General features: G+C 49.8%; 3 protein-coding genes across 5 annotated transcripts; 2 read left to right on the forward strand and 1 right to left on the reverse strand.

Annotated features, from left to right (window-relative positions):
* The first annotated feature begins 22,408 nt into the window (after positions 1–22,408).
* Positions 22,409–56,634, forward strand: Pdxk (pyridoxal kinase). Its single transcript, XM_041634701.1, has 11 exons — positions 22,409–22,628; positions 39,314–39,368; positions 40,049–40,153; positions 41,549–41,632; positions 42,745–42,791; positions 44,698–44,783; positions 45,706–45,751; positions 46,770–46,881; positions 47,798–47,934; positions 50,897–50,963; positions 51,186–56,634. Exons 1-11 carry the CDS (start codon positions 22,542–22,544, stop codon positions 51,296–51,298), a joined length of 939 nt encoding a protein of 312 aa, XP_041490635.1. The 5' UTR covers positions 22,409–22,541; the 3' UTR covers positions 51,299–56,634.
* A 5,425-nt stretch (positions 56,635–62,059) lies between these two features.
* Positions 62,060–64,035, reverse strand: Cstb (cystatin B). Its single transcript, XM_041634848.1, has 3 exons — positions 63,850–64,035; positions 62,919–63,020; positions 62,060–62,658 (listed from the first exon to the last, which is right to left on the reverse strand). The coding sequence occupies exons 1-3, from the start codon at positions 63,913–63,915 to the stop codon at positions 62,530–62,532; spliced, it is 297 nt and encodes a 98-aa protein (XP_041490782.1). The 5' UTR covers positions 63,916–64,035; the 3' UTR covers positions 62,060–62,529.
* Positions 64,036–64,043: 8 nt separating this feature from the next.
* Rrp1 (ribosomal RNA processing 1) lies at positions 64,044–88,128 on the forward strand. 3 transcript variants are annotated; one of them, XM_041634846.1, is made up of 14 exons: positions 64,044–64,173; positions 76,053–76,282; positions 77,078–77,160; positions 77,963–78,020; positions 79,762–79,847; positions 81,334–81,395; positions 83,175–83,304; positions 83,389–83,453; positions 83,598–83,824; positions 85,221–85,291; positions 86,112–86,209; positions 86,407–86,426; positions 87,077–87,193; positions 87,581–88,128. In XM_041634846.1, exons 2-14 carry the CDS (start codon positions 76,150–76,152, stop codon positions 87,781–87,783), a joined length of 1,353 nt encoding a protein of 450 aa, XP_041490780.1. In that variant the 5' UTR covers positions 64,044–64,173; positions 76,053–76,149; the 3' UTR covers positions 87,784–88,128. The 3 variants fall into 3 exon arrangements, with proteins under 3 accessions (XP_041490780.1, XP_041490779.1, XP_041490781.1); XM_041634845.1 differs by having other exon boundaries at positions 64,045–64,173; positions 75,960–76,282; XM_041634847.1 differs by having other exon boundaries at positions 64,045–64,173; positions 75,960–76,282; positions 87,596–88,128.
* Positions 88,129–141,046: the final 52,918 nt, after the last annotated feature.

The following is a 141,046-nucleotide window of genomic DNA, read 5'->3' on the forward strand; positions in this document are numbered from 1 at the left end:
GGCACCTGAGAACTGTGTAACTCTAGACCAGATATGTCCTCAGAGGGCAGGATGGAAGCAAAGAATAACAAAATACATTCACTTTTTTTCCTATATCTTTTCAGCTACAGACAATGGAAGGTTTGAAACAATGGGAACAGGACACTGTGTTCAGGAGCCGCCCAGGGGCACAGCAAAGGGCCCAGGGCTACAAGGGCCCACCTGCCTCCTTCAGGAGGGCCCTGCCTTTCCCAGCAAGGACAGGACAGGGCCTGGCCTCTATCACCCAGTGTTATTCTCTTATTCTGGATGGGGGTGGTGACATCATACCAGGAACTCCGCTAGCCTACAGGGCACACAGTCCCCTCCTTCCAAAACTCCACATAAGCACTGTGAAGCCAGGCCTGGCCACGCCCACTGAAGACCCAAGCAGCTTTTAAACACCGGGCTTTCCCAACGAGAAGAGAAGGAATGTAGGAGCCAGCCATGTACAGCTAAATATGTACAGATCACCCAAAGGAAGCTCTTTACTTCCAAACATTATCACCTGCCAGAGTAGGACTCAGCTTCGAGTTTAATAGAAGCCTGAGTCTCAGTAGTTTACCCTGAAGCAATACCTGGTTGCAGGAAGCACCATAAACTAAGATTACCTGAACACCACCCAAGAACAGACCATCCAAAGGAAATACCTAACGTTCCAACCACTGTAGATAGGATCACCTGCCAGCACACACTCACCAAGACACCCCTAGACAAATGTCAGCCAATCAGGAATCCTGAACCTCAGAAGCCCCTCACCCCCACCTTTACTACTACAAAAACACAACTCTAACTGAGCTAGGGGCTCTCCATTTATTCCAATACGTTGGATATGTGGAGAGACAGAGTTCGCAAACTTGCATAAAATAAAGGCTCTTTCTTTGCTTTTATATACAGGAGTCGGTCTCCTTGTTGGCTTTTGGGGGATCTTGTGGATTTGGGCATAACAGGACACCGCTTCATTTCCAAATGCATCATTTCATAACTAAACTACGGGAAGGGGGGCTGGAGAGATGGCTCAGCGGTTAAGAGCATTGCCTGCTCTTCCAAAGGTCCTGAGTTCAATTCCCAGCAACCACATGGTGGCTCACAACCATCTGTAATGAGGTCTGGTGCCCTCTTCTGGCCTGCAAGCATACACACAGACAGAATATTGTATACATAATAAATAATAAATAAATATTTAAAAATAAATAAATAAACTACGGGAAGGGAAAGTAAAAGCCAATTCTCATCTGGATACCAGGGGACCAGAGCCGGTACTGGCTGGCAGGCAGGCTGCAGATGTTTTTTTGGGAAGCACTACTTCTGCCCAGGCTCCATGCTCAAAGCGCTTATTGTTTCTTCTTAGTGACAAGCCTGGGCCACAGCCACTGCTCCTTGTCCCCTGGGCTCCAAAGCACACAGAAGGACAATTCAGACCACAGCCAAGTTCAGGATTGGAGAGGAAGTCCTCAGAGGAGAGAGCATTCACCCTGCTGTGTAAGCAAGAAAGGGTCCTCCAAACCCCATTAGCTCTGGGCTACAGTCAAGAGCCAAGGCTCTCCTGATGTCTTTGCTGGGATGGTCATGAAGACCCCAGCATATAAAAAATGGCCACACCCAGTACTGCTCTGGCAGGGGACTCTTCATACCTCATCAGACACATCTAAGCTCTCAGTGTCAGCTCTTATCCTTCATTGTGTGCATATATGTGAAGCCAGGTGTCAACATCTGGGGTCCATTGCTCTCTACTTTTTGCTTTGAGACAGGGTCTCAACCAAGCCTGTTTGAATGGACTGACTGGCAAGAGAGCCCCAGGGATCTTCCTGATCCCACTTCCTAGTTCTTAGGCCTCCAGTGCACACTGCAGGACCACACTCGGATGCGGGGGACTGAACTCAGGTTCTTCCTGTATGCATGGCCATCTCTCCCATCGAGTCTCAACACGCAGAGGAAAAAGGAAGGAAGATTTCCTCATTGCTGGCAAAGCGGGGTTCCCTGCTCTTCGCAAGGCAGTGACAAGCTTTTGCTATTACTAAGGGGAATGTGGTTGTTCCTGTTAGCCATGGGTCTCCTCTTTCTGGTCAGCAAGAACTGGGGCCCAGAGGCTGACAATAGGACCAGGAAACACTTGACAGAGAGCTAGCTAACCCGGGCCTAGAATACTGATAAACAAGGTAATTTTTTAAATTATATTTTGTGTGTGTGTGTGTGTGTGTGTGTATAAGAGAGAACAATTCACAGGAACGAGACCTCTGCTTCCAGCGTGTGTGTTACTCCAGTTGTCAGGCTGTGCAACAGGCAGCCTTACTTGCTGAGCCCTGTGTCTCCCATTACAGAAGTCTGGTAACCAATGTTCATAGAATTCTATTGGCCACAATGACCAGCACAACCCGCGCACCTGCTTCAGCCTGCTTAAGGCACAGGGCCTCAAAGAAATGGCATCCCTTGCTTGGGAAGAACCCAGGGATGAGGCCCTGTTGTGGAATATTATTTTAACTAGGCAAAGATGTGTTACATTTGTTTATACCACAGGATATTATTTCAACTGTGTAAACGTGTGTTACATTTGTTTATGCTGTGTTTCTTTAATGACAGAAGAATGTGTGTTTAATTATGTAAAGATGTGTTGCTTTTGTTTTGCCTTGCCTGCCTAAGGCACCTAATTGGTCAAAAAAAAAAAAGGTGACCTGCCAATTGCTAGGCAGAGAAAGGATAGGCAGGCAGAGAGAATAAATAGGAGGATAAATCTAGAATTGAGAGAGGAACGAGAAGAGAAGGAAGGAGAAAGAAGGGCACATCCACAGGGCAAGCCAGCCAGGCAGCCACCAGACAGACAGACATGAGAAGCAATGAAAATAAGATATTCAGAAGGAAAGAAAAGGTAAAAGAAAACCCAGAGGCAAAAGGAAGATAAAGAGAAACAGGTTAATTTAAGTTAAAAGAGCTAGCTAGAAATGAGCATACGCTAGACTGAACATTCAAAACTAGTAAGTCTATGGGTGTCACGATTTAGGAGCTGGTTGGTGGCCCAGAAGAGAAAGCCTGGTACAGAGCCCTCAGCTATTCAGTCTAAAATGCCCACCAATGTTTGCATCCCAAGTTTGCAGGAAACATCTCATAGGAGAGAGAGGCCTGTGCCCTGCAAGCCTAGAGGGCCCAGTGAGGAACATTCCCAAAGCCCATATCCTGTGGCAAGACCTGGCATTGCCACCATGAAGGGCCTGGAGCAGGAGGGTAGGCCTCAGCTCTCCAGAACCAGAGAAGGAGAACAGGAAGGAGGGAGCTAAGACACAGGACCACACAGGATGACGAGAGGCAGCCTCGGGCCCTCGGGACCTGACAGCCAGGAGTGGGCCCACCTGGCTCTGGGAGCCTGAGTCCTGGGGCATCTCATCTCCACTTAAGACATGCTTGTGAGCCAACACACTCTGATCATCTTGTTTTTGTTTTAAGTTATCGGTGAACAATTCAACAGAACAGTGCTCTCCTGCGCCCCTTTTTTCTGAGACAGGATCTTACTCTGTAGCCCAGGCTGGCCTAGAACTCAGCAATCCTCCTGTTTCCTTCAAAGTCCTGAGATTACAGGGTTGAGTCACCAAGACTAGCTTAGAACAACCTTCTACTTCTTTTTTTTAAATTATTTTCATGTTGGGGATGGACTTAGGGCCTCATGTCTGTTGGGCAAGCATGAACTATACCTTCAAGCTCATCCTTTTAAATTTTTGATTAATGTTAGCCTCGAACTCACAATCTTCCCACTTCAGCCTCCCAAGTAACTAGAATTACAGAGACACCCACGACCACGTCTGATTCCTGACATTCAAGTCCCACAAGAGGCTCTGAAATCACTGTCTGTTCCCATGGTGATTTGCGGTACTGGTGAGTGGTCCAGGGTTCTAATCTCTTCCCACTCAGTTGGGGAAAGCAGATGAAAAGACAGCCCCTGAGCAAAGTAGACACCTGGTCCGGTCACTGTCACTGGACTCTACTGGCAGAGCAGGGCAGAAAGGACACAGGTCCAGGTGAGTCCTGCACTGATGTGGACCATGTGTGGCCAGCTGTGCTCAGGGAACTCAGAAAGAGTAATGGATGAGTCAAAGCCACACAGACAAATGCCAAGGTGGTCTGCGTGTTAAAATGCTGACTTTAAAATGTTGGGCCATCTCTGTAGTTTGAGGTTTAAAAGCTTTTGATTTTAAAATAAGAGACTACCCTGAGCTCAGGAGATAATGCAGTCGGTAAGATGCCAACCATGACAGTTCTTGCTTGCCATTCCGCTGCTGGTGTTAAGTTCTGGGGTTCATGGGCCAGCCAGCCTAGCCTAACTATGAATTCCAGGCCAGTTAGTGACCCTGTGTGTTGGGTTTGACTCTCAGCTTTAGATGATGGTCACCCATTGGCAGCTCCTATCCGAGGCTGCTAACAATTCTTCCCTCCCATTTTAATATACATCACACTTGAGAAGTGCATTAAATCCTCTGAGCCAGCTGGGTGGTGGCAGGGCAGCCTTTAATCCCAGCTCTTGGGAGGCTGAGACAGGCAAATCACTATGAGTTCGAGGTCAGCCTGGTCTACAAGAGCTAATTCCAGTACAGGCTCCAACACTACAGAGAAATGCTGTCCAAAAAAAAATTCCTCTGAACCTTCGCATTCTGCTGGTGACCAGCTGGGTTATTCAGGGACACTTTGAGTTCCTGAGGTCCCCTTTGTGTGCAGAACAATGCAAGGACACACACTTGGAGGTATTTCAAACACCCGGATGACTCTGTTCTCTTGCCAGCACAGAAAATAGGGAGGGCTACACACACCATGAGCTCCAGAGGCTATAGTATAGGGCTGTGGAGGAAAACACACACACACACACGCACGCACACACTTGTCTGTAGTAATAAGGGCAGCGGGGCTGCGTTCCCAGCACCCCAGCCGCCTGTTCGGCTTATGCTCCGAAATAACAACACACAAACTGTATTCATTTAAACACTGCTTGGCCCTTTAGCTCTAGCCCTTACAGGCTAATTCTCACATCCCGACAAAGCAATTCAAGGGCTTTCTAAGGCCAATTCCCTTCAGCAATAAGCAGTAATGTCTTGAGACTCCAGGACAAGGCAGATACACACATGCCCTTCCCCCATGGGATTGGTGCTGAGTCTAGAAACGCATGGGGCACTTCTTGGCCCAAGGAGGTGCCATAGTGGAAAAGCATACAAACATGCAGGTCACAGTTGTCAGCAAGGGGACACGGCAGCACTCCCTGTGGTTGACCTGGTCAGCTCTCCTAACACAGTAGTGCTATGACTGCCAGCTTAACAGAGGAGGAAACTGAGGCACAGAGGTTTTCCCACCAGTCAGCTCCAGAAGAGTGGTCACACAAGTCAGCCATGGTATGGGCACAGGCCCTGCACAGAGTGGCACTTCTAGGTTCCAGCCTCCAGCCTCAGGCCAGGTTATATGTCACGCTCACTTCCACCTTGTAGTCCTACCTGTGTGGTTCGAAAACTGCACGGAGTTCACAGCATCAACTTCAAATCCCAAAACCTGCAGGACAAACAGAAGAGGTGTGTAAGTACCCGTTTGTGACCCCAAGAACTCAGAGCAGCGGTCCCAACTATGGCTAGAGTCTTGACTTGAGGAGGGTGACAGAGGAGACCATCTAGGTGGTACAGACCCCTGGGCAGGATGGTCACAGGGTGGGAACAGAAGGACCTGCCCAAGCCAGCCAGATGTTTGTATTTCAGGGCCACACAAGCCTGACCATGGGATTCTTCTGTTCCTTCACTCAGGAACATTGCCCAAAGGGCCAGGGTGGTCACACCCCTCTCCCCTGCTGGCAGGCACTGAAGGGTTCACAGAGCACCCCAGAGGGTCCACTTCATGAATGTGGCCAAAGAAAGCACTGTGAGCAGCTGTCTGTGCAGATAAGGGGCAGGCCCTGTGGGCCTTCTAACTCACCCTGAGGAGGCAAGACCCAGCCCCAGCTGGGCTGCTCAGCTCAGCCAGTCTCTTACCACACCGGCTAGCAAACTCTCCCTCCCCCCATGTCAATGAGAGAAAGAAGGTCCCAGGTCGGAGCTGAGGTCCCCCAGAACAACCACCACGTTCCTTGAGCAGCTTGCCACTCTGAATGTCCTCTCATAGCTCCAGTGGGAGTCATCCAGACAGGACAAATGGGCCTCCTGAGACAAGCTGGGTGGAGACCGAGGCTCCGTGTGGTTAACCGTTCATCCTCAGCACACAAAGCAGCTCACTGAGCCAAATTAAAGCTATCAATGAGTTTAAAAGCTTTTGATTTTAAAGTAAGAGACCACCCTGACCTCTGGAGATTATGTAGTCGGTAAAATGCCAACCATGGCAGTTCTTGCTTGCCATTCCGCTGCTGGTGATGAGTCCTGGGGTTCATGGGTCAGCCAGCCTAGCCTAACTGATGAATTTTAGGCCATCTAGTTACCCTAGTGGGGGCTGGGCAAACTGGACAGCACCATCCTGTGGAGAAGCCTCCGGCTGTCCCCTGGGGTAATTAAAGCATCCCCAACACAGCCTGTTATACTTTCTCACTCCCACTGCAGGGGACAACACCTCCAGACAAGGACAAGTGGCACCTGGGAAAGTGAAAGCCAAAACAGGAACATGGAGCTTTGCCTTTCCTGCTTCCTGCTGCCCATGGCTGCCACAGGCTCCTCTTCAGCCCCCGCCCCCAGCAGTGACGTGTGCTATGTTGCGTTGGCTGTGTGGGCAGGTGGTGCACATCCCAGGGGCCCCATGCCCGCCTCCACTGCTGCATCATCAAACCTCCAGCAGAGAGGCTCACACAGCCTGAAGATGCTGTGTTTAGAGCAATGGCTCAGCTAATCTCCAAGGGAGGCAGAGCGAATCAGCACAGCAGCAGTGGGGTGAGCTCTGGAATGTTCCAGTGTGGTTCTTCCACAGGCATCTAGGGGCAGATAGGAGGGGGAGGGCAGGCTGATCCTCACAGGTGCTTCCAGCCTGGAGTACCAGTTCCAGGCTGATGCTTAAGCCTCTTTCACAGATGGGAATCGGCAAGCAGGCTGGGCAAGCATCTTGTGACTGTGTCAACATGAGTCACCTAACAGTCAAAGGGCCACATCCCTCTCACCACTGGCCACTGACCAGCCTTCCAGTCCAGCCAAACCACACCCTCTGGTCTCCATGGTGAATGCTATAGAGACAGCCTGTGTCCCACAATGCATCTATCTACCTATGTCCGCAAGGCATCTCTCTACCCACCCTGCTTACTCCAGGTCCTGGGGCCACCCTCAGCCTGGCTCACAGCACTCATGTCAGGATTAGTGCCAAGCAGGCATAGCAAGTGATCATGTCTTGCTGGGGTCTGCAGTGTTGGGCTGCACAGTGAAGTCCTAAGGGGAGGGGTCTGTGCTGAGCTCACTGTAGATTCTGTAGGCCAACCTTGTCGGCACCTGTTGCTGCCAGGTCACCCTGAGACTCAGAAACCCAGATATAGGTTCACCTAGGTTCCAATGGGCACTGAGATGAAAGCTGGTCAAGAACTGTCCCACGACCCCCTTTGTTTATCAGCTGGCCAGTTGCTCACATCTGCCTCAGACAGCTGGAAGTGGCTGAGCCTCCTGGGAGTGCCAAAATAGCATTCCTGACCCCAAATGAGCTGCACAATGTGGCCTTAGTTCACCCCTACAGGCCACTCACCAGAGCTGCCCTACTCTGTGCTGTGGTCTCTCTACTCAGGGCCTCCTGCACACTGCCCCAGAGGGGGTGGGGTGACAGGCTGCCACCCATGGGACCTCACACCCGTTCACAGCAACTGGCCCCTGAATGGGCCTTTTCTTTTCTTTTTTTAAAAATATTTTTATGCTTTATTTAACTTTTATTTTATGTGCATTGATGTGAAGGTGTCAGATCCCCTGCAACTGGATCTTCAGACAGCTGTGAGCTGCCATGTGGCTGCTGGGTATTGAACCAGGGTCCTCTGGAAGAATAATCAGTGCTCTCAACCACTGAGCCATCTCTCCAGCCCTGGATGCGCCTTTTCTTGTCTAGTGTCTTCAGCTTAGCTACTCAAGGGGCTGCTTTTCCAGGAGACAACCAAGGGTAAGGACACAGAGCAGGAGGGCATAAAGGGGTCTTGGAGGCTCCTGGAGAGCTGATAGACTTCTATCTAAACTAGTGACCCCGCAAGGAGCCCAGGGTCCTGATGGGATCAGGATAGGTTCTTTGGGAAGTGTCATGTCCTCAGCCACCAGACGTCATTGTTGGGCCCATCTTCAATACCTCCATTTCCTATCTCATGGGAAAATTCACTCAGTCCTCTGCATACACACTGGGCTCAGGAAGCCCACAGAAAATACATGTGTGCGTGCCTGCGCACACATACACACACATACAGTGTACACATACACGTGCCCTTGAGATATTGACTCTTGCCCCTTGCAGGAGGAAGTGGGCTGAAGTGTAGCTGGCTGTACAGCATTACTTAGCACGTGTGAGAAAGGCCCTGGCCTCTGTCCCCAGCAGCATTAAACAAGAGTATTGGGAAACCAAGCATGGTGGCATACATCTCTCATCCCCACGCTGGAGGCAGAGATCATCGAGTTTGAGGGGCGGGCTGGAGACCGTTTCAAGGGCAGGCCACAACCCTCTGAGAAAGGGATCAGCAGAACTGACCTGGATCTGTTCCTCTGTGCTGCAGGCTGCACAAGGGCGCCCAACCTCTCTGCAGACCAGGGTCAGCCCTAAGCTCTCTCATCTGGGATTCTCTCCCCAGTATGATTCATTCATTTCTCACGTGTCCGGCGGCCTTATCATACCGCGCCGATCACTGCCGGGGTGGCACTCCTAGAAGCTGCTGTCCAAGGAGCTACCACTGAACACTGAACACCAGGGTTATAAGACCCTTAGAGATCAGGAGGACCCCTCCAGCTACAAGGCATGCACTCAAGCCGGAACCCAGTCGGCTGCGAGTGCGGCTGTCTGATCTAAGGCTGCCCTGGGGTTGAGCCACGTATCCCTTCTCAGTATCCCAGCCAGCCCCATCTTCTCAAGTCCACCTTCTCAGAACCACTCATGGGGACAGACTGGATGCAGCTGCTGCACCGGCTCTCCTCTTCAGCCCCCACGCAGCACTTACTCTCAGTCCTGGGGAAAGCGAACCTCTCTCCCGTGTCCCATCTCTAGCCCTAGCACTTTGGAGCTCCTGTGATCACACATTCCAGGTTCACAGACTGGTGGCAGAGACCAGCATGTCGAGTTTGCAGTATCTCAGTGAGAGTCCTGGGGTACCAGGTCTGCTCTGAGGAGAAGGGAAGGACCCCTATTGCTTATGAAACAGATCAGAAAGAGGAAGTGTGGATTGAGGTTCATTTGGTGGAGTGCATACCAAGGCCCTAGCTTTAATCCCAGCACCAGAAAAAAAGTGAACAGAAAGAGGAACACATTGTAAGAAACGCTTGATTGGATTAATTAAGTGGAGACATTGTAGGAATAATGAACTGCCTGCTGATAACAGCTTTTCCTTGGTGTGCATGAAACATTCATGAAACACGCTGAATCTTTCCTGGGGTGAGGGTGCACACCTATATTCCCAGCATTTGGAAAGATTAGGAGTTTAAGGTCATCCTAAATTACACCGCAAGCCAGGGTACAATCTGGGCTACAAGAGACATAAGACCTGGAGAGGAGGGAGGGAACAAAATCTTTGCCAAAACCCAGTAAAATCATTTCATGAACATGTGTCTGTGGCCACCAAAGACCAGAACCATTTTGAAGATAAGGAAAAAGAGGCCAGAGGTTGCAAATCATTGACAAGGATTACTGGGCCCACAGTGCCCATGGCACCAACCACTGCTCCATTGCTCTTTTTTCACGCTGCCTTTGAGGTTGTTGGCTTTTGGGGGGCCTAAGGAATCCTCACAGCAGCTGACCTCTTCCCCTCCTACCTCAGTGTGCCACAGTGCCCTTTCTTCTTCCAGGGCAAACTTCAGAAGCAGTCTCCTCCTCCAACCCTCTTTACCACTGTAGGGCAAGCAAATCCAAAGCCTATGGAGAAAAAAGCAGTGAGGACGGAGAGCATGATCCAAGCAGCAGCGGACTCCAGGACACACCCACAGAGGACTCGGGTTCCCAGCTCTCTCCTCTCTAATGTTGCCCCATTCCTGTAGGAAGTAGCCAGACTTGAGCCGACACCCCTATATCCAAGGAGTCTGGGATGTTTGTTTGGAAGTAAGACCCCAGCCCCCTAACACCCCTATATCCAAGGAGTCTGGGATATTTAGTTGGAAGTGAGACCCCAGCCCCCTGACACCCTTATATCCAAGGAGTTTGGGATTTTTGGTTGGAACTGTCACCCCAGACCCATCCTGACGTCCATTTCAAGCCCCTTCCCTAGGAGTTGCCTTGGTCCGGACTCCACCTCTGGGAAATCCAGACAAGCGGTGACCCCTCCCCAGGGAGTGTCAGGACCACTTTCACAGGATATTTAGGCTGCTCCCTGGAGAATGAACACGTGGTCTCCAGGTTTTGCATGGTCTCCCCTTCTCTCTCTCTTCCCCTCACCATGCTTTCCTGGTGCCACCCTGGAGTACTGCAATAAACATGGGCATCTTTTATTTGGTCTAATTTTGTCTGATTGGAATTATTTGCATCAGCAAAGAGGCTTTTCTTAAGAAATATTCCTAACACACACCACAGTACTAGGGAGGCTGAGGCAAGAGACAGAGTCCAAGGCTAGCCTGAGGTACACAATGAGCACAAAGTTATCTTGAGCTATGCTGGTTGCCTCTCTCTCAAATTAAAGTGGGTATGGGGGTGGGAGGTCCAGGATATGAGCCAGGCATGGTAGTGCATATCTTTAATCCCAGAAGTCAGGAGGCAGAGACAGATGAGGTGGGAGTCCCCTCTGTGTGCTGTGATTACTATTAATGAATAAAGAAACTGCCTTGGCCTGTTGATAGGGCAGAACTTGGGTAGGCAGGGAAGACTAACTGAATGCTGGAAGAAAGAAGGCAGAGTCAGCCGGGCGATGGTGGCGCACGCCTTTAATCCCAGCACTCGGGAGGCAGAGGCAGGTGGATCTCTGTGAGTTCGAGACCAGCCTGGTCTACAGAGCTAGTTCCAGGACAGGCTCCAAAGCCACAGAGAAACCCTGTTTCGAAAAACAAAAACAAAAACAAAACAAAAAAAAAAGGCAGAGTCAGGAGACGCCATGGATCTATTGCCAGAGATAGACGTGCTAGAACTTTGCTGGTAGGCCACGACCTCATGGTGATACACAGATTAATATAAATGGGTTAAATTAAGATGTAAGAGTTAGCCAATAAAAAGTTAGAGCTAATGGGACAAGCAGTGATTAAATTAATACAGTTTCTGTGTGGTTATTTCGGTTCTGGGTGGCCGGGACAAACAAGCGGCTCTCCTCCTACAGATAGGCAGATCTCTCTGAGTTTGAGGCGAGCCTGGTCTACACATAGAGACTTTAAAAAAATTAAAAACAAAACAAAAGCTGGGCGGTGGTGGTGCACGCCTTTAATCCCAGCACTCGGGAGGCAGAGGCAGGCGGATTTCCGTGAGTTCGAGACCAGCCTGGTCTACAAGAGCTAGTTCCAGGACAGGCTCCAAAACCACAGAGAAACCCTGTCTCAAAAAACAAAACAAAACAACAACAACAAAAAAAAACCCAAAAAACAGAAGGAGCTGCAGGAAAGACAATATGTATATGGGAGAGAATGGCCTCTAAGTCAAGATGAGAGGTTGAAGCAGATTCTTAGGAAGAAACCAACCTGACCAACATGTTATTTTAGACCCCTGTTTTCCAGAGGTGTATATGAAAACATGGCTATTTATTAAGCCACCCAGTGTGTGGTGCCTTGTTGTTCTCTGGCTACTCATGTACCAACTGCCGGAGTGTGAGCACGGATGCCACACTGCTGGTGACCTGTGTGTGTGTGAATTCTCCCCTCACTCTAACATTCCATCTGGAAAGTGTCAAGCTTGGGCACGATGACCAGAACATTGACATTGACCCCATAGGCCCAGCCGACACATTCAGACCTTTTTCTGGTTTTCAATGGTCCGTCTCCTGAGTAGACTGTGGATACTGAAGCCCACTGGGCACAGTGTGATGGTGGGCAGCTGCGGGCAGAAAGATGGCACCAGTCAGGAGCCAAGTCAGTTGGCACCTGAGTCATGAACTTTCTGCTCCCAGAACAGTCAGAAACAAACTTCTATTAAGTTACCCAGTCATGTGCCTTTGCTCTGAAAAGATAAGAGCCACTCAGAACAGCTTCTCAGCCTAGCCTGGTGGTCCCAACCCATAATCCCAGCCCTCAGGAGCTGAAGCAGGAGGGCTGTGAAGTCAAGACCAGCCCAGGTAATAAACAGACAAACAAAAATAACACCTTTTGCTTTGTGGGTCTATGCCACCATTTTCTTCCTCCCTACCTCCCTCCCTCTCTTCTTCCCTGTTTTTGTTGTTGCTGTTTGTTTGGGTTGGGTTTTTTGCCACCACACCCAGGCCTGTCACTCTTCCAACTTTTAGCAGCAGCCTTTTTTTGCAAGACCACCTCCCTCCTTTCCCACGGGGTAGACTTTGTTTTGTTTGGCTGAGAAGTAGCTGTTTTGAACTCTATCTTCTTGCCTCCACTTCCTGAGTGCTGGAATTCCAATAATGCACCTAGCTTCCTGGGCTGTTCTCAACCTTTCAAGGTCTTTGAACCAGCCCTTCCTACATCCTCCATTCAGCTTTCAGTCAGAGTTTGGTGTTTCAAGTCTCAAACACACCTGACTAGAAGCTCACCTTGCATCTTCTGGTGAATGGAGGGCCCTAGTGACAACTGTTCAGGCCATTCTGGGCCACAGTTGACCTGAGATAGCTCCCAGCAGTCTGCAGACCTCTGCCCTCAGAGCTCCGAGAAGCAGGCTTCCACTGCTAGCTCCTCACCCAGAGATACAACCATGAGCTGAGCCTCCGTTCCAGGCCACTCGGCCGGATGTGACACTTCTCTTCCTTGTCACTTTCCTTGGGAAATGTTTCGCAGGGCGTGATGGTGTTCCTTGTAATCCTAGCACCAGAGAAGCAGACAGGTGGGTTGCTATGAGTTCCAAGGCAGCCAAAACATGAACCTGTGAGTGGTGGCACATGTCTTGACCACATTTGTAAAACAGAGGCAGAAGGACCACTGTGATTTCTAGACCAAGCAGGGCAATAGCAAAATGTTGTGTCAAAGAGAGAGAGAGAGAGAGAGAGAGAGAGAGAGAGAGGAAGGAAGGAAAAAAGAAAGAAAGAAAGAAAGAAAGGAAGGAAGAAAGAAAGGAAGAGAGAGAAAAGCAGTGCTGGGTGGATGGTATATGTGAGCCCTAGATTCAATTCCTATCATCGCCAAAAACAAACTTTTAGCCAGGCATAATGGGGCAAGCTTGGACTTGCAGTACTTTTGAGACAGAGGCAGGAGGATCACCTCAAGCTTGTTTTGCCCCTGAAGATCCAGGAAAGCCAGGGCTATACAGAGAAACTCTGTCTTAAAAAAAAAAAAATGTAATGAGGGCATATCCCTCCCCCCAAACTCCAAGAGCTTGCATATCAGGCTTAATCAAAATAAACACCACGTGGGAGCTGAGTTAGTAACTCCAAGGCTGCAGGAATGGCTGGCCTCCAGGTTCATCCATCCCAGCCCGGCAGGGCAGGCAGGGCAGTGTACCTACCTGCGCAGGCAGAAAGCTGCTGCAAAGGTGTGCAAAGGAAGTCTAATTCTCCTGCTGGGGGGCCAACACTTCACCTGAGCTGGAGTGATCTGAGGGCGGCCTGATACCGTGTCTGTGCCAAAGTGAGTTGGCTCCTCCTGGGGAGGAGACTCAGAGCCATCGCTGGTGCTGTGCCCTGCACTGTGGTGTGTGCGCGGCCCTGACGCTTCCTCCCTTCTCCCTCCACCTCCTCTGTTCATCACTTCCTTCCTTTCTCTGATGCTTGAGCTGGACCCCCTAAAACTTCTCTCTCATGAGGTCTGGTTCTGCAGGCTGCTGGACGTGGGACCCCGGCAGGATGAAGGCAGGAATGTGTCCTGGGCAGGGCATCCTCATGGACAGGGGACAGAAAGAGACATGAGAAAAACTCTGAATGGTACTTACATGGCTGTTCTCTGGATGGATTCCAGGGGTGGAATGGGGGTTTCTCCATCAAGGAGTCCTTGTACTTCAGAGCTAAAACTGGGAATGTCATGGAGGTCAGAGGACAATTTGTATAAAAGTAGCCAATGCTGATTCTTCTGCCTGAGCTTCATGTGTGCTGGGAGTTTAGGCGTGTGCTAGCATTATCATCAAATACATGTTATTATTACGATGATTTTGAGACAGGGACTCACTATCCCTGGCTGGTTTGACACTTAGTAGGTAGATTAGGCTGCTCTGGAACTCACAGAGATGTGCCTGCCTTTGCCTCCTAAGTACTGGGATTAAAGGTGTGTTTGCATGTGTTGTGAAATTCCCCCAAAGACCACCAAAGAGTCCGAGTCTGTATGCAAAAGCAAAGAGCCTTTATTCTAGCTCCAGCTTGGACCCTCCATGTGTTCTGATGGAGTGGTTTGATCAGAGAACCCCAAGCCCAGTTGGAGTAGGGTTTTTATCATGGCAGGGGTTGGGGTGACATCTTTTGGACACTTGATTAGCTGACATTTGTCTAGGGGTGTCTTGGTGAAAGGGTATAGGTTCATGATGGGCTTAGAGATATCTGGTGACCTTATCAATAACAGTTGGAACTTGAGGTACTTGCCCTCTGGATGCTGACTGGTCCATTTCTGGGTAAAAATCAATTATGATTTTTCCTGGAACAGGGTGGTAATCTACAGTAAACTGAAACTTTGGCCTACTCCAGGGGCCAATCTCCGTAAAGCCTGTGACGGCAATAATCTGGCTAAGCTGTCTTTGACCTCTTCCTGTACCTGGCAAATACATAATTTTGTTTTATTTTGTTTTGTTTGTTTTTTCCAGACAGGGTTTCTCTGTGTAACAGCCCTAGCTGCCCATCTGTTCTCAAACTTGCTTTGTAGACCAGACTGGCCTTGAATTCACAGAGATCCACTTGCCTCTGCCTTCCAAGTGCTGGGATTAAAAGTGTGTGCCACCACTGCCTGGCCATAATTTTTTAAATAATGAGCTTTTAATCACATGTAAGTCACCAGCTCTCAGTCAAACGCAGTTCCTCCTCAGATTCTGGCTCTGAAGCCACGTTGATCTTGGATCCTCAGCCTTCAAGTACAGTGGGAATGAATGCCTGTTATAAACCACCTAATTAAGTTGGGTTTTTTTGTTTGCTTTGTTTTGTTTTAGTGATGTCTAATGGGGTCTAAAAATATGCCATGACCAAAAAGAAAGTTGGGGAGAAGAGGGTTTATTTGGCTTACAGTTCCACAGTGCCGTTCATCACTGAAGGAAGTCTGGACAGGAACTCATAAAGGGTGTGATCCTGGAGGCAGGAGCTGATGCAGAGGCCAAGGAGGGATACTACTTACTGGCTTGCCTCACATGGCTTGCTCAGGACCACTAGCCCAGGAATGGCACAACCCACCATGAGCTGGGCCCTCCCCCATTGATCACTAATTGAGAAAATGCCTTACAGCTGGATCTCATGGAGGCATTTCCTCAACTGAGGCTTGTGTCAAGTTGACACCCAAAACCAGTCAGGTTATTCAAGAAAGGGTTTCTCTATACAACAGTCCTGGCTGTCCTGAAATTTGCTCTGTAGACCAGGCTGACCTCAAACTCACAGAGATCCTCCTGCCTCTGCTTCCGAGTGCTGGGATTAAAGTCATGCACCAGCGCCTGCTCAGAGTGTTTTGTTAAAGACCACCTCCAAGCGCTGTCACAGTAGGGACGGTGTTAGTATTCAGGCATCTGTACTGGCCTGACCTTGAGGTCCTGACAGGCTGTGTCCTCAGCTGTAGCCACTAAGAGCACCTCCTGTGCCTCCCCTTTTAAAAGGGCCCTGCCCTCCACCTCTCTCTCTCTCTCTCTCTCTATATATATATATATATATATCTCTATGTCTCTCTGTCTCTCTCTGTTCCTTTCTCTCTAGCTGCTACTCTGTCTATCTCTCTGTCTCTCTCCCCTTTCTTCTCTTCTTCTGCTCCTGTCCCCAGAGGCTGGTCTCCCCCCTCCCTTTCCCTCTTTTTAGATTCCCTCCCCCCCAAAAAAAACAAACAAAACAAAACAAAAAACCCTCCACGTGAACTCTGTCACATTGCATCTTTCTCTCACATGCTGCTTGTATATTTATTTATTTATTAAGTTTATGTATTTATTTATTATGTATACAATGTTGTGTCTGTATGTATGCCTGTCCACCAGAAGAGGGCACCAGAGCTCATAGATGGTTGTGAGCCACCATGTGGTTGCTGGGAATTGAACTCAGGACCTTGGGAAGAGCAGCCAGTGTTCTTAACCTCTGAGCCATCTCTCCAGCCCCCCGATTTTATTTTTTAAATTACAACAGAGAGGTTCAAAATGTGCATATTGGGGTGACACAGACACAAAAAGCAGTCACCTATGTGGCAGGCCTGGAGACAATTTTGGGGATGAGAACCAGGAGGGAAGTGGGAGACAGTCGACTGACTGGTGGGTGTCTGGGAAGCTGGGGGAAAGATAGTATTTGAACAGGGTATAGGAGGTGGCGAGGCTGGGGGTGGGTGTCAAGAGCACCACTGAGGCAAAGAATTTGGACTTGGCCCAGCTTGTTTTGAGAAAGCCATCACACAAAACACACCTGAATCCTGCCCCATTTCAAGGCAACTTGTTTCTCAGCAACGCTCAGCACTTAATAATTTGAGATAAAATCATCTTGTGCAACTGCCTTAGAGGGTAAATTGCATGCTGGGAAGACAGATGAGTGACAGATCACTTTTCCCCAAAGTTATCGTGGTCACTTCGCTGCAGTACAGTCAATACTGCCCCCCCCCCCTTCTCTGGAAGGCACAGCTTCAGTAGGACTGCCTTCTGGTCACTTCCGGTTGGATACCTCTTCAACTTCTGTTCCTAAGACTGTAGGCTGAGAAATAACAAAGGATTTAAAGATGGATGGCCTGAAGCATTAGTCAGCTGGCGATGAGTAACTCCAGGAAGAACGGAAGCAATTTTTAGCCGGGGTTCAGAAAGGCAGCGAGTCCTAGGAACAAAAGGCACATTCTGAGCCTGGGAGGAACGCCAGCGCCATGTCCATCAAAAGGCAGGTGGCCCAGCACCTGCTTCAGCCTCACTCCTGCAGAAGTCAGGGACCCAGAAGTCAAGGGAAACATCACTGTGGAGAGGTGGGTGCAGCTGACTTCAGGGGCAGAACCCCACCCCTGCCACTAGACACAGAGTGAGGCCAACTTTATTTTTTTATTTTTATTTATATTTATTTATTTGTTTGTTTTTTGAGACATGGTTTCTCTGTGTAGCCCTAGCTGTCCTGGGACTAACTTGCTTCCTCTGTGTCTGGATGATGATTGCATCTCTGCCTTTTCTCTTCCCAGAATTCTCCTAGTCTGGTTGCCCCACCTATACTTGTTGCCTGGCTACTGGCCAATCAGCATTTTTGTTTGTTTGTTTTTGTTTTTCGAGACAGGGTTTCTCTGTAGCTTTGGTGCCTGTCCCGGAACTAGCTCTTGTAGACCAGACTGGCCTCGAACTCCCAGATATCCGCCTGCCTCTGCCTCCCAAGTGCTGGGATTAAAGGCGTGCGCCGCCACCACCACCCGGCCAATAAGCATTTTATTAAAACAATAGACATGATGAATCTTTGCAGTATATAAGAGCATTACCCCACAGAATCCCTCAAGTCCCCTTGAGAGCTATCCACCACATGCAGGAGGGGGCTCACCTGCCTAAGAGGGCAAAGGCTGTCTACTCCCAGTTGCTCATTCTTCTCTCCTCTCTTTGGCCTTTTACCCACCTTTTTCTCCCCACCCTCCTTCTGAGACTGGGTCTTCCTCTGTAGACCAGGCCAGTCTGGCATTCATGGGAAGCCTTCTGCCTCAGATCCTGAGTCTGAGATGTTAGATCTAGGTCATCAGACCCAGCTCTCCAGCTCCTTTCGGAAGATCAGGTGACCCATAACATTGTCAGGACCAGAAATATAAAGCAATTGAGTAGAGGACACACTGATGGTGACCTTTCTTCTGTCCTCACTCTCCCTTGTCACCTCTTCTGTCAACAGAAGCCAGTCCCACCCCCCTGCTTTCCTGGAGACTCAAGTCCAGCGTTCCTCCAGCTGGGGCCCACCCATTGCCTCCTCTCCCTTGACCCTATCCTTTTCCCCAGAAGCCATCACAAAGTTTAACCTGGACTTCTCTGAAGTATCACACTCCTGGATGTTCCCACAGGTCTTCACACCCGTCCTGAGTGGAGGGCACCCAGTCGGCCACACTCAGGCTTTATGCCTGTTGCCTTAGGGTCCCTCTGTTCCTACTGTGACTTGCCCTGGGGTAAACATCCTTTCATCTCTGGGTGTGGAACAGCCTCTGTGTTTATCACAGACCGAGCCACTGGTGGACTGGTTCCCTGTGACACAGGTCAAGGATATAAAATATATGTGGCTGAGACAATGGGAAAACGACTGCACATGGCCTCAACTTTTTATACTGGTCACGTGTCGAAATTATATATATATTTCAAAATAAATTCAATTAACATAGTTTGCCAGTTTCTTCTTCTTACCCTCCCCCCATTACCCTTCAAGATAATCTAACAGTGTTGCTCAGGTTGGTTCAGGGATCCTCCTGCCTCAGTCTCATGTGGCACAGAGATACAGGTCTGTGTCACTATACCCAGTTGTTTGCCACACGTCACCATGCCTGCTGGCCAAAAGCTTCGTGGAATCTGAGTGCTCTCCTGCCTCAGAGGTGGCCTGCCCCATCCCAAGGAGTCTCTAGGGGGACAGGAGATCATGGTATAGGCTCTGGCAATGTTTGCAGCCTCAGAGAAGACAAGTCTGGTTACTTTTCTTCCTCTAGCTTTGAGTTTGTTTGTTTTTGTTTTTTTTTCATTTTGTTTATGGAAACAAGTTCTTCTGAGGTAGCCTGGGCTAACCTGAACTTGAGATCCTTCAGCCTTAGCCTTCCTAGTGCTGGGACCACAGATTCAGCTTCATTGTGCTTTGAAACAAAACTTTGGCTTGGCTCAGGTTTCATTTATGGAAACACAGTATTTAGTTGGGGAGTTGGTAAAATAACAACATCCCCTCTAAGGCTCTCGACAGCAGCTGTGTAAACCAGTCTCATGGCTGCAGTCTCTGGCTGTCCTGACCTTGGAGGATCTCGCTATAGCCTAGCCGCAGCTTCAGACAGAGAGAAGTCAGTTGCCAGTTTGTGCTTGATAGGCTGCAAGAGCTCTGTGGCAATGATGCCTTGCTGGGATGTGCTGTGTCCCCATGGTGTCTGGCTCAGTGTCCTGACTGGGTGAGGGTAGGCTCCTTTGTGTGTTCCCAGAGAATATGCTGGCCTGTGTCACCGAGAGCCGCTGTGAACTGCCAAGGCTGCCTCTCCAGCTCTCTGGAGTCACAGCCTGATGCTGGCAGTGTGTGTGTGTTTGTGTGTGTGTGTGTGTGTGTGTGTGTGAGTGTCTGTCCATGTGTCTGTGTATTAGGAGCTTCCCTCACCTAGAGCTGAAAGTAAAGGCCTTTTCTAGACTAGCTTCCTGAGAAAACTGGGAGGCTAAGGCTGCAGGCACCATGGTAACCAGCCCATAGGCAAGGCACTTGCCACAGATAGAAGGGTCATGATCCCTGTCATATCCTCCCCAGGGCTGCCAGAGGCCACCCAGTGTGCTATAAAGTCAGTCAGACTCAGCAAAAGATTAAATCTGGGAAGCTTGGTCATTGCTATCATTTCCAAACTGTGGAGGCTGAGCAGGGGTCTAAGTTTGAAGCTTCCTGGATTATATGGGGAGATTCGGCCACAGACCAACTCAACCCACCAAGGAATGTCCTCAGACAAACAGGGGGCGGGGCAGGCACTACTTCCTGGCTAAGGAGACTCTGTCTGGAGACCAAGAGGGATTTACTATCTGATCTGTGGTCTCCAGAAGTCCCACTATGGTCTGGGCATACTCAGGTGCACGTCAGTCCAGAGAAGGCTCAACACAGTGTGGCAAAGGCCTGAGGTGGTTCCATGCTCCATGAGCAGAAAGAGAAAAGGAAGGAATCACAACCCCTGAGGAGGGGGCACTTGCTCGCAGAGGCTCTGTGCCAGGGAGCTTCTGTCTGTATTTGATCCCCAAATCCTCAAAAGACCCACAGAGGAGACAAGCCTGTGCATGAAAACTGAGGCTTGGCTCTGGTCTCCACACACTGCCTATCTGAAGGTGTCCTGCGGACCAGAATCTCAGAGTTGCATAGAGACAATCTCACAGTTCCCTGGGCTAGGGGGCCACAAAGACCCATCAACACCGGGCAACCTTTTATTTTTCTTCTAACAGTGACGATGGCCACCCTTCAAGAGTTATCCTTGAGTTTCTTTTGCTAACCTTCCCTCAGCCCAGTATTCTAAACGAGAAAACCACACCTGAGTCATTAAGACATTAAAGGTTAAAGATCTTGTAATCTGGGGCATGTAGTTGGTTCAATAGGCCAAAGAACTTGCCAGTGTAATTAGATTCTTGGAACTCACATGGTGGATGGAGAGAACCAATTCTGCAAGTCGTCTTCTGATATCACATGTACACTGTGGCATGTGTGTGCGTGCACACACACATCCTCTCTCTCTCTCTCCCCACACATACACACATCCTCTCCCCCCCACACACATTAAATTAATAAGTAAAATGTAAATGCATGGCGGCACACCCTTCTAATCCCAGTACCCAGGTGGCAGAGACAGGTAGAGCTCTGATTTTGAGACCAACCTAGCCTACACAGCAAATTGTAGTCCAGCAAGGGCTACATAGTGAGATCTTTGCCTAAAAAAATTTAGGATTTGTAATCCCAGCACTGGGGAAGTAGAAACAGGTGAATCCCTGGGGATTCACAGCCAGACAGCCTAGACTAAGAGTAAACTAGAGGATCTATACAGTCACACATACATACATTCATACATACACTAAGGCAGATCCAGGTGTGGTGGCACACACCTTTAATCCCAGGAATCAAAGGCAGGTGGATATCTGTAAATTCTGAGCCTGGCAGTGAGACATCATGAAGCCATGCCTTGAAAAAGCAAAAAGACACACACATACACACACAGACACACATACACACACACACACACATGCACAGACACCTATACACGTGTGTGTGCAAGGATTATAGGTGCATCCATTGCTCCTGGCAAAATTCAGTGTGTTACAAGAAATGTTTAGATGGGCAGTGGTGGCACACGCCTTTAATCCCAGCACTTGGGAGGCAGAGAAAGGCGGATCTTTGTGAGTTCGAGGCCAGCCTGGTCTACAGAGTGAGTTCTAGGATTGTTACAGAGAAACGCTGTCTTGAAAAACCAAAAAAAAAAAAAAAAAAAAGAGGAAGAAGAAGAAAGGTAAATACTTTCATCACTAAGCACTCAATTATCTTAATTATTCCTACAATGTCTCCACTTAATTAATCCAATCAAGCGTTTCTTGCAATGTGTTCCTCTTTCTGTTCTTTTTTTTCTGGTGCTGGGATTAAAGCTAGGGCCTTGGTATGCACTCCACCAAATGAACCTCAATCCACACTTCCTCTTTCTTATCTGTTCCCTAAGCTTCCCTTCTCCTCAGAGCAGACCTGGTACCCCAGGACTCTCACTGAGATACTGCAAACTGGACATGCTGGTCTCTGCCACCAGTCTGTGAACCTGGAATGTGTGATCACAGGAGCTCCAAAGTGCTAGGTCTAGAGATGGGACACGGGAGAGAGGTTCGCTTTCCCCAGGACTGAGAGTAAGTGCTGCGTGGGGGCTGAAGAGGAGGGCCAGTGCAGCAGCTGCATCCAGTCTGTCCCCATGAGTGGCTCTGAGAAGGTGGATTTGAGCTTTGGGCAAGCTGGCATTTTGGGAAGGAACACGTGGCTCAGTTCCGGGGCAGCTTGAGATCAAACAGTCCGGCACACGCCTTACTGGGTCCGGGAGTCCATGCAGGCCGCGTGGCAGTAGGGATCCTTCGGATCTCTGAGTCTTAGGGCGCTAGAGCTCGGTGGGAGCTCTTTGGTTAGCAGTTCCCAGGAGTGCCACCCAGGGGGTAATCAGAGCCCAGGCTAATGAGGTGGAATGGACTGGAGGGTGTGTCCCAGGAGTGCTGGCTAGTGCATGCTCAAGTCTGCAGAAGGGATGACTGATCACGTGCTGCAACACAGAAGATCCCAGCCAGATCAATTCCACAAGTCCCCTTTCCCGGAGGGGCGTGGCCTGCGCGCAGGACCGCCTCCAGCCCGCCCCTCGCCGCTCGGGACTCGCGGGTTAGCAGCCGGCCTGTTGAGGTCAGAGGAGGCGGGCATCGCGTCCAAACCCAGCGCCTGCGCGTGCTAGAGGCAATCGGCAGCGGAGACAGAGTGTGCGGCCTGGGTAGCCGGATTCCGTGACACCACCTGTGCCACGCGCTACCACGGCCTGCCCGGCATGGAGGGCGAGTGCCGGGTGCTCTCCATCCAGAGCCATGTCGTCCGCGGCTACGTGGGCAATCGGGCGGCCATGTTCCCGCTGCAGGTACGCGCTCTCCCGCTTATATAACCCTTGCTGCTGTCGGGTCTGCTGGATCGCAGCAAAGCCTCCCCAGACCGATGACCTTGGTCCCCACTTCGGCCACCTTCGGTTCCTCGTTGAGGGCTGGGTGCGCTGCGGGCAGAACCTGGCGCATGCAGGCCGGGGCGTAGAGTGCCCTGGGGAGCCTACAAGTAGAGTGGTGCAGGTGGCACGAAGCCCCCTACCCTGCTGTGGCACACTCAGTCCCTGCTGCTTCCGGCGGTCTGGTCAGCCGTGGGCGGGGGCTCCCCGAGGCGTTGAAATGCTGAGCTGGAAGGATCCTGCCCTGCAGAAGCGCTGACAGCCTTTTGGTAGACACATTGGCGGGTGATTGCACATTCCCTGCTGAAATCCAGGTTCTGCCTCCACCCACCCAGTGAGCTTGGACCAAGGAAGAGGCTGAGCCACACTTTGGGTTCCACCACTCCTGGGGTGGTCTGTCATTCACTGGGATGGGACTCGAACCGCCTTGCACCTCCCGCAGGCCTGCTTCTATCTTAAGAGACAGCACAGTTTGCTGAGTTTCGCCTTGAAAGCAACCTGTTAGAAGGGCTGTAGCCTGTCACCTTTCCAGAGCCTCTTTCCCTCCCGTGAGGTGTGTATGCCATGAATGAGGCTATCTCCGGTCATTTCTGGCCGGTGGTGCTTCCTGCTTGTGATCAGGTGGTCCTAGGAAGGAACTAGGGTGCAGTGGGTATTAGAATGGGGGCTAGGGACAATGACAGAGTGATTGGCACTTCCTTGCCTGGCCGGTCCAGCAGGAAGATTGGGCTGATCTGGCCAACCAGGTGGTGGCTTCCTTCACTGTACCTCTTTGGCTGCTCACTGAGCAAGGTGGTAGGTATCTGTTCATCTCATGCCTAGTAGCTGCCCTGACTCTTTGGGGACATTAGGAAGGAGCACCTGGCTATTGCAGACCTGCAGGAAGGATCTAGAAGGAAGACAGGTGGCCCAGGGCACTAAGGATAGTCTGAGGGCTGTCCTGAAACTGGCATGCTTGGCAGACAAAATAGGGCAAATGGTTATGGGTGTACAGTACAGGGGTTCAAGTCCATAGGCACGGGGCGGTTGCTGAGATTTGAGCCCCTATTGGTTGGTAAGCAATTCTTCACCCACACCAACACCTATTCTTATTCCTCCCCAGATGCACTGGTCTGGTGCTTCATGCTCTTAACTGTTACTCTCTAGGTTATGGGACCAGTGGTGGGGAGCAAGATCACTGAGGTGAGACTGTACTTAGGAGCGAAGGGGTAAAGAGTCCCTGAAGCAGGGACAGCCAGGGAAGGTGGAGCCAGGTTGGGCTCTAAGCGGTCCTGTCACCTTGAGCAGAGGTGAACAGGGCTCCTGTGGCCCTGTGTCCTGCATCTCTTGTCTCTTCCACCTGCTGCTGCTCTTCCTTCACTGAGTCCTCTGCCCCTGTCTGGACCTCTGTCCTCTAGACTGCACCAAGGACTCAGCTATCTCATTCAGCCTGAAGTTAACGGTGTTCCATCTTCTCAGGGAGGAGACTCTTCTTTGCTTCCCTCCAGAGAGGTGCTTAAGGACCTGGGGACTCCTTCGAGGTTCATGTTGGCATTTTGCTGCTCACCATACCTCTGTATACTCTGGACAGGGAGAAGCAATGGAATGGTGGGCAGGACACCTCCAACATGGAGAGCCCTTAGCACGTGTGGGGAACTGGCACTGTCAGAGTCTGCGGTGACCTGGGGCCAGTACTAGCCAGCCTTTGGGCAGCTGTTCCAAGAGGAGCAGCCCTCAGGTCCAGAGCTGTTCTCAGTGGAGGTGGTGTGTGTGTGTTCTTACTGTACAATCTGGAGCACATGGTCTCATTCACACTGCTGGAGAGGGGAAGGAAAGCTAGAAGCGGGGAGGATGTAGTCGTGGGCTGGAGTCCCAAGATTTGTCCCAGTGCTGCCACAGGCAGGAGGCTGGAGAGGCCGCTTGGGACTGACCCAGGTGACTGGAGGTTGTACCATCAGGTGGCTGTCCAGTCATGCCAGAGTAATGGCTGGGGAAGTTTCTGCGTCTCCCTTGTACACCTGGCACTTGAAGACTGTTGATGAGCTAGTACCAGGGCTTCTGGAGTCGCTTGTGCTGGGCCTGGCTTGAGGCTGGGGAGCTCCCGCTATCATATGCCATTGGGGCACAGCCTCATACCTGAACCATCAGCCCTGCCTCCCCAGTGCTCCCTTTAAAGTCTTCCGAGCTCCCCCCTCCCCGGTCTCCCACAGGCATCTGGGAAATAATCATACAGAGGGGCAGCAGAACCTCACCCCTGTTTTCAGATTTTGCTTCTGGCCCCAGGCCAGGGTGTAGTGGCCAAAGGTTTCTTGTGACCAGAGTCAGGAGGAAGTGGAGTACCAGAGGGAAAAACTGAAGGTTTGCAGAGCAGAAACAGGGTGAAGGGAGAGTGGGGACAGGCTCCTGAGCTCCCCGCCCCTCCCCATCTCTTTCTCACTCCCCTCTGCTACAGGGGGTCTGGGACTCTGGGGCTTTCCTGCTGTGTTGACTCTAGACTGTGGGTGAGCAGGAAAGGGCAGGGTGAAGTGCAGTGCGCCCTGCTGCCTGCTCCCCTCTACCGGCACCACCACGTCTTTCCTCCTTGTTTTCTGTGGTGAAGAAGACTGAATGCAGGGCCTCGCGTGTGTTTAACAAGTGCTCGTCCACTGAGCTGTGCCCAGGCTCCTATCCCTTCCCTTTTAAAATAAGGTCTCAAGCCAGGCGGTGGTGGTGCACACCTGTAATCCCAGCACTCGGGAGGCAGAGGCAGGCGGATCTCTGTGAGTTCGAGGCCAGCCTGGTCTACAAGAGCTAGTTCCAGGACAGGCTCCAAAGCTACAGAGAAACCCTGTCTCGAAAAACAAAAAAAAAAAAAGTAAAATAAAATAAGGTCTCACTGTGAAGGCCTGGCTGACCTCAAACTCACTGACCTCTGCCTCCAGCGTGGGGATGAGAGATGTATGCCACCATGCTTGGCTTCCAATACCCTGTTTAATGCTGCTGGGGATAGAGGCCAGGGCCTTTCTCACACGTGCTAAGTAATGCTGTACAGCCAGCCACACTTCAGCCCACTTCCTCCTGTAAGGGGCAAGAGTCAATATCTCAAGGGTATTTGTGTATGCATCCACCCCTGTGTGGGTGTGTGTATATGTCTGCACATGTATGTGAGCAGGCACAGTAATACACATAAGTATATGTGATGGGCTTCCTGAGCCCCTTGTGTGTGTGCAGAGCCTTCCTCACAGAGTGGTTTGCCAGCCCGTGTTCTTTATGTGTGTCAGGGGTTGTGTCTCTATTCTATGTGCTTTCGGAGAAATCTGAGAACATTCAAGTTCAGGATCTAGTGAAAGACTGCAGTGTTGGTAATTTCAAGATGTCCCTTAGGAAAGGAAAGAGAGCCACAGGGACTGAGCTGTGGCTTTGAGCTGGGTCTTCTGAGGGTGGCAGGCCCCTGACTGTGATGGAGGAACCAGTGTGTTGGCTGGAGAGGCACCTCCTGCTCTGTCCTTACCCGTGATTGTCTCCTGGAAAAGCAGCCCTTTGAGTAGCTAAACTGAGGACAAAAGACAAGATATGGCCCATCCAGGGGCCAGTTGCTGTGAATGGGTGTGAGGTCCCATGGGTGGGATCCTGCCACCCCCGCCTCCTCTGGGGCGGTGTGCAGGAGGCCCTGAGTAGAGAGCCCATAGCACAGAGTAAGGGCAGCTCTGGTGAGTGGCCTGTAGGGGTGAACTAAGGCCACATTGTGCAGCTCATTTGGGGTCAGGAATGCTATTTTGGCACTCCCTGGAGGCTCAGCCACTTCCAGCTGTCTGAGGCAGATGTGAGCAACTGGCCAGCTGATAAACAAAGGGGGTCGTGGGACAGTTCCTGACCAGCTTTCATCTCAGTGCCCATCTGGAACATAGGTGAACCTATATCTGGGTTACTGAATCTCAGGGTGACCTGGCAGCAACAGGTGCCGGCAAGGTTGGCCCCTGGCTGTGCCTGCCTAGCACTGTAATCCTGGCATGAGTGCTGTGAGCCAGGCTGGGGGTGGCCCCAGGACCTGGAGTGAGCAGGTGGGTAGAGAGATGCCTTGCGGACATAGGTAGATAGATGCATTGTGGGACACAGGCTGTCTCTATAGCATTCACCATGGAGACCAGAGGGTGTGGTTTGGCTGGACTGGAAGGCTGGTCAGTGGCCAGTGGTGAGAGGGATGTGGCCCTTTGACTGTTAGGTGACTCATGTTGACACAGTCACAAGATGCTTGCCCAGCCTGCTTGCCGATTCCCATCTGTGAAAGAGGCTTAAGCATCAGCCTGGAACTGGTACTCCAGGCTGGAAGCACCTGTGAGGATCAGCCTGCCCTCCCCCTCCTATCTGCCCCTAGATGCCTGTGGAAGAACCACACTGGAACATTCCAGAGCTCACCCCACTGCTGCTGTGCTGATTCGCTCTGCCTCCCTTGGAGATTAGCTGAGCCATTGCTCTAAACACAGCATCTTCAGGCTGTGTGAGCCTCTCTGCTGGAGGTTTGATGATGCAGCAGTGGAGGCGGGCATGGGGCCCCTGGGATGTGCACCACCTGCCCACACAGCCAACGCAGCATAGCACACGTCACTGCTGGGGGCGGGGGCTGAAGAGGAGCCTGTGGCAGCCATGGGCAGCAGGAAGCAGGAAAGGCAAGCTCCATGTTCCTGTTCTGGCTTTCAATTTCCTAGGTGCCACTTGTCCTCATCTGGAGGTGTTGTCCCCTGCAGTGGGAGTGAGAAAGTATAACAGGCTGTGTTGGGGATGCTTTAATTACCCCAGGGGACAGCCGGAGGCTTCTCCACAGGATGGTGCTATCCAGTTTGTCCAGCCCTAACCCTCATCCATCAGCAGGTCAGGAAACTCAGTCTTGAGCTGGACACTGAGAAGTGAACCCTAGCTAAGCCTTTGCCAGCTGTGGCTCTGAGGACTGCTGCCTCCCAGTGCCACTGTCTTCACATTGGTTCCCAGCTCACACAGTTATCTGTAGGGAATTTGTTCTAAGATCCATAATAGATGCCCTAAAATGAAGGTAGCATTGAATGCTCTATATAGAGTGTGTTTTACAGGAATTTTGTCTAGGTTGTTGTCTGTTCAGTTGAATAGAGCTTTGGGTTGGAGAGGCAGAGTTCACATTCTGCTTCCTTGGATGAACCAGAGAGGCCTTAGTGAACTCAGAACTGGAGAACGAGTGGCCCCAGGGAGCAGAAGCAGAGCCCAAAGGTTGCATGGCCTTTTTGGAGCAGGTCTTGGCTGTGGTGATTGTTTCATGTTCTTATCTTGTATTTGTCCCCAGGTTTTATAGTATAATCAACAGTGAGAGAAATCCCAGCAAGTGTTTTGTCCTGTGCCCGTACACCTATAATTTGCATTTATAAGGCAGGAACTAGAAGAGCTTAAGAACATAGCAAAGGAGAGTAGCCATTACCTACCTGCTGAACCACGTTAGTGAATGCAGGGCTAGAGAAATGACGGCTCAGTGATTAGGAGCACCAGCTGCTCTTACAGAGGACCCGGTTCCACTCCAGCACCCATGGTAGCTCACAAAGGTCTATAACTCCATTTCCAGTGATTTCCTGCCCTCTTCTGGCCACCATAGGCACTGCATGCACATGGTACACATACATACATGCAGACAAAATATCTATGCCCTTCAAAGAAATCTGTTGGTGAGTGTGTACTCACTCTTACCTATCCATCTACCTCGAGTCAAGAGAGATTTTTCCTGGTGTGCGTGTGTGGTGTGAGAGATATGTGTTTGCATGTTCACAAGTGTGTGGTACATGTGTGCCATGTGTGTGGAGGTTGAGGGTTGTCACATTCACAGGCATTTACATGGGTTCTGGGGATCCAAATCCTAGTGCTCACATTTACTCGTGTTTGTGTGGTGAGTGCTTTGTCTCTGAGCCATCTTCCCAGCCCCTGAAGACAGCGTTCAATATCCTGGGACCTCATTGGCCATGGATACATGAAACCATGAAGCCACAGTGTGTGGATCAGAGGAAGCTGCTGCCCTCTAGATTAAGAAAGGGAAGCTTGCTGGGCAGTGATAGCGCATGCATTTAATCCTATCACCTGGGGAGGTAGCAGCAGGCAGATCTCCGAGTCTAAGTTCAGCCTGGTCTGCAGAGCAAGTTCCAGAACAGCAAAGGAAAGAAGAGCTGACAATGGCATGGGGTGTTCAGAACGAAGTGGAGTAAAGGAAGTGGTCAGTAGCTCTGAGCCTGGTGTTGAGTCACTGAATCGCCGTGGGTGAGCCTACTGCCTGGGGTGCTGGGCTATGCCCATTGCATACGATCAGGGATCAGGGGGTCTTGGCTTCACCCAGGAACAACAGAAAACCCTAAACTCTAGAGAGGCATAGTGGGGTCCAGCTGGGGTCGAGGTAGAATGCACGTAGTAGAGACACAAAAGTCAGTGTAGACGTTGAGGGGGTGAGGATGGGCTGGCGTCACACGGGCTTCAGCAGGAACTCAGGCAGCGGTGGGGAGTAGGGCTTGCAGAAGGCGTGGAAAGCAGTGTTGTGCAGCCGTGGTGGTCTGCAGCGTGTGGGGAGTGGAAACAGGAATTGGGGACTGTTGCAGTGCTCTGTGGCTGTAAAGAGACTGTAACCATGGCAACCTACAAGGTGTTATGTGAGTAGTAGTGTGTTTTTTACTCTTTCAGCTCTTTTGGGGGGCCCGCCACCCAGCTCCCAAATGAATCATACACGGAGGCTTATTCTTAGTTATAAATGTCCAGCCTTAGCCTGGCTTGTTGCTTGCTAGCTTTTACTTCAACTTAGATTATCCTGTCTTCCTTTTGTAGCTGGGCTTTTCTCATTCTCTTACTTCTTTGGATCTTACTCTTACTCCGTGGATTGCTGTATAGCTGGATGGCTGGCCCCTGGTGTCCTTCTCCTCCTTTGGCTACCTCTCCTTCTCCCAGATTTCTCCTGTATGACCTCTCTGCCTGCCAGTCCCACCTATCCTTTCTCCTGCCTCGCTATTGACCGTTGAGATCTTTATTAGACCCTCAGGCACAGTAACACAGCTTCACAGAGTTAAACAAATGCAGCATAAACAAAAGCAACACACCTTAATATGATATTCCCAATACAAAAGAAAGCATTTAATTGGGGCTAGCTTACAGTTTCAGAGATTTAGCCCGTTAGCTTCATGGCAGAAATCATGGTGGTAGACAGATATCAGTGCTGGAGAAGGAGCTGAGAGTTCTACATCTGAATCCACAGGCAGCAGGAAGAAAGTGACTCTGAGCCTGGCTTGGACTTTTTGAAACCTCAGAATCCACCCCCAGAGATACACTTCCTCCAACAGGCCACATGCACTTCCTAATCCTTTCAAATAGTGCCACTCCCTGGTGACCAAGTATTCAAATCTAGGAGCCTATGGGGGCCATTCTCATTCAGACCACCACAAAGACTGTCCTTGGGCACATAGAAAGTTAGAGTCTAGGACTGGAGAGATGGCTCAGTGGTTAAGAACACTAGCTGCTCTTCCAGAGGTCCTGAGTTCAATTCCCAGCCACATGGTGGCTCACCACCATTTATAATGGGATCTTGTGCCCTCTTGTGCACATACAGAATACTGCATGCATAATAAATTAAAAAAAAAAAAGAAAGAAGAAAGTTACAGTTCAGCAGCCTGGGCGGCATGAGACCCTGTCTCAAAAACAAAACAAAAATTATAAACAATTAAAAGAACTTCCCTCCCCCCAAAACAAGGCAGCCCAAAACAAGGCAGCACTTTGAGGGACAGTTCCCCTTATACCCAGGACTTTCTCCTCATTAAAGTGAATCTCCTATTTGTTTTTATTGTTTTGAGACAGGGTCCGTGTAGTCCAGGCTAGGCTCACCTGCTATCCTGCCTCAGCCTCGCGCCCTTCATGTAGCTTATTTGTGGGTTTTTTTTTAATATTCATTTTATTTATTATGTATACAATATTCTGTCTACATGTATGCCTTCAGACCAGAAGAGGGCACCAGACCTCATTACAGATGGTTGTGAGCCACCATGTGGTTGCTGGGAATTGAACTCAGGACCTTTGTTTTTTTTTTTTTTTTAATTTATTTATTTATTAAGGATTTCTGCCTCGTCCCCACAACCGCTTCCCATTTCCCTCCCCCTCCCCCGATCAAGTCCCCCCCCCCTCATCTGCTCGAAGAGCAATCAGGGTTCCCTGACCTGTGGGAAGCCCAAGGACTGCCCACCTCTATCCAGGTCTCGTAAGGTGAGCATTCAAACTGCCTAGGCTCCCACAAAGCCAGTACGTGCAGTAGGATCAAAAACCCACTGCAATTGTTCTTGAGTTCTCAGTATTCCTCATTGTCCGCTATGTTCAGCTAGTCCGGATTTATCCCATGCTTTTTCAGACCTAGGCCAGCTGGCCTTGGTGAGATCCCAATAGAACATCCCCATTGTCTTAGTGTGTGGGTGCACCCCTCGTGGTCCTGAGTTCCTTGCTCGTGCTCCGTCTCCTTCTGCTCCTGATTTGGACCTTGAGATTTCTGTCCGGGGCTCCCGTGTGGGTCTCTGTCTCTGTCTCCTTTCATCGCCTGATGAAGGTTAATATTCCTGAGGATGCCTATGTGTTTGTCTTTGGATTCACCTTATTTAGCTTCTCTAGGAACATGAATTATAGGCTCAATGTCCTTTATTTATGGCTAGAAACCAAATATGAGTGAGTACATCCCATGTTCCTCTTTTTGGGTCTGGCTTACCTCACTCAGGATAGTGTTTTCTATTTCCATCCATTTGTATGCAAAATTCAAGAAGTCCTTGTTTTTTACTGCTGAGTAATACTCTAATATGTATATATTCCATACTTTCTTCATCCATTCTTCCGTTGAAGGGCATCTAGGTTGTTTCCAGGTTCTGGCTATTACAAACAATGCTGCCATGAACATAGTTGAGCATATACTTTTGTTGTATGATAGGGCCTCTCTTGGGTATATTCCCAAGAGTGGTATTGCTGGATCCAGGGGTAGGTTGATCCCGAATTTCCTGAGAAACCGAAACACTGCTTTCCAGAGTGGTTGCACAAGTTTGCATTCCCACCAGCAATGGGTGAGTGTACCCCTTTCTCCACAACCTCTCCAGCAAAGGCTATCATTGGTGTTTTTTATTTTAGCCATTCTGACAGGTGTAAGGTGGTATCTTAAAGTTGTCTTGATTTGCATTTCCCTGATCGCTAAGGAAGTTGAGCATGACCTTAAGTGTCTTTTGGCCATTTGAAGTTCTTCTGTTGAGAATTCTCTGTTCAGATCAGTGCCCCATTTTATAATTGGGTTGATTAGCCTTTTACGGTCTAGTTTCTTGAGTTCTTTATATATTTTGGAGATCAAACCTTTGTCAGTTGCAGGGTTGGTGAAGATCTTCTCCCAGTCAGTGGGTTGTCTTTTTGTCTTAGTGACAGTGTCCTTTGCTTTACAGAAGCTTCTCAGCCTCAGGAAGTCCCATTTATTCAATGATGCCCTTAGTGTCTGTGCTGCTGGGGTTATACATAGGAAGTGGTCTCCTGTGCCCATGTGCTGTAGAGTACTTCCCACTTTCTCTTCTATCAGGTTCAGTGTGTTCGGACTGATATTGAGGTCTTTAATCCATTTGGATTTGAGTTTTGTGCATGGTGATAGATATGGATCAATTTTCATTCTTCTACAGATTGACATCCAGTTTTGCCAGCACCATTTGTTGAAGATGCTCTCTTTTTTCCATTGTATACTTTTAGCTCCTTTATCGAAGATCAGGTGTTCATAGGTTTGTGGGTTAATGTCAGGGTCTTCTATTCGATTCCATTGGTCGACTTCTCTGTTTTTATGCCAATACCAAGCTGTTTTCAATACTGTAGCTCTGTAATAGAGTTTGAAGTCAGGGATGGTATGTTTTTTTTTTTTTTTTGTTTTGTTTGTTTTTTTTTTTTTTTCGAGACAGGGTTTCTCTGTGGCTTTGGAGCCTGTCCTGGAACTAGCTCTGTAAACCAGGCTGGTCTCGAACTCACAGAGATCCGCCTGCCTCTGCCTCCCAAGTGCTGGGATTAAAGGCGTGCGCCACCACCGCCCGGCTGAACTCAGGACCTTTGGAAGAGCAGGCAATGCTCTTAACCGCTGAGCCATCTCTCCAGCCGCCTGTGGTTTTTTTTTTTTTAAAGATTTATTTATTTATTATATATACAACATTCCTTCCATGTATGTTTACATGCCAGAAGAGAGCACCAGATCTCATTATAGATGGCTGTGAGCCACCATGTGGGTGCTGGGAATTGAACTCAGGACCTCTGGAAGAGCAGTCAGTGCTCTTAACCTGAGTCACCTCTCCAGTCCCCCCCCTTTTTTTTGTTTGTTTGTTTTCTGTGTTCTGGTGGTGTGTCATTAATGTTTAGAGCTTGTGTGGGTGGGGTGAGGAGGGCTTTTAGAAAGTGCTCGTGCGAGTTTCTCTAGCGTCCCCACTGGGACTGAATGAAACTTCTTGCTTGAGGCAGGACGAGATAAATGGTCTTTCGCCTATGCCGTGCCCACCGTGCAGAGAGCTGTGTATGTTGAACCTTGGGCATAGGCAATGGTTAGGTGTAGGTAGTTGCTTGGGAAGTGGTGAGGATAGACTATGCCTCTTTCTGCTATAACTGTAGGAGTGTAAGCATTTCGAGGCAGTGGCTCTGTATAACCCTGGCCTGTGCAATGTCGTTTTCCCCATCCTTCCTGGACACCGTCACTCACCTCTTTGCCTTCACATCTCCAAGGTCCCTTCTGCCTTGCAATCTGGGGAAAGTACTCTCAAAAGGCTCCTATAACTAAATAGCAAAAGTGTGGACCTGGGAGGGGGTTCACACACTTAGAAGAATCTCACAAGGGTGAGCAAGGGCCAGGGGGGCCACCCTTCGAATCCCACCCAGTGTAGAACATGTGAGTCCATTTGAACGGACTGAGTTTCCTGTGGTACATTTCCTGGGACATTTTGAGGAAAGGCTTTCCAGGGATAGATCTGCAGATCCATTGCTATGCAGCTCAAGGTCAGGAGGTCAGGAGGTTCCAAGGGGCAGAGGTCTGCTCAGGCGGAGTGACCCTGGAGCCATAGCGGGGCAGGAAGGAATCTGACCTATGAGTTGTCCCAGAGGTGAACGTTGGGGAGAAGTCAGCTGTTCACCGTGTCTTGGGGGAAGGGACACAGTCCTGATTCCTGCTTGAGCCAAGAACTATTTTGTGGCTGGTACCCCTAGGGCTGGGGCACAAGGTTGTATCAGGCAGGCTAGGGCAGACACTAAAGCCAGAGGGGGGACATTAACACGTGGTGATGTTTGTCAAGCCAGGTCCTGGGAGAGCAGAGAAGGCAAAAGGAGGAATGTGTGTGCTAGCGCACGTGCGTGTGTATGTGTGTGTGTGTGTCTGTTGTGTGTCTGTTGTGTCTGTGTGCGTGCATGTACGAACATTCCAGCACCAGCTTTAAGAGAGAAGGTGGGTCATCAGAACTCAAAAAAATGGGGAGAAAAAGGAGAATGTGATGTCACATGCTTGGGATACTGTGTTAGATGACTTGCTCTGAGTTCAAGGTGAACCTGGGTTACAAGGAAAGACCTTGTATCAAAAAAATAAAAAAAGAACAAGCAATCTCGGGGGAAGGGAACACCGGCTGATTGATGCAAAAATTAAAGCCTGGGCAAGCCTCATAACAGGTCCCACTGCCACTGGAGAAGGAGCCATTGATCCTGGTGGGAGAGACGCGTCACTTTGCCACCTGGAGGAAGAGGAGTGACACCCAGGGGACTGACAGTGCTGCTGGGGTAGAGTCAACCAGTGGAAGCGGGCGCATTGTCCACCACTCTCCAGTCCCACTCTGCCCTCCTGTTGGAAGTACCTGCCAGGAGCCACTACTCTGCAGGGATGTGAACTCCAGAGTCACAGCCAAAACCCCCAGAAGGATGGATTGGAGCTGAGAAGAGGAATTAAGTGACAGCGGACTCCATCCTCTGGGGCCCAGGGCTCCCACCCGGAACGAGGTTCCCGTCCTTGCCTTCTCAGCTAAGGATGACTGAGCTTTGTATACGCATTTGGGAGGTGGATTCTGGAAATGTTCAAACTAGCACATGATGCTGATTAATACAGCGCTTTTGACAGTAATATTTTAAATGGAAACACAAGTCCAGGGGCTCAGCACCATCATTTGGAAGCGGAAAATAGCAATTCCTTTCTCAGACATGTGCGCCAGCTCTGAAGGATTAATTATCTGCGCATGCAGAAGCAGCGGGGTGGGACAGCTTGGCAGGGATTCCGGGACGTGTGTCATCCTCACTTCCAGCCTGGCTCGTCACAGTTATTAGAATCTTAAGGGGTTTGAGATACTGGAAGCTATATTGGTGCACAGAAGTCTGGAATAGGCGAGCGAATCTGCCAAATGCCATTTTTACCTTTCTGGATTAGTACAACTGCTAATTTTTGTTGCATTGCTCCAGCGATAATACCGGCTTGAATTTTGGTGGATGAGCTTATGAATGCGAATCATAAGCCCCTGAGCTCAGTGACTTAGCACGAAGCAAATACCATCACATAGAATGTGTGACGTGTGGCCAGAACCTCTGCCCCTTTCCCCTAGGGCAGTCGCTCTCCTGATGCTACCTGAAGTTTGTCTCTAGCATCTGTGTCTCTCTGTCCCGTAGGCTGCCTTGTCTCATCCAGGCAGCTCTGTAGGTGAGGCAGCCCCCTTGTCTGCCTCGTCAGAAAACATTTGAGGTTTTAAAGGAGCAGTGTGCTGGAAAGGTCCCATTTTCTGCCACTCCACGGTCACTGACACCTCTCCTCTCTGCTGTCCGTGGGTCAGACTTACAGGACTCTTTTCCTCAGGTGTCCTGGAGTTCTGGTGGAGGGAGTCCTCAGCCCTCTGTTTACCTTGAGGTTCTAGCAAAGGTGTTACGAGGCGTTCATACTCCTGAGTTCCATCGCCCGGGAGTCTAGAGTGGTCCTCAACCTTCCTAATGCTGCGTTTAATACAGTTCCTCACGTTGTGGTGACACACAACCACAAAATTTTTTTGTTGCTACTTCATATCTGTAATTTTTCTACTGTTATGAGTCATGATACAAATATCTGATATGTAGGATATGTGAGTGTGGTGAGAACCACTGCTTGAGACTCTAGTGGGTTGTATGTCCTTTATATATCAGCAGCAGACAGAGTCATGGCCACTGGGCCAGTTCCTCCTGAGTCCTGGATGCTTGTTGTCCACACCCTTGCAGGTCCTCTTTCTGGCCATTCTGTTGGTGGCTTCTGCATTGTGGGATGCATTTACATGGGGCCTTGTTCAGTGGCCCTTGCCTGGCGCTGCTGTAGAAGTGGGTGTTAGGTGAGACCTGGTTGAGGGAGTGGAGAGGACATTAACAGTGGTGACGGTGGCAGCAGTCTGGGCATTGTCAGCCTGGGACCTGAACTAGAGGTGGGAGGACACTGTGGGGTCTGCTCATAGTCCTGGTGGGTGGCCTGGTCCGCGTGGCCTGGCTGTAGATAGGATCAGCACAAGACTGAATCCCATGTTCCTGCCAAGTACCAGAACAGGATGCTGGCCCTTCCTGAGTGACTGGAGGGAACAGTGCAAATCCTCTTTGACCCCATGCCTGACATGGTTGAGGGTATCTTGGCTCAAGGTCAGAAAGAAAGGACATAGTTGGAATCCACAAATAGACCTGAGGGTCTGTGGAGATGGCCGTGGAAGGACTGATGGACCGCGGCTGCGTTCATAGACTTGAATCTATCCCTTGGTTTTACAGGCTCCCTCTCCAAGGTGCCTGAGATCTGGAGTCTGGCCAGATTTCTGCTAGGATGGCCTCTCATCTACGCATCTCCACACACAGCTGAGCACAGGGCCCTGAACAAGAGGCCTTTCCTCTGTTTGGGGTGATTTTTGTGCAGCTCAAATGGCCAACTCCATGAAGGGATGCTGTGGCCAGGGAAGGGGCCATATGGTGGACCCCCATCCTGGATATACTTGGGTGGCACTGAGAAAGAAACTGCCTGGCAGAGGCCAGTGGCTGAGGCTGGGAGGCCTGGCAGGGCCCTGAAGGTGGTCAGATGTGAGCCAGGCAGTGGGCCAAGGGATCTCTCTCTTGTCTTGAGTCTAACACCTGCCGTCTCAGGCAGCTGACAGACTTAGGTTGCCCTGGAGAGTGTGGGGAAGTGGAAGAAGCAACAGGAGAAATCACTACAATTCCTAGTCACAAGGGACCTGAATTCCTTGTAATCCCCTGATCTGAGTGCCTACAGCTGCTCTGAGCTGAGACCTTCAGGAGTTCCTGATGGCAGGGGAGTGGTTTCTGGTGGGTTTGACTGGGGCGTGGCTATCTCTATATAATCTGCCCCTGAGCACAATGAAGAGGGCATTCTTGGGGAATTCAAGGATGACCCGTGTCGTTGTCTCTCTGTCTGTGTGTGTCTGTGTATTTCAACCTCCAACCCCCTTGCCCGAAGCTCACGTACTGGTGGGTAATAGTGTACAGAGCGCAGACACGGGGGCGCGGTGCGCGGCAGATGTCAGTGGCTTTGGGGTTGTCCAGGGCATCAAGACATAATCCTTTGCCCCCTTACACTTAAAAAGGACCTGTCATTTGTAGAGGAAGGGTTTCCGTTCGTGGGTGCCTGTGAATATTCCAGAGATCAACACTGAATGCTGTTCTTTATGAACTATTTATCAGAGAAAGAGAGGTCGGTTTACTTACTTGTGTCTGTGTGAGCATGTAACCACATCTGCGCATGTGCTCTCACTCACTCAACCTGTGTGTGCTCAGAGCCCAGAGGAGTTCTTCCGGAGTCTCCTACTCACTCTCTGCCTGTTCCTGTGAGGCAGGGTCTCCCTTTCCCAGCCAGACTGAAAACCGGCAAGTCTCAGTGATCTTGTCTCAATCCACTCTTGGAGCTGGAGTTGGTTACACAGTTGTGTGCATAGGACACCTGGCTTGTAACAGTGGGTGCTGGGGTCTAAACTCTGGTGGTCCTCATGATTGCACAGCAAGCATTTTTAACCGGGGACCCCCCTCCTCAGTTTTTGAGATGGAAGCTAGGGTGGCTGACCACTGAGCCCAGGAATCCTCTCCAGCCCTGGAATTTCGGGCCATTGCCACACTAGGATTGTTTTGGTTTGGTTTTGTTTTTTTGTGGTTTTTTTTTTTTTTTTTGGTTGTTTGTTTTTGTTTTTGAGACAGGGTTTCTCTGTAGCTTTCGAGCCTGTCCTGGAATTAGCTCTTGTAGACCAGGCTGGCCTCGAACTCAGAGATCCACCTGCCTCTGAGTGCTGGGATTAAAGATGTACACCACCGGGGGCTGGAGAGATGGCTCAGCGGTTAAGAACATTGCCTGCTCTTCCAAAGGTCCTGAGTTCAATTCCCAGCAACCACATGGTGGCTCACAACCATCTGTAATGAGGTCTGGTGCCCTCTTCTGGCCTGTAGGAATACACGCAGACAGAATATTGTATACATAATAAATAAATAAATATTTAAAAAAAAAAAAGCTGGGCGATGGTGGCGCACGCCTTTAATCCCAGCACTCGGGAGGCAGAGGTAGGCGGATCTCTGTGAGTTCGAGACCAGCCTGGTCTACAGAGCTAGTTCCAGGACAGGCTCCAAAGCCACAGAGAAACCCTGTCTCGAAAAACAAAAACAAAAAAAAAAAAAAAAAGATGTACACCACCACTGCCCAGTAGTTTTTGGTTTTTAAGACAGGGTTTTTCTATATAGCCCAGAATGTCCCAGAACTCTCTGTAGACCAGGCTGGCCTCGAACTCAGTGATCCGCCTGCCTCTGCCTCCTCCGAGTGCTGGGATTAAAGGTGTTTGCCACTTCCACCACCACCACAGGCCACAAACTACATAAACTCAGGGTCTGTTACTTTAAAATAAAAAGCTCTAGACTCAGTGATAGCTTTTATTTGGAAAAGGTCCATAGCTTTAATTTGGCTCAGTGAGCTGCTTTGTGTGCTGAGGATGAACAGCTGCCCCACGGAGCCTCGGTCTCCACCCGGCTTGTCTCAGGAGGCCCATTTGTCCTGTCTGGATGACTCCCACTGGAGCTATGAGAGGACATTCAGAGCGGCAAGCTGCTCAAGGAACGTGATTGTTCTGGGGACCTCAGCCCTGGCCTGCGACCTTCTTTCTCTCATTGACATGGAGGGAGGGTTTGCTAGCCGGTGTGGTAAGAGACTGGCTGAGCTGAGCAGCCCAGCTGGGGCTGGGTCTTGCCTCCTCAGGGTGAGTTAGAAGGCCCACAGGGCCTGCCCCTTATCTGCACAGACAGCTGCTCACAGTGCTTTCTTTGGCCACATTCATGAAGTGGACCCTCTGGGGTGCTCTGTGAACCCTTCAGTGCCTGCCAGCAGGGGAGAGGGGTGTGGCCACCCTGGCCCTTTGGGCAATGTTCCTGAGTGAAGGAACAGAAGAATCCCATGGTCAGGCTTGTGTGGCCCTGAAATACAAACATCTGGCTGGCTTGGGCAGGTCCTTCGGTTCCCACCCTGTGACCATCCTGCCCAGGGGTTTGTACCTCCTGGATGGTCTCCTCTGTCACCCTCCTCAAGTCAAGACTCTAGCCGTGGTTGGGACCCCTGCTCTGAGTTCTTGGAGTCACAGACGGGCACTCACACACCTCTTCTGTTTGTCCTGCAGGTTTTGGGATTTGAAGTTGATGCTGTGAACTCCGTGCAGTTTTCGAACCACACAGGTAGGACTACAAGGTGGAAGTGAGCGTGACATATAACCTGGCCTGAGGCTGGAACCTAGAAGTGCCACTCTGTGCACGGCCTGTGCCCACATCATGGCTGACTTGTGTGACCACTCTTCTGGAGCTGACTGGTGGGAAAACCTCTGTGCCTCAGTTTCCTCCTCTGTTAAGCTGGCAGTCATAGCACTAATGTGTTAGGAGAGCTGACCAGGTCAACCACAGGGAGTGCTGCCGTGTCCCCTTGCTGACAACTGGTGACCTGCATGTTTATATGCTTTTCCACTATGGCACGTCCTTGGGCTAAGGAGAGGGGTTGGGTGGACTGCCCTGAACTGGGGTGTAAACAGCTAATTGCCCCCTATCCACATCTTCTGGGACACAGTTCTACAGGCCTACCTAGGGCACTGAGTGTCTGCTTCCTGGATTCTTTTGATGGAGACTAATCAGGGCAGGGCAGAGACCACCGTTCAGCCCCCACAGTATAGGAACTGGGGTGCTTCCAGGGTATTGGGATGCTACTGAGGCAATGAGCCTAGAGCATCCAGTCTGGGCCTAAGGCCAGCCCTCAGAACAGCTCACTGGGCTTCCTCAAGACGGGTAGGTGGTTGTCATCAGCTGAGATGGTCACGAGGGAAACTGGGGCTACCGCATCCACAGCTTAGCCTGTCTTCTTCCCGCAGGCTATGCCCATTGGAAGGGCCAAGTGCTGAGTTCACAGGAGCTCCATGAACTGTATGAAGGTCTCAAGATAAACAGCGTGAATAAGTACGACTACGTGCTCACTGGTGAGGGTCCCCAGGTCCTGGTTTAGGGTTCCGGGCAAGCTGGTCAGACACAGATCCCCTTTCTAGGCTCAGACCTTCTCCCTGCTTCCTTCCCAGAGGGTCTTGGTGTGCACTGACACCAACACTTTCTGGAGGCCTCTAGAGTTTGGCCACCCTGGGTCGAAGGTAAATCACTATATGAGTCCTTCTGTTCTGTTTCTGGTTGTATTTTCTACATATTGAATCTGTTTGCTAATTTATTGTGTGTATATGCGTGTCCTGGTCCACACAATTGCACATAATGGTGCCACAGCATGGGTGCAGAGGTCTTTCCGCCATGTGGGTCCTAGAGATCGAAATCAGGTTTTCAGATACAGCAGCAAACATCCCTATTCCGTGAGCCATCACACTAGCCCCAAGTTAGGTTTCGTTTTTCCTAAGACAAGGTTTCTCTGTGTTATGGTCCTGGCTATCCTGGAAGTCGCTTTGGAGGCTAGCCTAGTCTACATAGTGAGTTCTAGGTGAACCAGGGCTTCATACATAAGGAGACCCTGCCTCCAAAAAATACATAAAATACATAAAAATGTATTTATGTGTTTTTATGTATATAGGTGTTTTGTCTGCATGCACATCACAAAGGGCTTCAGATCCCCTGAGAATATAGGGATAGACAGTTGTGAGCTGTCATGTGGGTGCAGGGAATTGAACTCGGGACCTCTGGAAGAGCAGCCAGTGCTCTTAATGACTGAACCATCTCTTCAGTCCCTGAATAAAAAATTTTAAAGAGACACAGGGACTGCAGAGATGGCTCAGTGGTTAAGAGCATTTAAAACAGGCGGTGGTGGCACACACCTTTAATTCCAATACTCGGGAGGCAGAGGCAGGCAGATCTCTGTGAGTTCGAGGCCAGCCTGGTCTACAGAGTGCGTTCCAGTACAGGCTTCAAAGTAACAGAGAAGGCCTGTCTCCGAAAATCAAAAAGAAAAAGAAAAGAAAGAAAAAGAGCACTTAACCACTCTTGCAGAGGACCCAGGGTCAGTTTCCAACACACATAGGGCAGCTCACAACTGCCTGTAACTCCAGCTCCAGGGGATCTGATCTCATCTTCTGTCCTCTTAATGTTCATACACAGACGTACACTCAGGCACACACATAAAATAAATATTTTTAAAAAGTGATATCTTTTGTTTAAAGCGGAATTTGCCCATTATCTGTATTCTCGTCATTCAGAACTCTTGTGTCCCTGGGAGCTGGCTGCCTGTCTTCCCCTCTATGAGTACAGACCTTTAGAGACCTTGCCTAGTTCCTGTCCCCCACTCTGATGCATGCTTGATTTGATGGCCCTGGTGGTCAGTGTGCCCTGGTGGTCAGTGTGCCCTGTTTCGGGAGGATAAAACCTGGGTTTTCCCTCCCAAGGTTACACAAGGGACAAGTCCTTCCTGGCCATGGTGGTAGACATCGTGCGGGAGCTGAAGCAGCAGAACTCCCAGCTCGTGTACGGTGAGAACTGGGCCATGATGCCTCTCCCACGGTGTGCCTCGTGCTGATCTCACCCTCAGGAAGGGGCTCAGCCATCTCGCTTCATGCTTGGGTGGTGGGGTGGACACACCATATCTAGTTTGTCTGTGTGGAGCGTGACATGATGGTTGCCGGGCAGCACTGGGTCCATGTGCCACCAAGAGCAGAGGCGGTGCTGAGCAGACGTGCAGACTCAGGCTGCTCCTGAGTACCAGTCTCTCAGGTGTGCATAGCATGCTCTACCCTGAAGGCCAAGAGCCCATTGCTTTGTCTATGCAGTGCTCTGTGGTCCAAAGGGAATGTGCTTGAACCTGGAAAGACACAGTAAAAGCTCGTTTAGTATTCTCTCAGCCAGGCTGGGGGGAAAGGCACTGTTCCAGTCCAGGTGACCTGAGGTAATGTGTGCTTGAGACAAAGGTGTGAGTGATGGTGTGTGTGAAATTATCCTGAGGACCTAGTTGTCTTGGGCAGAGAAGTGCAAGGTGCTGGGGCACACAACTAACTGTTCTTGTGTCTCCGTGTGTATGTAATGTTGACATGATTGAGAAACCAGGGGTGAGGCTCAGTTGGCAGAGTGCTTGCTTAGCATACATGAAGCCTGGACCTGATCCCCCACCACATAACTGAATGTGGAGGTGTGCACCTGTAATCCCAGTCCTCAGGGTCAGAAGTTCAGGGTCATCCCAGCTACACAGTGAGTTCAAAGCCAGCCAGGGCTGATGAGAGCCTGTCGTCAGTTAAGAGTGCGCACTCCTCCTGCAGAAGCCCCGATTTCAGTTCCAAGCGCCCACTCTGGCTCATAGCTGCCTGTAAATCCCACGACAGAGGCTCTCATGCCCTTTTCCTGAACCCCTGGGCACCTGCACACATGGTCCATGTGCACACACGCAGGCACACACTCTGGCGGTTAGAGCAAGCGTTGGACGTGGAGGCAGGTGTGGTGTCCATGCCTGCATCCTCAGCTACATGGGAGGCTGAGGCAGGAAGGTGGTGAGTGCAAGGCTAGCCTGGGCTGCACAGTGAGAAAGCAGACAGTGTGGAGGTCTGTCATCAGGAGCTCTAGTGGTTGCTGACCAGATGCTGTGTCTCCACAGTGTGCGATCCTGTGATGGGGGACAAGTGGAACGGCGAAGGCTCCATGGTGAGTGCACTCCTCCGCTATTAGACACGGGGTCTGTGCATCTGCTTTGAACCAAACAGAAGGTCACCTTCCTGGGTAAACCTGTGTGGACCCCATCCAAGGCTGAGTCACCCCTGTTAGGAAGTTGGTCAGATGGAGGACAGGCATCAGCTAGGGTGGTAACCACAAACAGTCTGTCAGTCTTGGGCTCGCTGTCCTTTTCCTTTTAACAATGAGGAAGTCACTCTGAGCTCACCAGCCTTTCAAAACTGGGTAGTGGATGGGTCACAGTCCATGAGTGAACCGGTCCTGTCACCGTCACAGAAACCTCAGACTACGGAGATGGCCCAACATTTTAAAGTCAGTGTTTTAACCTTGGCATTTGTCTGTGTGGCTTTGACTCATCCATTACTCTTTGTGAGTTCCCTGAGCACAGCCGGCCACACGTGGTCCACACCAGTGCAGGACTCACTTGGACCTGTGTCCTTCCTGCCCTGTTCTGCCAGTGGAGTCCAGTGGCAGTGACTGGACCAGGTGTCTATTTTGCTCAGTGGGTGTCTTTTCATCTGCTTTCTCCAGTGCCCATTTTCTGAAAGGTTCCCTGCACCAGAGACCCCCATCCCTCCTTTCTTCCTGTTACTGCTTGCTGCAGTGTCCCCAGCCTGCCTAGGAGATGCTGGTGTTTGGTTCTAAAGAGCTCTCCTTTGGGCTCAGTGTTGCTCACTCTGCTGTGTCCTGATTTTGATTAAATGACTTTCCTGGAGGGCCTAGATCAGATATCCTGCGTATCAGATACATTGCAATTCATAACAGTAGCTAAATTACAGTTATGAAGTAGCAACGAAAATAATTTTATGGCCTGGGTCACCACAACATGAGAAACTGTATTAAAGGGTCGCAGTATTAGGTAGGTTGAGACCCTCTGCCTAGGTTCAAGATGTGTTAGGTTCAAACAAGCAGAAAGCTTGTAGATGTCATAGTCAGCCCTGAGTTTAGGAGTTGGATGGTCCAAGTGGTCCCATCTATTCATAGCTTTTCTCCAGTTAATACCAACTTATGCCAGCCAGCGGGAGTCCATCTGCACAGGACCTCGGACCTCTAGGGAAATTCATCAGCAACTGAGTGGGAAGAGATTAGAACCCTGGACCACTCACCAGTACCGCAAATCACCATGGGAACAGACAGTGATTTCAGAGCCTCTTGTGGGACTTGAATGTCAGGAATCAGACGTGGTCGTGGGTGTCTCTGTAATTCTAGTTACTTGGGAGGCTGAAGTGGGAAGATTGTGAGTTCGAGGCTAACATTAATCAAAAATTTAAAAGGATGAGCTTGAAGGTATAGTTCATGCTTGCCCAACAGACATGAGGCTCTAAGTCCATCCCCAACATGGAAATAATAAAGAACAAAAGACGAAGGTTGTTCTAAGCTAGTTTTGGTGACCCAACCCAGTAATCTCAGGACTTGGAAGGAAACAGGAGGATTGCTCTGAGTTCTAGGCCAGCCTGGGCTACAGAATAAGATCCTGTCTCAGGATAAAGGGGCACAAGGGAGCACTGTTCTGTTGAATTGTTCACCGATAACTTAAAACAAAAACAAGATGATCAGAGTGTGTTGGCTCACAAGCATGTCTTAAGTGGAGATGAGATGCCCCAGGACTCAGGCTCCCAGAGCCAGGTGGGCCCACTCCTGGCTGTCAGGTCCCGAGGGCCCGAGGCTGCCTCTCGTCATCCTGTGTGGTCCTGTGTCTTAGCTCCCTCCTTCCTGTTCTCCTCTCTGGTTCTGGAGAGCTGAGGCCTACCCTCCTGCTCCAGGCCCTTCATGGTGGCAATGCCAGGTCTTGCCACAGGATATGGGCTTTGGGAATGTTCCTCACTGGGCCCTCTTTCTGTGGGAGTAAGTCCCCTTCTTTGTCTCCTGTGCTCTCCAGTACGTTCCCCAGGACCTCCTTCCCGTGTACAGGGACAAAGTGGTGCCCGTGGCAGACATCATCACTCCCAACCAGTTTGAGGCTGAGTAAGTAACTGCATAGCCAGCAGGGCCGGTGCCCTTGTGAGCCCTGCACCGTCTTCACATGTGTCCTGGCAGCTCCACATCTGCCTGCTCACGTCCTTGGTAGCCCTTAGAGAACCTGGCCTGCACTAGACTAATATGTCACCCTTGACCCTGACCATATAAACCTGTACCCCAACCCTGCAGTGGTTTCCATCGCCTCTAATGTCACGACAAGTGCTCTTTCTGCCTGGTTGTTTGGTCATGATTGTGTGGGCTCACAGTATCCCCATGCTGGCAAGATGCTCCAAGGAGAGAAAGATGAGGTGGCACCTGTCCCGCTGAGAGCTCATGAAGCTGGGAATGCCCCCAGGTGGAACTGGAGGCCATAGATTTCTCTCAGAGCTCACGGCCCCTGATTAGGTGAAGAGTCAGCTCCTAAGAGAGCTGCCAGATACCTAGACTCGCAGGGCACAGTCCTCTCTGGCCTGTGAGATGGTTCCTGCAAACTTGGGATGCAAACACTGGTGGGCATTTTAGACTGAATAGCTGAGGGCCCCAGCTCTGGGCCCTTCCCAAGAAAAGAATGGCATTTCTTTGAGGGCCCTGTGCTGTCAGCAGGCATGTACATGGGTTGTGCTGGCCATTTTGGCCATCAGAGTTCTGTAAACATCCGTTTCCTGACTACAGTGCTGAGGGACATAGGGGCTCTAGACGGCTGGTTCTCACTGGTCTCACCTATAGGCCATCACCACAGGCCGGAACCCCACCATGTCTGTGAGTTTCCTTAGAACGCATTTCCCTCCTGATTCTTCCGTGTGTGTCACTGCCTCCCCTGGTTTCCGTGGCCCGTAGACGCGGTGATGGTCTCTTGTTGGGGATGTAGGTCAGTTGCCAGGATGGTTGAACTGTAGGCACTGGCTCACTGCTCCCATCTGTGTTCCAGGTTGCTGAGTGGCAGAAAAATCCACAGCGAGGAAGAAGCACTGGAGGTAAGGAGGCCTTCACGCACGGCTCTGTTCATGGGGAGGAGATCTTCACACAGGGCCCTAGTTCTTGGGAAGGAGACAGACACCCATCTTCTGGAACAGATGGCATTTGAGAGATACTGAGCTCTGACCAAAGATGTGGAGAACGCCCAGCCTTTGTCCCTCTGGTACCTTTGTCCCTTTGTCTGGTACCTTTGACTGGTACCTCTGTCCCTCTGTCATTTCTATGCTCGGTCTACCACGTGTCCATGCTCTATGAAAGCGTTCTCTCACAGCTATGGAGTCTGAAAGCCCCACATTGAGGTGCGGGATAGGGTGAACTCTTTCTCTTGGGTCCCCAGGAGGTCCAGTCTGCTACAGACTGTGTGTAGTCTATAGCCCATGCATGTTGTCACCCGCTGTGAGCTGGCAGTGGTAGCTAGGTTCAGCTCCTGAGCCACTCGCATTAGGCACCCACAAGTGCGCCCTTGGGAGCACTGTAGTGCAGGCTGGAGCATCCATGGGGTTTAAGGGAATTTCGCCATCTTGAGCCAGGTGTCATGGCTCACTGCACTTGGGAGGCAGAGGCAGGTTAATCTCTGTAAGTTCAAGACCAGCCTGGTCTACATACCAATTTCAGGTTAGCAAGGTTTATATAGTATGACCCTGCTTCACATAATCAATAAAAACAAATGGCAAAAAAGACAGATAAACCAACTTGTAAAGAAGCTTGCTTCTCATTGGTGGATATGACTGGCTTCCCAGTTCCCAAAGAGTTGGGGCAGGGCCCCCAGGCTTCTCCACATTTTCAGACTCTGAGCTGTCAATGGCCCTGACAGAAGATGGCAGACCACAGGCTTGGCCATGTGTGTGCCATGTTCCAGGTCCGCTAGAGCCCATGAAGCATTCTGGCCATGGCTGACTGCTTCAGCTCTGATCGCAGAGGACAGTGGCTGACCAGGGTCATCCACCTTGAGAAGCGTGACTATCAGGAAGCGCCATCGTGGCCGGAGGTGCTGACACTCTCCCTTGCTGCTGGCAGGTGATGGACATGCTACACTGCATGGGTCCGGACACAGTGGTCATCACCAGCTCTGACCTGCCCTCCACACAGGGCAGTGACTACCTGATCGCACTGGGCAGCCAGAGAATGCGTAAGTGCCTGCTCTACCTGCCCTGTGTGCTCCCTGGGTCCATCTGTTTCCGTAGCCCACAGCTTTTAGGCCCCAAAAATTATTGGGGGCTCAGTAGGAGGGAGGTTGTGACTCAGTCAGCAAGGACCTGGTACCTCTTGCCCTTCAAGAGAGTCAGAGAGAAGGCAGGTTCAGGACCAGGGCTCCGTGGAGCCAGAGGGTGGGACCAGATGGGCTATTGGGGACATGAGCAGGCACTCCTAATTGCTGGATGATCAGATAACCATGCTGTGCCAGGACCTCTAGGTTCTTAGGTCTGGTGAGCTACCCCACACCAGTGACTTATGCCAAAAGCAGCTGAGTCTGGCTTCTGTGGCCCAGGTGTCTACAGGGAGTAGGTTGTGCTGGACTTCAGTAATTCGTTATACAAACAGCTATACTTGAAGTATTACAATGCACAGAGCTTGGATGAAGGCTGACTGGAACCCCACGTTCATACCCACTGGCTCCGATGAGCATTCTGGATGCACAAGGTGTGGGGATGCGCACCTGAATGCTCCTGTGCCACACACAAGCATGTAGGCACACACATGTACACACACGCCTGTATACACAGACACATGCATACAGAGTGCATCCAGGCAGTTCCTGGCACTCGAGTGTGTAAGGCCGTGCTAGTTCCAGCTTCTAAGAGTCCAGTGTTTCACTTCCCTTTGGGACAGTGGTGGCAGCAGGGTTCAGTTATGACAGCCCATACTGAGTCCCAGAGCTCCTGAAGGAGGCCACACCACATCTGTATGACATCCCCAAGGAGAGACAATCTGGCCTTCCTGTCACTTCAGAAGAAGTGAAGACAAGTTGGGATCCCATGGCAGGGGTGGCCCTTGTCTAGCTGAGGAGTCTCAGACCCAGTGGCCTGACTTATGTCCTCCCCCAGGGAAGCCCGATGGTTCCACTGTGACTCAGCACATCCGGATGGAGATGCGCAAGGTGGATGCCGTCTTCGTGGGCACCGGGGACCTGTTTGCTGCCATGCTTCTGGCATGGACCCACAAGCACCCGGACAATCTGAAGGTCAGTTGTGCATGTTGCTCCTCTCCACAGCTACTTCTGCACTTTCAGTGGGAATATAGGTTAATATGGTCCCAACAGCGTGGGGCAGGTTTAGTGGGAGCCTGGGCCCGAGCCCAGCCCAAGGATCGGTGGGAGAAACAGCTGACCATCGGCTTGGAAACCCACTGTCCCAGCCACACTTATGTCAGCGTGACCCAAGCTAGAATCATTAGAGAGGAGGGAGCCTCTATTGAGAAAATGCCTCCATAAGATCCAGCTATAGGGCATTTTCTTAATGAGTGATTGATGGGAGAAGGCCCAGCCACACAATGGGTGGTGCCATCTCTGGTCTGGTGGTCCTAGGGTCCATAAGAAAGCAGGCTGAGCAAGCCAATAAGCAGCACCGCTCCATGGCCTCTGCATCAGCTCTTACCTCCAGGATCCTGCCCTGTTCGAATTCTTGTCCTGCCTTCTTTCCATGATGAGCAAGATGTGGAAGTGTAAGGGAAATAAACCCTTTCCTCCCCAAGTTGATTTTGGTCATGGTGTTTCATCGCAGCAATAGAAGCCGTAAGACACCCACCCTGTCAGTCTTGTTGCCCACTCTTCCCTGGTTGGGGAAGTAGTGACACAGGAACCAAGACATGAGAGACTTAAATTTGAAAGTTAGAAATAATGCATGGATGTAGATACGGAGACCTGGGGTTTGAGACTCAGCTGTGGTGGGAACAAAAGCTAGCATCTATACAGGAGTCAGTGAGGAGTCCTGGGCACATGTAGCTTTCTAGCTGCTCCGTGGTGACTCAGAAGCCGCTTCCAGTGCTCAGCCCAGCTCAGGATGTTTCCTGCTATGTGGCCATTGCCTGACTTAATAGACATAGCCTTGAGGACCAAGGGCAGAAGGTTGAGGATGCAGGCTGAAGTAGGCCCTTCCCCCTCGGGCCTGTCATGGACATGGTCTTTCTATGGTTGTCTGTATGTCCATCCCACCTGCTTCATGCACTTATGAGCAGACAGGTTGTTCTTGTTCAGATGCTCCTCAGCAGAGTGGACCGACTGGGACCAAGTCTGTACTAGGTGGACACTCCACAGCTAAGCCACATGCAGAGCTCCAGTGGGACTGTGCTGTGTCTTGGGGATCAGGGATGGGGCTTTTATGTGAATATGTATTTGAGGATGGGGCTCAGCAGGTTCAGAGGAGTTTTCTTATGGCTGTCCCATTGCATCTGTGATCTGATTTGTGTGCATAAAAGCTGCATGGTGACCAATTAGCAGGTCCTTTCTCCTGATGCCCCAGCTGACAGCCAGCATGCCTTCCTCCAGTGCTGTTGCAGACAGAGTACAAGGGCTGGAGAATGGTTCAGTGGTTGTCTTCGTTAGGGTTTCTATTACCGGAAAGAGACACCGTGACCATGGCAACTCTTCTAAAGAAAAGCTTCCACTGGGGTGGCTTGCTCACGCTTTATACGTTCAGTTTGCTATCATCGTGATGGGGAGCATGGCGGCATGCAGGCAGGCATGGTGCTGGAGCTGAGAGTGCTACATCTTGCAGGCAACAGGAAGTTGACTGATATACCGGGCAGTATTCTGAGCAAAGAAAACCTCAAAGCCCGTCCCCACGTTGACACACTTCCTCAAACAAGCCATACCCACTCCAAAAAGCCACACCTCCTAATACTGCCATTCCTTGTGAGATTATGGGGGCCAGTTACATTCAGACTACCATAGGGCAGAACACTAGCATATATAAGGCCTGGGTTCCATCCCAGTATAGCAAACACAAAACGAAAACGAAAAGATAAAATAACTCCTACCCTGGTGTAGACGGCCCCCGGCCTGCAGTCCGCCCACAGACTTGATGTCCTGCACTGTGTGCCAGGGTTAACAGCTGACTGAAGGTTTCCTTCTGTTAGACTGGACCAAGGGGAAAATAAAGGCTGTCATTTAGGGGAGGCAGTTAGTTGTGGGGACCTGGACATAGGTTCCCTGGTGCTGCCCCAGCACCCAGTCCACCCCTTGTGACTTCATCTCTGATTCCTTGCTTATCTGATGGAGAGGGAGATGGGCTCTCGCGTGTCAAGTCCCCTGAAAACTAAATTTAAGTCTAGAAGGCTCACTCCCATTTACCTTCCCTGGCTCTCCGCCTCCTGCCTGCTGCAGGTGTAATTGGCAGCAGTGGGGGTTCGTTTTGTTTGGGGCAGCAGAAACTTGCCAGCTGGCACCCAGAGGAGCCTAACAGTGGGACTCCCAAGGCAAGGCCTGGTTCAGCCAACCCACGTAGGGAACTGAGGCATGTCTGGGCACCTGCTGAGTCCCCCAGGCCTCTGGCCTTGAGAGTCGTGGGCAGCAGTGCTTTCTCTTATAGTCTTTAAAACTAATTACTCCCAGGAATTCTTATTAAACACCTGCTGTGTGCCAGGTGTGCCCAATACTGACAAGCCCCAGCCCGCTGACCCTTCCCATGGGGCATCTCCCTCCACACCCAAGTGGTTTATTTAACAGGCAGCGTCTGCTTGGCTCTCTCCACTGCTATAACAAAATACCTGAGACCGTTTACAAAGAGGGAAGGTTTCTGTCTACTCAAGGTTGCAGAGGTGTCTGTCCATGATGAGACGGCCTTGTTCCTTAAGACCTGTGGCTGTGCATCAGGGTGGGATCCAGGAAGCAAAGAGGAAGGAGATAAGAAACTACACCAGCCTCTTCCAGGAGCCACTCTCAGGGACCTAAGGACCTTGTACCAGGCCTCACTTCCAGAAGTTGTCATCCCCTCCTAGGCAGAGGGCTCGCCTCTAGCATGGGCTTTGGGGGACATTCCAGGCACAGGCTAGTGCAGAAGCATTTCTGTGGGGGTTCATGCAGTCACCCCCCATGTGAGTGACAGTGGAGCGGCTTCTGGTGACTGGAGCAGCTGGTGCTTGTGGGATGTCCTGGACAGCGATGCTCGCCCAGGTAGGCCAAGGCAGCGTCTCTGTCCTCTGTGCAGGTGGCCTGCGAGAAAACTGTGTCTGCCATGCAACACGTGCTGCAGAGGACCATCCGGTGTGCAAAAGGTACCTGCCCTCCTGCTCTGCCTTCCTGGGAGGTGGTCCTGTCTGGAGGTGGGCAGGGGAGGGGGGAGCCCTCCCTCCAGCCTCTGCATCCTGCTGCTGTTAGTAGTGGGGCAGCAGATGGCAGTGTGGAGCGCCTTCTGAAACCGGGAGCTGCAGTGTGGGGAAGGGGAGGGAGGCCCCTGGCTGCGTTCTGCCTGCTCCAATCTTGCTTGTGTTCCTCAGCTCAAGCAGGAGCAGGACAGAAGCCCAGCCCGGCCCAGCTGGAGCTCAGGATGGTCCAGAGCAAAAAGGACATCGAGGACCCCGAGATCGTCGTGCAGGCCACGGTGCTGTGATGGTCGTGTACTCACCCCGACACACAGTGTGTTGGGGTCTCCGTTTCCATCCCCCTGAAAGCTGTAACGTCTGCCTTAGAGCCATGACTGAAACTTGACATTTTGTTTCCCCCTGAGGGTCGGGTCTCAGCCGGTCTCAATCCTGAAAATGTGCCATCATTTTTTTTAAAAATAATAATAACAAAGCAGTGACAGAAATGTGATCAGAAACATGGCCCCTTCCTCCCCGAGGCCTCCTGGCTCCTCATGTTGACTCACTGGTATGTGGAATGTGGGTGGAACAGGCAAGCCTGCTTGCTGCCTGTGGACCGTTCTGTTGGTCACTGGCTGCCACTGCCCCCAGAACCTGGATTGAGCTGAGAAGAGGCCTGTGGTGGCACTGTTTTTAAAATTGGGTTAGGTCTTGGCATCTGGAAGAATTATGCCAAATATCTTCATTGCCATCGGGTCTTACCCTTGTCCCTGCATTAGAGTTTCTGTGTGTCTCTGCTGCTCTTGGTGTCTCTGAGGATGTCGGACTTATGCAGCTGTTGGACTGTGTGGGCGGGTTCCATTTTCTCATGCTTGGGTATGTGCACAAGCATGTAGTCACTGTGATAGGGACCTTTTAAGGGCCCCAAACATTCTGGGGACCCTGCAAGCCCTCTGGGTGTCAGCAGGAGTTCCTGTAACTTGGGACCAAATTCTGGGAAAGCGACTAACATAGAGGTCAGCTGTTGAGCCTGCGGTGGCTTGGGAAGTTCCGGAAAGGTTGCCACACTGGGCTCCTGTGGGAACTCAGCCAGTCCTGCAGCTCTGCTCTTGCCACAGTCTGCCAGGCACAGTGCATTGCTGTTTGGACAGACAGGGAAGGAAGGGCAGAGGGAGCACTGCCCCATACTTTACCGCTGTTTCCTCCCCCGATTTCTGTATTCTGTGCCCATCACATGCCCTTAAGTGAAATCAGCTAACTCTCTGCCTCCTTGGAAGCTGTGCTCCTATAGAGAGCATATTGGCACTGTGGGGGCAGGGGCAGCCCTTAGACTCCTGCAAGTGACAGTGACATGTTCCATTTACATTGTTCAAGGGTGGCTTTCCTGGCTATCCATTCTGGAATTTGGGGTCCCTAAGTCATAGCTGTGAGTGGGGCTCTTATTTCTGTCTCATCTCAGCACCCACACCCATTTCCCTGTCCCTCAGTTCGTGACATTTGCCTCTTCTGAGAAGCCACTGCCTATGGAGAGATAGGAGACTGGAAGAGGTGGGGTCCATGTTGGCATAGGTTCCTTGGGGTGCCTGGCTGCAGCCCACTGGGGGGGGGGAGCCCTGAGAGCCACAGCCACCTTAGCATAGTCTGGTGTTTCCCTTCCCCGTTAGAATGCCCTAGATGCAGGAGACACTGATCCGCATGGGCGGGCACTAGTCTGCCTCTGCTTCCTCCCCAGCCCACATCCTGAGCTCCTCATCTTTCTGGTCACAGCTGCAGGATGGCTCAGCAGGTAAAGCTGCCTGACAGCCTGAGTAACACACATGGTGGAAACAGAGGCCTCGTCCCTGTGAATTGTTCTCTTACACACACACACACACACACACACACACACGATAAATGTCATTTTAAAAATGATTTTGTTAATCAGTATCCTAAGCCAGGTTTAGCTAGCTCTCTGGCATGTGTTTCCTGGTCCCAGTGCCAGCGTCTGAACCCCAAACTTTGCTGACCAGAAAGAGGAGACCCATGGCTAGCAGTCTGGAGGGACAACCACATTCCCCTAAGTCACAGGAAAAGCCCTTCACTGCCTCACAGAGAGCAAGGACACCACTTTGCCAGCAATAAGGAAAACTTCCTTTTTCCTCTCAGAATATTGAGAATGGATGGGAGATTTGGCCCAGAGGGTAGGGGACTCGCCATGCAGACAGGAAGAACCTGAGTTCAGTCCCCAGCACCTGAGTGTGGTGTGCAGTGTGCACTGGAGGACTAAGAACTAGGGAAGTGGGAACAGGAGAGACCCTGCCTCAAAACAAGAAGTGGAGAGCAGTAGACCCCAGATGTTGACCTCTGGCTTCACACACACACACACACACACACACACACACACACACACAATAAAAGGTAAGAGCTGGCATAGGCGGTCCAGGGTGTGGTCATGTTATGTGTGTTGGCGTCTTCATGACCACCCTCTGCAGCCACATCAGGAGAGCCTTGGCTCTTGACTGTAGCCCAGAGCTAATGGTCTGGGGAGGACCCTTTCTGGCTTTCACAGCAGGGTGAGCGCTCTCTCCTCATGAGGACTTTCTCTCAAATTCTGAATTTAATTGTGGTCTGAATTGTCTTTCTGTGTGCTTTGGAGCCCAGAGGACAAGGAGCAGAGGCTGTGGTCCAGGCTTGTCACTAAGAAGAAACAATAAGTGCTGTGAGTAAAGAAACATCTGCAGCCTGCATGCTGGCTCTGGTCCCTTGGTATTCAGATCAGAACTGGCTTTTACTTTCCCTTCCTGTAGTCTAGTTATGAAAGGTATATTTGGAAACGAAGTGGTGTCCTCATTGGGAGAGCCCAGTGTTTAAAGCTGCTTGAGTCTTCAGTGGGCGTGGCCAGGCCTGGCTTCACTCTGCTTATGTGGAGTATTGGAAGGAGGGGATTGTGTGCCCTATAGGCTAGCCGAGTTCCTGGTATGATGTCTCCACCCCCATCTGGAATAAGAGAATAACCCTGAGTGTTAGAGGTTAGGCCCTGTCCTGTCCTTGCTTGGGAAGGCAGGGCCCTCCTGAAGGAGGCACGTGGGCCCTTGTAGCCCTGGGCCCTATGCTGTGCCCCTGGGCGGCTCCTGAACACAGTGTCCTGTTCCCATTGTTTCAAATCTTGTCTGTAGCCTAAAAGTATAGGAAAAAGAAGTGAATGTATCTTGTTATTCTTTGCTTCCGTCCTGCCCTCTGAGGACATATCTGGTCTAGAGTTACACAGTTCTCAGGTGCCCGGTGACCCTGGCCAGACCGCTGCTTGTTCTGACTCTTTCCGTGCGCTTTTCTCTCGGGTCAAGGTATCTATCTTGGCCCAGACAGGGGACAGGCAAGGACAGACTTGGTGGTGGCATCCAGATTCCATGTGCCCTCCAGAGGGTTCTGCAGCCCAGAGACCCCTTTCAGTGCTGTCCCTCTGCCACTGGGAAGCTTGTCTCCCAGCCATCCATGTAGATACCTACAGTGGGAGTCCCTGGGAAGAGGGTCTGTCTGAGTGACAGATGTCTGGTGACCCTCCAGTGGATACCTCGGAAAGGTGTCCCCTGAGGAGCAGTTCTGGGAGGCCTGGTTCACTGTAAGGTTCTTCATAGAACAGTGGGCTCTGTAGGGAAGGCTTGAACCTGGTCCAGCAGTCTGGGTAGATGCTGCTGCCAAGGGGCCTTGAATGATGGAGGAGCGCCCTGGAGCGGAGGCACAGCTGGACACGTATGTGCCAGTTCATTCCTTTCCCGTACTTCCTGTGACAGCTTCAGATGGCAGCTGGCAGGGCATTTGCAGGTGCCAATCTTGTGGAATCAATGTAGGGAGATTTCTGCCTCCTCTTGCATACTTTCAGCCTCCACCAGTAGGGGGCGCAGTGGGGCAGAGTGGTATCAGCTGCCCAGGCAGATGCTGGTGCCAACAGGTTAAACAGCAGTAGATCTTTGTGTTAGGATCCAGACTTTGTTGCTGTATGATGACACCTCAAGTAAGTAGGAGCGCACTGTGTCCCCAGTTCTTGCTTGACATTCCAGGCAGCCATGCCTTGATCAGCATGGCCTGACTTGACAGTTCCTAAATTTGGGGTTATTTTGAAATGTGTGTGTCTCTTTGTTGACTCTGGTTTATTCTTGTTGCAGACATTTTCTGTGCAAAAATTAATTTAAAATAATGTCTTATGCCATATTCTCTCTTCATTGCACCCTAGTTTGTTTATTTGCTTAAAACAAGAATTTAATGAGGAACTTTAAATTGAACCATATTTAGGGTTTTTTTTTAGCTAATGGAAAAATTTTCCTGGCATGGTGGTGCACACCTGAAATCAGCTACCCTAGAGGTGGAGGCAGGAGGATAGCTATGTATTAAGAGAGTATCTGGAAATGCACATGTTTATTCTCGGATTTTCTTTCTTCTTTTCAATTTCTGGTGGAATAAACACTATTTAAAGGCTTCCTCACTGTGTGAGTCAGGCAGGAGCATGTCCTCAGAGCAGGGGTCTCCATCTGTCTTACCCACCCTGACTGGAGCTGAGACCCGGGAACACCCACTTCAGGGTGGTGATGGTGAGCTGAGCTTCCCCATGCTGGCGTCTCCTCTTTTCTTCCCCCAGCTCACTGTGGGCAGTTTCTGCTCTTTCTGCGACAGGATAGACATTCCAGGTGGAAAAGGTCTCCCTATAAGCCATGGCCCCACCCTGCTCCTGCCAGCTCTTAAATAGCTAGCTATGGCTGCCTCTGCCCTGCAGCTTTAGGTGGAGGGACACAGAGTGGAGAGCCTGCCACTCACATTTCTATGCTTGGAAGCTCCCAGAAGGCCTTGGGGTGTGACCATGACCGTGCCTCACTTCCCATCCTATAGAGCCAGCAGACCCCATCAGGGCAGGCTGAGATGCTGTGTAAAACTATGGCCACACTGCCTGCCTTGCAGGGCTAGGCAGCTCCCCATGAAGACAAGTGGAGGAGCCTTTATCCTTAGTGTGACCTGGACTGGTACCATGGAAGTCTCTGAGCTATATTCTCACCAAGGACCTGGTTTGTGCCTGACATGAGAAGGGTTTGCTCTGGGGGTGACAAGACAAATAGAAGACCCATAGGCTTAGCACATCCTTCTAGTATCCCACAGAGCAGGAAGGCAGAAGCCAAATTCCCTGAAAGCTCAGACCTGATTGGTTCCCACAGAACACATAAGATCATTTCTGGGTGATGGGCGGTGGGATGTCAGTGCTTTTGGAGATGGTGGTGGATTCTAAATGAACATAGCTCTTGAAGGATGAAGCAGGGGTGACATCCTGAGTGCTCTTAGCTTCATAGCTGTCTAATTCCTGATCCAGACCTTGTCAGAATTTCTCCCATGTGTTGCAAACCTGGACCAATCAGAAGACGGGCTGCTATGGGGCTGGCCCGACCCTACTATTTCTCCCCAGAGACCACGACCTTTTGGAAGCTCCTAGCCTTTAGAGCAAAGCACAGCTGGCCCACAGTCCCTGCTGCGCAGGGGGGACACGCTCTGGGCTCAGGTGGTCTCTGGCCCAAGTCCCTCAGCCCCATGTACTGTCCCCTGTCAGTGTGTTTGTAGACTCGAGCACCTGTCTGTTTTGTGCTGGTCTGTTGACTTCTATGATTATCCACAAATAAATATTTTCACTGCATTTGTGTTCATGTGATTGCATCTACCCAGCCTGCCCCTTGTGGTTCCTGATCAAATGGGTGACAACTAAAACACCCCTCAAAGGAAAGTGTGTGCTTGGTCCCACTGTGGTGGCTCGCAGCTCACCCTTCACTCACCTGTCTCTGGGGACTGTCTGGTACCTTGGGGCCCATCCTGAGGATTCCAGCAGGATTCACTGGGGTAGGAGCTTGGAGGTGGAAGCCCTGCCCTGCTGCTCCCTCCCAGGTTCTGAAGATGAGTCCTTGGCTGAAGGTCCAGATCTCAGTTGTTAGTGAGCTCTGGTGCCACCTGGCATTTGGCATTTGACAGTGACATTGAGTGCTGAACTTAGAGGTACCGTGGCTGTAGCTCTCTTGTGTGAAGCCTTGGATCGGGTCAGCAGTGGCCTGAAGACACTCAACTGCCCCGGATCACCTAACTCTTGAGATCTTCAGTTTAATCCCATCATTAGCACCTCTTGGCCATGCCAGGTATTATCTCTGCAGGTTTAGGATATGGCCATCTTTGGCGGTCGTTCATCAGTGGGTGACATCCTGAGACAAGCGTGGGACAGGGTGGAGTCTTGACTCGGTCATCTCTCCCCTCTGAGGATCTAAGTCATAATCCCACCAAGGCTCAAAATCAATCTCACCCAACTCAAGGTCTTCCCCCAGTGAGGAAGGGATGCTGGTTTCAAGCTCACTACCTTCAGGGCTTCAAGTTGGTGTGTGGATCGGTACCCCAAGGTCAAAGTGTCCACCAGTAGTGAGGGAGATGCTGTCCCTGCTGCTAGAATAAGGACATAAAGGGGAGGGGTGGGAGAAGAGGTCCCCAAGGTTTGTAGTAAGCCAGCCGGACTTGTGGATTGCTAGGCCTCCTGAGACTGTCACAAGATCTGGGTCACAAGATGTTTCTGTCTCTGGCTGCATTCTGTGAATCATCAGCACTCTGGCACTTGCTGAGTCCAACCCTGACTTCCCGGTGTGCCTCTGCCAGGGCCTCCCTTGAGTCTTGTGTAAGATTGTTCTCTTTTACTCTGTGTGAAGGTAGGGAGCCTGAGGGTGTGGCCAGTACTCACTAAGCCAGACTTTCCAGAAACCTCCAGGATCTTGCCCTGCCTGGAATCCCACCTCCACTACCCCAGGGAACCATTAAGTGCAGGCTAAGCTGACAGTGAACCCCTCCATCGGCTGCCCCAGGCCATCAATGCTGCCCTGCATTCCTGTGGCATGGCCTTTTCCACACACAGAGCATCTCCCTGCCAAGTAGACTCCAGCCAGGGAAGCGGGAGAGGACAGACAGTGGCTTGCACCACATCTGTCTCCTTATTGCAATATAACATCACACTGTTCACCCAGTCAGAATGTGAAGGCCGGATCTGGCTATCGATGGACCTGGAGGAGCAAAATGAATTCTAGATATCTGTCCCCCACCCCCAATGGTGTTCCTGAATGTCGGGGTTTTGTTGTTGTTGTTTTCTGTTTGTCTGTTTTGTAATCAGGCCTTTCTAAATATCACGGTTAAATAAGATGAGGACAGCAGGATTAGGACTCTGTCTCATGTCTGGTGTCCTGATGAGAAGGTGGCATCATTACTTGAGAGAATAAACTTGATGTTAACATAGACTTGATGTTTAAGTCACTTGGTTGTGACAGTCTCTGAACAGTATGTCTTGATGCCCATGTTCAGGCATGGACCCAGCTATTCTTTTTTTGTTTGTGTGTTTTTGTTTGTTTGGGTTTTGATACAGGATTTCTTTGTGTAAGAGTCCTTGGGACTCCCTTTGTAGGACTCCCTTTGTAGACCAGGACTAGGCTGCTCACACTCACAGAGAAATGCTTACCTCTGCCTCCGGAGTGCTGAGACACCACCTCCTGACCCAGCTAGTCTTTTTTCTTTTTCTTTTTTTTAATGTATACAATGTTCTGTCTGCATGTATGCCTGCCGGCCAGAAGAGGACACCAGATCTCATAGATGGTTGTGAGCCACCATGTGGTTGCTGGGAATTGAACTGAGGACCTCTGGAAGAGCAGCCAGTGCACTTAACCTCTGAGCCATCTCTCCAGCCCCGACCCAGCTATTCTTAAAGCTTGGATATACCTATGGCCCAGAGCACACAGCTTCTCTTGGCTCCCGGTCCTTGCACCCAGCTGGGCTGCTAGACATGTCTCCGCTGTGCTCTTAGCCCTCCCTCAGCTCTCAAGGCCCCCAGAGGCCTCACATTAGAAACACCCCTGAGCTTTATGCATGGCCGCTGCCAGCGCCAGGACCACAGAACCCACAGTTTCTTCTGCGCCTCCAGTGACTCTGATGCCATCCAGGCAGAAACAGACTGCACTCCTGCACATGCCGCAAGCGGAGCAATTCCACCCCTCGGGTCTGCAGTTTTCCCCTTGCACAATGAGCACCCAATTATGATTACATGCATTGTTATCACCGCCTTAATGAGAATCTAATCTCGCCTGTCCCGCTGCACCTAACAGTTTTATTTCCCCGTGCAGCCTGACAGTGCGGAAGGGTGTGGTGGCATGGCCTGACTTCTTTCCCGGCTGGGGGCGGGGCACTGTTAACAATCCTGGCTATCTTGCTCAGGCTCCTCACAGACAACCAGCCCAGTGCATGGCTACTCTGCTCAGCTAGAGGACAGGCATGGGGTGCAAAGCTCTCAGACTTGGGGTGCAAAGCTCTCAGACTTCAGAACAGTAACAGACCTCTGGATGCCTGAGGGCCGCTGCTTGGCACTGGGATCCTGAATGAAGACCCGAGGCTCTTGAAATGGAGTATGTAGTACCTTCTCCATCCCCATCCTCCAGGGCAGTGTGGGGAACACCGTAAAGGGGCTCGTTTCATGTGTGGAGGCAGAATGAGCACTTTCAAACTGGCCTCACCACGCAGACTCCAGCCTAGAACAGCCCATCTCGCGGATGCTGGGCATCTCACGCCACCCTTCACCCGTTTTCCTCATCTGGACTTGAATGTGTACAGGTGCTCAGAATGCCTAGCGCCAGCACATGGTGATGCTGCCAGGCTGCCCAGCACTAAGTGTGCCAGTGATCATCCTTCCGAGGGGCAGAGGTGGTGACCTTAGGCACAGGGATAAGCCCCAGCTATGGTAGGGGTGTCACAAGCAATGGCTTTGCTGATTTCTTGAGTCACTTGTCCACATAGCCCAGGCAGGACACCCTGGGGGAAGGCATGTCTATCAGAATCATGAGTAAGGTCTGGAGTCCAGGGGCCGAAAGGGGCGTAGTCCATTGCAAGTGAGTAGGGGTGACTTTATTGTCTCTCCGCTGTCCCAGAATGAGGATGTGGTGAGGCTAAGGGCCGAACACCCTGATTGGGTCACAAGCTTGGGCCTGCTTACCAGGGACTTGCTAGGCCTCCAAACCCTCAGCTCTGGCTGTGCTGGGCACACAGATCATCCAAGTGGAATCTCTCAGCATTGTTCCAAAGGGCTCTCCACGGTCCTTCAGCAGCCATGTTCAGCCATGTTCAGGCTCCACCAACATGATCTCTCACTCTGTTACCGCCTAGGCAGTGGGAGAGAGCTCAGCCCGTGACATCTGCATATCTCAACTGGAACACGGATCCTTTCACAGACCTGTCAGCCCCCACCCCCTTCTCATTCACACCCTAGACTTGTCTGTTGTTTGGATGTGACATGTCCCTTTAGGCTCTTGCACTGGTCCCACAGCACACTCTGAGGTAACCGTCACGCGAGGGTGACTTCACCAATGGGTTAATCCAGGGATGCAGTTCTTAGCTGAATGGCCATTATGTGGAGGGGCCTGGTTGGGAAGGAGGTCAGGGCTGTGCCTTTGAAGTGTGTAACTTGACTTCCTCGGTCCCTTCCTAGCTCCATTTGCCTTCCAGTTTCCTTGAGGTTGAGTCACCCAGCCCAATCATAGGCTCCTAGTCAGAGGTCACAGAGCTCAGTCGTCCCTCTATACTTTTCTCAGGTGAGGAGAATGTAAGTTTCTAGCTCGCTGTGGGCACGAGGATGGCCTGAGGTAGAGGAAGGATGGTGGAGGAAGGAGGGCCTCTGCACACTGCCTCCAGGAGCCAGCCAGCCCTCCAGGTGTCAGAGCGGCCATCACAGTGCATGCCATGTGACCCCCACCCTGGCAGCAGGGTACCCCAGCAACCTCCACTGTTTCTCCCTCCATGCTCTCTGAGGGGAGCATTTGATGAAACTGAAAACCTTGTAGAAATCACTTTACCCACAAGGGTTCGTACCAGGCCCTGCATCTGTCCCAGCTAGTATCCTCGTCCTTCAGTGACCTTGCTGTCCTGATGGCACAGCTTCCAATCTTAAACCCAGCTGCGGCCTGCCCTGGTTGCTCATAGTGGTGTCGGGGGAGGAGTTCTAGTCACAGCTGCTGATTCGCTGATTCACCTCCCTGTTGGATGACACAAGGCCCCTTCTTACACCCTCAGTGCTGTCTGTCCTACCTGCTTCGCACTGAGCCTCCTGGCCTGGAACACGTCAGACTTCCCATTTTATGTTCCGTCGACTGTCTGGTGCTGCCAGGGATCTAGTCAGGGCATTGCACCTTCAAGTTACAGTTTTATTCTTGGGGTCCTATGTGGCGCAGGAGGCTTGGCCCATCATACATCCTCACCACCTCCTCACTGCTCTGTGCACTCTTGGGCCACCCCTCACCGGCCTTCTCACCAGGGCTGTAAGTCTGTCTGCGTGCTCTGCACAGTCCTGATGTGCCTCGGAGGTGACTCCACTTCAGCGGGCCTCAGGAATGTGTTCACAGCGTGACTCTGAACTCAAGACTGGCCAGAATGCCTCCACTCAGGAACACACAGGGGCCCAGGTTGTGCTCCGAGCTGTGCAGCCAACAGCTGTGGCGTGGCGAGTACCGCAGCACGTGAACATGGCCCACCAGCCTCGTGCTGACACCCTAGAGCTGGTGGACTGGGCCCGTTATCGTCGGAGACTGAAGCATGGGAACTAGAGCCCATAGCTGAGGTGAGTCATCTCTAGCAACGCGGACGCCAGGTGTGAGCCCTGACTTGCCCACCTAGGTGCTGTAACCTAGTGAACCTGGTCACTCCAGTGTCTTAGACCAGAGAGACTTTCCCAGGCTAGGTCAGGTCATGCCTGTCACAGAAGAGGCTCTACCAGCTGGGTCACTTCAGCTCTGAATAACTGTGTTTTACAATGTTGGGGGTTAGACCAGAGCCTGGTGTCAGTTTATAAAGGGTTCAGGGCCTAAAGACACTTGCTGCCAACCCTGATGACCTGAGTTCAATTCCAGGGACCCATGTGGTAGAAGGCAAGAATCACCCCACAAGATCGTCCTCTGACCTCCACATGTACACCATGGCATGCGTGTGTGTGCATGTGTATATTTTCATGTATGTGCACACGCCCTGGTAAACAAATGTAGAAAAAGGTAAATAGCAAGTAAATAACAATTACTTTTTATTGGAACATATATGTTGTGACTGTGATTTTTGTTTGTTTGTTTGTTTTTAGTTTTTCGAGACAGTTTCTCTGTGTAGCCCTGACTGTCTTAGAACTTGCTCTGTAGACCAGGCTAGCCTCAAGCTCAGAGATTCACCCACCTCTGTCTCCCAATTGCTGGAACTAAAGGTGTGTACCACTACCGTCTGGCTGTGGTGACTGTGACTTTTAAACAAAGGGAAAATTCTAAACAAAGGAGACAGTTTGTTTAGACTCTAAAATATATATATTTAGAGAGAGATCATATATAGCTTTTTGAAAATAATTATTTGAAAGAGAACAAAACACAATGCAGTTTGGGAATCACAAAAGAAGCTGCCTAACCCCATCCCCTCCATCCAGAGGGGTATTTACTTCGTGGTCCCAACCACAGAATAAAAAGATGAAGTATTTGGCAAAGGGCCTGCAGAGTCAGAAGAAGCTCAGCTCGTCGTGTTGCTCTTTGTTGGTCTGGTAGGAAGACAAGGTCAGGGGCTTGTTTTCATGAGGGAGGGCTTTGAACACTCTCAAGTGCACAAATTTATCATCGCCAACATCAACCTGGAGGGAGAGAGGGGCCCAGGAGGGACAGGTGAGGTCCCAGCTCCAGGCTCAGCCCAGCCTTATAAGAGCTGAGGCAGGACAGGCCGCCAGCAACTCGGCCAGTGGTAAGGCCTGTCTCTTCCTTCAAGGCCAGGAACCCCGGAACCCCAAATTCATCCTCTCAGAACCTGTGTGTGTCTAAAGGAGGATGTTGCAGAACTCTCTGCTATACTCTGAGACCATGTCCTCAGTCCTTCCCAGGTCACCTCAGTACCCACCTTGATAAAGAAGTTAATGCCAGCCACCACCTGCCGCCTGAAGGATATGGCTTTAAAGACGGAGAACTTCTGATTTTCTTTCTCTTCAAGCTGGGATTTCACCTGGATGGGGGGTGACAAGGGAGCAACTCAGATTCATCGGCAGGTGCTTTCCTGGCAAGTGTGTCTGTATCCATTCCTCATTTTCAGTCTCATGGAGCTGACTGGCCACGACCCTGGACTCGGGAAGTGGCAGGAAAGCTGGAGGGAGGACATGTTTAACTTTTCTCTCTTAATACCCTGAACCTCTAGCCTGTATGGAAAACCCTCTCTGCAAACGACAGGACCGGCAGCCCAGGCTCACAAATCAGGTCTCAAAGTTCACCAGCCCCTCCCAACCAGGTCTACCCTCTAGTTACAGACTAGGAAATCTAGGCACTAACTAGCAAGTTCTGCAATTTTTGGTTTTAACTTATTTTTTTCCCCAGGGGTGTGGGATGAGGTGTGTCCTGCCACTGAGCTATGCATTCGTAGCTCTCTACTTTGAGAAGGAGACTCCCACTGCAGCCCAGGCTGGCCCTATCGAGCCTCTTGTTTAGACCCGGGTTGAAGTCAGAGGGTGCCTCATCTTCGGACAAGCTTGGTTTTACCCCTGGGCTCTAGCTCTGTGAACTGCCTTCCTAAACTCTTTGGGACCGTCCTATCCCGCCTCGGACCCCGCAGCGTGTTTCCTAAGAGGTGGGCGGTCCTCTCGCACGCAAGCAGCTGCAGACACGGCCCAGTCCGGGTTTCTGAATCTTCCAACCAGGCACGGAGTCCCAGCCCCCAGCCATTAGTGCCACCACGCCCGAACCCTGCTGCAGGACCAAGCCAGTCTGGGCCTGCCGGTCCTTTAGGCCGCCGGGTCCCCGTGGGCCTGGCTCCTGCTGGTCTGACCTGGGCCCATCCTCACCTCGTCGGCGATCTCCTGCGTCTCGGCTGTGGCCGGCTGTGTGGCGGACGGCGCGCCACACATCATCTTGGCTGCAGTGGACCTGGCGACACAAACAGAGAAGCTAAGGACAGAGACAGCTAGGAGCTCAGTGCCGGGACCCTAGAAAAACCAGGCTCGGCTCCGCCCCCTGGTCGCGTGTCACGTGACAAGAGGCGGGGCGGAGCGCTGCACCCTCCAGCTCTCCAGTGTCGTCACCCTCGGTTCTAGGCTGTCACGAGACCGAGACTGGGTGTGGGTGGAGTGTGAGTCCTAGTGGAGACCCCACGCCCCTTCCCCAAACGGGTAAGTGGGGTTGAGATGTTGAGATGTTGGGAGTAGTGATCGCCCCTTAATGGCGCGAAGTGACTGCCGGAGTATTTTTTTGGGGGGGGGGGATTTTTTTTTTTTTTTTTTTGAGACAGTGTTTCTCCGTAGCTTTTGGTGCCGGAGTATTTCTGATTGTCCTAGGAGCATTCAAATCCTCACAGAGGATGCAGGCGTAGGGGGAGGCTCATTCTTTCCATGAAGTGGGTAGACACGAGTCCAGCCTTGGCCGTGTCGATTCCCCTTTGCCCTGTGGTCATGAAGTGGGGGGTGGGAGCCTGGGTGGGTCCCTAGCCTTTCCGTGGGGTGAGCACAAAAACAGAGTTTGTGATAACCCTATGAAACAAGAACCTATGGGGGGGGGGTCTACCATGATCTGGGAAGTCAATTCTTCCTAAATGAAATGGGTGTGGACATACTTAGTTTTGTTTGGCTGTAAGGGCTTGGGAATCCTAGCCCCACCACTGGGCACAGAGTGAGGTAGTCCATACCCCACTCTCTCATACCCAGCACAGGCCGGGAACCATGAGGACCTCAGTATGCACTGTCAATGGTCTTGCTTGAGTGATTGTTAATCCTGAGATTCGCCAGAGAAAAACCGGTTCCACCTTTTTGCCCAAATTAAAGCAAGCTTTTACTAAAAGATCAAATACTAACCAAGATGGAATTTGGTCAGGAGCACCACCGGGGGAGACAAGTCTTCCATAGGCCACAATAGCTTGCCATGAGGCAGCTGTTATTTTCAAGAACTACAACTCCCAGCATTCCAGGAAGTTAGCTGGTTCTTTGGTAGGTGGGGCTTACCGGGTAATTTAGGGTCTAACATAAGCTTCAGTCCCAGTTCCCTGCTGCTTGTTTTTCCATCTGCAAAACTGTCAGAATTTGATAGCTGGATTTGATGGTGCGCACCTATTTTCCTGGCCCTTGAGAGGCTACGCAACCTAGCCTGGTGAGACCTTGTCTTAAAAAACTAAAAAGAATTTGGGGCTGCAGAGGTAGCTCATTGTAAAGCGCTTGCCATGCAAGTGTGACAACCTGAATTTGATCCTCAAAACCCAGTTAAAGAGCCGGATTAGGGGCTGGAGAGATGGCTCAGCAGTTAAGAACACTGGCTGCTCTTCTAGAGGACCCCCCCCCACACACACACTTTTTTTGTTATTTGAGACAGGGTTTCTCTCTAGCTTTGGAGCCTATCCTGGAACTAGCTCTTGTTTGACGTTGGCCTCAAACTCACAGAGATCTGCCTGCCTCTGCCTCTACCTCTGCCACCTGAGTACTGGGATCAAAGGTGTGCACCACCACTGCCTGGCAATTTAGAGGACCCTTTTCGGTTCCCAGAACCCACACTGTAACTTTCGTTCCAGGGGACCCAATGCCCACTTCGAGCCTCTGTAGGCACCAGGCATGCAAGTGGTGCTTAGACACACATGCAGGCTGGGATGGTGGCAATAAAACCCAAACTAAGACAGCAGTTAGTTCCAGGGACTGGGGGGTTGTTGTGATAGACCTGAGGATGCTTTTGTTCAGAGGAATGTAGACTTTGGGACTTTGGACTAGAAAAGCGATTGAATGCTTTAAGTGGGACTTAATGGGCCGTACCAGTGGGATCGTGGAAGACAGCGGCGCTGAGGGTGGTTTCAACTGTGGGGGTTTCAGAGAGGAGTCTTTGCATATGGCCTAGAGAACATTCTGTAAAATTTTGACTAGGAATGTGACTGTTTTTGCCCTTGTCTGAAAAGTCTTCCCGAGGCTAAAGTCAAGAGTTTTGGGTTAGTTGTGTTGGCAGAGGAAACCTCAAAACAGCCTGGTATTGACTCTGTTCTGCGGTTATTAGCGCCCACTCTTATGAAGATCCATAATGAAGCGGAGCAAGCTAAGGAAGGAAAGATACGAAATGTACAAATATAAATGTTATTTTTATTAAAATGTATTATACAGTTACAAATACATGTTCAAGTAGAAAAGGGGTACCAGGAAGTAGAATGGGGCTACACCTTGTATCAGTTTAGAGAAACTCCCGATATTAAATGGAATAAAGGGAGTTGTGGATGACCTCATGACAAGATCCCACCCAGCTAAGCTTCTAATGTGTGGAAAGGAATTAAAGAAAAGCTTAGAGCCAGGTGTGGCAGTGCACATCATAATCCCAGCTCTAGTTTGAGGCCAGCCTGGTCTACAAATCGACTTTCAGAACAGTCAAACTTAGGCAATGAAGGAACTCATCAAAACAGAAAGCAGGTGAAGATGTGATTGTACAGGGGCCATGTTCCAAACCCAGCAAGCAACAGAACTTGGCAGCTTCACTTGTGTGGTTCTGGTTTTAGAGTCAAGGGTAGAAGAAAGGGGTTATGGAATTTCCCTCTACAACTAAGGAAAGCCACTGAAACCAGGCATGTGTCAGGATTGTCCCTGAATGGAGGCCTAGAGAGGCCATTGTGTGAAATTGTAAAGGTGAAGCTTAGATTGGTTTGGAGACCCCAAGATATTGAAGATGCCAGAGTCATGCGATACCTGCTGAGGGAAGCTGCTAACAGGGAGTGGAGCCAGCTCACGAAAGGAGTTGGAGATCTGAAGAGCGCTTTGACATTTGACGTGGAGATGCAAAGTTTGGAGTTTACCTGGCTGGTTTTTGGTTTTGCTTTGGTCCAGTGTTTTCTCACTATGCTCCCTTCAATGTTTTGGAACAATAATGTATATCCTGTGCCATTATATGTTGGAAGTATGTGATCTGCTTTTTTATTTTGATTTAACAGGGGATTACATTTAAGAGATTGCATGAATCTCAGAAGAGACTTTGAACTTTGGACTTTTAAACAAGTTTGAAACTGTTATAGACTATGGGGACTTTTGAAGTTGAACTGAATGCATTTTCCATTATGATACGGCTACAAGCCTATGGGGGCCAGGAACTGGAATATGGTGGGTTGAATAAAAATGACTCCCATAGGCCCATAGGGAGTGGCATTACTAGGAGGTTTGGCCTTGCTGGAATAGGCGAGTCACTGGGGTCAGGCTTTGAGGTCTCAGATGCTTGAGCCAGGTCTAGTGTTTCAGTTTCTTCCTGTTTCCTGAAGATCAAGATACAGAACTCTCAGCTCCTTTTCCAGCACCGCGTCTGCCTACATGTTGATATGCTTCCTGCCTTGAAGATGATGGTCTAAACCCTGAAACTGTAAGCCAGCCCCTAATTAAATGTTTTCCTTTATAAGAGGTGCCATGGTCATGGTGTCTCTTCACAGCAATAGAAACCCTAACTAAGACACAGGCAAAACACCCATATACATAATTTTTTAAAAAATTAAGACAGGTAGGATGGCTGGCATTTATAATTCCTACAGTGGACAGAAGGAGACCAGTGAACCCCCAGGGCATGGCAGGTTAGCCAGCCTACCTTCATCAGTGAGCTAAATCTCACCTTGTCTCAAAAAACAAGGTGGGAGTCTCTTGAAGAATGGCACTTGAATTTTAATCCTGGTCTCCATGTGCTTGATTCCACATGTACACCCACACACACATGCACACACGTATGTGTGAGCACACATACACATGCTAATAATAATAATAATAAAGAATTTATTGTAGGTTAAGTTCCAACCTCAGAACTCTGGGAGGAAAAGGAGGAAGATGTGTTTCACCAGTTAAGGGTCTGCTGATGCGCTGCCCTGTCTTCAGTATTGAGGGAAACGATAGGAAATAGGATGCTGCAGGATAGGGGGCATGTGGGCCAATCAGCGTGCTGCCTCCCATGCTGGGATTGCACTGGTTGGCAGGCAGGGAACACTCGCATGAAGTAGACAGTGGGACTTTGCTGGGAACCCTCTATGTGAACCATCTCTGAAGGGGAAGAGGGCTGACAAAAGGGAAGAAATGGATGCATTTTATTTTGTGTGTGTGTGTTCGCGTGGGAACACATGGTCGAGCACACACATGTGCATGTTTGCACGTGTGTGGGTGTATGCATGTGTATGTGTGTCCCTGTGCATGTGGAGAGGCCCAAGGAGGCCCTGTGTCGGATAGCCTCCTCACACAGCTGTCAGCTTACTCGATGAGGCAGGTTCTCTCAGTTGAAGCCAGAGTGCACCAACACGGCTAGTCTAGCTAGCTAGCTTGTGCCACAGCCACTTTAAATAGCCGGCTTGCTCCAAGGAACCCTAACACCAACCCATCTGTGCCTTCCCACCCTGTGGATTACGTGGGTTATAGAGAGCTGAATTCTGGCGCTCACTTTGTGTAGCGCTTTAACCTCTGAACCATCTCTCCAGCTCCTATCTGTTTTTCATTTTGATACACGATTCCACTTGTGTCCCAGGTTGGCCTAGAAGTCAAGCTGCTCCAGGCTGGCCTTGAACTCCTCAAACTGCTCCTGCCACAGCCTCCTGGGTCCGGGGACTGCAGGCGTGGGCCAGTGAGAAGTTTTAAGAGGCCGTGGCTATGCTGGGTGGTGGTGGCACACGCCTTTAATCCCAGCACTCGGGAGGCAGAAGCAGGAGGATCTCTGTGAGTTCGAGGCCAGCCTGGTCTACAAGAGCTAGTTCCAAGACAGGCTCCAAAGCTACATAGAAACCTTGTCTTGAAAAACCAAAGAGAGAGAGAGAAGCAGGCATTCTTTTTTAAGCCTAGAAATATGGAAGGGACCAGGAGAGGAGATGTGGACCACAGAGGGGTAGTGGTAGCCTTCCTCCCTTCAGCTGCTGACTCCGATCCTGACAGGGATAGGCCACAGAATGGCCTGGTGTCCTGTGCCTTTGGGATTTCCCCAGCAGACAGACAACTCTCTGTTGGCCCTGCCTTGCAGGTGCCCACACTTTCCAGTAGGAGGTAAACACCTGTGGAAACAGGCCGGCTAGCCCCAGTGAAAACATGGTTGTTTATTCAGGACTCACCGTGTGAGGGAGTCAGTGTGTCATCCCCGTGGGCAGAGACGGAGGCAGGCAGGAGAGGGGAAGGTGTCATGGCTAGAACTGGCCAGAGCAGACAGGACCCGCTCCCCCAGCCTTCAGAAACCAGCATGGAAGCACAGACCTGTAATTGCAGCGCTTAAATGACTGAAGCAAGATAGAAGATGTGGGCTAGCCTAGACTATCTAAAAAATTATCATTATGCCCGCTCCATGAGCCCCCCAGAGACCACCAGGAGTCCAAGTTCATACACAAAAGCAAAGAGCCTTTACTGCAAGCTTGGGCCGTCCGTCAGTTCCAACACAGCGATTGGATCAGGGGAAGCATTGGCGCTCAGCTATGACAGGGTTTAAAGGAGTAAAGGATGAGGGGGTAGGGGATTCTGGATTCAGATGGGGCTTGAACTCCCGATTAGGCCGGAGTGAGGTAACAGAAAGTCTGGTCAAACAGGAATTGGTACTGGCGTTGCTATAAGGAAATTGACAATCTATATACAGGTTAGGTAAGCTATTCTCAATGTTCTGGAGCATCTCGTACTTGTTTGTCTCAATTCTGTTTGGTCCCCTGCAGGTCCCCAGGTTTTTTCTGGTTATTGTGAGGGTGCTGCCCAGACCTGTTAACCTGCAGCCTGTCATGGCGGAATTAATGTTAAGTTGGGCCTCCTCATATCAGATCCCTGCTTCGGGAGTGTATGGTGTCTATACTATTGGGAAATAGTTTTATGACCCCAGTTCCTACAGATGAGACTAGACTGGTTAACTTGGACCCTAGGAATCCTATCTTCCTGCCCATTGCTAGGATTGTAAACACCTGCCCTCACGTCCGGCTTTTTTTATGGGAATCCAATTTAGGTCCTCAGGCTTGCAAGGCAAGCACACTGCCCCTGAGCCATCACCTTGGCCCTCTATTTTAAATATAATTAAAGTCTATTTTAAGGAATATTTCTATGTATTACGTTTCTGTGTTGATGAACTTTTCTGTCAGAGGTTTGTGCTATATCCTGCTAAAATTCTTGCCCAGGCTTGGTCTTTTTTCTTGTTTCTCTAGGTCAGCCAGGGCTACATAATGAAACTATGGGGGATGGAGAGAGAAGAGAAGGGAGGGGAAGGGAAGGGAGAGAGATAAAGGAATAAGAGACAGCTGTAATGGACAGGGTGAGGAGGTCTGAAGGAGACACGGGGACAGAGAGAGGACACCTTAGAGAAATCTCTCATAACTGCCACAGCAGGTGAGGAGCCTGCCCACAACTCAAAGCCAGCTTTGCAGTAGGCAGTAGGGCTGTTTGCTCAGAGTGGCAGAGGTAAGGAAAGTCAATTGCCTACAGTTCCCTGGGGCCTCCATAGAAGGTAAAGAGCAGGGTGCAGGGGAGGCGTGGCCTGATTTCTGAGGGGAAGGGGAGGCAGCTAGACATGAACTTTAACTTTTCCAGCCTTTTCATTTACATAATAAACAAAATAAAAATAAATAAAAACAAGAGGAACAATTCCATAGAGAAGGGAGGTAGAGGGGGCACCAGGGATGGTGGGTGTCAGGACCCAGGAATTTCTTTCTTAGTGTTTTTCATAGTGGTTTTAGTCTCTCCTGAAGACCCATGGTCCTGACTGTTCAGCCTTGTCTTCATCAGACCCAGGAGTGAGTGCCTAGCCACGTAGGGCGTGAGGTGGCATTTCCACACACAGAAAGTGACATGTGGCTGCAGAGGAGCTGTTGCTACACTTCCAAAGAAGACAGAACCCCATGAGAACGGCAGCAAGTCACACATGTGTGTCCTAGCTCCTAAGCCAGAAACTGAATCAGGCTATTTTCATATGTATGTATGTATGTATATGAGACCTTTCAGAGTGCCTCCTAATTGACCTCACACCTCTTCTTAATAAATTTCATTCAAAAATTTGTTACCAGAAATTCTGGGGAGCCTACATACACCTCCTGATCTATACCTATGTTTATTCCTTCAATAAGTGTGGGTGTGTGGAACAGGGTTTCTCTGTGTAGCTTTGGTGCCTGTCCTGGAATTAGTTCTTGTAGACCAGGCTGGCCTTGAACTTGCATAGATTTGCCTGCCTCTGCCTCTGGAGTGCTGGGATTAAAGGTGTGTGTCACACTGCCTGGTTTAAGATGTGTTACGCTGTTTATGCTGTGGAATATTTGTTTAATGATGCGAAGATGTGTTGCATTCTTTTATGTTACATTTGTTTAACTCTGTGAAGCTGTGTTACCTTGCCTGTCTCAAACACCTGATGGTCTAATAAAGAGCTGAACAGCCACTAGCGAGGCAGGAGAAAGGACAGGTGGGGCTGGCAGGCAGAGAGGATAAACAGGAGAAATGAGGGATCAAGGAAGAGAGATCAAAGAGTGAGAAAAGAGTAAGCCACAGAGTAAGAGTGAAAGGAACATTACAGAAGAGAGGAACAGAAAAGGCCCAGAGGCAAAAGGTAGATGGGGGGGATAATAAGTTTAAAAAGCTAGAAACCAGCTAAGCGAAGGCCGGCCATTTGTAAGAAAGACTAAGACTCTGTATGATTTATTTGGGAGCTGGGTGGCGGGCCCCCGAAAAGCCAAGAGTAAAACAACCAACAGCAGGCCAGGCTGGTCTGGAATTCAGAGATCCATCTGCCTCTGCTGGGTGGGACTAAAGCCCGGTGCCACCACGACGACCTTAAACAACTGATTGGTTTGTAGACTGTCCTCTAGTCTGCCTGCTAACTCAGTTCACCCAAACTGCTGGTCATTACTTTACCTCATGTGTAAATCCAGATGTTGTCCTCTGCTTCTGAGACTCCCATCTGGTTACCTGAGAAGATAAGGACTAAGATAAGACTATCCTAGTCCTTCTGCACCCAGAGTCTTAATTCTGCATCCATCATCCCTTGAGTCTCCTCTGCCTGTTTCCTATAAAACCACCCTCTGTTTCACACACATGTGGCTGCGAATGTTAGATCCCAGGTCCCCCAGCTGCGCCACCCCTTGACCCAGGCCAACCTGCCCTGCAGCTCTGGTCTCTACTTGAGGATCCAGGCCAGAGAGCTCAGGTAAGCTTGGACCTGGCTGTCCACACCTCTTCTCCTTCAGAAGATCTTTCTCTGGGTCCTTCTCCTGTAGTAGACCACACTGAAGCTGAGCAGTGATCTGGGATCTTGGCTGACTCCCTGTTTAATAGCACCCAACCCTGGCATCTATAGGAAAATAAAGTTTCTTCCATTACCTGAAGTTTGGAGGATGTCAAGGACTCGGAGCAGCTGCTTTCTCCATGTCCATTGTAGAACATTCCAGCAAATGTACTCGGGCAGCTGATTCTGGACAAGCCTGACCTGAATAAACACTGGTCTTTGTTCTTGAGATTTGCTCTGGTTAAAAGCAATTAATGACTAACAACCAGGGTTGTTCTTGAGATTTGAAGACTTCACAAGCATCTTGTGACCAGACCGTTAGAAGGAGGTTTGTTGTGGTGGCCTGAACAGGCATGGGCCCCATAAACTCATGTGTTTGAATGCTTGACTCATAGGGAGTGGCTCTGTTAGGAGCTGTGGCTTTGTTGGAGTAGGTGTGACCTTGTTGGAGGAAGTGTGTCATTTTGTGTGTGTGTGTGGGGGGGTGCTTTGAGGTTTTACAAGCTCCAAGTTTTACAAGCACAGTGCCTTCTGCTGCCTGTGGATCAAGATGTAGAACTCTCAGCTCCTTCTGCACCATGTCTGCCTGCACACCACCATGTTTTCTGCCTTGACGATAATAGACTAAACCTCAGAAATGAATGCCAGCCCCAATTTAACGTTTTCCTTTATAAGAGTTCCCTTGGTCATGGTGTCTCCTCATAGCAATAGAGACCCTAACTTAGACATTTGTGCTATCTGTCCCAGAGGCCAGTGAAAAGGTGCCCACTGGTCTATGATCACCTGTCTCCTAAACTGGCAAAATTAGCCTACTGGCAAGATGGACATTTGACGTTATTGTATATTAGATGCACAGGACGGTGGGTTCATTGTGATATATTGTGAGAAGTGTGTATGATGTGCTTTGCCCTTTCCTCTCCTCCCCTGTCTAGAGAGCCCCCATCTCAAGGCACTTTTGCCTGTTTTAGGATGGCAGATGACTGTGCACTTGGGTGTGCATGTGAATGGCACCGTCCACCCAGCCCCACCCAGGAGGCACGGACTCACAAATAACTTACTCCTGAAAGTAAAGAGTGCCACCCTAGAATTTTAACACAGTAAACTCTAACTGCAGGAGCACGTGGACCTATTAAAAATCATACCAGGGGGCTGGAGAGATGGCTCAGCGGTTAAGAGCATTGCCTGCTCTTCCAAAGGTCCTGAGTTCAATTCCCAGCAACCACATGGTGGCTCACAACCATCTGTAATGAGGTTTGGTGCCCTCTTCTGGCCTGCAGGCATACAATCAGACAGAATACTGTATAAATAATAAATAAATATTAAAAAAAATCATACCAGGAAAGATAGGCCAAAGGACTTATTTACATACCGACCAATATAGCGATATTTTGATTATGATCTAACAAGTAAAGCTCACCTGAAGAGCAGAGTGCAAAGCTAGCCACTCTAGTCAGCCATACAGGCCAGGCAGTGGTGGCACACACCTTTAACCCCAGCAGCCATACAGGCCAGACAGTGGTGGCACACACCTTTAACCCCAGCAGCCATACAGGCCAGACAGTGGTGGCACACACCTTTAATCCCAGCAGCCATTCTAGTTAGCCATAGAGGCTAGGCAGGGTGGTGCACATCCTTAATCCCAGCACTAGAGAGGGATATAAGGTGGGATTAGACAGGAACTCACTCTCTTTCAGTCTGTAGGTTTCATAGAGGTAAGAGCTCTCTAGTGGCTTGTCTGCTTTGCTTTTCTGATCTTTTCTGATCTGTGGCTAGGTTTTTATTAATCATGCTACACACCAAGGGATGAGTGTGCCTGCCTTACCTGGACCCCATGAAGAAGACACATAACATGCAATGCCTCCACTAACTACTATGTTGTATGTCTGGCCATACATTGTAGGTGTTGGGGGCCGACAGGAGAGAGCTCTTGACCATCCCATGGGCTTCAGTTTAGCTTGGTCCCTGTTGTTGATGTGTCCACCTACTCATCTATCTGGACCTGCTGTCGGTCTGTCCATTGGGTCATTCAGCTGGACTCTACCCTGCCTTTGATTCTACAGCACCTTATTGTTGTTGTTGTATTTTGAGACAGGGTTTCTCTGTAGCTATGCCTGTCCTGGAACTTGTGTTGTAGACTAGGCTGTCCTGGAACTCACAGAGATCTGTCTGCCTCTGCCTCTGAGTGCTGGGATTAAAGGTGTGCACCACCACCGCCTGGCTCCAGCACCTCATTTTCACACTTGCCCTGAGGCTGCACACTGAACACAGGCAGAGCCTCCAACAGGGTTTTATCTGAAAGCTAAGTGCTCTGGGACTTGTCTTGTGTCTGTTGGCTCCCCACCCTCACTTCTGTCTCTGTTGGGACTCTCTGAGACTCCTTGAACTCTGCCCTGGCTCCTTCAACCCTTTGTGGCCATGTCATCACAGACATGTTAAGAACTCTAATGCCTCAGCCCATGGGCATGGCAAAACTTTCCCCAGGTGAGCTTCCAGAAGGACGATGAAACTTTCCTTCCGGGTTCATGTGCGAGTGATTGACTAGTGTACAATGCCTTCGATGTTTATGGTCTGAGACTGCTCACCTACAGAGGCCACCTGTGGAGATGAGTTACCTCCCCTCCCTGTGCTGGACACAATAAACAAGCTGAGGTTCCTGGTCACAATGGTAGTAGGTGTCTCCATCAGAGTGCTCTTACCTCATGCGACTCCACCCTTCTGTACGTGTGTCTGTGTGTCCATCCTTTCTTTATTCCTTCACCACCCTTAGCCAGAGTTTCAGGACCCAAGCCAAGAAGGACTTGGTATATGCATATATGTATAGGTAGATATATTTACTGTGTGATGTGTAGTGCGCCATCCGGCCATTAATATTAAGAATTTAAGATAGCTTGCCTGAATCTGCCAGGAAGGAAAATGGGATGCCTCTGAAAGTTGCTGCTGATGTGGTTTATCGGTTCAATAAATTTTGACGCTGTGGAAAGTACAGACTTGTCTATGTTCCTATCATAGTGCTTAGACATGCTTAGACATGCCCTCTCCCCCTCCGGTTGCTCCACTTCCTCTTCAGATAACGCTGGACATCAGTTCCTCCGTCTTCCCCAGCATTTAACTTTCCAAATAAAGCGACCTTTCTTGTCTGTTACTTTGATCCCGGGCTTAGCTGACCTATGGTGTGGCAACCAACTGGGAATCTTAAGGTAACACTAAGTCCAAATTTCCGCTGGTCTCGTGAATCTCCCCAGCAAGTCCTCAGACTTGTGATGGTCTTGTGAAACTCTAGGGTACACCAAAGAAATCTGCAATCCTTTTGTATTCTAATCTGACATATCAGACGTTGGGCTACATGGAGGCTTTTGTAATTGTGTCCCAAATGGCTGTCATCACAACTCCCTAACCAAGGCACACTCAAGTTTTGCATACTCTCTCTGCCCTCTCTAGTGTATGTATGTATTTGCCTGGCCAGTGTAAGGATAGTGTTCTGCACCTTATCCTAAAACCTGAGTTATGATCGCTTTCTTGCTTCTCAGTGGTGTAGGGAGAGGATGCTCAGCGAGGGGCGGCTCCATGCAGCCCTCCAGGGATGGGCGTTGTAGTTATGGACAGGTAGTGCCAAATCAAGACCTTCTTGTAATGCAGCATCACTGCTGCGCGCTGTGCGTGTTTTTCCGTAAAGAGGAGGGGGAGCCCAAGACAATGCTCTGACCCTTCCAAGAATTAGTTGCCCCAGCCAGACGCCAGGTTTTCATCTTCACTGCAGGCGGCAGTTGCGCCTCCAGGCCACTGAGGGGGCAGCAGCGTGCGTCGGCATCGTCCGGGACATTTGACGTTTAGCTGTGCTGTGTCGCCGCAGTGTGACGTCAGCCGTGGTATCGTGCAGACGCGTGCAGACGTGACGCATCACTCGGCGGCGTTGGAAGCGCTGAGTCCGTGGTCTTAGGGTCCTCATCATGGTTCCTGGGTTGCCGCTCCCACCGGAGGTCCAGCTGGCGCAGCGCCTGGCCGGCAATGAGCAGGTGATGCGGGACCGCGCGTTGCGGAAGCTACGGAAGTACATCATGACCAGGTCGCAGCGGGCCACAGGTACGTGGGCGGGCAAGCTCGGAACCTCCGCTGCGTAGGCCCCGCGGGGCCTGGTGCGTAGGCCCCGCGGGGCCTGGTGCGTAGGCAGTTCTGGCCCAGGCCATCCGCGTCGGGCAGCATCCGTAGCTCGCTCGTGCTCTGCGGCCTTTACCAGTGTTCTGTGTACCTAACGGAGTAGCCTTGAGTTTACCAGAACACGCCTTTTGCTGAGTGGTTTCTATGCTTACGGTCCTCGAAGGGCAACCCCTCCCAGCAGCCTCAGCTTCTTTTGGATATCCCTTTACTGATGCAAATTCTAGATTACTTGAACAGTGATTTGGCCGAGGTCACAGCCCTAGGCTTTAGGACACAGGGTAGTTTTCCACGCTGCAGCCAGAGAACCGCAAGTCTGGATGAGCCTCACTGAAAGATGGTTATGTCCTTTGCTAGTAGCTTTCACTTGTTTAATCTCCGAGATGTAACAAAAAGGCTACAACTCCTTGGTCTAACACTGGCTTAATTATCACTGCGTTCTCTGTGGGCCACCATCCTGTCCGGAATGTGTGGCGGTTCTGAGTTTTTACCTGTGGGACTGATACCTGTCTTTTAGCTGGTGCGGAAGCTACAGGGGGAGTTCCCCTAGTCACAGGTATTGCAGCTCTGTTGGAGAATGTTTTGGGGAGGGGCTGGCTGCCCAGTTCCTGCACAATGATAAGATTCTGGAGTAGCTTAGGCAGTCATGCTTCCTTCCAGCTCAGAAAAGCAGGTTCCAGGGTCTTCTGAACCCACTGACTATTGACTGCTCTTGTGATTCAGGGGCTTTCAATACAGAGGAGATGTTGAAGATATGGAAAGGGCTGTTTTACTGCCTGTGGATGCAGGACAAGCCGCTCCTGCAGGTGAGTGCCTGGGAAGGTACTAGACAGGAGTGGGATGGCAGGCTGATGGACATGTCTTTGTCCTCCCTATAACATAGCCAGAGACTTGGGTAGCGTCACTCAGCTATATCCCTTGTTATGTGTGGCTGGCAGAACTGGGGCCTGTGTTGGAAGGTTCCAGCACTTGGGAAGGATGGGAGTGGTTGGCTGACAGAGCATCTTAGTGATGTGGTGGCAAACAGTGTAGGCCAGGGTGGGCTGACGTTGGAAACCCAGTACTGATATAATGGAAGTAAGGGCCGAATCCAGGTCTCCTGGGAGGCCATTTCTCCTGCAGGCCTTTTAGACCAGCGGTTCTCAGCTCCTGAATTGTTTACCAGTTGGAGGGGCCTTCCATGCAGTTTCCTGACCCATATTCTTGTGCCTGCTAAAACAACCGTCTCTTTAGGGGGATGTGCTGGGATCTTAGCCAGTATACTGGGTCATGCTTGACAGTGAGAGACAGAAAGATAGAGAATGATTGTTGTGTCTACTTGGCCCCATTTCCTGCTAGGAAGACAGCTGTGTCTCAAGGCTCCTTTCCATCTTGCCATGCTGTCTGGGGCTGTCACCCTCGTTTGCAGGGCCGCTGCCTTAGGAGACCAGCATTGTTTATCGGGAGAGTCTGGTGGCTTCCACAGAGTAGGCCTTTTGCAGCTTGGAGGCCCCTGGATGGAGGCCAGCTGGCAGCTGGTTCTTCGTGTGGAGCGAGTGGGCATCAGTCGTGTTTGCTGCCAGAGCACAGTGCTTCAGGGCTGACACTGCGCTTCATTTCCCCTCACAGGAAGAACTAGGAAGGACCATTGCCCAGCTCGTCCATGCTTTTCAGAACACAGAGGCACGTGAGTACAGCCCTGAAGCCAGGCCTGTTTCTGTCAACACCAGAGTCGCTACCGAAGTAGCAGCGTGTTCTCAGACCTCAAGCTACAGGGAGGTGGCTGTGTGGAACACCACCCAGTGCTCAGCCTGTACTCACCAAACAGACAGGGCTCAGGAGTGAAAGGCAAACATACAGTGAACATACAGAGAAACATACAGAGAAAAGCTCAGTGTCATGATACCATCATGTTAGGTGGTTTCCACCTGATAGCTACGACAGTCATTGTATTCATTCATTCATTATGTTATCTGCATTGGTGTTTTGCCTGCACACATGTGTGTGTGAAGGTGTTAGATCTTGGAGTTACAGATAGTTGTGAGCTGCCATGTGGGTGCTGGGAATTGAACATAGGTCCTCTGAGAGAGCAGCCAGTGCTCTTAGCTGCTGAGCCAGTGGTTCTCACCCTTCCTAATGCTGCGACCCTTTAATTCATTTCCTCATGTTGTGCTGACCCCGACCGTAAAATTGTTTTCATTCCTACTTCATAACTGTAATTTTGCTACTGTTATAAGTTGAAATGTAAATATCTGTGTTTTCTGATGGTCTTAGACTACCCCTGTGAAAGGGTCATTCAACCCAAGGGGTCCCGACCCATAGGTTGAGAACCACAGTCTTAGAGTATTTCCTAGCTCTTCTGCTTTTCATCCATATCCCATACCCTGCTTGCTTTTGAAAATCCTGAGGTCCAGACCCTGGCTCTGGCCAGCCCAGCCCCGGGGCATAGCCTGGCTCGGGGCTCTGTGCTGCTCTGAGGGCCGTCCTGACAGAGAAGCTGGATGCTTGTGTTCATGTCCTCAGCGAGCTGGGCTTTAGTTGTAGTAGACTGAAGTTGGCAGATTGAGGGAGTGTATGCGCATTTTCTGAGTTGGGAGGTCCCTCCTCCCATCTCTCTTTTGGAGATAGGTTCTTACTTTGGAATTCAGGCTGACCTTGAACTTGGGATCCTCTATCTTGGATGTGTGTCATGGATGTCTCTTTAATTGCATGTAAAAGATAGAGTGGATCTGAGCTCCCTACTCTGCTCTCTGAGAACTGGCAGGAGAGTTGCTTTGCTGAGCACAAAGCTGGCCACTTGGTGACACTTCGTGATCTAGTCACCAGACCACTGGGACCGAGTTGTCTTCCTTGTGTTCAAGTACCAAGAGTTCCCAGGGCTAGTTACTCCTTGTCCTGCAGATGGCGCCTTCCTCTGGTTGGGTGAGATCCCACCTCTGGACCTACTTTAGTGCCCCAGCACAGTCCCCCTGTTTACTCTGGTTGTATTTTACAGTACCAAGGGTTTAGACATGGGGTACAGTTTAGAATCTGTGTCTTATATCTGACCCATCTGTTACCTGCAGGACTAAAGGATCTAGCTGGGTCAGCGCCAGGCCTCTACCTACAGTTCTGCTTCGGTGACGTTTTGCTGAAGGTCTAGCGTGGGTGTCAGGAGGTCCTCAGTGCAAGCCTAGGCAGGGACATAGAGGCCTGGGAAGGATGTTTGCAGCAGTAATCACTCCTTTTCCCAGTTCCCTGCTTCCTTGTGCATTTGTTCAGATCACAGAGTGACAGCTTGATTTGAACCGTGTTGTGTGTTTTCTCTGTGGAGCCTGGAAACTCCTGCTTCTGAGCCTGTGAGAGAATACACAGGCAGGGAGTTCCAGGGCTGCCCGCGAGGGACTTCCTCAAGGCTCTGGTGATGCGTGTGTGCTCTCTCCCTCTAGAGCACCTGTTCCTGCGGGCGTTCTGGCAGACCATGATCCGAGAGTGGACGGGCATCGATCTACTGCGCCTGGACAAGTTCTACTTGGTGAGACACAAAGCAGGTGACCCATGAGCCTTGCGGTGAAGGCGTTAGCAAGGGCTGGTTTGGGATGCACAGCTGCAGTGCTGCTATTGCTTGAAGTGTCCCCATCTTGAGGGTCAGTAGGAGTTCAGAGAAGGAACCTTGCAGCTTTCCTAAAGGAGCCAGCCATTGTGATTTCCAGTAAACCCTGGCCCCAGAACATGGCAGGAAGGGGACTGAGTCCCCCTGCAGTGAAGATCCCTTCTAGCTGAGGGCTTGGCTCCTGGTTTGTTTGTTTGTTTTCCTTCTTCTGTGTTGTGCTCCTCTTGTCCAGTGAGTTGCATAGGAATCCTAGAGACCTGAGTTCTGTGGGCTTGCCTTGTGCCGTGCTTCCCATGCCCTGGTGGATTCACAGACTTGTCCTTCCCTGTAGTGCTGGAGCCTGCCCACAGAAACTGATTGAAGATGGGCTGTGTGTGCTGTGGGACTGTGGCTACATGTGGGGGTCCAACACCTCCTGTAGCAGGGAGTGGGTCTGTGGGGAAGGTCCTTTGTGGGGTGGCTATGCTAAGATGTAATCTGCTAGGCTGCTATTGCTGGGTCTCTGGTGTGGTAAATGCTGTTGCTTTCCAAGGCCCATTTAAAGATTCTTTTAAAGTGCAGTGTGTGTGTGTGTGTGTGTTTCTTATATGTATGTGTACCACATGCATGCCTGGTGCCCTAAGAGATCAAAGAAGGCATCAGATCCTCTGAAACCATGAATGGTTGTGTGCCACCCCATAGGTGCTGAGAATTGAGTCAGGGTCCTCTGTAAGAGCAACAAGTGCTCTTAACCATGGAGCCGTCTTTCCAGCCCCCAAGGTCCATTTCATCTTTGTACCATGTGTGACCAAGTCTTGCTTCGTGGCTTTCTCAGTGTTAGTGTAGGTAGGCATAAGAGTCAGGCCTGCAGTGTCCCCAGTGTCCTGGTGTGCTCTGTGCACCAAGGCTCTTAGGTCCCATTTCTCATCTGTTGTCTTTACTGTGGCTTGGATCCAGCATGGACATATGATAAGATCTAAAGGCAGGAAAACTGCAGGAAACATTGAGCCTTTTCAAGGGATAGTGGGGCACCATGGGAAGACACTGAGCCTCAGTTAATGCTGCAGTGGTTCAGAGCAGGGTGTGCCTGTGTCTTGCTCTCTGCTGGGGAAAGGAGGGCTTGGGAGAGCTTGCAGGGAGTTAGGCCCAACTTGGCTTTGTGGTGACTCCTGCTGTAGGAGGAGCCCAGTGTGTGTCCTGACCATTCTGCTCAGCTCTAGTTTATGTTTCCCTCTCCCTCAGGTCAGCCTGGCTTCCTGGTGCCCATGAAGCCCAGGGTCCAGAGACCATAGTGTCATGTCCCCATATCTGCCCTGTCTGCGACACTCCACCCTGGCATGCATCTTGGGACAGGGGCTTCTGGGACATGGGCAAACTGGGTGGCCTATTAACTGTCCTCTCAGTAACATGAATCTCTTTTGTGTCCAAGCTCATGAGGCTGGTCCTGCGTGAGTCACTGATGACCGTGAGAACCCGCAGATGGGAAGAAAGGTGGGTCCACACTGAGAGTCAGATCTCACAGGCGGGTTGGCGAGAGGACCTGTAGCCTCTGGCTCATCTCAGGATTCCTGAGTTTCTCTTGTGATTCTTTGTTGTAGGGAGGTGGTGGCCTTTGTGTTTCTTGGTGCCACAGTGGTGCTAAATTAAGTGACTTTTGTGAAGTAGTAAAATGGTTCAGATGATGCTGTCTTCTCTGAACTGTGCCATCCCAGTCATGTTACAGCTGGGCAGATTATGTGTGCTGGTCATACACACATGCAGCTGAAGGCCCCCTCCCCCCCGCCTTCCCCCCAAGACAGGCTTTGGAGTCTGTCCTAGAACTCGCTGTGTAGACCAGGCTGGCCTTGAACTCATAGAGATCCCGAGTGCTGGGATTAAAGTCCTGTGCGGCCACCACCTGGCACCTAAGCAGTTACTTTTTAACCCCTATTAAGTACTTCAGGATCTGTGGCTCTTAGTCATTCCAGGGCTCAGTTGGGGATACGGTAACTTACACAGAATTCATTTTGTTTTAGTTAATGTTCTCTGATTTACTGTTGTGACTTCCTCATGGTAACAGTGCTGTTTTTGGAGAGCATCCTGAAGGGCCCTGGTCCCTACCTGGTCTGTGTGGAGCCCATGCTGTGTGTTTGGTGTGGCGGGTTTTGTGTCTCATCTTGCTATTGGGCTCTTCTGCCCCTGAGCCTAGTAAAGTATTGCTTTTCCTTTCTGTGGTCAGTGACCGTTCAATGGAGCCATCCAGGCAGCCCTTAAACAGCATGTGCCACAGTTCTGGGCTGTCAGGGAGTCTACACTGTCAGCAGCCCAGGAGTTTTGTGTGCACCCAGGCTGCTGAAGACTGCTCAGTCTCTGGTACTAGTCCAGGGCTCTGAGACAGTCTTTCCCAGTGGTCCACATCTTTCCCAGTGCTGCGGCCGTTTAATGCAGTCCCTCATGCTTTGGTGACCCCTAACCATAAGATTATTTTCTTTTTTTTTTTTTAAATATATTTATTTATTTATTATGTATACGATGTTCTGTCTGTGTGTATGCCCGCATGCCAGAAGAGGGCACCAGACCTCATTACAGATGGTTGTGAGCCACCATGTGGTTGCTGGGAATTGAACTCAGGATCTTTGGAAGAGCAGGCAATGCTCTTAACCGCTGAGCCATCTCTCCAGCCCCCATAAGATTATTTTCATTGCTACTTCATAGCTGTAATTCTGCTACTGTTATGACTCGTAATGTAAATCTCTTTGCTTTCTGATGGTCTTAGGTGACCCTTGCCGAGGGGGGTCATGACCCACGTGTTAAGAACCACTGGTCTAACCTGTGTGCGAGATGCACAAATTCCTCATGTTGCCAACCAGCTGGCCAGATGGCAGGGCCTGGGAAGCCAGTGGATGGCCTGTAGGCCTAGCCCTTTTGGCACACCTTCCTCTTGGCCTCTGGTCTTTTCTGACCTGGCACATTTTCCCAAGTAGAGAGGAGCAGCCCACAGAGCATCTGAGTGGCCGGATTCCCACTTTTGTCTTGAAGATAGGACAGGCCTGTGTATGTTCCCATGTGGTATGGCCAAGAGTGACTTGTTTTGTCCTGTGTTCTGGTGCTAGCTGTGGCCACACAGACCTGGGCAGCAGGGCTCCTTTGTACTGCTCAGACCCAGACCTACTGGTCTTTGTCTATGTGTGTGAGAGGTCAGTTGTGCCTGTGGATGGTGGCTCCTCCAGAACCTGTCCGCTGACCTGTGGCCGACTCCATGGCTATCACTGTTTTTTCCTCTCTCCTCAGAAAAATTGAGCAGCTGCTGGAGTTGCTCACCACTGAGGTACTCCACCCTGACAGCCAGGCCCCCAATGGGGTGAAGAGCCACTTCCTTGAGATCTTCCTGGAGGAGCTGACCAAAGTGGGCGCTGCAGAGGTAAAGTGGGCTCTGGTGAGGTCTGTGGGATGGGGTGCATGTCCCAGCACAGAATACAACTTCCTTCTCTCGGTTTTTCCATAGCTCACCGCAGACCAGAATCTGCAGTTCATTGACCCCTTCTGCCAGATAGCAGCCCACACGAAGGAGTGAGTGGTGGGCGCTCCTGGGGTCTGGCCTTTCTCACTCTTTTCCTCTCAAGCCCCAGTGGCCTTCGACTCTCCATGCTGTGAGAGTTGGCCTGGTGTCTGAGAGCCCGACCCAATGGGCTCTCTGGCGTCTCCTCACCTCAGCTCCCTAGTTCTGCATAAGATCATTCGGTGCATCCTCGAGGCGATTGTGGAACAGGCTCCCTTGGCCATTGAAGACCTAATGAATGAAGTGGACACACAGAGTGAGGAGGGCGAAGAGTCAGATGGTGGTGAGGAGTCAGATGGTGGTGAGGAGTCAGATGGTGGTGAGGAGTCCTCAGAGGATGAGCAAGATCTGCAAGACACACCACCCAAGAGGCTACATGCAGGTGAGGAGCCCAGCCTGTCCTAGGCTGAGCCCAGGACTCTTGCTGGATTGTTCTGTCTCCTGACTGTCCTCTCCAGAGTTCACTGTAGGATGGCACACACACACACCCCTCCCCCCTCTTCCTCCCTCCCCCCCCCCCCCCCCTCTTTCCTTTCCTCCAAGACAGAATTTCTCTGTGTAACAGCCCTAGCTGTCCTGGAACTAGCTTTTGTGGACCAGGCTAGCCTTGAACTCACAAAACCCGCCTTCCTCTGCCTCCTGAGTGCTGGGATTAAAGGCGTGCGCCACCACCGCCTAGCCATGTTTGCTTTCTTAAGCCTGTTTTAGCACTTGACTCCCAGCTACCATCTCAGGTCCTGGAGTGCTCCCCTCTAGGCTATAATGTTCCCTGGGTCCTGCGTGGCACCCTGACCTCCCTGTTCACCAGGCAGCATCTGTTCTGGTTTTGTTTCTGATTTTGGTGGTGGCAGGGCTGGAACTCGGGACCTTATGCATGAGGCAGCTGTCCTAGCATTGAGTCATGCCTAGGCCTCATGCTGCTCTCCCCTGGGATTCTCTGCTGTCCCTGCCCTCCTGGCAGTCTGTGTCTGACTATGTCTCAGCAAGGGACAAGTGAGTGCATTGCACGTTCTGCTTGTGAATGGCCCCTGAAGGGCTTTGGGTCTGGGCCAGGCTTCTGTTAGCAGTGGGTCTGGCCCGGCTTCCTTTGTCTTGATGCTGTGGTCATGGACTCTCAGGGAAGGGGTTCTCTGCATCGCTGGTGTCCTCTTTCAGCTTTAGTGTCAGTGCCTGGCTATCCTGCGTGTGTCTTCCCTGTCTTTCTCGATAGCCTGGTCATCCTAAGTTTCCTGGCGAGTCCCATTGGTGCCTGCTTGTGGCTCAGCAGCCACTCTGTACAGCAGACCGTCCTGCAACTCTTGTCCTTGCCAAAGTCCCCCAGCACCATTGTCCAGAAGTCCCTCACCTAAAGGTGATGCTGAGTGGTCTGTGGGAGTGTGTACCTATAATCTCAGCACTTGAGAGGCTGAGGCAGGAGAATTGCCCAAGCTGAAGGCCAGCTGGGCTATAAGGGAGTGCCAGGCCAGCAGGCCCTATCTTAACTTTGTTTCCTACCAAAGGCAGTGCTGTCAAAGTTCTCAGTGTCCTGAGCTGAGCTAAGCTTGGCTCCAGTGTCCCTGGTCTGCCCTACTGCTGGGACACCTGAATCTGCCTTTCCGCCCAAGGTGCCTGCTGAACACGCCTTTCCTTGTCTCCGCACTCCCTGGACACCAGCTGCTTGTGCTCTCTCCAGCCTGTTCTAGGGCATGACCAAGAGGGTCCTCCGTGCCTTGGTGCTGGCATTGGGGCACCCTACACCAGGCACGGTACCTTGAGTTCAGTCTCCATTTTGCTTTTAGGCTCCGTATATAGGGCTGAACCTAAGGAGTATGTGTGGGATGACGAGGAAAACACTGGCCCTGTCCTCCAGGTAGGCAGCCATGTCTGGCCTCACTGCCCAGAGGTGAATGGGTAGCCTTCATGGAGGGTGGCTTTGGGGATAGGGTGGGTGATGGGCAACTGGGCAGCTCTTGGTAGGTGCCGAGAGGTTGACGCAAGGACTGAGCCAGTCTTGCTGCATCCCATATCCTTCCTCTTGCTTTGAGCAGGTGGGCTGCACTCCAGGTCTGACCCTGTCATTGGGGTGCTGGCTTTGAACAGGGTGATAACAGGCTTAGTGGTTTGCATTTGGGTTATAGCTCTGAGTCAGCTCAGGAAGTGGGGTCAGGGGGATTGGAAAGGTCAGATGTCAGTAGGCTTTAATATTGACGACCCATCACGTGAGTAAGTTTGGAGTAGTTTGGGTTAAATAAAATGTGTTGGGCTATTTCCACCGATTTTCTTTTTTTCCTGTCATCTGTATCTTAATCCCTGCACTCCAGAGGTGGGCTCCAGACCAGCCACTTAGTAAGACCCTGTCTGCTGTGGCGAGTAGGGAGTTTAGAGAGGACTTGGTCCCTGCACTCCAGAGGTGGGCTCCAGGCCAACCACTTAGTAAGACCCTGTCTCAGAAAGACGATGAAATAAAGCGAAGAGCAGGCTGCCTTCTGAATCTGAGGCTGCTTTTGACTGTGCGGCCCTGGAGCAGAATGGTGTAGTCTGTCTGCGGGCCTTGCTGGAAGAGCACTGAGTGTGTTGGGTCTGTTCTTGTGCTGAGCAGAGAATGTCTGCTTTGACTGAGTGTCTCCTCGGCCCAGGGAGGCAGGGTATATGGACACTGACCATTGTTTTTCTTGCATCTTTTGAGACAGTTTGACTACGAGGCCATTGCTAACAGACTGTTCACGCTTGCCAGTAGACAGAGCACCCCATCTCAGAACAGGAAGCGCCTCTACAGATTGATCCAGAAGTGAGTCAAGAGGCCTGGTCTCGCCCCTGCTGTTGTCCTTAGTGATGGTCAGCTGTGTCCTTACCACCCGGCCCCACCCCCACTGTCTTTGCTGTGTGTTGTCCTCTGAGATGCTCCCCCATGAGGACTGCAGGCAGTACTGATGTGGTCTGGCAGATCCATAGCTGAGTGGTGACATTGTTGGTCTTCTCTTTCAGGTTTCGGGTTCTGGCTGGAGGTGAGGATCTGGTGGGCACTGGGGTGTACCCCCCCCCCCCCCGTCATGACTTAGGAAGGGCTAACGCTTGTGGGATGGAGTGGTTCCACACGATCCCTTAGGCATGAGAGGTCTCTGCAGAGGTCTGTGTCTTGGGAGAAGGGATCGACTCAGAGGCTGCCCAGCACTCAGTCGCCCTCTGCTTGCTGAGTGCTGCTCAGACTTCATTGCCATTCCTGGCCTCTGAGGGCTTGCAGCCTTTAACTGTCCTCTTCTGTCTTGCTTCAGCCTCTCTTCATTCACCAGAATGTGCCTTGATGCTTCCTGCAGGTCTGAGCTCGTGTCCAGTGTTTCTAGATGAAGTTCACACTGGAGAGTGTGTGTATTGTGTGATGGATAGGTTTTTACCAGTGTCCAGGAACCCCTGCAGTACAGAACGTCAGTCACCACTACGCAGCATAAGCCTGTTTGAGGAATAGACCTTGGCACTGTACATGTGGCTTGCCTTTCTGGATCTTCCAGGTTCCCAGCTGGGTCCGTGTGGACCTGTAATGTGGATCTCCGCAGCTTGGTCATCGCTGAATACACTGAGTCTAGTGTGACAGCAGACCTTGCAGAGGGGAGGTGATCCATGCCCTCAATCCCCCACTGTCACCCTGGTTCGTTCTCAGGCACTTTCCCAGATGATGATGTCCCTGAAAAAGCCTATAAGAAACTGCTGGAAGGGAGGCGGGAGCGGAAGAAGAGAAAGAATCGTTTGTCCACGCTGCAGCCCCAGAACGAGCAAGGTAGGACCCTGGGTGGCAGTTAACATATGGATTGCCTCACCCCCTCTTCTCCCCTTCCCATCATGCACAGACGCCTGCAGTGCACCTGGCCTGGGGACCCTGGCACTCTTCCCCTTTTTAACCAGAAGCCCTGCAGTCTGTGGGGACTGCCCTCAAACTGTGGTGCCTGTGCTCTGCCTGGGCTACCTCTCTCTGACCTTCCTGCAGCCTTTGAGCTGAGCCTCACCTGTCCTGTATCCTTCACTGGTCCTCACCTTCGCCACCCATGTCACTGTTGGTGTCCGTCCCCCCTTCCGGGTGTGTATGTGCTGGCTGTGGCTCTTGTATTGACTGCCCAGGACCTGTGGTACAGGAGTCGGGTGAGTGAAACACACCGTGTTGTCCCAGCTGCTTGTTCTATAGAAGGAAGCGAGGCAGAAGCCTCAACTTCAGACATGAGCCCAGGGATGAAGAGGAGCAGGAGGGAGGATGAGAAGACTGGCCAAAGAGAGCCTCCTGGGAAGAGGAAGAAGCCTGGTGCTAGAGCAAAGGGGGCTGGTGTCCAGCAGCCAGCGAGGAAGAGGAAACAACCCTTGCAGAGTGAGAAGTGAGGTCATGGCCTAAGACGGCCATCATCCTTGTTGGCCCCTGGTTGTTGGGACAGGATACCTGGGCTTCCCCCTGTAGCCTCTGAGTGCCGTTTAGTGCTGGAATGCGCCTGCCTCAGAGCCATTGCTTACATATAGAAACTCACTCCTAAGACTCGTAGTTTCCCCTGTACTGTGTGCACACCTAATCCTAGCCAGAGGCCAGGGCATCTAGAGTTTGAGTCCAGCCTGGGTCCCAGAGGCTTCTCTCCCCCAAACTAAGATAAACGAAACCAGATAACTCCATCTGTGTGGGTTCTGTCACCTCTGCCCTGGGCTGCCCACAAATAAACTATGGTCCTCAAAGCACACGGCTGCTTCTGCTCTTTGTGTGGACATCTGTGTGGGGTGGTAGGTGCCACTTCCTGGGCGGTGTGTATGTTTTTATCTACTTTGGTGTTTACATGTATCTGAGAACCCTTGAGAAGAGCCCTCCAGGCAGCTGTGGGTTGGGGCTCTGCGCTCCTGCCTCATGAACTTGGTACTGTTGAGGGTTTTCAGGAGGGTCCTGTGACTGAGGTGACAGGGCCATGGCAGAGAGGCCTGCTTGCTGCCATCACCCCTCTCTGGGATGTCGTAGTGTGTCTATGGCCACAGCACGTATTGAGACCCCAGCAGGGGGCCTGGGCACAACTCACCTGGGTTCTCATTCCTCAGAGAAGAGTAGACTCAGGCCTGCTGCTGTGGGCTTGTCCTTCCCTAGGGGTCCACCACTGGGGCAGCCAGGGCTCCAGGGTCCAGGTGAGAAGTCCTGGGAAGGACAGTACCAAAGCCACCTGTCTGCTCCTAGAGCTTGTGGTGACTTCAGCACCTTACAGATTAAGCTGGAGTCAGCATTAGGCAGTGTGACTTATCATTCTAAGGGAGGAGCTGCCATGCTTAGCGTGTTCCCTGGGTATGGTGACACTCTGAAGTGTGGTTTCTTTGGTGCCAAAGTCAGTGCTTAGTAGTAGGGTCCCTGGTGTTGAGTGAGGCCCTGGGGAAGGCCTGCAGCCGGCACCATCAATGAAGCCCTCTGTGCCTGCGCTTTTCCTCTGCTAACTGCCTAACTTCAGACATGAGTCACCGAGTCCCCTGCTGTTGACTGTGGCTCTTTATTGATGGAGGTCAGATAGTTTCACGCGCACCCGAGGATGGCGGCGGCTGTAAAAGTGGTCGTCTTCAGTTCCCTGTGTGAATGGCTTTGAGAGCAGTCACAGTCCACACCATGCACCCACTCTGTCTCATTCGTTCAGAAGTGGGCGACCAACCCAGTTAGCACATCAGTTATGCCTGGTGTGCCTTGGCTAGCAGCCCTCTCGCTTGGATGCTTGGATCCGTGTCAGGTCTGCCAGCTCCCCTCTCTGCACGTGTGTACGGGGACTGTGCAGTACATATCTGCCAGCTCCCCTCTCTGCACGTGTGTAGTGGGGACTGCAGTACATGTCTGCCAGCTCCCCTCTCTGCACGTGTGTACGGGGACTGTGCAGTACATATCTGCCAGCTCCCCTCTCTGCACGTGTGTAGTGGGGACTGCAGTACATGTCTGCCAGCTCCCCTCTCTGCACGTATGTACTGGGACTGTGCAGTACATGTCTGCCAGCTCCCCTCTCTGCACGTATGTACTGGGACTGTGCAGTACATGTCTGCCAGCTCCCCTCTCTGCACGTATGTACTGGGACTGTGCAGTACATGTCTTTGCATCTGGTGGCTTTCACTTGGGTGTTCTCGGGGCTCATGTCTGTAGCATGTGCTCAAGTTTCCTGGTGTAGAGCATGGACATTTGGGGTGTCTGCACTGGGCTGTGAGGGTGTGCTGCTCCAATGTGCACGGTTCATTGTACACACGTGTCTTCACTGCTCTGGGGGAGACCCCCAGGAGTGGGGTTGTCAGGGCAGTTGTTTGAAGAACCGCCAGGCTTCTGTAGCAGCTTAGGGATGACAGGCCCTGTGCCTGTGTGACCCTGTGTGACCCTGTGAGACCCTGTGTGACCCTGTGTGTGCAGTTCTGTGCCCTGGGGCAACTTGAAGGAAGGCTGTCAGTCCTGGGATGTGGGAGTGGACTGGGTGACCCAGCAGTACCCTCTGTTCAGTGTTGGGAACCTGCTGTGCCCTCTTGGGGTGGCGGCTCGTGTGGAGGCTTACCTGTTCTACCATGTCCTTTCTGGCCAGGCCAGTTGGTCTCAGGAAGTAGATTTGGCTCAGCCTCCGAGTGTGTGACTTCAGCCAGAAAACAGGTCCCTCCCCAAGCCCATATACAGATGAACACATAGAGGAGAGAGAGTTTCTTGGTACTGATGGGGTGGGTTCCAGGACCCCACAAACACTAGGCTCCATCAACACTAAAGCCCCTCTTCAGATTAACAAAAAGACAAGGACACCACGCACCATACACACAGGAGAAGACTGCCTGTGTTATTAAGAGCCTACTGGCTGGCTGGTGGTGGCTCACGCCTTTGATCCTAGCACTTGGGAGGCAGAGGCAGACGGATCTCAGTGTAGTCAAGGTCGGCCTGGTCTATAAAGTAAATTCCAGGACAGCCAGGACTATTGTACAATGAAACCCTGTCACACAAAACAAAACCCCAAGGCCTGTAAAATTCTGAAATCTTTTTAAACGCTGAAAGCCTCTCAACCATAGGCGCCAGTAGGAGATGCCGAAGAGGCAGAGGCAGGAGGATCATGGGTTGGAGGCCAGCACACCTATCTTGACTCTCATGCTAGATGACAGCCGTGGGCACCACACAGGACCAGCTTACACGAGGACTCCTAGCCAGCCTGATCTGTGGAGACTTTGCCCACACAGTGTAGTCCTCTTGTGGCCCTTGAGGATCCGTGAGAGAATGTGGGGCACTGAGTCCAGAGGCCTCCTGGGTACCTTTCTTTTCCTTCTGTCCTGACACTTCCTGTGTCAGCAGTGTCCCCAGGAGAGGGAAGCCAAGAGCTATCTGGGAAGAGGGAATCTTAATTGAGAAAATGCCTCCATCAGATTGGCCTGTAGGCAAGCTGGACGATTTCTTATTGATTTCTTAATGATCGATGATTGTGCCCATCACATTGTGAGTATTGTCATCCTTGGACATCATTCCTCCATGGTTTCTGCATCAATTCCTGCCTTAAGTCCAAGCTTGACTTCCTTTGATGGTGGACTGTGATGTGGAAGTGTAAGCCAAGTAAACCCTTTCCTCCCTAAGTTGTTTTTGGTCATAGTGTCTCATAACATTCCTAAGACTTCCATCATCTACAGAGAAGCAACCAACATGAGAGAATAAATCAAGTGATGGACTTGGTCGGCTTTGGACTACAGCCATCAGGGAAACTCAGTAGCAATCCTTCTCCCTAGAAGCCAGCACAGGTAGATGCCAGGAACCCTGCCCCTGGATGTGCACACCAGAAGGGCACCATTGAGGTTGTCTGGAAGGCTGCAGCCAGTGGAAGCAATGCGCCATGCTGGCATGGAGGAGGGCTGCTGGGCTCCTCCATGTTTAAAACTGAAGTGGGCTTCTTATCCCGCCTCGTGTTCTGTTCGCCTGTCAGAAGAGTTCAGGTCAGTGCTGTCACAGGTGCAGGCCCACGGCTTATTTTAGAACCTTTTCATCACCTCCAGAGAAGCCTCCCAGTCGTGCTCCTTTCCCTGAAGCAGACCTGGGGGAGTCGGGGTAAGGCTGCATGCTCAGCAGCCTTGTATGGCAGGTGCAGGCTGTGGGTCACTGAGGTGCACTTACTCTCTTGTTCAGTTAAGTGGCAGGATACAGTGACCTGTGTCTTTCTTGCCCTTTGGAAGATCACAGGACCCTGCTGGAGGGGACCATCACCATTTCTCATCTTCCTGAAGTAGCTTCCAGAAGATTCTGGGTTGGAGATCCCTCAGTTTCTTCCCTTTGCATCTCATTTCCTTCAGATGGTCATCAGACATGACACCAAGAAGGTCACGCTACAGACAGCTCTGCGGCCTGTGCCCAGGAACTTGTACATATATCTGCTCTGACATCTACACCCATCTGTCAATGACTCGTGTGCCATCTGCCTCCCTACCTTCCCTAACTTCTAGTGTGTCTCGTATCACCCACCCACCATCTGCCCTCCCACCATCCCGTCCCCATGGTTTTATCCCTCTGCCCACTGGTCCAGTCCATCTACTTATCTATGACTTCAGAGGACAGGGGATTATCACAATTTTGCATGCAAAACAACCATCCTTCCAGGGTTATAGAGCCCTTCCAAAGGTGACCCCTCTGTTGGCATCCCCACATGGTGTCATCTCACCCTCAATGCCATTTCCCTCACTGAAATCACTGTTGAACCCTCTTGTTGGCAGGGAACCTTGGCCTGCACCCTGGAGGAGGGACGTGGCACTGGGCCTCTCCCTGCATCACCTCCCAAGTTCCCAGGTGGAGTTCCAGCATTTGCCTCGAGGGGCAGTCTGGGTTCTGGTTCTAGAGGCAGCTAGCTAGCAGCATCTCCTGTTTCTTGAAAGCAGGCTGTGGTTTCCAAGGAAACAGGGTTCCGGGCTGGCAGGGAGGAACTTTCCTCCCAGTGCCTCTCAACAGCCAACCGAAGTGCTGCCTCTGTGACCTGTGTTCCAGCTGTCAGTCTCTTCCCACCGCTGCTCCTAATTATGGGCTTTCTGGGCAAGGGTTTTCAGCCACTCTTACTAAGTTCTGACTTGATAAAAATTGAAGGGGTGCCTGAGTACAAAATAGGGATGCTGTGACTCAGAAAGCTTCAGGGACCAAGCCAGGCTTCTACTGGCTTAAACAGGAAAGGGAATTCCCAGCTGGGCACCCGCACTAAAGTGGAGACCACTCTGATTGGCTCCTACAGTCCAGACTCCAGCAAGGGGTGTATGACCGGAAGGCCATCCCCATAGCCCCGCCCCGTCACAGCCATGCCTGTAGTCTCTGGGAGCCTCTGGGTTGAAGACGCATTTCTGGGGCTCTACAAGGTGCAGTCAAGGCAGGAAGCGCAGGTTTCCCCTGTGTCAGCCTCCTGATCCAAGTGGAGACACACAGGGCCCGTCCAGAATGGCTTCTGTGATTTGAAAAGGTGAGGTAGGGCAGGTAGCTGGGGATAGGCTGGTGTGGGACACTCCATCGGGCTTGGAGCGTGGTCTCTATCTGTAGTGAGATTTCATTTGTATTTTAGTAACTAAAGCTTGCCTGAAGTTCAGAAACAGCCCCACTGGTCAGCCTTACAGACCAGGCAGTGGTGACACACACCTTTAATCCCAGTAGCCACACTAGTTTGCCATAGTTTATGGTAGTGGTGCACACCTTTAATCCCAACCCTAGAGAAGAACATAAGACCAGAGGAGATAGTTCTCACAGTCTGATTCTGAGATTCCTGGAGGCAGGATCGCCATTTTGGACCGAGGTAAAGGTGAAAACCAGTAGCTGGCTGTTTTGCTTTTCTGACCTTCAGGATGAACCCCAATATCTGTCTCTGGGTTTTTATTAATCATGCTACAACTGTCCCCAGGTGTCTGGTGTCTGTCTGAAGTGATGAGAAAAAGGTAAAGATCCCCTTAGAAACAATTTGGGTGAGGGCCTTACACCTGGGTATGAGTGAGAGGCTCTCTCTCTCTCTCTCTCTCTCTCTCTCTCTCTCTCTCTCTCTGAAAAGCCCAATGCTGGCAGAGCTATCCCTCCAGGCCAGCATAGCCCTGGGTGTTATCGCATCAGCTGCAGAAGCTAGAAAATGCACTTTGAATATCCCTGCTTCCCCGCCCACTGGCTTCCTAGTTCTTACAGTAAAGGACAGGGAGACAGTCAGGGACTTGGCCCTTCCGCTTCCTTCCCGTGGGTGTCTCTACATCACTGCCAATAGTTGCAGCTCAACCTCCAGCTGGCAGCCAGAGCTTGGAAACCAGGTGGAAGCCATTCTCTGGAGACAACAGCCACAGCGGGAAAGTCCACCTGAGCCCAGAAGGGGGCGCTGTTGATTCAGCTACTGAAGAGCACCATGTGGGCAGAGAGCAGGTACAGAATACACAGGGCACAGACATAGGCACCCAGGCCACTTCAGGCACAGGAAACCAGGTCCAGACACCCACGCAAAGCCTGGATGTGTGTGGAGAGGGTTGTCTGCACTCTAGTTCACTCTAGTCCACTGATTCCACACACTTGTCTCTTGAACATGCGTGGAAGATCATGATACAAAGAAGAAAGGGCTTTTGGCTCACAGTTTTGAAGCTTGCAGTCCTTGTCAGCTCTCTCACTCTGTGGACTCTGATGGGACTCTGTGGGAACTGATCACCTGGTGACCCGGATGTGAAAACAAGCCTAGAGAAAGACATTGCTGAGGTCCCACAGTCCCCATCAAAGCTGTCCCTCCTGTGACCTGAGGACTTCCCATATCAAAGAGCATGCCTCTAATGAGCAGCTCAAGGGGACAGTGCAGGGCCACAACCATCTGCAAACACTGGTCTGCCCTTAAGTCCCCTGTGCTCCTCTCAGGAAAAACATCTTCTGCCCGGCGGACAAGATGAACTGGGGTAGCTGTTGGGAAACACCAACACTGGTGTTCTTAAATAATTCTGTCAATACCTTAGGCCAAATCTGCCTAAGTGACCAGACTTACAATCTCCTGTCCATGTTTAAATTGTTCAAAATGTGACCTCTGGTCATGACCTGAAGAAGATTTAAAGATGACCGCGTGAGTGGAATACATAAACCTCAGGTGTATATAAGTTAGCAAAACCTTATTTGAGGCCAATTTCTCTTGGGGCGTTAGCCAGAGTCGGACATGCACTATTTTATAGAAGAGCTTTTTTTCTTCCCTATCTCAAAGTGCGTGGGGTGGCTTTTCTCTTGGAGGGAGGGGGGTCTAAGAACAACAGCACCCCCTTACTATGTTTAAACAGTTTCATTGTGGTGGCACACAAATGCAAAATTTACCTGTAGCAGCTGCCCGCTGCACGGCTGTGACAGGCCGCTGACAAGGGCAGTGGAAGAGGCTCCCAAGACAGGGGCGGAAGGAGGGCATTAGGTATGTATGCCGTGATGCAGCTGCAGTGGGCAAAGCAGGAGAGCTCCCAAGACAGGGGCGGAAGGAGGGCATTAGGTATGTATGCCGTGATGCAGCTGCAGTGGGCAAAGCAGGAGAGCTCCCAAGACAGGGGCGGAAAGGAGGGCATTAGGTATGTATGCCGTGATGCAGCTGCAGTGGGCAAAGCAGGAGAGCTCCCAAGACAGGGGCGGAAAGGAGGGCATTAGGTATGTATGCCGTGATGCAGCTGCAGTGGGCAAAGCAGGAGAGCTCCCAAGACAGGGGCGGAAAGGAGGGCATTAGGTATGTATGCCGTGATGCAGCTGCAGTGGGCAAAGCAGGAGGTAGAGACTGCCTGGAAGAATGCTAAGGGCTTGCTCTCCAGAACTTTCCACATGGATGGTCACGTGGTGTGCCAGGGCAGTTAGCACATTCCCAGTGTCCCATCGCCGTGACTTTCTCACCAAAGGAAACCATATCCATCGGCAGTAGATGCTCATCCAGCCTCTTCTTAACCCGCCAAACCACAGACCAGCTTTCCATCTCTGTGGACGTGGATGGTCCTCTTCTCTCAGCCCCCAAACCACAGACCAGCTTTCCATCTCCGTGGACGTGGATGGTCCTCTTCTCTCAGCCCCCAAACCACAGACCAGCTTTCCATCTCCATGGATGGTTTCCTTTTAGACATTTCATAGAATTGGAATCTCACGGTGGCCTTTGACTTCTTGACTTGAACACAAGGTCAAGGTTTACTCAGGTTGACGTGTGTCAAACCCCATTCCTTCTTAAAGGTTGTGTAATATTCTCCAGGGTGAATCTGCTGTTATGGGGTACCTGAAGAGAAAAACTCCTGAGATGCCTAAATAAGTCATATGGTGTCCTTATTCACCACTGAAGGGGCTGTCCCATCAGAAGAGAGGGAATGGGGGGAAGCAGCCTCGACTCCACTTTGTTCCAGTTTTTTTTTTTTTTTTAATTTATTTATTTATTAAGGATTTCTGCCTCGTCCCCACAACCGCTTCCCATTTCCCTCCCCCTCCCCCGATCAATTCCCCCTCCCTCATCTGCTCGAAGAGCAATCAGGGTTCCCTGACCTGTGGGAAGCCCAAGGACTGCCCACCTCTATCCAGGTCTCGTAAGGTGAGCATCCAAACTGCCTAGGCTCCCACAAAGCCAGTACGTGCAGTAGGATCAAAAACCCACTGCAATTGTTCTTGAATTCTCAGTATTCCTCATTGTCCGCTATGTTCAGCTAGTCCGGATTTATCCCTGTTCCAGTTTTTGAAGGCAGTAATGGTGTGGTGGTTTGAAAGAAGATAACCCCCAAAGGGAGTGGCACTATTAGGAGGTGTGTCTTTGTTAGAGTAGATTTGGCCTTGTTGGAGGAACTGCTCAAGCCATGCCCAGTGAGTCTGTTCACTTCCTGTGCCTTCTGATCAAGATATAGCCAGCAACATGTCTGCCTGCACGCCACCATGTCCCACTATGATGGTAATGGACTGACCCTCTGAAAATGTAAGCCACCCCAATTAAATGTTTTTCCTTTAAAAGAATTGCATGGTTATGGTGTCTCTTCACAACCACAGAAACCATAACTAAGACAAATGGCAGTTGTGAGGTATACAGAAAGGCAGCTCTGGACATCTGCAGCAAGCAAACCTTGTTTACAGAAGCCAAGAGATAGCAGCTAAGTGGTCAGAAATGGTCAGACAGTTAACCTTAGGTCAGGGTCACATTGTTATGGAATTTATAGCTGGTCCAGAGACTAGTTTACTTAGGAATTTATGGCTATTCTGAGGGACCAGAGACCAGTCTACCCAAGTTAGTTTTAGCACTTAAAATATTCTTTTTTTTTTTTTTTTGGACAGGGTTTCTCTGTGTAACAGTCCAAGCTGTCCCAGAACTCACTCTCCTAGACCAGGCTGGCCTCAAACTCATAGAGATCTGCCTGCCTCTGCCTCCCGAGTGCTGGGATTAAAGGCGTGCACCACCACCGCCCAGCCCTTTAAAGTACTCTTCAGATTACTTTATGAGACAGTATGACTGTAGTTGAGTATACACATCCACGTCACTACTGTGAATGGCCTTGCCTTCATTGTCGCTGTCCTGAGGAGCACAACTGTGGATGGATGGAATGGACATGAACAGGCTGTCACCGAGCTCATTGGGTCTGTGCCCCAATGGACTGCTGGCTTCTTTGGCTTCTTGCCCGCGTCTCTATATGGATTAATTTTAATCTGTTATCTGTGGAGTGCACGTGGAAGCCAGGCAACAACTTTCAGCAGTCAGTTCTCTTTTGCCATGGGCTCTGGGCTCCAAATATAGGTTGTCAGGTGCACGTGGCAAGTACCTTCACCCGCTGTGCCATCTAGCTGGCCCGTGCATGGTTTTAGGTGGCTGGGAGCCTGTGATGGGCTGGAGTTGGGGTAGGGAGGGGACTCTGGAGACAAGTTCCTGCCTCTGGGAGATGCCATCCCCTGCTGAGATCCTCATCACCTGCTGAGGGCTGGTGGATTTAGCTAATGCTGCCAAAGGTCAGAGAGGTCATTTCAGTGGAACTATTTTTTTTTCTCTAACTATTGGTGCCCCAGGGCCGTTTCCTGGTGGGGTATCATAAACACATCTTTTCTCAGGTGTGGGACATGTGTGCTCACATGTGTGTGGGAACACATGTGTGCAAGTGCACGTGCATATGTATGGATGCATCAGCAAACACAAAGCCACCCCAGAAGTCCCAGCTCGCTTTCTAAGGCTGGTGGAGACGCCGTGGCCTTGCTTTCCTGGGTGACAGGCAGATCAGGGGGAGGAGGAATGTTCCTTCCCTGAGGGAAGTGCAATAGCACAGTTTATTTAAAGGCGGTTATATTTTTGGAGCGGCCTCTTGGAACAGGAAAGTACAGTCATCGCGTTGGAAAGGGGAGGCAGGGTAACCGCTGAGTCGCCGGGGAGAAGTTCATTAGCAAACTGGTCAGCTAAGTGTTGTCTTCAGTGTTCTCCTGGAGCCTAAAGGCTGTGCTACAACAGTAATCTGTGTCTCCCAAAGAGCTATAAATAGCGGGGCAATCAGAGCCGAGAGCTGCAAGGGACATGGAAGGTGCAGGGAATAACAAGTACCTGGAATGCGGGGTTGGTAGCGCTGAGCAGCTGCACGGAGAGGAGCCAGGGGGGTGGGGGGAGTCGCCTTCTCAAGCCCTGTGGTGCCTGCAGTGTCCCAGCCAGCCAGGCAAACGGAGAAGCTGGGCCCCAGAAACCTGCCCACCTACTGGCCAGTCACCCACTCTCGGGTTAGTGTGTGGGGGATACAAGTCTGCCCTGGATAATGCCTGTGTTGTCTGTCCTGAGAAGCCAAATGGTAACCATGTGACCATGTATAGCCTGGTATAGATAGCCCCGCCCCAAACAGCCAGGGCACAAAGATTGTGGTACAGAAAAGAACCAGCTATCACAAGCTGAGGGCAATTCAACTTCCAACCTACTCCACACTTTCTTCTCTCCCTCCTTCCTTTAAGATATCCATGGGCAGTGGTGGCACACACCTTTAAATCCCAGCACTCGGGAAGCGAGGCAGGTGGTTCTCAGTGGGCTTAAGGCCAGACTGGTCTACAAAGTGAGTTCCAGTACAGCCAGAGTGGTTACACAGAGAAACCCTGTCTCAAAAAAAGAAGGAGAAGGAGGAGGAGAAAGAGAAGAAGAAGAGGAAGAAGGAGGAGGAGGAGGAGGAGGAGGAGGAGGAGGAGGAGGAGGGAAGGGAAGGGAAGGGAAGGAAGGGAAGGAAGGAAGGAAGGAAGGAAGGAAGGAAGGAAGGAAGGAAGGAAGGGGATGTTAGTTCAGTAGGGGCCTCAGGACTGAAATGAGACTTCAGTGGTCTCTGACCTTCATCGTGGACATGAGCTTTCTGAGTCTGGGGAGGCTCGAAGGATCCGGGTGACTTAGGCTAGTGTAGAAATGGGTTTTGTAACATCCTAAAGCTGATGAGGGAAAGGGGAAAAGAGGCAGACAGTGGGGCCTGTCAGGTCAGGTCAAAGCAAATGTGGCCGATTTCTGGAGGAGTCCAAGAGGACATTGACAGAACGCCAGGCGCCGTGTTTGTTGGCTTCTGAACCGTTCACTGAAAAGGTGCCCTGATCCCCAGTGTGCCCACCCCTGTGGGGGTAGAGCTACTAGTGGGTGGGAACCTCGCCAGCCTCTAACTTCTTCCCCAAAGGGTGCCCAAGGTTGCCTGCAGAACTATAGATCTGTTGGTCCTCTGATAACTTGCAGAGTGTTCAGACTCCAGCAGATGCTGCATCTGGGTGTGCCTTCGTTCCTGGAGTCCTCCTGGGGGCATCAGGGGTGATGGGCATAGGCTAATGGTCAATGGCCATGAAACTATATTGGGGGAAAATGATGAAACTGGTCCCAAGGAGGACAAGTATTTCTTTTTTTTTCTTTTTTTTATATTTATTTATTATGTATACAATATTCTGTCTGCGTGTTTGCCTGAAGAAGAGGGCACCAGGCCTCATTACAGATGGCCGTGAGCCACCATGTGGTTGCTGGGAATTGAACTCAGGACCTCTAGAAGAGCAGGCAATGCTCTTAACCACTGAGCCATCTCTCCAGCCCCGAAGACAAGTATTTCTATATGAACCTGCTGGGTATGGGGGCAATGGTTTGAACAGCTTGGGGTCCACTCAACAGCCAGATGCGTCACAGAGAGGGCAAGGCCTGTTAGACTGGAAAGCTGGGACTGGTATCAGGGGAGGGTACAGCCCTGCCTTAGCTCCAGGCCAGGTTGAGCAGCAGGTGCCAGCTTTGTCCAGCCCCTCAGTGGGGGTGGGGTGGGCAGCAGCCCTGCAGTAAGGCCAGACTGAGGAAGTTTGAAGACGCATGAAGGATGGCAGGCAGCTTGTACCAAACACTGTCCCTTTGAGGAACTGGTTCAAGAGCTGGGATGTTTCCAAGCCGTCCTAGGCCTGCCTGCTTCCTCTTTCTCCTTAACTATCCCAGTAGCCGCTGAGTTCCAAGGACATTTGACACAGCCTTGGAATGGCCTGAGCTCACTGTCAGGAGCCCGTGGGGACAAAAGACCCAAAGTCAGAACAAAAATCCTGTACTTGAAGAATGAGGCCAACCGGATGCTGACCTCAGGGACCCAGGGTGTGTTGGACACCTGGAGCCTGGCCGTTGCTGGCCCGTGGCACATTACAGAAATAGCCAGTCTCTAGAAAGACACACTGTAAAATTTACTACTCAGCAAGATAATGAGAGGCCCACCTGCCCCCTCAGACAGGAACCCACACAGGAGTCCCAGAAAAGATCAAACACCTCCCCCCTGAACGGCTGTAAAAGAACACCCTCCCCCCCACGGCAGCACAGTGCTCTCTGGGAACACTCAGCTCTCGGGATGTATTCTCTTTTTCTCTTGGTAAAGAAGCATTTTACCTCCTGCAGCAGCATCCTGCCTGACGCTGTTTCCCAGGGCATTTTGGAGCCGCACAAGGGGACATCCTCCCTGCTTCTCGGCCTTCTCCCTAGTGCTTGTGGCTGTGGCACTTGGCTAATCACCCGGTAGCAGCTGAAGTTCCTTAGGGCTACTGTACAAAGGGCTCCAGGCCATTATTGGTCCCTTTCTTTCTTTCTTCTTCCTTTTTAAAATTTCATTTTTGTTCTTTCTTTCTTCTTTCTTCTTTTTTAAAATGTCGTTTTTACTGTTACATGTGTGTCTATGTACCATGTGCGTGCTTCTGAAGGCCAGAGAGGGTGCTGGATCCCATGGAGTTACAAAGGATTGTGAGCCACCTTGTGGGTGCTGGGAACTGAACCCAGGTCCTCAGGAAGAGCAGCCAATGCTCTTAACCACTGAGCCATCTTTCCAGCCCCTGAATGATCCCTATCCAGAAAGCCTTGTTTCATATTTGAAACTGATAGGCTCTGGCCTGGGCTGCTCTCCAGGGATCAGAAGGCAGTAGAAAGAGGGCAGCCCACTGTACTCTGGAAGGACAGAATCATGTCCTTCCTCCTGGGAACCCCCTCACTCTTGTGTGGCAGGGTTGACAGCGGCAAGTTTGTCCAGGGCTCAGGCACACATTTTGTGAGGACTGTCTGTGAGTCCTCTCCTCTTGTCTAAGCATCCTGGAGAGGGAGGGAGTAAAACATGTGTGACTGTCATTTTCACCATCACCACCACCCCCGCTGGAACCATAGCTGAAGTGTGCTGATATTTCGACACAGTGTTCTTCTGTGTAGCCCTGACTGTCTTGGAAGTCACTCTGTAGACCAGGTTGACCTCGAACTCCAAGATCCACCTGCCTCTGCCTCCCAGGTGCTGGGATTAACAGCATACACACTATCCATGGCCTGGCTCCCCATTTCTAATCAGATGAGTAGTTTTTGCTTCTGCAGGATGCTGAGACCCTTCCCCTTGTGACTGAGTCTCCATTCAATACTGGTCTGGCCTGACCAGACTGACCCTCTAGGTTCATGAGCATGGAAAGGTCTAAGAAAAATTAGGTTTAACGTTCATGATTGGGGCTCCCCCCCCCCCGCATACTCAGAGAACATCCCATGTTGGAGCATTGCATTGGGTCCTCTGTGGACATGCAAGAGACCAGTCTCCCTCTAGGAGCCTCTTTTGGGCTGACATTACATCTCAATGGGACCCACACTGGCCCTGGCACTTCTGTTCCCTTGGACAATTCTGGGGATTGGTATGGGTTTTCTCCTAGCTACTTTCTCTGCCAGAAAGCCCTCTGTGAGACCCCTGATATCCGCTCTTCTTGCCCAGGCTCTGCTCCTCTCTAGCCCTCCTCCTCTGCCCCTCAATATAATTCTTATCTACTCTCTGAGGCCGCTCAGCAGGCTAAGTAGTTGGGAGAACTGACAAACCATTAGGCTATTTTGTCAACACCTCTTGTAATAGCTTCTTGGATTGTGTGTTGTACATGAGTAGATAAGATACCAGCATGTTCCTGGAACAAGCCAAGGACACCAAGTCATCCCATTGACTCAGATACCTAACACATTGTCACATTCTGCTCTTGCCAGCAATGCAAGTATGGCCCTTGCGGCCAAGACTGAGAACCTGAGTTCAGTATTGGGACCCACATGGAAAGAGAGAAATGAATCCAGCAGGTTGTCTTTACACACACACACACACACGCACGCACGCACGCACGCACACACACACACTCACACAGTAAGTAAATAAATACATGTAATAATAAGGTTCTCTCTGCTGCCTCTCTAATCTCTGGGGACCTGTCCCTTTCTGAATGGAGATGGAGAATTGGATGGGGGGTAGAAAGAGGAGGAAACAGGAGGAGGGGAGGGAGGGAAAACTGGTTGGTATGTAAAAATAAATGAAAAAAAATGTTATTTAAGTAAAAAAATATTCTGATGCAGAGAAACCCTGTCTTAAACCGAAACCAACCAATCAAACAAACAAACAAACAAACAAAAAATTTGTATTCTGGGGGCCCAGAGAGATGATGGCTCAGTGGTTAAGAGCAATGGCTGATCTTCCAGAGGTCCTGAGTTCAATTCCCAGCACCTACATCTGCAACTCCAATTTCAGATGATCCAATGCCCTTTTCTGGTCTTTGTGGGCACCAGGCACACGTGGTGCACAGACATACATGCATGTGTATTAAATATACACAATTTAATAAAAATAATTAAAAATAGATGTTCTAGAGCCAGATGTGGTGGTACAGCCAGATGTAGTGATACATGTCTCTCATCCCAGCACCGGTGAGGCAGAGGCAGGTGGATCTCTATGAGTTTGAGAGCATTAATCTATATAACGAAGTTTGAGGCTAGCCATAGCTACACAGTCAGACACTGTCTCATAAACAAACAGACAAACAAAATAGATGTTCTGGGTCCAGCCTGCACCACCAAGCTCACCTGTGAGCTGCCCACTCAGCCTAAGCCATTGGATTCTTCCTTTCTCTTGGGCCTTTCAAGAGAAAGCAATCATTTGTGAGCTACCCTAGTCTTCAAGAGACCAAGTCTCATTGTATCCAAAATGGCAATTACCAGCTTAACAAAGTTGTGAGTTCTTTTGTTGTTTTTTTTTTCTGTGTATTTTCTGTTCCTTCTGCCTTTTCTTACTAAGATAAATTGGTATTTCAAGGCCCTGAAAAGCTAGTCATTCCCTGTTGGAATGTAACATTCTGTAACTTGTGGGAAACTAACAGAAATAGGTGTGAAAGCCTTTCTAACAGACAACAAAAAAAGCCTGTCCAAGTCCCACAGCAGACAGAGCTGTAGCCTTTAGAGCTGTGTGGATCTCTGCAGCAGACTGTTACATTGTGTGGTGAATGTAGCTTAGATTCAAGGCTTTTAAGGAGTTAGTAAATTTGTCTTGACTAAATCTTTGTTGTTGTTGTTGTTGTTGTTTCCGAGACAGGGTTTTAACTATGTAGCCCTAGCTGTTGTGGAGCTCGCTCTGTAGACCAGGCTGACCTCGAATTCAGAAATCCATCACCACCTGGGGAAATCTTTAGTATAGCACGCTTTTAATCCCAGCACTAGGGAGGCAGAGGCAGGCGGATCTCTGTGAGTTCCAAGCCAGCCTGGTCTACAAGAGCTAGATCTAGGACAGTCTCCAATGCTACAGAGAAACCCTGTCTTGAAAAACCAAAAAAATGAATGAATGAATGAATGAATGAATAAATAATAAGTATTTTCATCCATGCTAGACGCAGTAGTATGCCTTTAATCACATTGCTGGGAGGCATAGGCAGGTGAAATGAGCTCCAGGCTAGCCAGGGCTATATAAAGTGTGACTTTGTCTCAAAACAGAAAACTAGAAAGTACTTTCATAGACTAACAGGCTGGAGAGATGGCTCAAAGGTTCAAAGCATTTACTGCTCTTGCAGAGGATCCAGGTTCTATTCCCAGCACCAACCATGGTGGTTCACAACCATCCATAAGTCCAGTTCCAGAATATCTGATACCCTCTCCTGACCTTCACGGGCACTATACATATATGCAAGCAAAAGTATGAAAATATTCCCTGGGCAAAAAAGGGTTTTGAATGGGGAAGTAAGACTTTGTCTTGGGGGCTGGAGAGATGGCTCAGCGGTTAAGAGCATTGCCTGCTCTTCCAAAGGTCCTGAGTTCAATTCCCGGCAACCACATGGTGGCTCACAACCATCTGTAATGAGGTCTGGTGCCCTCTTCTGGCCTGCAGGCAGAACACTGTATACATAACAAGTAAATAAATAAATATTAAAAAAAAAAAAAGAGTTTGTCTTGAGGGACCATTGAAATTACCTGGCGCGAGTGAGAAGGAAATAGGGAACACGCAACAAACCCGCTTAGGAATTTATTAGGCAGGGGTGTACAGGCTTGGTGACGTGGTTACGTCATACGCAGATGATGGAGGTCACACATGCGCTCAAGGGCTCACACAGCTGCGTCTTATGTAGGTGATGCAACCATGCCGCTCGTGGATCAAGCCTGAGGACTTGTCCACATATCTGTTGCCCTGGAACCTGGAAGTGTCAGCCATATTGCGGCTGAATCATAACAACCATGTCTAGCCTTTATCATGATGGAAAAGGAGAGTGTTGAGGAGAGTTCCATGGGCTAACTGCTTACCACACATGCGAGGGCCTGAGTTTAGATCCCCAAAACCTACAAAAGGTGGGCGTGGTAGCACATGTCTATAACCCTATGGTGAAATGAGGGATGGAGACTGGCAGGGGAGGGGGAATACCTAGAAAGCTCATAGTAAGCAGCTAGATGCTCTTTCAAGCTATTGACAAGAAGTCTGACTTTGGAGTGACTACAAACAAGATATCCTGACCTAGGGTGTGGTTACTTGGTATTTTGGATATTAAGATGGCCCATAGAGGTGGATCCGCTCCACCTGGACCAAAGGTCAGAGAATTCAAGCCTATTCCTGTTCCTTCAAGGATAAGACTGGAGGTTTGACCCAGGGAGTGGCTGTCTACAGGATGCTTGGCCTAAGGGCTGGTTGGGGGGTGTTTCTGAATGTCTTTCTTAGAGTGGTTTCCAGCTTTCTAGGAGTCTGTTGGGGCCTTTCCCAACCTCCCTATGGGCACCCAGTTCCCAGCTTTTCCTTCGAAGGTTTCAGTCCTGAACAGAAACACCGCCTCAGGCGGCTGTGCCGTTAAACAGCTGCTGCTGCAGATCCTCAACAGTCCCCAGGGAAAAGCTGTTCCCAGGAACGAGGTCTGAGTTAGGTCAGATAACCACAGGCTCTGCTGTGGGGCTGCTGGACTCTGCCCATGTTGACCGTGTTGACGACCACTTGACCATTGAGGATGAGGCCCTGGGCAGCAGCGAGTTTGCTCTGCCCCTCCCTCCATTTGATTTCAGCTGCTGGAGTTTGGACTGTCCGAGAGGCTGGGGTAGGAACAGAGCGAGCCAGAATGCCGCAACACTAAGAATTCTTTTCTTTAGCTGTCTTCCTTCCTGTCTTCCTTCCTTCCTTTCCTTCCTTCCTTCCTTCCTTTCTTTTCTTTTTCTTTCTTTTTTTTTTTTTTGATTTTTCGAGACAGGGTTTCTCCGTAGCTTTTGGTTCCTGTCCTGGAACTAGCTCTTGTAGACCAGGCTGGCCTCGAACTCATAGAGATCCGCCTGCCTCTGCCTCCCGAGTGCTGGGATTAAAGGCATGCGCCACCACCGCCCGGCTCTTTTTTTTTTTTTAAGACAAGGTGGTGGTTTAAAAAAAAAAATGGCCCCCCCAAAGGGAGTGGCACTATTACAAGGTGTGGCTTTGTTCGAGTGGGTGTGGCCTTGTTGGAGGAAGTGTGTCACTGTGGAGGTGGGCTTTGAGGTCTCATGTATGCTCAGGCCACACCCAGTGAGACAGACCACTTCCTGTTGCTTGTAAGAGAAGATATGGTACACTTGGCTACTTCTTCAGCATCATGTCTGCCTGCATGCCACCATGTCAAACCATGATGGTAATGGACTAAACCTCTGAAAACGTAAGCCACCCCAATGAAATGTTTTTCCTTTATAGGAGTTGCTGTGGTTATGGTGTCTCTTCACAGCAATAGAAACACAAACTAAGACATAAGGTCTCACTTTGTAGTTCTGGCTGTCCTAGACTAGACTCAATATACAGACCAGATTGACCTCAGAGATCCTTCTGCCTCTACCTCCCGAATGCTGGGATTAAAGTTGTTCACCACCACACCCAGAATTATCTATATTTTTTGAATATGCTCATCCCATGATTGTGAATCTTTGCTCAACTTCCAGAGTTCTGAAAATACTGATTTTTCATGTTTTTTTTCCAGTGCTCTTGTAGTTTTATGGGGTCTGATGTATGATTTGACAGAGGTGGCCCATGACACCAGAGTGGCTTTGGTTTTGAGTCAGGGTTTCATGTATCCCAGGCTGTCTCTTAACCTGCTATGTAGCCTAGAATGACCCCGAACCTTGATCTTTCTGTTTCCACCTCTCAAGTTCTGGAATTACAGGCAGGCACCACCAGGCCTGGTGTGCATGGTGCGGAGGACTGGACCTAGGCTTTATGAACGTTCTCTGAGTGCACCATCAACTGAGCCCCAAGCCCCCCTCAGCCCTCACGACTGGCCTTATTTACCCATTCTTTTATTTCAAGTGTATGAGTGTTTTGCCTGCATGTTTGTCTGTACTCTGTATGCATATCTGGTGCCCCATGAGGCCAGCCAAGGGTATTTATGTTCCCATAAATGGAGTTAGGATGGTTGTGAGAGGCCATGTGGGTGCTGGGACTTGAACCTGGGTCTTCTGGAAGAACAGCAAGTGTTTTTAACTGCTGAGCCATCTTTCCAGCCTTTGACGCTTGGCCTTTGAAACATCCAACACAGCATTAAACTCTGCCTCCTACCCCATGCCCGCGGTCGCCTAGTTCTCTGTGTATGACCTATGACATTTGTCCAGTACAGCTGCCAGTGAGGTGTGGGGTCAGGAGATAGTAGAGGGGGTGTTTATCTTGGGGGAGGAAAGGAAAGGGTTTATTTGGTTTACTCTTCCGGGTCACAGTCCATCACTGAGGGCACAAACTGAAGCAGGAACCATAGAGGAAGGCTGCTTACCTGAGCTTGGGTTCCCATTCAACTACCTTCCTCATACAGCCCAGGCCTACCTGTCTAGGGACGGGACCACCAGGTTCTTTGATGGCAATTGGCAATTAAGATAATTCACCACAGACTTGCCCACAGGCCAGCCTGACGGAGGCCGTCCTTCAGCAGATGCTCGGTCTTCCCAGCCTTGTCGGGTTGACAACCAAGAACAGTTGCAGCATCCTTCCCCATGAACCTGCATCTTGTTGCAGAAGTTTCCAGAGGTTTCCCTTTATGTGGAACATCTGGAAGGCCCCAGACACTCATCGGCACCGTCAGACTGCCTTTTCAGAGGACGCTGTGGCAGCTGTTGCCCCTGCCCGCAGACAAGGGAAGGCTTGGGTTGAGCCTAAGGCAGTCTGCACACCCTGTGCTCAGGAGGGAGAGGGAGGAATCACAGGTCTCTGGCCTCTGCTAGGGCAGGGGGCCGCTGCTTTGGGCTGCTCTGGACACAGGCTCCTGGTGAGGCCAGAGTCTTCTCCTGAGAGGATAAAAGCTCAATATCTGGGCCTGAAGTTAGGACCAGGTCTCTGCTAAACAGTGAGTGACTGGCTGGCCTCAGTTTCCCTGAGTGTCCCTCAAAGGGCTCCACCAAATACTCGGGTTCCTTAGTGGCAGGCCATACCCAGAAGCCTACATATGGAGCACAGAGCGCCTCATTTCTTACCTCAGGAAGACTTACCCTTTCAGGAGGTCTCCCAGCTGCCATTGGTGGACTCTTATGAATGTCATATGCTGCCTCCGCCCCCAGCTGAGAGCAAATGTCACTGTCTGGGATGTCGGCCTGAAGATCAGCACTTGCCCTGTGAACCCAGGCTGGAAGACAGCTTGTTAGGGGTCACGAGCCCTCCGTTGACATACCTTGCTCCCAGCAGCTCGTCAGGACCTCTCTTCAGCATTCAGTTCCTTTTCCTGCCCACAAACAAGTCACCAAGGCCAGTGGCCCAGCAAACCACTCTCTCTCTCTCCTTACTTACTTGTGAGGTAGAAGAAGGTAAAACAAAAGACCAATTATCAATTATCTGGTGGCGCACGCCTTTAATCCCAGTACTCGGGAGGCAGAGGCAGGCGGATCTCTGTGAGTTTGAGGCCAGCCTGGTCTACAAGAGCTAGTTCCGGGACAGTCACCAAAGCTACAGAGAAACCCTGTCTCGAAAAAAAAAAAAAAAAGACCAATTATCAGATAGCGATTTGTTGATGTATTTATTGGTTTCCTTAAAGCTCTGCTGCAAGAGCTCCTTTCCAAACATGGCTTCAATTGATGCCTAGGACGGGCACCTAGAGAAATAGACCAAACAACGGGTAATTGTCCTTAACAACCTGGGCGCAACAGCCTCCACCTGTCAGCTCATTATGACACGTGTCTTTGGGAACAAAAGACTGGCTGCCACAGACGCTTCTGTAAAGTCTCACTTGCCAGCCCCACCTCGTGGTTTTAGAGTATAAATGAGACCTCACAAACTAGACCTGGGACCAAAGCATTTCGTAAGCTTTCCTGGCTTGGGTCCAATAGAGAACTCTCTCTTCCACTCTGCCTGGAGCTTATTCCAGAAAGATTTCCTGAAATACTTGCTTTACATAACGCAGTTTGCAGAAATGACTAACTGAGCCGGGCAGTGGTGGTGCACGCCTTTAATCCCAGCACTCGGGAGGCAGAGGCAGGCAGATCTCTGTGAGTTTGAGACCAGCCTGGTCTACAAGAGCTAGTTCCAGGACAGGCTCCAAAAACCAGAGAAACCCTGTCTCAAAAAACAAAAAAAAAAACAAAAACAAAAAACAAACCAAAAAAAGAAATGACTAACTGGTGGCTGGGATGTGGCTCAGTTGGTAGAGTGCTTGTTTAGCATGTGTGAAGCCGTGGGTTCGATTCCCAGCACTGCATAGAATAGGAGCTCAGAGGCACACACCCATAATGCACTTGGAATTGTCTGGCGTATGTGAGGCCTGGGTTTCTGAGCTAGAGTCAGAGATACTGGTCTGGGTGGACCCAGGGCTACACAGAGGGAACCTGAAGCGCTAGCCATGGGGACAAAGGCGGACAGAGGCTTTAAAGAAGAGCGGACAAGCCCTGTGGTGGTGGCGCATGTCTTTAATCCCAGCACTGGGGAGTCAGGGGCAGGCGGATCTCTCTGAGTTCGAGGCCAGCCTGGTCTACCCGGTCAGCTCCAGGCCAGTCAGAGCAACAGTGAGATACTACTGTCTCAAACACAGCAAAGCCAGAAAGAAAGAAAGAAAGAAAGAAAGAGAGAGAGAGAGAGAGAGAGAAGGAAGGAAAAGAAAGAAAGAAAGAAAGAAAGAAAGAAAGAAAGAAATGCAGACTGTGGCAGAACATCATGGCTGATGGAAGACAAGCTTATTGCCTGGGGGAGCCCTTCTGGTGTGGGACTCAGATCCTAAATGCAATCTAAGGTGAATGTGCTGATGGGCAGTGGCGGGTGAACGACCAGGAACTGTGTCCTCCTGAGTGCCTGAGGAGGTGCCAAGTAACCTGATACAGTAAACCTTCCGGCTTTGTAGCAAACACAGTAAAACAATAAAAATGGATGTGGGAGGAAGGAAGCGGGATGGAGAGGGGAGAAACAACGGAAAACAGCATGAGTGGGACGAAACAAACTAAATGCAGGAAACAAACTAAGCCGGCTGACTCTAGGTACCATGGAAATCCCAGGAAACACAGTGGCGGACAGAGGGGTTGGGGGTTGGGGGCGGGGCTAGGGAGGCGGAGTAGCCTGATCCCTCCCGCTTTCCAGGGTTGCTGCCACTGCTGAAGGTCAGTTGTCGCTGGGTAGGCAGTTGCCCCAACAACCCTCACCTTGCTATGGGCTTTCACCATGGGTGCCAGAGGAGCCAGGGTGTTCTGAGGGGAGTAGCCTGGGGTAGGGGCCCTGGTGTGATAGAACACTGCAGGTACCCACACTGGTGGGGGCCAAGTGATGACTGAATTCTCTTCCTGTACATCTCCAACTGAGGTATACAGATGTCCTTGAAGACACAGGGGATGAGTTGGGATTACACCCAACAAACTGAACTGTGTTCTTACGAATGGCTGAGGACAACTGGTAAACTTGGGAGGGACAGGCTGGGGTTTGGACAGCACCTGCCCTTTCTCCTATAAGAGCTGTGGTTTGTTTGTTTGATTTCGTTTTATTTTTGTTTTGTTTTATTGTTTTAAGACAGAGTTTTACTATGTAGACCAGGGTGGCCTCAAGATCTACCAGTGTCTGCCTCCCAAGTGCTAGGGTCAAAGGCATGTGCCACCATGCTCAACCATAAGCCTTCTTTATTTTTTTTTGCATATTCTTTATATGCAAGTATTATATATATTCTTTTTTATATTCTTTTTAAATATTTATTTATTTATTTGTTTGTTTATTTATTTATTATGTATACAATATTCTGTCTGCATGCCTGAAGGCCAGAAGAGGGCGTCAGACCTCATTACAGATGGTTGTGAGCCACCATGTGGTTGCTGGGAATTGAACTCAGGACCTTTGGAAGAGCAGGCAATGCTCTTAACCACTGAGCCATCTCTCCAGCCCCTTATATATATTCTTACTTAACTTTTAAATTTATATTGGTAAGTGTTTTATTTTTTTAATATTTATTTATTGTGTATACAATATTCTTTCTGCGTGTATGCCTGAAGGCCAGAAGAGGGCACCAGACCTCATTACAGATGGTTGTTAGCCACTATGTGGTTGCTGGGAATTGAACTCAGGACCTTTGGAAGAGCAGGCAATGCTCTTAACCGCTGAGCCATCTCTCCAGCCCTTGGTAAGTGTTTTAAAGTATTAGTTTTGCTCCCCAAAATACTATGTATAGATTATGCATTTGGTACATTTTTTATATTTGTTCCAAACAACATAAAGAAAGCTTTTTGGTTCTGGTTGTTTTGTCAATTTGACACGTGTTAGAGTTATCTGGAAAGGAGACCTTAATGAGAAAATGTCTCCATCACATTCATCGGCAGGCAAGTCTGTGGGAGCGTTTTCTAGATTAACAATGGACAATGTGTGATAGCCTGGATCACTGTGGGAGGTGTCTCCATTGGGCAGGGGTCACTGGCCTGGATCACTGTGGGAGGTGTCTCCATTGGGCAGGGGTCACTGGTTGTATAAAAAGCAGGCTGAACGAGTCATAGAGAGCAAGGCAGTGGGTGAATAAGCAGTTCTCTGTGTGTGATATTGGGGGTGAAGTCCAGGGCTTCATATGTGTTAGGTAAGTGTTCTACCACCAAGCTATCTCCCCAGCTGTAAAAAAAAAAAAAAAAAAAAAAAAAAGTGATGTTCCCTTCACAGTAGCCACAAATACCATAAAATAGAGTAACTCTAACCAAACAAGTGGAAGACTTGTATGGCAAGAACTTCAAATCTTTGAAGAAAGAAGTTGAAGAAGACACCAGAAAGTGGAAAGCTCTCCCATGCTCTTGGGTAGGAAGAATTAACATAGTAAAAATGGCAATCTTATCAAAAGCAATCTACTGATTCAATGTAATGCCCATCAAAATCCCAGTAAAATTCTTCACAGACCTCGAAAGAATGGTACTCAACTTCATATGGAAAAGCAAAAAATCCAGGATAGCCAAAACAATCCTGTACAATAAAAGAACTTCTGGAGGCATCACAATCTCTGACTTCAAGCTCTACTACAGAGCTGCAGTACTGAAAACAGCCTGGTATTGGCATAAGAACAGACAAGGAACCAATGGAACTGAATCAAAGACCTCGATATTAATCCACACACCCTAGAACACTTGATTTTTGACAAAGAAACAAAAAAATAACAAATGGAAAAAAGAAAGCATATTTAAAAAATGGTGCTGGCATAACTGGATATCAGCATGTAGAAGAATGAAAATGGATCCATATCTATTACCATACACAAAACTCAAGTCCAAATGGATCAAAGACCTCAACATAAAGCCAGCCACACTGAATCTCATAGACAAGAAAGTGGGAAGTACACTTGAACCCATTGGCACAGGAGACCATTTCCTAAATATAACCCCAGTAGCACAGACTGAGAGAAACAACTAAGAAATGGGACCTCCTGACACTGAAAAACTTCTGTAAAGCAAAGGACATGGTCAACAAGATAAAAGGACAGCCTACAGAATGGGAAAAGATCTCCACTAACCCCACATCAGACAGAGGTCTGATCTCCAAAATATACAAAGAACTCAAGAAATTGGACACCACAAGAACACATAATCCAATAAAAAAAAAAGTGGAGTACAGACCTAAACAGAGAACTCTCAACAGAAGAATCTAAAATGGCTGAAAGACACCTAAGGAAATGCTCAACATCCTTAGTCATCAGAGAAATGCAAATCAAAACAACTCTGAGATTCCATTTTACACCTGTAAGAATGGCCGAGATAAAAAACACTGATGACAACTTATGTTGGAGAGGATGTGCATTGCTGGTGGGAGTGCAAGTTGGTACAGCCTCTTTGGAATCAGTATGGTGATTTCTCTGAAAATTAGGAAATTTCTAATTTTGAGGAATTAGGAATTCCTCAAGATCCAGCAATACCACTTTTGGGTATATATCCAAAGAATGCTTAATTGTGCCACAAGGACATGTGCTCAACTATGTTCATAGCAGCATTGTTTGTCATAGCCAGAACCTGGAAACAACTTAAATGCCTCTTGACAAAAGAATGGATAATGAAGATGTGGTACATTTACACAATGGTGTACTACACAGCAGAAAAAAAAATGACATCTTGAAATTTGCGGGCAAATGGATGGATCTAGAAAACATCATATTGAATGAGTTTACCTAGACCCAGAAAGACAAATACAATATGTACTCACTCATAAGTGACTTTTAGCCGGGAGATGGTGGCGCACGCCTTTAATCCCAGCACTCGGGAGGCAGAGGCAGGCGGATCTCTGTGAGTTCGAGACCAGCCTGGTCTACAGAGCTAGTTCCAGGACAGGCTCCAAAGCCACAGAGAAACCCTGTCTCGAAAAACAAAAAATAAGTGACTTTTAGACATAAAGCAAAGAAAACCAGCCTGCAAATCACAATTCCAGAGAACATAGACAACAATGAGAACCCTAAGAGAGCTAATCTACAAGGGAAGTAGAAAAAGACAAGATCTTCTGAGTAAATTGGGAGCATGGGGACCATGGGAGAGGGTTGAAGGGCAGGGGAGAGGCAGGGAAGGGGGCAGAGAAAAACGTAGAGCTCAATAAAAATCAATTTTAAAAATGAGTAATATTTTGTGTTTTTTTAAGGAGTTAATTTTATTATTTTAAGAAGCTTTTATTTTGCCAGGCAGTGGTGGCGCATGCCTTTAATCCCAGCACTTGGGAGGCAGGGGCAGGTGGATCTTTGAGAATTCGAGTCCAGCCTGGTCTACAAGAGCTAGTTCCAGGACAGGCTCCGAAGCTATAGAGAAACCTCGTCTCAAAACAAACAAACAAACAAACAAAAAAGATTTTATTTTTATAGTTTGTGTGTGTGTATGTTTGAGTATTTGCACCATATAAGTGCAGTGCTCTCAGAGTCCAGAAGAGGGCATCCCCTCCCATAGAGCTGGAGCTACAGGAAGTTGTGAGCTGCCTGACATGGATACTGGGAACCTAGGTCCTCTGCAAAAGCGGTCAGTATTCGTAACTGCTGAGCTGTCTGGGAGGGTGCTGGGAATTGAACCTGGGTCGTCTAGGAGAGCTCCTAAATAAGCCTAAATAAGTGTTGGCTCTCCTCACTCCAGCCCCTCAGGTCCAGGAGGAATCAGACACTGAGAAAGACTGAGATCAGCTGAGCCGGGCAGGTGGGTCCCAGTCAAATGGAGGGGAGCTGGCCGCGGTGCTCGATGGCAGTCTCACTGCCAAGCACACATTCTTCCTTATTTTCACACTGCTGTGATATAAATATCCTGATAAAAGCAACTTAAGGGAGACAGGGCTTACTCTGGCTCACAGTTCCAGAGAGACACAGTCCTTTGTGGTGGGGGAAGACGTGGTAGGAGCAGGAGGGTGCCCACTCCTATTTCATCCGCGCTCAGACAGCAGGAAGTGAACAGGAAGTGAGCTGAGGTCTGATGGCCGCCTCCAGTGACCCACTTCCTTCAGTGAGACTCCAGCTCCTAAGGATTCCACAACCTTCCCAATCAGCACCCCTAGCTGTGGATGGTTAGGACAGGCTCAGCAACAGACCCAGAAGAGGAGCACACATAGCTCTCTTGGTGAGAGGACCTCATCTTCTGGGTTCCTGCCAACAGCCCAGCGCCCATGATTTTGCCCACATCCCAGCACTGGCACTGCATGGCTCCACAGGGAACTTAAACAATTACACCTCCGAACGAAGCTAGTTTTAAAGCAGGGGCACGTTTTAACAGTTTAAACTGCCCACAAAGCCAAGGCTCATCATGCTTGGACAACACCCCATCTCTGCCTCAGCCTGTGGGCCTGGCCAGGGCTCAGACCCCCAGCTGCCCCTTCTCTCTTCACAGCTCTTCTCTCCAGTGAAGGACAAAAACTCAACCTTGGCTTTAAATAGACCCATTTTCCTCTAAGGAGCAGGGGAAGCTTGCTAAACTAGTCAGGTTTCCTCAACCACGCAGCAAATTGGGGAACAGCTCAGAAGCATCACCGTGTCCCTGACACCTGATGTCCTAAGCCTACCCTATCATAAGGGAGGAATAAAATGTGAAGTTCTGCCTTATGACATCTATAAAGGGTTCTGTTTATTTCCAGTCTGACTTGAAGCATAGGAAAAGTCTACAGACAATGATCCCCTGCAGTAGCTCTTGGGACCAGAGCAGTGAGACCCTGCTGGGAGCCTGATCCCTTGGCTAAGGTGAAAGCCGAGACAGATACGGCATGTTCACACGTCGAGGGCCATGCCAGGGGCCAAAGGCAGCATGGGAACTCATGGAACATGGCTGAGTGGTTGGCAAAGCCACGCCTGAGATAGCCCTGGAAAGGAAAGGTCCCGAGGACTACATCTCCCATGGACCTCATGCTGTTATTGAGCATAGCTCTGATTGCTGCCTTCATGGTCTTCACAGCTCTCATAATCTAGGGGTTGTATGAAAACTCTTGGGGTTTCTAGCCCCTCACTAGGCAGTGTTACTGGTGCTTACAGTAATAGTAGTTGACTTTTTCCCAGCATTGCTGCCGGAGCAGATAAATGATTCGGCTACCACCCTTAGAAAGTATTTAGACATGCAGAATTGTTAGTAAGATTAGGTTAAGGTGTTTTTGCTCTTGTAGACCAGGCTGGCCTCAAACTCACAGAGATCCGCCTGCCTCTGCCTCCCAAGTGCTGGGATTAAAGGTGTGCACCACCCCTGTCCATAAGGTGTTTTTGTTAATGGTTTTGAAGTAGAAAATCTTGGGGAACAACTTAAAGTTTAGAAAGGTACATAGTTGGGGGCTGGAGAGATGGCTCAGCGGTTAAGAGCATTGCCTGCTCTTCTAAAGGTCCTGAGTTCAATTCCCAGCAACCACATGATGGCTCACAACCATCTGTAATGAGGTCTGGTACCCTCTTCTGGCCTTCAGGCATACATGCAGACAGAATATTGCATACATAATAAATAAATAAATAAATAAATAAATAAATATTTTTTTTTTAAAAAAGAAAGGCACATAATTGAGTGAGGGACTTGCTGAGGTCAAGAAACAAGATCAATGACAGCTGATTGATCTATTGACTATTGCTGGCTGATGTACCTTTCTTGATGGGATGGATCGGTGATCTAAGGGGATGATCGATACCTTGTACCCATTTCTGCCCTCAGCTTCCTGATATGAAAACTGTTGATGGGTGGGTGTGCACTCTGAGGATTTAAAACAGAGCTGACTAGTAGTTTTTCATATATAAAAGTTTAGATTTGTAATTTGTTTTTTGTCTCTTTAAGACGGGGTTTCTTTGTGTAGCCTCGGCTGTCCTGGAAGTAGCTCTGTAGGTTTGGTTGGCCTTGAACTCACAGAGATAAATCCACCTGTTTCTGCCTCCCAAGTGCTGGCATTAAAGGCACATGCCACAGCATCCTGAAATTTGTTATTCTTTTAAGATATTTTTATAAGATTACCCTAAAGATAAATAATAAAATGGTTGATCTTTTCTTTGTAACCACAAAATGCAGCCTGCCAGTAAAAGAATTGGCTGATAAAAATATCTTGCTTGCTTGTACCCTCTTCATCTATAACACGTTGCCTGGACATGAATGTATGTAGGTTCGTGGAGATAGTTTTTCACCTGTAATATGTAAAATGTTAAATCATGTAAAGGATTTTGGAAACATGTTTTTTATTTGTATTCATTTGTAATCATTCACTTAAAAATAGCTTAGGACCACATTTAATTTTTATATTGCTTGAAAGATTTTGCTGGGGTATATATGCTGTAAGGGAAAAAAGTTAGTTAGGAGGAAGGGCTCAAGAGAGACAGAAGGATACATCTGGATAGAGGTAAGAAAAGAAATAAGGAGAAGAAAGAAGATGACAGAGAAATCCTAAAGATGTGTATGCGATTTTCTCCCCTTGGTTAACTTAGTCTTTGTTTGTTTGTTTGTTTGTTTGTTTGTTTAATTTATTTATTTATTAAGGATTTCTGCTTCCTCCCCGCAACCGCTTCCCATTTCCCTCCCCTTCCCCCGATCAAGTCCCCCTCCCTCATCTGCTCGAAGAGCAATCAGGGTTCCCTGACCTGTGGGAAGCCCAAGGACTGCCCACCTCTATCCAGGTCTCGTAAGGTGAGCATCCAAACTGCCTAGGCTCCCACAAAGCCAGTGCGTGCAGTAGGATCAAAAACCCACTGCGATTGTTCTTGAGTTCTCAGTATTCCTCATAGTCCGCTATGGTTAACTTAGTCTTGATACTCCACATTGACACACCCAGAAGCCTGTCTCCCAGGTGATTCTGGGTCCTGTCGGATATAGAAATCAGTGTTAGCCACCGTGCTGGGTCATTTATAAAGAAAAGAGGTTTATTCGGCTCATGACTTTGGCTTTTGCAAAGTCAATGCAACATGACCAGTGCCCAAGATGGGTTCCCTGACTGTGTCACAAAATGGCCAGTGTCAGCAACAGTGGGAGGATGAGTGGGGTGAGCAATATGAGCCATGTCCTATGAAGCGGGGGTCCTGGAACCCTGGCTGGGGACAGTGATGGAATGAAGAAGGGACAGACACATAGACACATGTGCAGTGAAGCTGGCATCAGGTGGGGTTTGCTAATCCTAACACTCCTGCCACAACACAGAGCCTCAGTGTGTTTGCTAGGTATAGCACAGGGGAAGGCATTAGTGAGTCTCCGTTGGAGGTCTCTGTAGACCAGCAGGCTAGGGCTGTGAAGGAGGAAGCCACAGTTGATAGTCTTTGAACACACTGATCAATTGTCCAGAAACACCCAGACTCAGGCAGACTCCTGGGAATAGCTTTGCCATTTCTCTTGAGCTGGGCCATTTGAGCAGTAACTTTGCCAATTGTCTCATGACATGACTGTGTCCATGCCAAAATATACATTCACTCAGGATGTCACTCACTCAGGGCCTCTTCCGTGCTTTCTAAACAGAGGGAGGGGAAGTGCCAGACTGTGAGAATGCCCTCAGGTGGTGACTGGTCCTCTCCTGAGAGCATTGAGAAGGGTGCTCATCTGTCTGAAGTTCCTGCCCCAGTCACCTGATGACCATCCCCACACCTCCATGCTGCTATTGGTGGGAATGGATGGACCCTAGAGGTGTGGGGCCCTGGCTTCAGTACCTGTAGTAATAGGGGCGGCAGGGCTGCGTTCTCAGCACCCCCGGCCGCCTGCCCGGCTAGCTTATGCCCAAAATAATTACACAGACACTGTATTCTTTTAATCACTGCTTGGCCCTTTAGCCCTAGCCCTTACTGGCTAATCCTGTTATCCCGATCAACCCATCTCTAATAATCTGTGAGAACCGGTCTTACCGGGAAGATTCTAGCCTAGTCCATCCTGGGTCGGAGCTTCATAGCGTGCGTCTGCCCAGGAGCCAGGAGCATGGCATCTCTCTCAGGCGTCTGCTCCCGAGAGGACAGCGGTCGAGTCTCTGACCTCACTTCCTCTTCCTCCCAGCGTTCTGTTCTGTTTACTCCTCCCACCTATCCTCTAACCAATAAAATGGGCCAGAGCAGTGCCTTTATTAGCCAATGACCTTCCTCCATCAAGTACCTGCTGGGTCTGTTGCTCCATGAATTCTTTGAGGTCAGTTCCTCCAGGGACTACAGCTGTACCCAAGTCTCATAGGCATCCTTGACTCTGCAAGAAGCTCTTGGCTGCAGCCAGGTCTTGGGAGCTAACATGCACTGTTAGGTGTCTGTCCTTCCAGGGCCTATCTGGGTCCCCAAGGTGTAACCTTTGACCTAGTCCCAGAGAATGACCCTACCAGGGTCTTGGCATCTTTCATTGCAGGCATGAGCGCTGTGTCTCCTGTCATGGGTTTTACACTGACAGAGAAAAACACAGCTGCAAATGCAGGGGGACAGGGCCCAGAAAGCACCTGCCAACCTGGAGCCAAAAGGCAGAGGGCAAGAGGCCAGATTGAGGAGGCCACCAGGAGGCAGCAAGGGGGCAGGGGAGCAAGATTGGATGGAGGCAGGAAGCTTCTCATGGGAGTGGTAAAACAGGTCCCTGACAGGGAGGGCAGACAGGGTGGGAGAGGAGCCTGGAAGCCAACGGGGGTCTGTACGGAGCAGTTGCTGGTGGCTGGTGGCTTATGCTCTTGGTGGGACGATGTCCTTGGCCTTCCTGCCTCCAGACCCACAAGTGAAGTTCTTCTACCACAGGCATTCACTCACAGCATTGTGGGATTAACTCAAAGACGCTTGGCAAAGAGCCAAGAGCAGATGACGAGTCAGTCCCCCTTACTCTTCAACCATCCTTGGGGTTTTGGGCCCTCATGTGTTTCACCTTTCCACAGAGCATCAATGTTGCTTGTGCCTGGGGAAGGCAGGCCCAGCCCCAGGAAGGCTGCTGTGGCATGCACGCGCACGGTGCACAGTGGGCCTACCTTCAGTACCTACAGATGCAGCCGGATCTGGAAACAGGCTTTGGGACTAGGATGGGGGAGGGGGGCTCAACCTGAAGCAGGGAGGAGGGTTTCCGCAGTCTGAAATCACATCCCCACTGAGATGGCGCCTTTGAGGGAGGTCTTGGGATGGCTTCTGCCTGTTGGCTAACCCCAGACGCAGCTGACCTCCCCACTGGACTTGGCAAGAACCCAGGTAGGGACATCAGAGCCTTTTTCCTCCAGTGGGCATCAGCAGAGCCACCGTGGCAGGTGAGCAGTATCCCCAGGAAGGGGCCTTGTATACACAGTGACTCCTGCACCTGGTTTGTGACAAAGCCCTCAGTCCTTCCCCCATGCCGTCCTGAACAATCCAGGTTTCCCAGGTCTGGTGGGCAGGCCTGGAATCCCTACTCTGGAGCTGAGAATTGAAGGAGCAAAGACCAAATTGATCATGATTGTCCAATTGAAGAGAGCTGTGCTTTGAGAATGCACCTGGGATTGGCCAGCTCGCAATCTCACCCTAAGTCGGGATCTGAGAGAGCAGCAGCTGTTGACCTCTTGAAGGCCTTTTTTCTTTTCTTTTCTTTTCTTTTCTTTTCTTTTCTTTTCTTTTCTTTTCTTTTGTGTAGCCCAGGCTGGCCTTGAACTTGTGATCCTCCTGCCTCTGCCTCCTTCAGCAAATCCTACAGGCGTGCTGTGTGCCACCACAACCGGCTTGAAGGTCCTTTTCTAGGAGAGATAAGATTGTTCGCAAGACAGAGAGGTTGGTTGTTGTACATTGTTAGAAAGATACAATGAAAGGGCAGGGACAAGGACAAAGATATACATCATGTGAATGGGGTCCCATGCTGTTTACAGCAGATCTACAGTAAGAAATAGGATCTTACTCTTAACTACAAATAGAAAACTTACTTTGCAAGGACTTAATACATGACAAATGGACTTATACTTTAACTAGGACTTTAACACAGGGCAAACAAGAACTTCCTAATTACAAATAGGAACCTTAACTGGCACGACTTACATAGGAGAAACAGGAACTTATTCTTTAATCAGGATTTAGCCCAGGACAAACAGAAACATGTTCTTAATTACAAAAGAAACCTTAGTTTGCAAGACTTAACATATATGACTCCAGGGAGCTTATTCTTTTTTTTTTTTTTTTTTTTTTTGGTTTTTCGAGACAGGGTTTCTCTGTGGTTTTGGAGCCTGTCCTGGAACTAGCTCTTATAGACCAGGCTGGTCTCGAACTCACAGAGATCCACCTGCCTCTGCCTCCCGAGTGCTGGGATTAAAGGCTTGTGCCACCACCGCCCGGCTAGGGAGCTTATTCTTAACGGTCTTAGCTGCAAACAGACCCCTGAACCTGCAAGCTCTATTTTTCCTGATTTGGTCTCCTATTAACTTGCAAGGTAGATTGTTCCTGTTTGGCTCTCATAGAGGATCCCTGGGCTACAGATTGTGTTCAAGGCTAGCCTAGGCAGCTTACAGAGACTGTCCCAAAATGAAAAATTAAAAGAGGGCCGGCAATGGTATGTTGATCCATAGTAGAGCATTTGCCTAGCATGTATGAAGTCTCCTAATCAATCTCCAATACTGCAATTTTAAAATTAATTAACCAATTAATTAATTTTTTATTTGTGTGTATTGTTTTGCCTGCATATATGTCTGTATGAGGGTGTCATGTCCCCTAGAACTGGAGTTACAGACAGTTGTGAGCTGCCATGTGGGTGCTGGGAATCAAACCTAGGTCCTCTGCAAGAGCAAACAGGGCTCTTAACCACGGAACCATCTTTCCAGTCCCCCCAATACCGCAAATTTTTAAAAATATGTTTGTAACACAAGCCCTGGGCAAACTGAACAGTAGGGGAAATGTGCACTTGCCACTTCGACTGGGGGTCCTCTGGTTCGATAAGAGACTTAATTAACTTTAGATTATGATTCTTTAGGACAGAAAATATTAAACAGATAATAACTGTGATCTCATTTAGCTGGAGGTAATTTGCATGTTTTTGCATGTAAAAGTTTTGGAAAAGCAAACCTTGTTTTTGTCATGATTTCCATTGTGACCCGAGACATTCTCTGAGTACTGAGGTTATGATTGAGGTTGAGCTTCTTGCAAAAGGCCGTGCTGTTTTTCTGAAGTCTCAGTTTGAAGAAGCAGCAGCAGGAGCAGCAGCAGCAGGGGCAGCAGCAGCAGGGGCAGCAAGGCTCCCATGATGTGGCTCAGTTTTAGAGGGGACCTGGATTCCCTAATCGAATAGAGCATGGAATAAAGCAGGTGTAGTGAGCCGGGCGGTGGTGGCGCACGCCTTTAATCCCAGCACTCAGGAGGCAGAGGCAGGTGGATCTCTGTTAGTTCAAGGCCAGCCTGGTCTACAGAGCTAGTTCCAGGATAGGCTCCAAAGCCACAGAGAAACCCTGTCTCAAAAAACCAAAAAAAAAAAAAAAAAAAAAAAAAAAAAAGCAGGTGTAGTGGTACACACCTGTGATCCCAGCACTTGGGGGATGAAGGGAAGGGGATGAGGAGCTCAAATCCAGCCTTGGCTACATAGTTGCAAGTCAGCCTGGGATACATGAGACCTCACCCTAAACAATGGCAACAAGACAAAACAAAAACATTGTAGTAGACAGTGAAGAGGCTTTGATTCATTTGGAGGAGGAGGGCAGACTCTTCTGTTTGCTTTTCTTCTTACACACCCATTGTTATAACTGGGCTCTGCTCCCACAAGAGAGACCAGGGTGAGCTCTTTATGAGTTTGAAGTTTTTATTGACCTGCACAGACCTGGCTGGGGGCACGTATTCCTATGACTACACACCCAAAGGCACAGCCCCTGAGCTGAGTGAGCCGGGGGCTTCTTAAGGGAAAGCCTACGGGTTGGGCTCTTTGCGCTGAGGCAGATGCATTGGCTGTCACTGTGATTGCAGAAGCAGGGCAGGTGAGTTATGAATGGTTCCTGTAACTGCGTGTCTGAGGGGCAGGCTGACCCCTGTTTTTGCTTGAGGTCAGGTCAGGATTTAGCAGACATATTTTTCTCACTTCACTGTGACAGGGGCCCTGAGTTTATCTTCATTTGTTCTTTAAAGCGAATCAGAGTACACAGAGGATGCCCCCCCCCCCCCCATGCTGGTGGGTTGCACCTGGCTTCTCTGTGGTCTCGTTGTTGGACTGGCAGGGACCACTCTTTTGGACCACGGCTTCAGAGTTGAATGAGTAAATCATTTAAATCACAGAGTAGCCCCTGACCACGCGGGTAGAGCCCAAGGCCAGCCCCACCCAGGCTTGGCTGTCGTCCGTGATTATCTTGGAGCTTCTGGCACACCAGGGGCTAAGTATGGGCCTGTCACGTGCTCATTCCCTACCTCAGCACACTGCTAGGACCTAGACATTGTGATTCTCTCCATCTGAAGTGAGAAAACTGAGGGCCAGAGAGGTTAAGAAACCTGCCAGTAGGTCCACAGTTAGCGGTCAGCTGGGGGATCAGGTTGTAAATTCTGGCCTAGGTTGGTGACAGATGACAGATCTAAGGACGGTGTCCTCTGCTTCCTAGCCAGACAGAGGAAACAGCAATGGGGGAGAGTGGACGGGGCCAAGGAATTTGCTGAGGTAAGGAAAAGGATGGAGTTTTTCTTACCTTGGGGACCAGTGGGGAGACTGAGCCTGGCTGGCACCCTTTTAGCAGATGTCTGGCGGTTATAGCTCCTAATTGTGGGCACCCACAGAAATTCAAGCCAGCAGAGCTCTGTGTATTCTCTCAGTAGATAATTACTTACAATTACCATTACTGTGCCATGAGATTGTTTTTAAATTGCTTCAGAATAGTCACCAAGCGCTTTGAGCATCCCCTGAATAAGTTTAATTTTCGATTAATCTGTAGCAAGTTGTAACACCATCCAAAAATTGTTTTAAAAAGTGTACATAAATTATAGCCTGGCGTTGGTGATGAGAGACATTTAACCTCTCAACGGCTGCTGGCTGTGACCGAGCAGAGGGGGAAGGGTGCACGTGGGTGCAGAGTACTCCAGAACCCCTCCTCGCCATTTGGTCAGGGTGCCATTTATCAACCCCAGGCCAATGGCAATGAGCAGGCCCTGACCTGTCTTTCTGCTGTCAGACCGTATGAGGGGTGGGGTCCCCTAAGGTTGTTGAGCCTTGCTGGGAGGGCTCTGGCTCCAGGGTCAGCTTAGAACTCAGTGTCTACAAGCACAGGGTGAGGTGTGAACCCAGGTACCGGGAAGGACTGGTCCTCAGCAGGGCACAGAAGCCCGCACCTGCCTGAGCTCTGCTGATTGCAGCAGCAGAAGCCAGACAAGCCACTGGTCAAGCCCAGGAATTTGTTATCTGGAGTAGCAAAGGAATGACAGTGGCTGTGCAGGCCACTGGTCTAGGGGAACCTTTGGAATCCAAACTCTCTGGCAGGGCAAACATTTAGAGATTTCATTGGGACCATGACCTCTTGGCTACTTGGGTTCTAAAATAAACGCTCGCCGGTCACTGTGAGCAAGTGCCACTCTCTGCAGGTCACCTGCTGTGTTATTAATGAGAACTCAATTATAGATACCTGGCTTTGTAGGGCTCCCAGCATGCTCAGCTCATCCTGCTGGGCCCAAGGGAGGGCCTTCCTCTGCCACAGTCAGCCACCTTCCTGCCAGTGTCCTAAGAGAGCCTGGGATGAAGGGGGACACTGTGTGCTCAGGCCTGTTGGCAGGGACAAAGTTGGGGGCCCTCTATCCCCTTCTCACGTGATCTCCCAATTCTGAAGGACTGCAGGGTAGGAATTCAGATCCTTGTTTCTATAGAGTCTGAACAATAGGCCCCAGTTGAAGGCCAGGAAGTAGGGAGAGAGGCTGTGTAGGAATCCGGACATTTTACACACAAAGCCAAGAGAGTACATGCTGACTATGGGAAGGAAGAGACAGGAACAGGCACCATGCCCACACTGGCGTCCTGCTCATTCACTAAGAGTCATCCTTGGTCCAGTGTTTGGGGCAGTCTAGGCCAACCCTTCCCTGTGGGGGCTTCTGCCCCAGCACTTCCCATTCGACTAATTGCTTCTCTAGCCAAAATAGCTGGAGGTGGGGGGAGGCAGGGGGGTGACTCTTAACTTTCATCCCAATTGGTTTTTTTTTTTTTTGATCTTGTTTTTTGTTTTCTTGTTTGTTTTTTTTTTTGTTTTTCGAGACAGGGTTTCTCTGTAGCTTTGGATCTTGTCCTCTTGTAGACCAGGCTAGCCTTGAACTCATCATCCCAACTGTTTAAGAGGGTAGGGGTGGGGAGGGGAACCAGACCACTGAACAAAGAAGCTCTACAGGACAGTCTCCCACTGTGAAACCCTAGTGCCCTCATCTAGGGTGCCCACAGACTCTCTCCCAGGGCTGCACTGAGAGCCTCCATTAAATGCTGGTTATTGTCAAATATCACTAGTGTCTGCCCCATCCTGATTCCCTGAGTTGGAAGGGTTCATTGGGTTGGGCAGGTTGGGGGTGGGATGGGGACACTCCTTTGTCTGCTGTTGTTGCTGTTAGTATCCTTGTCTTTTCTTTGCTTCCAGGTCCCCAGCTCCTTTGACTCATTCCCAGGAGGCAGCAGAAGCTGAGTCTCAAGGGCAGTAGTGACAAGGAGGAAGGGAACCATAAGGGTCTCCAGCTGACCGGGCAGTCAGCGGCTCCTGAGGTTTCTGCTCACAGCTAGCTCCCATTAGCGCTTTTCTCCCCTACGCCTTTGTCATTTCAGACACATATTCTATTAAGACACCTTTTTAGAATCACAGAAGCAATCTGTGTTTGAGACACGAATGTTGCAAGTCACTGTTTGGGATGCTATGTCTCTCTCCGTGTTCATGTGGACCCTAAGGCCACAAAGTGGGATAATCTTTGAGAAAGAGCCTTTTCAGAAGTAATTAAGTTAAAATGAGGTCACCAGGGTGGCCCTGATCCAACTGACCAGTGTCCTTATTATTATTATTATTATTATTATTATTATTATTATTATATGTCTAAAGAAAACTCCAATTCCCCACACCCCAAAAGGCCATCCACATATCCAGAAATGAGCTCAACCTGGACTGGGGGGGGGTTCCGGTGGTTAGAGAAAAGCCAGCTTTCCTTAGGAACTTGTGAAAACTGTTCCCATCTGTGGGAGATGGTAGAAGGGACAAATGGCTACCTGTTGTGCATGTCAGCATACCAAAGCTCATGCTGCTGTCACAGATCCCTATTGGAGACCTCAAAATCCATGCTAGCCCTCTAAGGCTCCCCTCCCTCCAGCTCCTCCTTCTCCTTATGACCCTGCTATTTTTGCTATGTTCTCTATGCTCTGTTCCTGCTTCTCTCACTCGGGTTTTTTCTATTCTCCATCCTCTGTCTCCTCTCTCACAGACAGCCCTGGCCATGTCCCGTCTACTCCTTTCTCTCTGCTCTGGACTCTTACAGATGCCTCTGGCTGTTCTCTCTCTCTCTCTCTCTCTCTCTCTCTCTCTCTCTCTCTTTCCTACAATAAAAACCTGCCGCTTTGGATCTCTGTGAGTTCAAGGCCAGCCTGGTCTACAAGAGCTAGTGCCAGGACAGGCTCCAAAGCTACAGAGAAACCCTGTCTCGAAAAAACTAAAAAAACTAAAAATAAAAAAACTAAAATAAATAAATAAATAAAAACCTGCCACTTACCATGGAACGGTCCTGCCACCAGTTTATACATCTGGTGCTAAACACCCAGGGGGGACACAGATGAACCCCTTTCCAGAGGGCTCAGCCCTTCCTCACCTAACCAAGCTTCTGGTTTGACTCTCCTAAGGTAGGGATCATTTGTTTCTACTGGCTTCTGCCACTCACTGAATTCAACTCCCAATGTTAGAGTCCACTCTTCATCCATTCCTTCTCTCCACCTAATCTCTCCTGGTGCTTGCATAAGTGTTACCTCAGAGTGGCCTCCTTTGTCTCTGCTGGCTCCTGCTACTGCTGAAAAAGTCACTCCGGTTCATCAGGCAACTTCTCTTTCCCTGCTGGGCACCTATCACAGGGAAAGGCACATCTCTCCTTTGTGATCTAGGACATTTTTCTCTGGCAAGTCTCTTGGGGTTGCCCCAGATTGAGATTCTTGTCACCAGGGCACTTTTCTCTTTCCCTTCCTTGCTTTTTCCCAACTTACACCTGTAGCTTAATCTGTCTCTGTTGCCATCCCTAACTCTGCTCTTGGCTGCCTCTTTGCTAGCTCCGTCTCTCAGCTCTCTCCTGGAGCTTACTCTGTCTCTAACTATGGCTAACCCCTTGCCTCTCCTCATCCACCCCTCAGGAGCTGCCTGCTCGATTCTGTCCCTCTTGTTAGCTTGCTGGAACCTTCTGTTTTCAGTCCTTTAGGTACATCAGGGACTCTCTGTGCCCTCCTGGGCCTTCAAGACTTTGGAATCCTCCCTCTGGCAGAGGAGTCCCTGTCTGTGACCCTTTCCCTAAGCCTCTTCACTTCCTATAGAGAATGCCTTCTCCCTGCTTGTCTGTCTCTCAGTCTGCTCTGGTCTCTAACCGTGGACTCTTCCCGTTCAGAACACCCCTCCCTGCCTCTCTGGTTTCTTTTCCTCCTTTGTTCTCAGAGGTTCCATTAAGCCCCGTTGTCTTACTGCAAACATCTTGGCCTCAGTACAGTTCAGTGGCCAACGATGCTCTTGAGTTCCAGTTTATCACAGATTGTAATGACTTCCGCCACTGCACAAACCAAGAATCCCCAAATCTCTTATTTTTGCACTTTCTTTGCTCTGCTCTCTCTGGTCTTTCCCCTCTGATTTCTAAGTCAGTATCATGGAGATTCAAATGTCTTTTGGGTAAGAATAGTATTTAAATATTGTCACATGCTGCTCTATTTCATAAAGCTGTCTCTGGGGCTGGGTTATGCACTCCTTTTCTAGGCCCAAACATGCTTGTTTAAAAATTGTCAGGCGGTGGTGATGTATACCTTTAATCCTAGCATTTGGGAGGCAGGCAGATCTCTGTGAGTTTGAGGCCAGCCTGGACTATAAGCGCTAGTTCCAGGACAGGTTCAGAGAAACCCTGTCTCGAAAAACCAAAATAAATACATAAATAAATAAATAAAATAAAATAAAAATAAAATAAATAAAAATTCCTCCCAAATTTCTGTGGGCCCATGAGCCCTGCTTAGTTGATTCTGTGGCCATGCTCTTCCAGTGTCCTCAACCCTTCTGTCCCCCACTGTTCTTCCTCCCCATCTTCCATGGAGTTCCCAGAGCTCCAATATTTAACTCTTTAAATGCTCCTCTCTCTTCTCTCTCTAAAACTTTTGCTAAAATAAAAACTTTATCTCAAGATTTATAACTGTGCAAACTTTCAGTATCTTACTATTTGTAAATTCACTGGTTGTAGTTTAAAAACTTTGGGAAAAAAAAAGAAAAAAAAAAGAAAAAAAGAAAAAAAAACTTTGGAAAAATCTGTAACAGAAAAAAGTTAGCTTAAAGCTTGTAACAAAAAGGATTAATAGGTAAAAAACTACAGCATGTTTATAAGAAACTTGGATTCAACTCTTGCTTAGGAAAATAGATGTTTTTAAAAAAGAAAAAAGGTATGTGCCTGATGGGCTCATTTTAGAGTAAATAGTAAATAGAGTAAATTGAAACCATCTAGGTTGATGACCTCATCAGGATGGAAGCAACCATGTGGCAGCCATCTTTATTAAGGGTATAGAGAGGAGATGCTATGTGGCTTCACCTCCATCCTAACTAAAGTGACCAGGCGCAAGCGCTATAAACCAACTGAGGCAAGGCCCATAAACCGTTTTAGTTCTGCCAAACCCTCTGCTTATCATTATGGCTCATTTTTTCTGAATAAAGAGAAAACAGCAGGGTCTCCAAGATACTTTGGATTAGGAATGGATTTTTGTACAATGTTTTTTTTTTTTTTGTCATAAGAGTAAAAAATAACAGATGAGGACAAACCACGAACAAGGTTCCTGGAAAACAGGACTTAAAAATAATGTATCCTTGATGAATAAGGTGTGTTTGCTAATTAAGGTTTAGAAACTCCTAAGTTATAAAGGTCTTTCAGGTTAACAGATACTGACTTAGAGGTGTCTGTCACTGTTGCCTTTGCTATCTGCACTTGACCACTTCCTCCTCCTGAAGCTGACCACCAAAGTCACTAAAGTCCAGCAACCAAAAGCCTCTTTTGACTGCTTTCATTAACATACCCAATCAAAACTAAACACCTATTGTAGCATAGGGTTCCCCCCTTTACCTTTAAAAACCGGCATTTGCTCATGGGCCACATCTGTCTCCTCTCTATCCAGAGGCAGTCCTTTGTCCCTCCAGGGCAAATATCCCCCCCCTTTGTTCCTTTCCCCTTCTCCCTCATCCTCTCTCCTGTGCTTGTCTCTTATTTCCTGCCCTCTGTCCCTCTGGGGCAAATAAACCTTTTTTGGGCTTAGAACTTGGTCTTGGGGTATCTTATGCTAACTCTATTTCTTTTCTAAACAAACACACAAAAACAATAATCTTTTTTTTAAAAAAAACCATTAACCTGTGAACTGTTATAGATAATTAGGACACACAAGTTAGTAGTCACCTTAAAAATGATCAGATTCTTTAATGCGCTCAGAACTAAGCTTGATGTCATGCTGAGTGCAAATGGAATTCATGTATAGGGCAAACTGTACCCCTCTATATATGTTGTCAGCATTAAGCCTGAAGCAAGTAACTAAAAAATAAGTAAAATTTGTTTGAAGTCAGGTATACCTAATTATACCTTAGGTTAGATGGTGGCTCTCAAGCCCCTGGGAGAGATTCGCTGAATACGGCATTTAAGGTGTTTAATGAACAAAGTCTTCCCCTGATAGACAAAAATACCAGCTCTGGTAGCAGCAGCTAAGGCTATCCCCAGAGAAGATAGACAGCAACAGACTCCCTCTGGAGCTTGCTTCAAATGTGGTGATGCTGACCACTGGGCCGAGAACTGCACCATGCCTTGCCCGCTGCCAGGATCTGACCCAAGATAAAAACACTGTTGGGTTGACCGCCCTACTCAGCAGTCAGGTCAGTTTCCCCAAGTTCCTCCTGCACAGGAAAATCTCTCAGACCGTTTATGTCTGACAGGTGAAGGCTGCTGCTGCCCTGTATGGCAGGCAAAGATTTAATGCTGTCCCGCGTGACACCTGAAGGCTGACAAATCTCTGCCCCCAACACGGAGGATCCCAGTGTGGCTGTCCAGGCAGTGTGTAAGTCTCTGTCATTTTAACTGATACACAGACCATTTGGACTATACTTCTGGCTCAGGTTTATCCCTCTGATATGTTTATGACAGTGCTGATGGGGAGCTCGGATGATGGACGCCTCAAAGTTTAGCTGCAGCAAGCAAACCTTAGCTAACTCTTCCCCCAAAGCTGCAGCTGTTCCGTCAGTCCGTTTCATATGTAAATATACTTTTTTCTAGAGCTACTTGGCTTCTTGGTGAGAAAGGCTGACTGCTGGACAAGTTTACATTTCTGAAGGCTTCACATTGGAAAAAGATAAACTTACAGAACAGGTTTCAATGTGAAAACAAACTCAAGCTATCATGCAGCAATCACTAACTGAAAACTTAATTATTACTCTTCTTTTATTTAAAAGAACTTGCTTTTCAATGACTGCTCTCAAAAATCAACCACCGAGGCCGGGCAGTGGTGGTGCACGCCTTTAATCCCAGCACTCGGGAGGCAGAGACAGGTGGATCTCTGTGAGTTCGAGGCCAGCCTGGTCTACAAGAGCTAGTTCGAGGACAGGAACCAAAAAGCTACGGAGAAACCCTGTCTCGAAAAAATTAAAAAAAAAAAAATCAACCACCGATGCCTCATGGTAAATGATTGGATAAAAAAAAAAGGAAAAAAGAAAAGAAAAGAAATAATGGCCTTAAGGAGGTTCACTCTGGCCTCCTTGTTGCTCCTTCTCCGGCTGGTTGCCCTCCATCTCTCCTGCCCCAGCATGCTATGGAGGTCACTGAGGACATGCTGATGACAGCTCTGGGTATCGCCTGCATAGGCTCTGTGCAGAGATTGTTCAAGTCACCATTTCCACAGGACACCGAGACTCCTCATACTGAGAGAAGGAGCCTAGCCTCAAACCTTAGGCCTTGGTGGCTGCACAAAAAGCTTCCCCACGACTTGAGCGCTAGCCCAGCGTCTGCTGTCATCAAGATCTGGCTTCTCGCTCTTCTAGTCTTGCCTGATGTGGTGTTTGTTGCCAAGGATACCTGCCATCCTATCCTTTCTGTAAGCCATGTCTCAGCACATGCTGGGGTCCTAATCTCTACCGAGAAGAGCTTCTGCTACAACTTTGCCTCTGCAGAAGGCTGAGTTTACAATAATTAGTTTCTTGAAAAAGCTGGATTCGTCATCCTGCTTTCCTATTGAGTACTATGAGTTAGCGGAAACTCTCTAAAAGCTCTACATTTTGGTTAGTGGCCATGCATTTCCAGCAGTTACCTGCACTCTGAGTAAATGTTAACACCTGTGCACAATCCCAGCTTTTAAAATGCCTCATGAGGGCCCGGGAAGATGGCGCAGTGGTTAGTAGTGCATATTACTCCTGCAAAGGATTCAAGTTTGGCTCCCAGCACTCATGGGGGTGGCTCACAGCTGCCTATTCCAGCTGCAGGCAATGCAATGCCTCTGGCCTCAGAGGGGCCAATGAATTCGCATGTCTGTGCTACACTCTCTCACACACAGACACATAATTAAAACATGATAAAAAAAAACCCCGACCCTTTGAAGAAGCTGATCTGTCCAAGGCCCAGGACCATCATGATACTCTTGGAGCACAAACTGTCTTATATTACAGCAAAGGAAAGCAGGACCCAAGCTGAACTGTCCTTGTCCAAGGGCCAGGCTGGCACTGAGCCTTGGCCTATAGTCTCTTGGAAGCCAGATAAGCTGATGTTCCTGCCAAACAGCTCCAGGTATGACCTACGGTTGGCCAATGCCTGTCCAGGCCCGGAGTTAAGGAGATTGAGACATGTCGTTTTTACAGTGGAGCCGCCTGGGAACTGAGAGGTCCCTCTGGCTTAGATAGAGGTGGGCAGCCCTCTGCCACTTGGTCTTGGGGTCCGCTCTCACACTCGGTTTCTGAATCTGTGGAAGAGGTTAGCAGAAAGTCCCTTCTGACAATAGAGTCACCTGAGAGGAGGGAGCTGCCTTGGTCAGCTCTGTAGACGCCTCAGCGCTGCCAACTTCCTACTTCCTGAGGCTTTCCATGGCCACTGAACTCTACTCTAGACAGATTCTTCTTTCTCATTTGGCAGTGGAGGTGGGTACCTTGGTTTCTCTAACAGGAAAATAACAGAAGCATGGTGCTTGTTTTAATTTAGAAAAAGTGGCACAGGAGATAAAGGTGCCGTGTGACAGAGCTCAGGTGGACAGGTTTTTTTTTTTTGGTTTTTCGAGACAGGGTTTCTCTGTGGTTTTGGAGCCTGTCCTGGAACTAGCTCTGTAGACCAGGCTGGCCTCGAACTCACAGAAATCCGCCTGCCTCTGCCTCCCGAGTGCTGGGATTAAAGGCGTGCGCCACCACCGCCCGGCAGGTGGACAGGTTTTTATTGGAGGAAAGTGAATGGGAAAAGGGGGGAGGGGAGATGGACCTCTGGGGACAGGAGTGGCAGAAGAGAAGAAAGGAGAGAGAGAGGAGACAAAGAGGAGAGAGAAAAGAGAGGAGAGATAGAAGAGAGGAGAGAGAGAAGAGAGAGAGGAAAGGGGGAGGAGAGGTGGAGAAGAGGGAGAGAGAGGAAGGAGAGACAGCGGGGAAGGGAGGAGGGAGGGGGAAGAGAGATGGGAGGTGGGCAGGGCCTTTTTAAAGGTGAAAGAGGCGAATGTACACAGGAGGTGCTCTTAGTGGCTACAGCTCAGGAGGACGTAGACCCCTAGGTCAGGCCAGTACAGATGCCTGGATACTAATGATACTGATTTATACCAAGAAAAGTCACTGTGCTATGGCCGAGCTGGGCTCCTAGTCAGGCTGACTGGGAAGTAGCTACATAGTGGAGCAGGTGAGGAAGTGAGTCACAGAGAGTGAGGAAGCCCAAAGTGTCTGGAAAGTCGTGGGTGTTTGGTGTTTTTGTTTTTGGGTTTTTTATTTTTTATTTTTTTGAGTAACTCAGAAAAGCGGACAGGCTTAATCCTGCTACCTAGCTGCTCTGTAATTGAGATTTTATTTTGAATTAATCGACCTTCTGTTGTGAGATATGCAGGACTTCTGGGCACAGAGAGAGAAAAGAGGAGGGGATAATTGAGGAGGAGAGAGATGCCCAGAAGACATGGAGGGGTCAGAGATACACAATGAAAGAAAGTTAAAAAGCCATGTGGCAGGCCGGGCGGTGGTGGCGCACGCCTTTAATCCCAGCACTCGGGAGGCAGAGGCAGGCGGATCTCTGTGAGTTCAAGACCAGCCTGGTCTACAGAGCTAGTTCCAGGACAGGCTCCAAAAACCACAGAGAAACCCTGTCTCAAAAAACAAAAACAAAAAGCCATGTGGCAAAATGCAGATGAACACAAATGTGTTAATTTAAGCTCTAAGAGCTAGTGGGACGAGCTCACGCTGAGGCCAGACAGTCATATTAATAATAAGTCTCTGTGTCGTTATCTGTGAGCTGACAGCCCAAAGGAAATCCATCTTTAACCTTGTGCTGTACTGGTACATGCAGGACCGGCACATTAGAAACTATGAAAAATGTTTTAAATTAGGAATATTTTAAACAAATGTCTTGCAGTTGGACCAGGTGACCTTGGGCCTTCAGAGGGTGTCTGGTTTCTGGACTTACAGGCGAGGCTCTAAGCTAGCACACCTGCAGGTGCCTGTGGGAGTTTCTCTTTGGGTTTGGATTACTAAGAATGGCCACACGGGCAAAAGCTGTAGAAACCCAGAGTTTCCAGTAAGAGAGCAAATCCTCTTGTTCGTAAGGAGTGAGGGAGCCAGGCCTATAGGGCTCAGGTGGGTACTTTGACATAACTCGAGGCTACTGTAACCCTCCAGGTCTGGGCTACTGCCTGTATCAGCGGCCTTTGTGGTCCCAGCACCTCCATCATGGCAACAATGTTGTTACTGGTCCGAAGAGTCATCAGAGTTACCACTTGGTTTTCTTATATTTTAAAAGAAACTAGGAAACAAAAATTGGTAATGACCGGGCCCAGGCCAGGGCAGCCTTGGTACACTTTTAATCCCAGCACTTGGAGGCAGAGGCAAGTGGATCTCTAAACTCAAGGCTAGCCTGGTCTACAAAGGGAGTGTCAAGACAGCTAAGGCTATACAGAGATAGCCTGTCTCACCCCTCCTCCCCCAAATTGTTAATGGATAATAGATTTAGTTTGGCCAAATGGAGGAGTTGGTGGAGGGGCCAGTCTAATTCCTCCCCCACAAAAGGTAGGTGTGGTGGTTTGAATAGGTACAACCCCCGTGGACTTATGTGTTTGAATGCTTGGGCTACAGAGTGGCCCTATCAGAAGGTGTGGCCTTGCTAGAGTAGGTGTGTTACTGTGCGGGCAGGTTTTGAGGCCTCTGATGCTTAAGCTCTGCCCAGTGTGGGGCACAGTGTCTCCTTCTGCTGCCTGCAGGTCAAGATGTAGAACTCTCAGCTACCTCTCCAACACCATGTCTGCCTGCATGCTGCCTTGCTTCCTGCCATGAAGGTAATGAATTAAATCTCTGAAATTGTAAGCCAAATAAATAAATATTTTCCTTTATAAGAGATGCTGCCGTGGGCTGGAGAGATGGCTCAGAGGTTAAGAGCACCAACTGCTCTTCCAGAGGTCTTGAGTTCAATTCCCAGCAACCACATGGTGGCTCACAACCATTGATATTGAGATCTAGTGCCCACTTCTGGTGTGTACATGTTAACAGAATATTGTATGCTTAATAAATAAATATAAATAAATAAATCTTAAAAAAAAAAGAGGTGCCGCGGTAATGGTGTCTCTTCATAGCAATAGCGTTCGCAGCCCTAGAGGCCCTAAGACAATAGGCAACCTGGCCTTTCCTAAAAGGGGGGTGTGAGGAGGGAACTTGGGCCTCAGGTTAGCTCCATATAGCTTTTAGTTTAAGTCCCGGTAGAAGAAAATGGGATCTGAATAAGCTCCCCTTCCCCAAAAAAGGATTGAGTTTGTGGAAAGTAGGATTCCCACCCAAACTAGTCCTGGCAGTGTCGTTTGTGACTTTGTTCTTTTGGTAGGTGGAGTGTACAGGTATCTCTTGTCATTGGCATCTGCTTCAGGATCTGAACTTAAAGTCAGGATCCCTGCCTCTCAACTATCTGACTTGCTGAGGTGACAATGGCCTGCAATCCCAGCATTGTGGAGGTGGAATCAGGAGGAACAAAAATTCAAGGTTATCCTCGGCTACATTGTGAGTTCAAGGCCAGCCTATGTGACAGGGGGCCCTTTTCCAACTGAACAAAGCAAACCCCCCACAAGTTTGAAGGAAAATTAAAGGAAGGGTGCGGGGCTCAAGTGTGGAATCCATGCCTCTCAGCAAAAGTAGCTTCTGGGCGTCCATAATCAACGCTGCAGTCCTAGCACGCAGGAGGCAGAGGATGCAGGAGGACCAGGAAGTTCAGATTTCAGGCCAACCTGGGAGACCTGTCTGAAAAACAAAATACGAAAATAAACTTAGGTGGTTTTTCATTCCCCTTTGGATTATTTGTGTGTGTGTGTGTCCTCTAGAATGGAGTTGTTTTTTTTTTTTTTTAAATATTTATTTATTTATTTATTTTGTATGCTTCTGCCTGCAGGCCAGAAGAGGGCACCAGACCTCATTACAGATGGTTGTGAGCCACCATGTGGATGCTGGGAATTGAACTCAGAACCTTTGGAAGAGCAGGCAATGCTCTTAACCGCTGAGCCATCTCTCCAGCCCTAGAATGGAGTTATAGGAGACTGTGAGCCACCTGACTCCGGAACTAGACTCAGGTCCTCTGGAAGAAGCAGCACATTCTTATCTGCTGGACCATCTCTTCAGTCCCCAGAGTTCCTTTTTTACTTATTTTTATTTTATTTTATTTGTTTGTTTTGCTTTTTTCAAGACAGGGTTTCTCTGTGTAGACCTGGCTGTCCTAAAACTTATTCTGTAGACCAAGCTGGCCTCGAATTCAGAGATCTAGCCTTCCGAGTGCTGGGGTTAAAGCGTGTGCTACCACTGCCTGGCTTTAATTTTTTTTTTTTTAATGGGAGCTATTTAAGCTGGGCGGTGGTGATGTACACCTTTAATCCCAGCACTCGGGAGGCAGAGGCAGGTGGATCTCTGTGAGTTCGAGCCAGCCTGGTCTACAGAGCTAGTTCCAGGAAAGTCAAGGATACACAAAGAAACTGTTTCAAAGCAGTTTCTTAAGAGAGGGATGGGGAGGGGTGAGCGGGAGAGAGTTCAAATGAAAATTCTAAAACTAGGCCCTGGTGATCTTTGAGCCTGACCTTGTTGGATACCCAGCTGTAAACCTGGAAATTCTGAGAGCCTCACAAACACAGTTTTAAACTTGGTTACAGTTAAAACATGAGTTGACCACTGGGTTACTCAGCACAGGCTGCGAGATGGGGGGGGGGGCAGCCGACGACACACGATGATGACTATACTGGACGACATGACCCTAGAGCTTTTACTTCTCCCTGTCTCCTGACTTTAGCTTCTGGGCTTCTGTTTTCTACTTTCCCAGCTGAAAATGTTACAAACTGAGCTTTTCTGGTATACTAGTTTATCCTCAGGGACCTACAAAGCTGGGCCCCCCCACTCCTTCCAGACAAAGGAATGTTCAGACCCAAGGTTGTGGTGACTGGTTTATACAGGTTGAAGTCAGGGCATTTTAGGTAAATATTCTACCAACTGAGCTGCAGCTCCATTCCCAAGATTGAGGTCCTTATGAAATTTGAATCTGGGTGATATTTTTGAGTGATCTCTACTGTGGTTTGTGGGGTCTCAGGGAAATTCCGCCTGGTTCTTGTGGATTTCATCCCATAGCAGCTAGCGCTGCTAAGTGACTCAAGATGAATCCAAATGGCCATCTTCTGTGCATGTGGAGATGAAGTTTATACCAAAACCTAAGGAGGAAGCCAAGCCAGGACACCAGAAAAGCACTCTGCCACCACAGCATGCAAAATCAGAGTTTTGAAGTTCCTTAATTGTTAGGGTTTCTATTGCTGTGATGAAACACCATGACCAAAAACACAAGCTGGTGAGGAGAATGTTCATTTGGCTTCCACTTCCACGTCATTGGAGGAAGTAGAGGCCGTGGAGGGTGCTGCTTACCGACTTGTTCGTCAAGGCTTACTCAGCCTGCTTTCTTACAGAACACAGGACCACCAGCCCAGGAATGGCCCCACCCACAATGGGATGGACTCTCCCCCATCAATCCCTATCAATCACTAGTTAGGAAAATGCCCTATAACTGGATAACTGGATTTTTTTTTTTTTTTGTTTTGGGTTTTTGAGGAACTCACTCTGTAGACTAGGTTGGCCTCAAACTCACTGAGATCCACCTGTCTCTGCCTACCAAGAGCTGGGATTAAAGGCATGCACCACTGCTGCCTGGCCTATAACTGGATCTTTTGGAGGCGTTTCCTCAGTTGAGAGGCTCCCTCCTTTCAAATGACTTTAGCTTGTGTCAAGTTGACACAAAACCATCCAGGGCACTGACCAAACAACCATGCAGGAAGTAGCTGGACTGAACTTTCAAAGTGACATGTATTCAAACACACCCTCTTTACAAAGTGCCACCAAGACCACAAACCAAAACAAGGTCCTCATGGTAAGGTGACAAGGAACTCTCCAGATCTTAAACCTAAATAATTGGTGAGTGAACAGTGGTGGCGCACGCCTTCAATCCAGCACCTGGGAGGCAGAAGCAGGCAGATCTCTGAGTTCGAGGCCAGCCTGGTCTACAGAGCGAGTTGCAGGATAGCCGGGGCTACACAGAGAAACCCTGTCTTAAAAAAACCAACCAAAACCAAACCAAACCAAAACCCCAAACAATCAGAGTTACAGAGGTAGAATCGAACCCCTCTTCCATTACCAGTTCATTAACAAGGGTATGGGGCAACTGGTACCTAAGGGGCAGGGACCCACAAGTATCCCAGCAGCTCTGGGGAATGAATCAGCCACAGGCTTGCCTCCTGGCTGGCTCACAAAACTTGTTACCGGGTACTTGGATTTGTTAAATCTACCTACCACATTATTTTCCTGTATTTTTTTTAAATTTATTTTATTTTATGTGCATTGGTGTTTTGACTGCATGAATGTCGGTGTGAGGTGTCAGATCTTGGAGTTACGGACAGTCATGAGCTGCCAGGTGGGTACTGGGAATGGAACCCAGGTCCCCTGGAAGAGCAGTCAGTACTCCAGCCCCACCCCCTGTATTATCTTTTAAAGATTTGTTTCTATTTATGAGTGTCAGCATTCATGAAAGGTGCCTGAAGAGGCTAGAGGGTGTCCTCACCTGGATCTGGAGTTACAGGTGCTATCAGCCACCTGATGTGGGTGCTGGGAACGGAACTCCCATCCTCGTTAAGATCTTTAAATGTTCTTAACTGCTGAACCACCCTCTAGCCCTGTTCCCTGTATTCTAGAAGAAATTGGGGGCTGTGAGAGATGGCTCCGTGGGTAAAGGCACCTGTGGCCAAGCCTGAGGATGTGGGTTTGATTCCCAGGCTCCCCCATGGTGGAAGGAGGGAAATAACCCCTCCAAATAGTTCCCTGATGTGTGCACACATACACACAAAATAAACAATACAAAATTTAAAGAAGAAATGGGCCGGGGAGCACTTGCTGCAAAAGCATGAGAGCCCAAGTTCGGATTCCTGTAAACACCAGAGGCCGTGGTGGCCCAGTTGCAAGTCCAGCCTTGGAGCCCCACAGCCAGCTGGCTTCTCAGACTAGCTGTATTAGTGAGCTCTGGTTCGGATTGTGAGATCCCGACTCAGTTAACAAGGCGGAAGAGTAATAGGTGACCCCTGACATCAGCCTTAGGACTCCCATACACATGTGCATACAAATGTATCCATCTACATGCAAGTCCACACCATACATACCACACACACACACACACATACACACACGTACACACAAAGACACAAAAATTAAACAGAAATTGATAAAAAGAAATGGACTTATTTGTAGTTTTTTGAAACACAGGAACAGGAGGACACACAGCCAAGTCCCTCCTGTTTTGTCTGTAGCTGTCTTAAAATTTAACATTTTTACAATTTTTTAAAATATTTATTATGTATACAATATTCTGTGTGTATGCCTGCAGGCCAAAAAAGGGCACTATACCCCATTACAGATGGCTGTGAGCCACCATGTGGTTGCTGGGAATTGAACTCAGGACCTTTGGAAGAGTAGGCAATGCTCTTAACCTCTGAGCCATCTCTCCAGCCCCCATTTTTTTTTTTTTTTTGGTTTTTCGAGACAGGGTTTCTCTGTGGTTTTGGAGCCTGTCCTGGAACTAGCTCTTGTACACCAGGCTGGTCTCGAACTCACAAAGATCCGCCTGCCTCTGCCTCCCAAGTGCTGGGATTAAAGGCGTGCGCCACCACCGCCCGGCTTCCATTTTTACAATTTTTTAAAAATTACTTTTAGTATGTGAGGGCTCATGCCACAGCGAGTATGTGGAAGTCAGAGGGTGGCTTCGTGGAGTCAGTTCTCTCCTTCCACCTTTACTTGGGTCCCAGGATTTGAACCCAGGTCCTCAGACTTGTACAGCAAGAGCTTTTACCTGCTGAGCCATTGCCAGCCTCCATTTCACAATTTGTGAGAGGCTCACTAGACAAACACCAGACCACACATAAGCCCAGCTGTGAGGAGGGATAACCGTCCCTTCCTGGAGGAAGCGTACTTGGGCCCAAGACTGTTTCTAGTTTTTAAGTCTGGCATAGGAAAATGGGAGTCTGAACAGAGCCCCCATTTTCAAAGAGAAAGGAATTGGGTTTGTGGGATTCCTGCCCATTCTAGGCCGGCCAGATCTCTCTGTGACCCATTCCTGTGGTAGTTGGAGAGTGTATGCTTTCTGTATCTTTGGAAATTAGTGTGGGGATCCACAATCCTGGTAAACTTCCCCACAAAAACAGTAATTTTGAAAGCGATAGTTGATAGCTGACGGGAATGGGGTCAATGGTTCTCAGCAGAAGAAACTTTGCAGTGCCTGGCTCAGAGGTGACACAAAGTGACATGCTGATCTGAGCTCCTCCATTTTGAGTCCAGTCGCCATGACAGAAAGTCTCTGTATCTTGTTCGCAGAAGTAACCCCCATTTGCCGGCAAACCAGAAGGCACAAACTGCAAAGTAATAGATTTGGACCAAGAAATGACGATGTCGGTGACTATATCAGCTTACCGGAAATGCCAGGCACAGGAGCTTATCCAGATGTGACCCTCGGCTGGGCGGTAAAGAAGGAACACCGAGGACAGACGAAGGAGGAACACTGGCTATCACGTCAGGACGCTCCTGAGCCTCGGCCATGAGAGCCAGCACAACAGAGAATTCCATGTGCCTGTCCCTAGGCTGGAGTCCATTTTCTCCTGCCTGGAATGCACACCGATGCTAGACACACACACTGACGCTAGAAACTGCCTGCCACCTTACAACACAGCTGTGTGTAGCCTCGTGTGGTCCCCACGGAGCCCTTCCCCTGTGCTGTCAGTGACCACAGCCGTGGGAGCCACATTTCTGAAGCTGTGTCCTTGACTTTAGTGCAGCAAAGAATTTCAGGGTGAGTCAACCTGGAGCAAAGCACTGGCTTATTAGGACCAATATTAACACAAATTAGGCATCGGTATTAGGAGGGAGAGGCTTAGGAGAGTACATCCCCAGGTGTGGACAGAGGCTTCACAAGAGAGACTTGTTGTCTGTTTCCAGGAGGGGGGTCTCCCTATGTAGCTCTGGCTGTCATAGAACTCACTTTGTAGACCAGATTGGTCTCAAAATCACAGAGATCCACCTGCTTCTGCCTCCCGAGCGCTGGTGGGTTTAAAGGTGTGCTCCACTAGCCAGGAGAGACTTGTGTATTAAAGAGTCACAGGTATGATTTTGACGATATCTTCCCACTTTATATTACTTGAAAGTGTTTCTTCTTTAGTTAGATTGGTTCCCACTTTGTAGTTCAGAGATCTCAAACTTGCAGCAATCCTCCTGCTTCATCCTTTTGGGTGCTGGGCTTGAAGGCCTGGGCCACCTTGGTGCCTGACTCATTTAACTGTCAGGGAGCTGGTACCCCCTCTTTTTTTTTTTTTTTTAGTTTTTCGAGACAGGGTTTCTCTGTGGTTTTGGAGCCTGTCCTGGAACTAGCTCTTGTAGACCAGGCTGGTCTCGAACTCACAAAGATCTGCCTGCCTCTGCCTCCCGAGTGCTGGGATTAAAGGCGTGCGCCACCACCGCCCGGCCTGGTACCCCCTCTTAAGAAGACCGTGGGGCGGTTCCTGAGGAGAGCCAGACAGAATTGCAGATCAAAACATAGGCCAAAGGGGTAAAAGAATTCCTTATTGAGCCAGAGCAGAGTGGAGGCATGTCTATTGACTGTAAACAAAATCCGTGATCTCAGTTGTGAAATTCACTAATTGTAGGTTTACCGTTGGGAAAGCAGTCGATTAAACTCAAAGGTCAAACATGCTTCACCCTTAAGTGTTATTAACATCCTTATCTGAAATATTACAAAGGCGCCTTGGCCATCTTCACAGCAAAGTGTGTTGAAATCAGCTCTCAGCTGGGAGGCTTCAACCTCACCGCTGGGGAGGGGCTCTCCTCTTTCCCCTCCTTAAATTTTCCCTGGTTCTCTCCTACCTCTGTCAGCTCAGCCTCTGCCTTTCAGACAGGCTGGCTGAGTCATACAGCCTCCTCAACTCGTCTGAGGCCTTCTGTAACCTGTCCAGCGGTGTGGTGTGCTGAGTTAATACAGTGAGTAACGAAGATTGGGTCGGGGAGAAAGAACCTGTTTGCCCGCGGTCACAGCAGATACCACAGTTGAAGAGGCTTCTGGGTTTTTGGTACTCAGTCTGTTCTGATGTTATGGGAACGCACAATCTTGCCCATCTCTGTTACTGGCGATCTTGCCTCAGAGGCTTTTAAACGCAGGCAGAGGTACTTGTAGATTCTGTCCTACCTAGGACTAAGTCGTTTTCAAATGAACTCAAAAAGTAGGGCTTGGATCCAAGGGCCTGAGCAGGCATGAGGCCACACAGGTTCCAAGTGGTATACAGATGGCCCTGTC

This window comes from Microtus oregoni, unplaced genomic scaffold (genome assembly GCF_018167655.1).
Source record: "Microtus oregoni isolate MIOR12 unplaced genomic scaffold, Mior012 000046F_ref0000063, whole genome shotgun sequence".
NCBI lineage: Eukaryota > Metazoa > Chordata > Mammalia > Rodentia > Cricetidae > Microtus > Microtus oregoni.

Excerpts from the sequence above, each read along its gene's own strand:
- Cstb (XM_041634848.1), bottom strand. The coding sequence starts at position 63,915 with ATGATGTGTGGCGCGCCGTCCGCCACACAGCCGGCCACAGCCGAGACG. Across the intron at positions 63,021-63,849 it reads CGCAGGAGATCGCCGACGAG|GTGAAATCCCAGCTTGAAGA; the intron begins GTGAGGATGGGC and ends CCCCCCATCCAG. Across the intron at positions 62,659-62,918 it reads GCATTAACTTCTTTATCAAG|GTTGATGTTGGCGATGATAA; the intron begins GTGGGTACTGAG and ends CTCTCCCTCCAG.
- Pdxk (XM_041634701.1), top strand. The coding sequence starts at position 22,542 with ATGGAGGGCGAGTGCCGGGTGCTCTCCATCCAGAGCCATGTCGTCCGC. Across the intron at positions 42,792-44,697 it reads GGAACGGCGAAGGCTCCATG|TACGTTCCCCAGGACCTCCT; the intron begins GTGAGTGCACTC and ends TGTGCTCTCCAG. Across the intron at positions 44,784-45,705 it reads CCCAACCAGTTTGAGGCTGA|GTTGCTGAGTGGCAGAAAAA; the intron begins GTAAGTAACTGC and ends TCTGTGTTCCAG.
- Rrp1 (XM_041634846.1), top strand. The coding sequence starts at position 76,150 with ATGGTTCCTGGGTTGCCGCTCCCACCGGAGGTCCAGCTGGCGCAGCGC. Across the intron at positions 78,021-79,761 it reads TTTTCAGAACACAGAGGCAC|AGCACCTGTTCCTGCGGGCG; the intron begins GTGAGTACAGCC and ends CTCTCCCTCTAG. Across the intron at positions 83,305-83,388 it reads CCAAAGTGGGCGCTGCAGAG|CTCACCGCAGACCAGAATCT; the intron begins GTAAAGTGGGCT and ends GTTTTTCCATAG.